Below are 144179 nucleotides of genomic sequence, written 5' to 3' on the forward strand. Positions count from 1 at the left end.
TGTGAGATATTCTGAGCGTGCGTCTGAGCGTTGACCAATGAGATGGCACACCGCCACCTACGTCACACGCACGCCGTCTCCCTTCAGTACAGAGTTGTGAGGCGCCATATTGGCATTCATTTCAAGCCTATACGTATATAAGCCGTTTCTGAGCACCAGCAAATTGAGAATCACTGGAAAACCCGTTGTTAACTGTGTGATTCGTTCCAGTAAAATAATGAGAAACATCACATTCGTGGCAAAATAATTATTGTAACTTGCGTATAATGAGAGTAGCGTATTTGAAGGCCAGCGACTCACTGAACATCCACCCAAAACGCATTGTTCTTGGTACAATTTCTTATAATTACATTTCAGTTAGTAAAATATTTACGATTAAAATTTTTAGCAAGACGTAAGAAACTATAATTAGAAACAGAGGCTGTGATGTTGGTTTAGCGTAATGAATAGCGTCACTATATAATAATGAGGTTTTTTTGTTGGAGCAGTGGTTCGCGTCCTGACAACAATTTTTTTTCCCCCTAACATTCGCGTTTTTATTAGGTTCTGATACTTTATTATTCGTTTAATACAAGTATAGACTATAATGTTTGATTTTATGTAAACAGAAGTTCACCTTTTTTTGAGGGGTGACTTTGTTCGATTGGCTTAATCTAAAGGGCAGCTTACACTACTTGTATCAAGATATTTTGCTCCTTCTTCTTTTGCGTTTCGTAACTCACATGTTGCAAAGATTCTGCTACTGGGTAGGAACAGTGATCAAGTAAAACTGACCTTGGGGTTTTACTGAAATGTGGGAATGATGAAATAATGTTCATCTTATGCGGAGAGGGATTCAAAATTTGCACCGCACTGTTTGTAACGGAACGTTTACAAGTTTGTGTCCTTATAGATTGGAAATGGTACTTTCCATTTCATGGACAAGGGAGGAAATGTGCGTTTTAATAGAGCTGACGTCGGAATTTTACGCGCGCCCGTTTAGTAAACAATGTGATTTATGAATTAGAAACTTCCCGCAACTGCCGCTGGAGTGCGTTGCGATTGCGAATACCACGCTGGGGCCCACGTACCGTATGCACGAGTCGCACCGTTCCTGAGCGTTCAGCAGCACGTTGAACTTGGCACGTTCAACGTTAACGTTCGGCAGCACGGTCCGTGTGCCGACGGCTCTAGGCCGAGGTCTCTTCGCTTCCAATACTGTTCCTTCCTGGACAAATTTATCGTACAACCTGTGGATGGTGGTCTTGTAAGGGACTAAGAGACCCATCGTGTGTTAAACTGTTGTCTGCCTGTGAGTCACAACAAGGCTTTTCGTTTGATGAAAAAGTAGCACAATTGCTGATCGTTGTTGTGTCGTAAGTCTTCCATTGTCAGCCATTGCTGCTTACTAGGCTCCTAGCGGCAGTATCGTGAATTACACTTTTTTTTTTTAAATTATTTACATGTCAAGTTCCGTAGGACCAAATTGAGAAGGAAGTCTCCAAGTTCATGGAACGTGTCAGTAAATGAACTTACAACACAAAAGTAATAACAGATAAAAATAAATGTTCATGAACCTGACAAAAGGTCTTTCCATAAGTTTAAGTAAACGCTATCAGCAATACAAAAGAATCAGCTTAATTTTTCAAGGAACTCCTCGACAGAATACAAGGAGTGACCCATGAGGAAACTCTTAAGTTTCGATTTGAAAGCGCGTGGATTACTGCTAAGATTTTTGAATTCGAGTGGCAGCTTACTGAAAACGGATGCAGCAGTATACTGCACACCTTTTTGCACAAGAGTTAAGGAAATCAGATCCAAATGGAGGTTTGATTTCTGCCGAGTATTAACCGAGTGAAAGCTGCTTATTCTTGGGAATAAACTAATATTGGTAACAAGAAACGACAATAAGGAATATACATATTGAGAGGCCAATGACAAAATACCCAGACTCGTGAAGAGAGGTCGACAAGAGGTTCGTGAACTCACACCACTTATTGCCCAAACCGCCCGTTTCTGATCCAAAAATATCCTTCTAGAATGGGAAGAGTTACCCCAAAACATAATACCATACGACATAAGTGAATGAAAATAAGCAAAGTAGACTAATTTACATGTCGAAGTATCATTCACTTTTGATACCGTTCGAATAGTAAAAATGGCAGTATTAAGTCTTTGAACAAGATCCTGAACGTGGGCTTTCCACGACAGCTTGCTATCTATCTAAACACCTAGGAATTTGAACTGTTCAGTTTCACTAATCATATGCCCGTTCTGTGAGATTAAAACGTCAGGTATTGTTGAGTTATGTGTTAGAAACTGTAAAAAACTGAGTCTTACTGTGATTTAACGTTAGTTTATTTCTACAAGCCAGGAACTGAGGTCATGTACTGCACTATTTGAAACCGAGTCAATGTTGCACACAACATCCTTTACTACCAAGCTAGTGTCATCAGCAAACAGAAATATTTTAGAGTTACCCATAATACTAGAGGGCATATCATTTATATAAACAAGGAACTCATTTCTTTTCCCAAGCTCTGCTGGTACTGTGTTAGAGATCCCAGCGGGATATCTAATGTTGTTGTTGTGGTCTTCAGCCCTGAGACTGGTTTGATGCAGCTCTCCATGCTACTCTATCCTGTGCAAGCTTCTTCATCACCCAGTACCTACTGCAGCCTACATCCTTCTGAATCTGCTTAGTGTATTCATCTCTTGGTCTCCCTCTACGATTTTTACCCTCCACGCTGCCCTCCAATACTAAATTGCTGATCCCTAGATGCCACAGAATATATCCTACCAACTGATCCCTTCTTCTAGTCAAGTTGAGACACAAACTCCTCTTCTCCCCAATTCTATTCAATACCTCCTCATTAGTTATGTTATCTACCCATCTAATCTTCAGCATTCTTCTGTAGCACCACATTTTGAAAGCTTTTCTTGTCCAAACTATTTATCGTCCATGTTTCACTTCCATATATGGCTACACCCCATACAAATGCTTTCAGAAACGACTTCCTGACACTTAAATCTATATTCGATGTTAACAAATTTCTCTTCTTGAGAAACGCTTTCCTTGCCATTGTCAGTCTAAATTTTATATCCTCTCTACTTCGGCCATCATCAGTCATTTTGCTCCCCAAAATGTGTGTCGTAAATCGTGAAAGAAACTGTGGTGTGCGTACTGTAAGACCTTCGGTACACACACCATCAGACTTGTCGCTCTAACGAAGTAGGCGAGTGTCAGCAATAAGTTTCGTGGTCTTATCGTGGCGTGTTTATCTTCTGCCGTTAGGTCAGATGATAGAAATGCCACTCGCACGCCTAGAGTAGCAGATTGACGGCGACCAACTTTAAACAGAACTTGATTAATTTTCAAACACGTTTATTAAAATAATCAAAAGCCTAGACCTTACGTAACTTGATTCTGGATGCTATTTACAGTTGACAGTCTGAAGTTCCTTTGGTCTTGGTACGTTAATCTTATTCTCACATATCTCTGATACTTGACGAAGTGTCTATACATTTCTCTTCATGGCTATGTACAGGAATATGATAATCTTATTAGGCGCAGACTGAAACTTGACTATAGACTGGTACAGAGAAATGCAGACTGATGCAGACTGACTAATCGGTGGTCTGTACACTCGTTATAATACCTCGCGCGTTCGGGTATCACTGCGTGAGTGTGATCCGCGAGGAGAAAAGGTTCTACGTTAGCAGCAATCTCATTGGCTGCGTTACACATTAATACGCGGATCAGCGGAAGCAGAATTTGGTCCGTCTCTAAGGCAGCGCCATCTCGTAGTGCGGAGACGGACGAGCGCTGCGCCTGCGCTGTTGTGCTTAGCGGGGCGCGCTCTAGTGGGAAAGTTGTGTACGCACTGACTACGCGGAACTATGTACACAATAGAAACAATTGATAACACATTTCGTGCGCCACCCTGTAGATTGGGACCTTTCTACATGAAGCATGCAATCACAGTTTCTGAAGACTTGTTTGGCGTTGTACTGGTACCAACTGATTGTAGTATGGGGAGCTTTCAAAAACACGCACACACACACACACACACACACACACACACACACACACAGAGACGTTATCCCAACCTGTTTTCCAGCACCGCCGGCTGTGGTGCTGGCGGCAGAAGCCCCGCCAACTGGCCGCAGATCTCCGCTGCGGCGTCTGCATTGCCCCTCAGCAGCTGCTTCCAGCCAGTGGTGGCCATCACCGCAGGGTGTCTGGCCACAAACTCCACGGCGGTGGTCTTCAGTCCCGGACAGCGGTGCAGAACGGCGAGGCCGGCGGTGGCGGCGGCGTTGTCCACGGTGATGTCCCGCGCCAGCTGCTCCTCGCACCTCTTCTTCAGCAGCGGCAGGTTGTACTTCTCGGCGGCCTCCAACAGCTCGGCCGCCACGCTCCCCAGCTGCGGCACCGTCTCCGTGTACATGAACAGCACCATCTGGCGCACTACAGCTTCCTGCATGTCGGTTATCTCCACGCGCCGGCTGCGGGCTTCGCGCATGTCGCTCCGCAACATGGCGGCAAAGACCGGGCTCCTCGCTGCCAGAATCAGACTGTGGGCCGCCAACTCAGAGCCGCCGACCACCAGCGTCACGTCAGCGCCGTGCCCGGACTCCATCAGCGCCAGCATGTCGCTTGCAAAGCTGCCTTCCTCACGCTTCGTATCCGCCATTTAGATCGAGCCTGAAAAACACGCAGCATATCAGCGGTGGTATTTTCTCAGTGATGCTGTACAGCAGGGGTCTCCAAGCTACGGCCCGCATGCCGAAACCGGCCCGCGTTAGCTGGCCGGACATCCCTCGTATCCGGCCCGCGACTGGACAGTTGTGAGACTGGATTCGTGATTTCCTGTCAGGAAGGTCGCAGTTTGTAGTAATAGACGGCAAATCATGGAGTAAAACTGAAGTGGTATCAGGTGTTCCCCAGGGAAGCGTCCTGGGACCTCTGCTGTTCCTGATCTATTTCAATGACCTGGGTGACAATCTCAGCACTCAGTCGTCACTATCCTACTATCCCCTCCCCTCCCTGACCCAGCCACCTCCTCGCCCCCAACTCATCGTCACTACCCTACTATCCCCCCCCCTCCCTGGCCCAGCCACCTCACCCCCACTCAGTTGTCACTACCCTCCTATCCCCCCCTCTGACCCAGCCACCTCCTCACCCCCACTCAGTTGTCACTACCCTGCTATCCCCCCCTCCCTGACCCAGCCACCTCCACACCCCCACTCAGTCATCACTACCCTACTATCCCCCCCTCCATGACCCAGCCACCTCATCACCCCCCACTCAATCGTCACTACCCTACTAGCCCCCCTTCCTGACCTCCTCACCCCCACTCAGTCGTCACTACCCTACTATACCCCCCTCCCTGACCACCTCACCCCCACTCAGTCGTCACTACCCCCCTATCCCCCCTCCACGACCCAGCCACATCCTCACCCCCACTCAGTTGTCATGACCCTCCTATCCCCGCCTCTGACCCAGCCACCTCCTCACCCCCACTCAGTCGTCACTACCCTGCTATCCCCCCCTCCCTGACCCAGCCACCTCCACACCCCCACTCAGTCGTCACTACCCTCCTATCCCCCCTCCATGACCCAGCCACCTCCTCATCCCCATTCAGTTGTCACTACCCTGCTATCTGCCCCTCTGACCCACCCACCCCACCCCACTCAGTTGTCACTACCCTGCTATCTGGCCGGCCCCTCCCTGAGCCAGCCAACTCCTCACCTCCACTCAGTCGTCACTACCCTGCTATCCCCCCTCCCTGACCCAGCCACCTCCACACCCCCCGCCCGTCATCACTACCCTACTATCCCCCCCTCCCTGACCCAGCCACCTTCTCACCCCCACTCAGTCGCCACTTCAATCATATTCTGGTACTGGTGCTCACAGTTTGGCTTCAGTTATCCGAGACTGCAGCCAGATGTGAAAGTTGTGTTTGCATGAGTGTGTGTGTGCATGCTCGTGTGTCATCTAGTTTTCACGACAGCTGTATTTGTGACACTTTTTGGCATGCCTATCTGTAACTCATCATCTCCACTATGTGGTGAGTGCCAACTTCCGTTTTCATAATACAGGTCGAGTCAAAAGTCCTTGGACACCTTTCGCATTCTGGAGGACGACGGTTCAATCCGTGTGCGGCCATCCTGATCTAGGTTTTCCGTGATTTCCCTAAATCGCTCCAGGCAATTGCCGGGATGGTTTCTTTGAAAGGGCATGGTCGACTTCCTTCCCCGTCCTTCCCTAATCCGATGAGACCAATGACCTCGCTGTCTGGTCTCCTTCCCCAAAAACAACCCAACCCAACCCTTGGACACATTCATAAGTTGGAAGATTAAAGGGAAAATTGAAATGTGATGATGGGAACATAGGTTTGACGTGGGGCCACAAATTTTGGAGTGAATGTCATACATGGCCGCCATCTTGAAATCCGCCATTTTGGATTCAAGTCATTTTTTTAAATAAGTAGGAGGGGTGTATGACACATCAAGTAACACTCGCTTGAGCTCTGGAATTGAGTTGTGTAATTTGTTTTTGGCTATCTTGTACAGTTTAGGAATTATTAATGTGGTTGCGGCGATTACAGTTGTGCATTGCACGGGATGGACAACACGTCGACCATGCGTTGTAACATTCGGTATGAAGGTAATTTCCCAACTTTCAACATTAATAACCTCTAAACTGTACAAGATAGGCAAAAACAAATTACACCACTAAATTCCAGAGCTGAAACGAGTGTTATTTGAAATGTCATACACCCCCCTTCCCATTTAAAAAAAAATATAGACTTGAATCCAAAATGGCGAATTTCAAGATGGCGGCCATGAATGACATTCACTCCAAACGTTGCGGCCCCACATCAAACCTATGTTAACATCATCACATTTCAATCTTCCCTTCAATCTTCCAACTTATGGAGGTGTCCAAGTACTTTTGACTCGCCCTGTATTGTGCACACAATGATAAGATTATGTATTTGCGCTACCATCAGGTGAATATTAGTGCATGCAATGTAACTTTAAGTGCAGTAGCCCCTTAAGGATATCAGCGAGCGGAATATACAGGATGTGATCAAAAGCATCAGGTCACCCCCAAAAACATACGTTTTTCATATTAGGTGCGATGTGCTGCCACCTACTGCCAGGTACTCCATATCAGCGACCTCACTAGTCGTTAGGCATAGTGAGACAGCAGAATGGGACTCACGGACTTCGAATGTGACTAGGTGATTGGGTGTCACTTGTGTCATACGTCTGTACGCGAGATTTCCACACTCCTAAACATCCCTAGGTCCACTGTTTCCGATGTGATAAATGGAAATGTCGTGTGGCTAGGGCCTCCCGTCGGGTAGACCGTTCGCCTGGTGCAGGTCTTTCGATTTGACGCCACTTCGGCGACCTGCGCGTCGATGGGGATGAAATGATGATGATTAGGGCAACACAACACCCAGTCCCTGAGCGGAGAAAATTTCCGACCCAGCCGGGAATCGAACCCGGGCCCTTAGGATTGACAGTCTGTCACGCTGACCACTCAGCTACCGGGGCAGACTCCAATGTGATAGTGAAGTGGAAACGTGAAGGGACACGTACAGCACAAAAGCGTACAGGCCAACCTCGTCTGTTGACTGACAGAGACTGCCGACAGGTGAAGAGGGTCGTAATGTGTAATAGGTAGACATCTATCCAGCCCGTCACACAGGAATTCCAAACTGCATCACGATCCACTGCAAGTACTATGACAGTTTGGCCAGAGGTGAAATAACTTGGATTTTATGGTCGAGTGGCTGCTCACAAGCCACACTTCACGCCGGTAAATGCCAAACGACGCCTCGCTTGGTGTAAGGAGGGCAAACATTGGACGATTGAACAGTGCAAAAACGTTGTATGGAGTGATGAATCACGGTTCACAATGTGGCGATCCGTTGCTAGGGTGCGGGTATGGCGAATGCCCGGTGAATGTCTTCAGCCAACGTGTGTAGTGACAACAGTAAAATTCGGAGACAATGGTGTTACAGTGTGGTCTTGTTTTTCATGGAGGGGGCTTGCACCTCTTGTTGTTTTGCGTGGCACTACCACAGCACAGACCTACATTGATGTTTTAAGCACTTTCTTGCTTCCCACTGTCGAAGAGCAATTCGGGGATGGCGATTGCATCTTTCAACACGATCGAGCACCTGTTCATAATGCACGGCCTGTTGCGGAGTGGTTACACAACAATAAGATCCCTTTAATCGACTGACCTGCATAGAGTCCTGACCTGAATCCTGTATAAGACCTTTTGGATGTTTTGGAACTCCGACTTCGTGCCAGGCCTCACCAACCGACATCGATAACTCTCCTCAGTGCAGCACTCCATGAGAAATGGGCTGCCATTCCCAAAGAAACCTTCCAGCACCTGATGGAACGTATGCCTGCGGGGGTGGAAGCTGTCACTAAGGCTAAGGATGGACCTACACCATAATGAATTCCAGCATTACTGATGGAGGGCTTCACAAACTTGGAAGTCATTTTCAGTCACGTGTCCGGATACTTTTGATCACGTAGTGTACCTTACGTTTGCCGGCTTCAGGGAAATGTCAGTACAAACATTATAAGCAGAGGTATGCTCGCTTCAAATGGTTCAAATGGCTCTGAACAATACGGGACTCAACATCTGAGGTCATCAGTCCCCTACAACTTAGGACTACTTAAACCTAACCAACCTAAGGACATCACACACATCCATGCCCGAGGCAGGATTCGAACCTGGGACCACAGCGGTCACGCGGTTGCAGACTGAAGCGCCTAGAACCACTTGGCCACACAGACCGGCTATGCTCACTTCACTTTAAATTCGGGTGCACATAGTGTAAGCCAAGATGTGCTGGTCTCATCACTGGCACAATACAGATGGAGCACATCATGCGCCCCCCACCATGTGCAAGTGTAGAAAAATTGCTCGTGCTGAAACATCAGTAGCATGCCTGATACTGTGACAGTGCACAGACTAAACAAACAGATGAAGATACTTCAAAACATTTAGTTCTCTTTGAAGAAACTATACACAATCTTGAACTTAAAAAATCAAAAATCTAAAACTATCACAGTTTCAATGATGTTTTGAAAAGGAACAGCAATAGACAAGAAATGTGACTACCTACATTCTCGAGAACTCGCAGACATTAGACATATGATATGCACACTCCGCAAAAGACCTTTAATCAGAAATAACTATCAAAAAGAGCTAAGCACCACCACCATAGCATAGCATAAAGCAATGGATACTGTAGTATACCAGTTATCGTGATTGTAAATTTTATTGTCTTGCGAATCACGTATTGTGATCATAAATTATTTATCTTGTAAATAAGGACTTACTTAGTTGCGCTGAGCAAATAGCGACTGTAACATTTAATAACCATGAGAAATATGACTCAAGACATACATCTACATCCATATTCCGCAAGCCACCTGACGGTGTGTGGCGGAGGGTACCCTGAGTACCTCTATCGGTTCTCCCTTATATTCCAGTCTCGTATTGTTCGTGGAAAGAAAGATTGTCAGTATACTTCGTGGGGGCTCTAATCTCTCTTATTTTATCCTCACGGTCTCTTCGCGAGATATACGTAGGAGGGAGCAATATACTGCTTGAGTCTTCGGTGAAGGTATGTTCTCGAAACTTTAACAAAAGCCCGTACCGAGCTACTGAGCGTCTCTCCTGCAGAGTCTTCCACTGGAGTTTATCATCTCCGTAACGCTTCCGCGATTACTAAATGATCCTGTAACGAAGCGCGCTGCTCTCCGTTGGATCTTCTCCATCTCTTCTGTCAACCCTATCTGGTACGGATCCCACACTGCTGAGCAGTATCCAAGCAGTGGGCGAACAAGCGTACTGTAACCTACTTCCTTTGTTTTCGGATTGCATTTCCTTAGGATTCTTCCAATGAATCTCAGTCTGGCATCTGCTTTACCGACGATCAACATTATATGATCATTCCATTTTAAATCACTCCTAATGCGTACTCCCAGATAATTTATGGAATTAACTGCTTCCAGTTGCTGACCTGCTATTTTGTAGTTAAATGATAAGGGATCTATCTTTCTATGTATTCACAGCACATTACACTTGTCTACATTGAGATTCAATTGCCATTCCCTGCACCATGGGTCAATTCTGTGCAGATCCTCCTGCATTTCAGTACAATTTTCCACTGTTACAACCTCTCGATACATCACAGGACCATCCGCAAAAAGCCTCAGTGAACTTCCGATGTCATCCACCAGGTCATTTATGTATATTGTGAATAGCGACGGTCCTATGACACTCCCCTGCGGCACACCTGAAATCACTCTTACTTCGGAAGACTTCTCTCCATTGAGAATAACATGCTGCGTCCTGTTATCTAGGAACTCTTCAATCCAATCACACAACTGGTCTGATAGTCCATATGCTCTTACTTTGTTCATTAAACGACTGTGGGGAACTGTATCGAACGCCTTGCGGAAGTCAAGAAACACGGCATCTACGTGTGAACCCGTGTCTATGGCCCTCTGAGTCTCGTGGACGAATAGCGCGAGCTGGATTTCACACGACCGTCTTTTTCAAAACCGATGTAGTCTGCAGAAAAGTCATTATACTCGAACACAATACGTGTTCCAAAATTCTACAACTGATCGACGTTAGAGATACAGGTCTACAGTTCTGCACATCTGTTCGACGTCCCTTCTTGAAAACGGGGATGACCTGTGCCCTTTTCCAATCCTTTGGAACGCTACGCTCTTCTAGAGACCTACGGTACACCACTGCACTCTGTGTAAAATCGAACTGGTATCCCATCAGGTCCAGCGGCCTTTCCTCTTTTGAGCGATTTTCAGTGTTTCTCTATCCCTCTGTCGTCTATTTCTATATCTACCATTTTGTCATATGTGCGACAATCTAGAGAAGGAACTACAGTGCAGTCTTCCTCAGTGAAACAGCTTTGGAAAAAGACATTTAGTATTTCGGCCTTTAGTCTGTCATCCTCTGTTCCAGTACATGAACATTATCGAAGTGGCTGCGAGAGAGCCAGGCACTCCTTGGCTCACAGTGTTACTCCATGAGCAGAATATTATTACTTGCGCACTCCGCCTCCATAGCGTAGCGGTAGCGTTACCGCCTACCACGCAGGGGGCCCGGGTTCGATTCTCGGCAGGGGACTGGGTGTTGTGTGTCCACCATTATCATTATTGACTCGCAAGTCGCCGAAGTGGCGTCAACTAAAGAGGACTTGCAATGTGGCGGCCAAACTCCCCCGACTGGAACCTCCCGGTCAACAACGCCATACGATCATTTCACATTGAACTAAAGCAGGTAATGAAGGGCTCTTTTTTCTGAGAGCTCTTATGAGTACGTACATATATGGTGACTAGCCTCTTTTGTGTTATAAAGCGGTGTTGGCAAGAGCCATTTCTGAATCTGCGACTCATAGAAAGTTACATTAGCGTCAGCGACGCAAATATTGCCAGAATAATTTCTTCATCCATGACAAAGTATACTTTTCTTACAAGAAGGTACCTTGTACGTCATCGCAAAACTACAGACTCATCAGATGACAGCCTACTGCACTGCCCCCCGCCTTGTAAGTCACGTGATTCGAAGGAGTAGGCCGAGTTTATTACGCGCTGTGTGGAGTGGAATTGACAGCTAAAGTTTTTCTCATTTATATCTGAAAGCAAGCACTGATTTTAACAATTAAACAATTTACATCATTGCTATGACACATGTAGTAGTACAGTTAACACGATTTCTCTGAACTTCACAGTATTAAAGCGATAGTTTTGTGTTTACATCTGGTCAGGTCAAACGTGTCCACAGTTCTGTTTACATGCAACAGAATTCCATTCTCCAATGAATAATTGTTTCAGTTGCACTGTGAGTCTTTTAGTTCGCCGCTTTCACAGGTGTAGAAGACAAAATATCAGTTTGGCTGGCAGCACTGCGTTTCTGACGCGTCCTCAACCAAACGCGTGCAATGTTTTGTTAGGATTTTGTAAGAAATGACATCCGTTTATATCCATAATGTCCGGCTTTTACGTAGAATAAGCGTTTATATTTTATTCTTTTTGCCACCGTACAGTCATGCCGGTATTTGAAGCAAGCGAAAGACTGGCAGTTTACATTGAATGAAACGGAAGCAGTCTTGATTCTCTAACACACAGTCTATTGCAAACCCTAAGGAAGTTAGTGCATTCCTATGAAACTGATAATGCTCCTGTTAAAGAGACGTTGTTTACCTAGTAATGACCTATTCTCTGAGGCATGGTACTTCAAATGAATCAAGTGTTTTTTTTTTCAGAAGTGAACAGTGGGATTGTGTAAAGCAGGTAACAATAAACTGTGCAGAATGCTTTTCAAGACCCTTGGAACTCTTCACACACTCCAAATATATGTACTCCTTAATGGCTTTTCTTCCAGCCAGCAACTTTTTGAGGTTCCCAGTCATCAAAAACAAAATTCATTGTAAACGTTTGTTAGTTTCAGAAATATAGACGTGCCAAAACCCAGTTGCTAAAAATGTAGTTACTAAAAGACAGGACAAAGGCAGAAATCTGGATCTACTAGAACAGCTGGAAATTACGATACATAGCGTGGATAATCAGAACACACTGAATGAACAGCTAACTGGTGACACAAATAACTTTTTCAAACATTTCACTGGTTTCTTTTAGTAACCACATTTTTAGCAATTGGCAGGATACCATCATTTCATGAGGTCCTTGGATCATGTATACGTTATCTGTTTGTATAGACATCTCTGTGACTTCCTCGTTTACTTGCGCGTGAGCTCACTCGCGTTTCAGTGTCGTGTTTGGCTACGTGGTGGGTGGTGTCAACGAAGACGCACGGGCGGTTTACGACGATAGAGGAGAGAGCCACGTGGTTAGATGTTGAACACCATAGGCGACACCATTTTAGAGGTTTTTTTTAATATTTTGACGACTGTGTGGAGATGCACCTTGGAAGACACGGCTGCAACAAGGGAAGTAGCCACGATGTTTTAATTTTATTATCAGTTTTATTGTGCCCGGTGCATGTTCCATTTTAGCGAGTTTTAACAGGTTCTTTTACTTTTTATTATTCTGATGATGGAAGCTTGACTTCCGAAACGCGACAATCTCAGTGTTTTACACTATAAACAAGTGGCTGAGCCGGTATATTTCTAACATTGACATTCACAGCCACGACCTCTCATCCAGTATGGATAAAATCACAGACCGTGATTTTAGTTCTGGCGCAGACCGCTGCCGGCCGTTTTCTCAGATACACTGCACATCACGAGGTTGGGGTTGGGTTACGACATGAGTTTAAATTCAGGGCTACAAAAGCCGTTGTCTTCCGCAGTTCAGTCATTGGCCATTTAAACATCAGCTGTCGGCAGAGCATCTCGCATATCCGTCATACCTCGCGGCGGCGGCCGACATCCCATCCCGGAATTTTAAATAGACTATTGAAACGTCTGTGTGAAGTCCTTTCATAAGACGCTTGTCGAATTCGGTACAACTTATTCACTTTACTACCTGATTTTAGCTCAATTCATGAACTCTTCCTGAAAGACTGAGCACTCAAGTAAGGCCTATTGATTATTATGTGTGTGTTTTAATGTGGGGTTTCGATTTTGTTTTGTGGGAATCGCTGAATTGGTCATCGCCTGCTGGGAGCCATAGAGTAAATATCTTTGGAGTGAGCATTCACATGCGCAGAACAGATTTTGTGTTGTCAACATTACATTGCCGGCCTGGTCACGTGACCTCGGGACGTGTGTTTGTCCGTCTAGCGCCCTGTATATTTCGAATCTCACTACATACCTAGTACAGACGGATTATTTTCGTACGTGTCGTGGATTATTTATAAATGTTGCGCAGACATTTTAACAGTATCCATTTGATACCGGGAATAAACCAGCTACGTAACTTTTAAGGGCAAGTGATGTTACATCCTGCTTCTTTGCGATAGGTGTCACAGTTCAAATGCACTCGATTTTTGGTAGTATTCGGTATGATACGGCACTTTATAGTATTACAGATCCTGACGTACATTTTTGCAGTGATAGTCTTGCAAAACGACTTGACAGTACGCTAGTACTTTCGCAAGTGTCCGAAAAACACCGAATTTGCCACACATTAGCGATTATATCCCTGCTAATTCGCCCTTTTTTGTGCTATTCTGCGTATTTATTTTCTCGTTTTTTGCGACCTACAGCACAATTTTTCTTACTGGTGACACGTTGAAGTATTTATTTAACGCATTTTACGTACTTGCTCCCAGTTTATTAAATGAAGAGTAGACTGAGCAATCTATATAAATAATCGGCAAATCACTGATAAATGCATGGAGGATAGTATTTGCTGAAGCAACTAACCGTTCCCTTTCCTGTTCCACTAGCAAATTTACGAGAGAAAGCAATTGTTTGTAAGCTTTTGTACGAGCCGTAACATCTATTACATAATCATAAAATCGTAGAAAAATAGGTCTACAGAATCAAGCCTTAATTATAATGCATCTCGAAATTTCTAAACATATACAGTGTCTCTTACTAATATGATAACTATAATTAGAGCTACATGGTATGTACCCATGAAAAGTTACTATCCCTCCATTCACATATTTTTCTTTGCATCCGTAGCAACAACAGTAATTCACCATCGCTATTACACTATCAACAAACGGTGAAACACAACAAAAGCTCTTGATATTATAAACTTCAAACGCTGCAGAAAGCACACACGCACACCGAAGTCCCGAAAACACGTGACTGTTCTGGTTTAATGATGACAACATGCGCAGAACACAATACTCACTCCACGGATATTTACTCTATAATAGGGAGCAGACCTTCGACCATAGATACTAGTAGACTGGCCTTGCTGTGCAGAAGCTATGGGGCCAGTGTGGCTCCAACATAAACCACGTGATTGTTGGCAAAACGTGGCGGGATTTCAAATCAGCGGTCTGCCATCCTATGTTTGTATCGTATTTTACCTACATTTCTCAGTTGACTGCCAAACGCTTCCAACAAAAATTACTTTTTTATTTTCGAAAAATTATGTCAGAACTACATTTGACCCGGATTTGTTCACAGTACCATTTATACAATCTAACAAATACATCGAACGCCTCTCTGGTGGCCAGCGGGACGAAATTACTATAAACTGTCAATTAAAGTAAAATGTCGTTAAAATTCTTTTAAACGGTAAGAGTGGGCTCGTGTCAAAACTTCTAACATTGGATTCGCCGCGTTTTGAGCTCTAGTCACTTATAAAAGAAAATAGGATATGGAAATTATGTCAACTATAGCTGCCAAAGTTGTCGACTTTAGGAGCAGGTCCATTTTAGAGTATCAAGTTTAGGTGCACTTCAAAGGTTCAGTTCCCACTATTTTTACAAAAGTTTAAACTATCAGTTTAAAAAATGATATTTTTGTTGAAAGGTGAGCCTTTGAAGTTTCAGAAAATAATTTTGGAGCCTAGGTTTAAAAATGACAGACACTGTAAATATAAATTATAAATATACATTGTAAATAATTAACTTATCAAAACACTTCTCCGCGAAGTGCTTCGAGCAAAGGCGCGTATGTGCAGATGGTTTAAAGTTTTTCCGTTTCAGGGCCTGTATCCAAAGTTTCCTTCGGTTTTCATCCTTAGGGAATCTATGAGTAGGAAACAGTTATACTTACTTCTGTAACCGAATTATCGCAGATACTTTCCAAAATGTAATATGAGTCTGACTTTACAGGCATCACTTTCAACACCTTAATTTACGTGATACTCTATTTCAAGTGTAAAAAACATATAAAAGTAACTTCAGCAGATTTGCACTATCATAGAAACACTTACACGTGAAATGTAATGCCATTTCCCCCGACAAAACGCTAAGTACAGCCATAAGCGCAACACGAAACAACCATGTTTTGCCAACATTCACGTGATTTCAGCCCAGAGATGTTGGAGCCACGAAAATGACGTCAGGGCCAGTCTATTATATTTATGGTCGAAGGGAGCAGACGATGTTGCTCCTCTTTCTAAGGAGAGCACAGGATCACCAACTTTGGTTTCCAATACCTGTACAGAGAGGTTTACCCATCTTAGTCGGAGGCTGTTTTTGTGTGTGAGGTTGGTGGCGGGGGGCAGAATATCTGGTAGCTTCCGCTGCACGGGGAGCTAGGCAATCTGGAAAGAGAAAGGGGCACTCTTCGGTGAACGCTTGGTGAGTACGGATCGCAGCTCTTAAGTGGGGTTTCAGGTGATAGGAAGCAGGTTAAAACTTCGTTATGTTTAACTGGTGAAATACTTAAGAACTTCAGCTTAGCTGAAGCGTGCGAAGCGAGTTATTTTTTAATAATTTTTAATCTTATATTTTGAGGAAATTGCTTTTGTATTTCTGTGTCGATTTTGTGCCACGTGTTTGGTAATCAATGACCCTTCCGGTCCACCACGGCACCGCAATAGGCTTTATTTCAACAGTTTGCTTGTGTGTTTAATGAGCTACAATTTCTACAAGAATATCTGTTCTTTCGTGCGCTTTCTACAAAGCAGCACAACAGTTTGAGTCGGAATGCACCACGTGCTCTAGTTCGGCCGTTCGCAAGCAGCAGACGCAGTTAGTATGTTGAATAATTATCGCGCAACCTCGTGCATTGGTGAAATCTCTGTCCAGAATAGTGCATGCGTGGCATCGTAATGCGAATCTCGCTGAGATATTTTTATCCTATGAATGCAAAGGAGATGATAGCACCGTTGTCTCCCACCCCCGTCTTCTGTGTTTCTTCTTGCTGTAGTTGAATTGTGCTCTGTTTCACTCTCACGTAATTCTTACTTAAATATTTCGAGTCAGCCACCAGTTATGTGTAGTCAGGATGTGCAACCAAATATTTAGTTACAATAAATAATCTTCGTGAAAGATCAATTCTTTGCTGTCGATCTTATCCCCTACTCCGATTTCCAATCCTGAATTAATCAAGTTGCTTCATGCACGACATGGAGTTCTATTTATCTGGCTGCTTAAAGGAATTTGCGTACTTGTAATTAAATTATTAAAGTAATTAAACTAATAATTTTCCAACTTCGTTTTTTTCTAAATGGTTAGCAAAGGCTTGGGCTGGTGGCGACCCTGAATTTCTGAATTTTTATAGTTATTTGTGCGAGAGAAACAGCTAGAAATGCGAAATAACGTATATGGCTAGATGAGCAACGTCGTAAAGATAGTAATACGTTACACTATACTCAAAGTCCAGTCGAATGCAAAAACTGGTAGAAGCCGACCTCGGGGAAGGTCAGTTTGGATTCTGTATAAATGTTGGAACACCTGAGGCAATATTGACCCTACAACTTACCTTATATATTAAAGAAAGGCAAACCTACGTTTCTAGCATTTGTAAACTTAGAGAAAGCTTTTGACAATGTTGATTGCAATTTTCAAATACTGAAGGTGGCAGGGGTAAAATACAGGAGGCGAAAGGCTATTTACAATTTGTACAGAAACCAGATGGCAGTTATAAGAGTCGAGGGGCATGAAATGGAAGCAGTGGTTGAGAAAGGAGTGAGACAGGGTTGTAGCCTAAAAATGGTTCAAATGGCTCTGAGCACTATGGGACTTAATTTCTGAGGTCATCTGTCCCCTAGAACTTAGAACTACTTAAACCTAACTAACCTAAAGACATCACACACATGCATGCCCGAAGCAGGATTCGGACCTGCGACCGCAGCGGTCGCGCGGTTCCACACTGTAGCGCCTAGAGTTGTAACCTATCCCCGATGTTAGATAATAGGGAGAGTTAGATTACCTGGTGTTATATTAAAAATTGACATTGTAATTCTGTCAGAGACGGCAAAGAACTTGGAAGAGCAGTTGAACGGAATGGACAGTGTCTTGAAAGCAGGATATAAGATGAACATCAACAAAAGCAAAACGAGGATAATGGAATGTAGTCGAATTAAATCAGGCGATGCTGAGGGAATTAGATTATGAAATTAGACACTTAAAGTAGTAGATGACTTTTGCTGTTTGGGGGAGCAATATAACTTATCATGGTCGAAGTAGAGGGGATATAAACTGTAGCCTGGGAATGTCAAGGAGAGCGTTTCTGAAGAAGAGAAATTTGTTAACATCGAGTATAGATTTAAGTGTCAGGAAGTGCTTCCTGGAAGTATTTCTATGGAGTGTAGCCATATATGGAAGTGAAACATGGACGATAAACAGTTTAGACAAAATACAAGCTTTTGAAATGTGGTGTTACAGAAGAATGCTGAAGATTATATGGTAAGATCACATAACTAATGAGGAGAAGAGAAGTTTGTGGCACAACTTGACTAGAAGAAGGGATCGGTTGGTAGGACATGTTCTGAGGCATCAAGGGATCACCAATTTAGTATTGGATGGCAGCGTGGAGGGTAAAAATCGTAAGAGGGAGACCAAGAGATGAATACACTAAGCAGATTCCGAAGCAGCTTGCACAGGATAGAGTAGCATGGAGAGCTGCATCAAACCAGTCTCAGGGCTGAAGAGCACAACAGCAACAGTCATAACCACTCTGCACGCATCGACCACCGGCTCTCAGCCTGCAAGTTTCAACAGAAGAGCAAGCCGGCTGCTAATGCCTGCACTGGCTATCAGCAGATACGCGGTACAGCGTGACGTCACGCTGAGGCGTGACGTCACGCTGAGGTGCCAAGTCGCACGGGCTGCTGCGGCAGTGACCTCGCAGAGCGGCCTCGGAGTACTCAGCTGGTCGCGGTGCTGCAGTACACTTTAGGCTAGGCGCGCACAGGCGATTTTTCAGTCGGCGCGACTTAACAATCGCTGTCGCGGAAGTACATTGTGGTGCGCACACAGCGGCAGGAAAATCGCAACTACTCTCAGTACCAGCATGGATTTCATCGAAACAGCTTGTTTGGTGGCGCTTTTACTACGAAGAAGAGCGAGAAAGCAGCGCAAATGTCGTTACTGGGTGCATCCGATTGTAAGGCAAGGACTAGTTAAAGGGCAGTTTTACAAATTACAGGAAGAGTTACAAAATCACCAAAATAAATTCTTTCAATACTATCGAATGAGTAAGAATAGTTTTGATACACTACTTCATACAGTAGGACCGAATGTAACAAAACAAGATACGACATGGAGGAAGTGTATACCACCTGAGGGGCGCTTATCAGTGACTTTGAGGTGAGCACGCATTATTTCATTCAACAGTTTTTATTGCCCTTTTACATTATTGATTAGATACATCAAGAGAATCATATCATTCAACAATTGCTGTTGCCATTTTACATTACTGATCAGATACATCAAGAAAATCACTACTGCAAGTCGAAACTGGCGAACTTGTTTCATGAAAAAACTGCAAAAACATAATCATACCGAGCAGGGTGGCGCAGTGGTTAGACACTGGACTCGCATTCGGGAGGACGACGGTTCAATCCCGTGTCCGGCCATCTTGATTTAGGTTTTCCGTGATTTCCCTAAATCACTCCAGGCAAATGCCGGGATGGTTCCTCTGAAAGGGCACGGCCGACTTCCTTCCCAATCCTTCCCTAATCCGATGAGACCGATGACCACGCTGTCTGGTCTCCTTCCCAAAACCAACCAACCATAATCATAAAAGCATGTATTCTGCATAATTTCGTAAGACGAAATGACGGTGTACGAAGTGAGGACGAGTCGTACGAATGCCTTCTGCAAGGCTGTGAGCCTGTAGGAATAAGAGCTGATGCATGTGGTATGCAGATAAGGGATTATTTTGCAAAGGATCAGTATCTTGGCAATATGAAAAAAATTAAATTGTCATAACTGTGATGTCTACATGAATGAATAAAATAAGTGAACCATGAAATACCTTTGTTAGTCTTTTCCGGTCCAGGCAGTTCAGTCAGTTCCGAATTAGGCCGCAGCATACTTCTCCCCACAGTTTCTCTTTCAAATTGCGATCACTGTATTCTTTTAATTTCCTGTTGTAGAGAGCTGGTCGCTTTTCTACTTCTGCACTTAGTCTTTCTGAATCGACAACACAACTTACAATGTCATCCGTAGCGCAACTCCAGTTATCAGACATGCTGCTGGCGCACTGAACTTGTCTGTAACACAGAGCGAGAGCGACTGACTGACAGAAATCGCGTCGCTACTGCGCGCGGGCCCATGCCAGCGCCTGAGAATCATTCCACACCTGCGACAATCGCGTCGCGTGTGAAATAGGGCCGGTTGCGTCTTTTAAATCGCCGCTACTTTTATGTCGCACGTATGCGCGCTCCTATTCGAGCCACTGTGTTTCATTCTTGCGACAAATAAATCGCGCGACGGAAAATCGCCGGTGCGCGCCTAGCCTTAAGCCGTCGGCACACGGACCGTGCATCCGAACGTTGAGCGTTGAGCGTGCCGAGTTTCTGACGTCGCAGCGTGGAATAGCACGTTCGGGAGTCTTTCCGAACGTGCAGAGCAATATCTGGCTTGTTAGATATTCTGAGCGTGCGTCTGAGCGTTGACCAATGAGATGGCACAACGCCACCTACGTCACACGCAGGCCCTCTCCCTTCAGTACACAGTTGTGAGACGCCATATTGGCATTCATTTCAAGATTATATGTCGAAAGGTGGCTACACTGAGTCACAGCGCGAAAAATCGCGCAAGAGAGAGTATTGTTCCGCCGCCTCCACTGGCAGTGATTATTGAGACGCAGCGACAGGCTGTTCTTGCCGAGAAGTTGTGGTGGACACTGCTTGTAGCTGAAGTTGGAATGAGATGGGGTAGTAGTGAGTGTTTGTTCGATGTTTTATGCAGCTATGTGATGGGAGGGATAGCAGATGTTATTCCAATGGAGATATTGTAATGGTCAGAGTGCTTTTCGTCAATATATATGAAGGTAATAAATATTATGTTGTCTATTTATTTGTGTGTCCTGAATAATGTGTCATTACAGGTTCAGTCAACAAAGCATCTGGCTTGTGTTCTTGTATTAGAGTGTAATTCTGGGTTTCTTGCACAATTATAGTATTTCTAATTTTATTTTATCACGTCAGTATAAATGATATTTAAAAATTCTTGTCTTGTTGAAGAAGAACCGTGCCAGATGTGCGTTGAGTCATACTACCACATACAGAACAGCTACACTTGTGCTTTGTTGGATTCGTAGATTTTATAGTTGCTGGGGACTTAATTAGTTAATTGTGTTAACAGAAATTTTCTTACATTCTTTGTTGTCATTCTATGCAGTCAGATAGCGTAACAATTAGTTGTCAGGGCCAGCCGTTTACGAGACTTGCGTAATCGGACATACAGCTACTAAAAATATTTGCATTCATATTTAATTTTAATATAGCCCCCATGCAATGTATACATGCCGTTTCTGAGCACCAGCCAATTCAGAATCACTGGAGAACCCGTAGATAACTGTGAGATTCGTTGCAATAAAATAACAAGAAACATCATAATTATGGCAAAAGAATTATTGTAACTTGCGTATTATGAGAGTAGACTATTTGAAGGCAGCGACACACGGAAGATCCAGCCAAAACGCATTGTTCTTGGTACAATTTGTTATAATTAAATTTCAATTAGTAACACATCTACCATAAGGTTTTTTGCAACGGTTACATACTTTGATTTCTAACACTTTGGGTTTTGTTAGTTTAGCGTAGCGAGTAGCGTGACAGTCTACTATTGATTTGAGTGGTGGGCGGAGGTTCGCGTCTTGACACTACTATATTTTATATCCTAACATTCGCGTTTTTATTAGGTTATGACAATTTATCATTAGTTTAATACAAGTATACACTTTGTTCGATTGGCTTAATCTACAGGACAGCTTGCTCTACTTGTATAAAGATATTTTTCTCCTTTTTCTTTTACGCTTCGTATTCACATGTTGCAAAGATTCTGCTACTGGGTAGGAACAGTGATTAAGTAAGAATGACCTTGGGGTTTTACTAAAATGTGGGAATGATAAAATAATGTTTATCTTATGCGGAGAAGTATTCCAAATTGGTGCCCCCCTGTTTGTAATGGAACTTTTATATGTCTCTGTCCGTATTGATTGGACATGGTACTTTCCTTTTCGTGGACGATGAGAGAAACGTGCGTTTTAATAGAGCTGACGTGGGAATTTTACGCGCGCCCGTTGAGTAAACAGTGTGATTTACGAAGTAGAAACATCCCTCAACTGCCGCTGGAGTGCGTTGCGATCGCGTATACCACGTTGGGGCCCACGTACCGTATGCACAAGTCGCATCGATCCTGAGCGTTCAGCAGCACGTTGAACTTGGCACGCTCAACGTTAACGTTCGACAGCACGGTCCGTGTGCCGACGGCTTTAGAGCCACCTGCCCGGTAACGTGTAGGGCCCCCGCGAGCAGGCACAAGTGCCGCAACACGACGTGGCGTGGAGTTCCAGTAGTGGTGAAGGGAATTGACACCACGATTCCTGCAGGGCTCTCCATCAATACGCGAGAGTACGAAGGGCTGGAGATCTCTTCTGAACAGAACGTTGCAAGGCATCTCAGATACGCTCAATAATGTTCACGTCTCAGGAGTTTGGTGGACAGCGGAAGTGTTTAAACTCGGAAGACTGTCCTTGGAGCAACTGTGGGCGTGTCGGTCGCCGCGTTGTCCTGCTGGGATTTCCCGAGTCCGCCGGAATGCACAATGGACACGAATGGATGCGGGCGATCAGACAGGATGCTTACCTACATGTCACCTGTCAGTCGTATCTAGACATATCAGGGGTCCCATATCACTCCAACTGCACACGCCCCCACATCCTTACAGAGCATCTTGTAACACCCACGTTTAAATTCCTTATTGGGTATTGTGTAATTTACCGAAGCCGCCAAACAGTTAATTATTATGAAACTTCCTGGCAGATTAAAACTCTGTGCCCGACCGAGACTCGAACTCGGGACCTTTGCCTTTCGCGGGCAAGTGCTCTTCCATCTGAGCTACCGAAGCACGACTCACGCCCGCTACTCACAGCCTTACTTGTGCCAGTATCTCATCTCCTACCTTAATTATTATTATTATATGACCGTGTCTTTAATGGATGAAAGGCTATCGGTTTTTCTGCTGTGGTTTCGGGGGTATTTCAACCGAGTGCGGCTGTTCTCTGAGACTGAATAGTGGAATGATTCAAAGTTTGTCTGTTATTAAGGACCATAAAGGTTGCGATGTACAAACTGATATATACACTCCTGGAAATGGAAAAAAGAACACATTGACACCGGTGTGTCAGACCCACCATACTTGCTCCGGACACTGCGAGAGGGCTGTACAAGCAATGATCACACGCACGGCACAGCGGACACACCAGGAACCGCGGTGTTGGCCGTCGAATGGCGCTAGCTGCGCAGCATTTGTGCACCGCCGCCGTCAGTATCAGCCAGTTTGCCGTGACATACGGAGCTCCATCGCAGTCTTTAACACTGGTAGCATACCGCGACAGCGTGGACGTGAACCGTATGTGCAGTTGACGGACTTTGAGCGAGGGCGTATAGTGGGCTTGCGGGAGGCCGGGTGGACGTACCGCCGAATTGCTCAACACGTGGGGCGTGAGGTCTCCACAGTACATCGATGTTGTCGCCAGTGGTCGGCGGAAGGTGCACGTGCCCGTCGACCTGGGACCGGACCGCAGCGACGCACGGATGCACGCCGAGACCGTAGGATCCTACGCAGTGCCGTAGGGGACCGCACCGCCACTTCCCAGCAAATTAGGGACACTGTTGCTCCTGGGGTATCGGCGAGGACCATTCGCAACCGTCTCCATGAAGCTGGGCTACGGTCCCGCACACCGTTAGGCCGTCTTCCGCTCACGCCCCAACATCCTGCAGCCCGCCTCCAGTGGTGTCGCGACAGGCGTGAATGGAGGGACGAATGGAGACGTGTCGTCTTCAGCGATGAGAGTCGCTTCTGCCTTGGTGCCAATGATGGTCGTATGCGTGTTTGGCGCCGTGCAGGTGAGCGCCACAATCAGGACTGCATACGCCCGAGGCACACAGGGCCAACACCCGGCATCATGGTGTGGGGAGCGATCTCCTACACTGGCCGTACACCACTGGTGATCGTCGAGGGGACACTGAATAGTGCACGGTACATCCAAACCGTCATCGAACCCATCGTTCTACCATTCCTAGACCGGCAAGGGAACTTGCTGTTCCAACAGGACAATGCACGTCCGCATGTATCCCGTGCCACCCAACGTGCTCTAGAAGGTGTAAGTCAACTACCCTGGGCAGCAAGATCTCCGGATCTGTCCCCCATTGAGCATGTTTGGGACTGGATGAAGCGTCGTCTCACGCGGTCTGCACGTCCAGCACGAACGCTGGTCCAACTGAGGCGCCAGGTGGAAATGGCATGGCAAGCCGTTCCACAGGACTACATCCAGCATCTCTACGATCGTCTCCATGGGAGAATAGTAGCCTGCATTGCTGCGAAAGGTGGATATACACTGTACTAGTGCCGACATTGTGCATGCTCTGTTGCCTGTGTCTATGTGCCTGTGGTTCTGTCAGTGTGATCATGTGATGTATTTGACCCCAGGAATGTGTCAATAAAGTTTCCCCTTCCTGGGACAATGAATTCACGGTGTTCTTATTTCAATTTCCAGGACTGTATTTCCTACCAACACACAAATTCTGAGGCAGTTGCTACCTTCGCCTTACACGTCTAATTACAGTTATATCTTTTTATTGGTTGCTTATTTTCAGTACTTTGTCACACGCAATGCTGATGGTTAACATTCATAACAGACCTCACTGCAATCCACGATTGTTGCTGGCCGACGCGGTTGACGCTAAACACGTAATCCGGCACTTGTCACTTTCTGTTTGATATCACTCGCGAATCGGTATTAGTGAGGGTCAACACCACGACCATCAGGGCGACGTGCTCACTCGTCATACTCCGGTGAATTTTACCGTTTACAACTCACTCGACCACCATTCTTGCCTGTCTCTCTAAGCACCACTTGTCACTCGACACTCTCCAGTACTACTACGCACTCTACACTAGGTTCACTACCTACTGCAGCACTCGACAATCGACTCCTGCCTACTATCGACCAGCGCGTCAGATACTAGCTTCTACAGGCTGTTTCAAAAGTGACCGGTATATTTGAAACGGCAATAAAAACTAAACGAGCAGCGATAGAAATACACCGTTTGTTGCAATATGCTTCGGACAACAGTACATTTTCAGGCGGACAAACTTTCGAAATTACAGTAGTTACAATTTTCAACAACAGATGGCGCTGCAACTGATGCGAACGATATAGAAGACAACGCAGTCTGTAGGTGCGCCATTCTGTACGTCGTCTTTCTGCTGTAAGCGTGTGCTGTTCACAACGTGCAAGTGTGCTGTGGACAACATGGTTTATTCCTTAGAACAGAGGATTTTTCTGGTGTTGGAATTCCACCGCCTAGAACACAGTGTTGTTGCAACAAGACGAAGTTTTCAACGGATGTTTAATGTAACCAAAGGACCGAAAAGCGATACAATAAAGGATCTGTTTGAAAAATTTCAACGGACTGGGAACGTCACGGATGAACGTGCCGGAAAGGTAGGGCGACCGCGTACGGCAACCACACAGGGCAACGCGCAGCTAGTGCAGCAGGTGATCCGACAGCGGCCTCGGGTTTCCGTTCGCCGTGTTGCAGCTGCAGTCCAAATGACGCCAACGTCCACATATCGTCTCATGCGCCAGAGTTTACACCTCTATCCGTACAAAATTCAAACGCGGCAACCCCTCAGCGCCGCTACCATTGCTGCACGAGAGACATTCGCTAACGATATAGTGCACAGGATTGATGACGGCGATATGCATGTGGGCAGCATTTGGTTTACTGACGAAGCTTAATTTTACCTGGACGGCTTCGTCAATAAACAGAACTGGCGCATATGGGGAACCGAAAAGCCCCATGTTGCAGTCCCATCGTCCCTGCATCCTCAAAAAGTACTGGTCTGGGCCGCCATTTCTTCCAAAGGAATCATTGGCCCATTTTTCAGATCCGAAACGATTACTGCATCACGCTATCTGGACATTCTTCGTGAATTTGTGGCGGTACAAACTGCCTTAGACGGCACTGCGAACACCACGTGGTTTATGCAAGATGGTGCCCGGCCACATCGCACGGCCGACGTCTTTAATTTCCTGAATGAATATTTCGATGATCGTGTGATTGCTTTGGGCTATCCGAAACATAGAGGAGGCGGCGTGGATTGGCCTCCCTATTCGCCAGACATGAACCCCTGTGACTTCTTTCTGTGGGGACACTTGAAAGACCAGGTGTACCGCCAGAATCCAGAAACAATTGAACAGCTGAAGCAGTACATCTCATCTGCATGTGAAGCCATTCCGCCAGTCACGTTGTCAAAGGTTTCGGGTAATTTCATTCAGAGACTACGCCATATTATTGCTACGCATGGTGGATATGTGGAAAATATCGTACTATAGAGTTTCCCAGACCGCAGCGCCATCTGTTGTTGACAATTGTAACTACTGTAATTTCGAAAGTTTGTCCGCCTGAAAATGTACTGTTGTCCCAAGCATATTGCAACAAACGGTGTATTTCTATCGCTGCTCGTTTAGTTTGTATTGCCGTTTCAAATATACCGGTCATTTTTGAAACACCCTGTATGTTCGTGGGATCACGGATCCCTTACAATCTCCAACTTGAATAGTCCCCTGCCGACACGCAGGGTCCATGGATTCATGAGGCTGTCTCTGTACCCATACACGTCCGTCCACTCGATACAATTTGAAACGAGACTCGTCCGACCAGGCAACATGTTTCGAGTCATCGACAGTCAAATGTCGTCGTCGATGGGTTCCGGCGAGGCGCAAAACTGTGTCGAGGAGTGATTGAGGGTACACGAGTAGACCTTCGGCTCTGATGAAAGCCCACATCGATGATGTTCCGTTGAATGGCTCGCACGTTGACACCTGATGGTCCAGAACTGAAATCTGGAGCAATTTGCGGAAGGGTTGCACTTCTGTCACGTCGAACGATTCTGTCAAGTCGTCGTTGGTCCCGTTCCTGCAGGATCTTTTTCCAGCCGCCGTGATGTCCGAGATTTGATGTTTTACCGGATTTCTGATTTTCACGGTTCAGAGAAAAGGTCGTAACGGGAAAATCCCCACTTCATCGCTACCTCGGAGATGCTGTGTCCCATCGCTCGTGCGCCGACTACAACACCACGTTCAGACTCACTTAAATCTTGACAACCTGCCATTGTAGCAGCAGTAACCGATCTAACAAATGTGTCAGACACTTGATTTCTATACGCGTTGCCAACCGCCGCGCCGTATTCTGCTGTTTACATATATCTTTGATTTAGATACGCATGCCTATACCAGTTTCATGGCGCTTGAATGTAAAGCCAGGGATTTCTTGCACTGATTTAAGCGCTGCGTATAAAGAAGACGAAGAAGAAGAAGAAGAAGAAAGCAGGACGTGGTCCTGGGAGCAGTTGGAACTGAGCCGTAAATATACCAACCAGAATCTGCTAAACGAAATATTACAATCAGAACTTGATAATCGCACCAACATTGGACTTGCTAGAAATCGCACTCACATCAGAAAGAAGACAAAATTATGCGAAAACTTGGTCCAGTTTTTCAACGATCATTTAAAATTTTCAGATACAGTGTCTGCAAATTGGAGCAGATTTCTAACTGTGAGTAATATTATTGTGGAAAGATGTGAAGCAAAATATTAAGAGACAATGAAACTTCCTGGCAGATTAAAACTGTGTGCCCAACCGAGACTCGAACTCGGGACCTTTGCCTTTCGCGGGCAAGTGCTCTACCATCTGAGCTACCGAAGCACGACTCACGCCACGTCCTCACAGCTTTACTTCTGCCAGTATCTCGTCTCCTACCTTCCAAACTTTACAGAAGCTCTCCTGCGAACCATGCAGAACTAGCACACCTGAAAGAAAGGATATTGCGGAGACATGCCTTAGCCACAGCCTGGGGGATGTTTCCAGAATGAAATTTTCACTCTGCAGCGGAGTGTCCGCTGATATGAAAACTTGAGGACCGGGCGTGAGTCGTGCTTCGGTAGCTCAGATGGTAGAGCACTTTCCCGCGAAAGGCAAAGTTCCCGAGTTCGAGTCTCGGTCGGGCACACAGTTTTAATCTGCCAGGAAGTTTCATATCAGCGCACACTCCGCTGCAGAGTGAAAATTTCATTCTGGATTAAGAGACAATATTTTTTTGTACTCCCGTTGCTATTTCGGGCTTAGACTATTAATTTTTTGTGTCAAATAGGAGTGACGCAACACCTCTACCGTTCTGGTAATGGCCTTTGAGGTTCAGTTTTTGTCCACCTAATCCTCTGATTTAATTACCACAATTGTGCAAACACACTATAGAAAGAAATAAACGGTAAGAAAAGTCGTTACGAAATACCGACATTCGTACCGTCTGTCACCTTGAAGTCTGGCACGCAACTGCTTTCTGTTTGACAAACGCAAGCGTACATAGTCAAACTGTTCAGTCAAATCGGCTGTCAATCGAATTTTCCCTTAAACACGTGAAACGCCTTGAGATTGGCAAACACGACAAACAAAGCACACTGCCAAATAACTTATGCTGTCTGTTACCTTGAAGTCTGGCACGCTACTGCTTTCTGTTTGACAAACGCAAGCGTACATAGTCAAACTTTTCAGTAAAATCGGCCGTCAATCAAAATTTTCCTTGAACATGTAAAACACCTCTGAGCTTGACAAACACGACAAACAAAGCAAACTGCCAAATAACTTGACAAGCACGGGAATCTTCAGAAATTGTTTGATGATGGTTTACAGCGAGCCCGTGGCGTGCGTGTCAAGTCTGGCGACGTCGCGTGACCCAGTCTCTCTCTCTCTCTCTCTCTCTCTCTCTCTCTCTCTCTCTGCCGTCGGAAACGGCCGTTTATCGGCGAGTGTTGGTCTGCACCCATCTCTGTGTTATGATACCTGCGAATGGAATGGAATTCTACTTCACACATTCAGCATTCAGACAGCTTACACTGTTGCCAACTGGAGCCGACAGTTTGAATTTTTTTTTTTTTTTTTTCATACAGTAATATCCACCAGCAGACAAACTGCTTGTTTCTATTCTGGTATGGTCAAGATATTAATTACATACAAAAGTTCAGCTTCATGGACATTACCACAAGTTCTCTCTTTAAGCACAAAATTGAAATTCAGTTACAGACGCTGCATTACAGTACCATATTTTGACTACAGAGTAAATATCTCTGGAGTGAGCATTCAGATGCGCAGAACAGATTTTGTTGTCAACATACATTCTCGGCCTGGTCACGTGTTCTCGGGACGTCGTGTGTTTGTCCGTATAGCGCCCTGTATATTTCGAATGTCACTACATCCCTAGTACAGACGGATTCTTTTCGTACGTGTCGTGGATTATTTATATATGTTGCGCAGACATTTTAACAGTATCCGTTTGATACCGGGAATAAACCAGCTACATAACTTTTAAGGGCAAGTGATATTGCATTCTGCTTCTTTGCGATGGGTGTGTTCAGGTGCACTCGATTTTTGGTAGTTTCCCGTATGATACGGCACTGTATTACAGAGCCAGACCTACTTTTTGCAGTGATACTCTTGCAAAACGACTTGACAGTACTCCAGTACTTTTGCAAGTGTCCGAAAAACATCGAATTTGCCTCGCATTAGCTGTTTATATCATTGCTAATTCGTCCTTTTTTCCTTCTATTTCTGCTATTTATTTTCTCGTTTTTGCGTCCTAAAGCACAATATTTCTTACTGGTGACACTTTGAAGTATTTATTTAACGCATTTTACGTACTTGCTCCCAGTTTATTAAATAAGTAGCAGACTGAGTAAGAAGGGGTAAAAAAGGCGATCGGAGAATAAATGTACTGTAAAGCAAATACAGTTGGTCATTTAACAGTCAACCCATAGAACACCATTAAGGGAAGTGGAAAGTGACACAAATGAAAGAGTTTGGGAACATGTTTACTAATATTTTACGCTCCTTAATCAAATGGCGAAGAAAATAAATTGAAGGCAAAATACACCAAAGAACATGAATGTGTACTTTGATTAGCTACACTATTGTGTTTTTTTGATTTGTGCAGAAAATGTATTTAAGCTGAATGCTGAAATTGGTAGTAGGTGCCGTGGAAAATTAAAAATAGTTGGTGTAGCATCTACCTTCAGCCACACACGTCCAAATTTTTCTCTTTCTAAACATTCCTCTTCAAAGTGTTTTGAACATACTTTGGAATATTTTGTGGGGACAAAATTACTTCTCCTTATTTACTGGAGTCACGTCTTCACTCATTGTTCATCCTTCGAGAAACTAAAATATAAAACGCACATAATCATTCTCCATGTCCTAGACATACTTAACATGGCCTCCTACTGCAACTTTACAGTAAACAAAAGATTTGGACACACACATATTATACGAAGACAATTACAGACTCCCATTCTATTGAATTTATCTGTCTCCCGTCTTTCAAATCTATATACATAATCGACAAGTCACTGATAAATGCATGGAGGGTAGTATCTGCTGAAACAACTAACCATTCCCTTTCCTGTTCCACTAGTAAATTTACGAGAGGAAGCGATTGTTTGTAAGCTTTTGTACGAACCGTAATATCTATTATATAGTCATAAAATCGTAGAAAAATAGGTCTACAGAATCAAGCCTTAATTATAATCCGTCTCGAAATTTTTAAACATAGTACCCATGAAAAGTTACTATCCCTCCTTTCACATATTTTTCTTTGCATCCGTAGCAACAACAGTAATTCACCATCGCTATTACACTATAAACAAACGGTGAAAACACAACAAAAACTCTTGATATTATAAACTTCAAACTCAGAGGAAAGCATACACGCACAGCGAAGTCCCGAAAACACGTGACAATTCTGGTTTAATGTTGACAACATGCGCAGAACGCAAAGCTGACTCCAGAGATATTTACTCTATGATTTTGACATAAGATCTTAAACACGTGAGTGCAGTAGCAGGTGGCACTATCTCATACTAAAAAAAAAAATGAAAGGGCAATCACTACATCGATCCACAGACATTATGAATGCCAATGATAATGCCAACTATATGTGTAAAACGAAAGGTGAGGAAAGATGATAGTTGACGGTACGGTTTAGTTTCACGCCGAAGTTCGTATCTTTACGTGCTTCAAACAAATCTCTGGCCAGTAAACGATTAACATTTTCATGGCAAACACAGAAACAACTGTGTCCTGCAAAGTACAAAGGAATCGTTTTATTTCGAATCATTTTAAGCGTTCTCCGTATCTTTGACTATTGGTCGAGTTAGATTCCGGACTATTACAAAACGCCACTTCATGAATCCTACAGATTTTGCTGGGCCTTACTTCAGTATCAGAGCTTACAGAAGTCAGTAGATAATCTGTATTTTCAGAATTATTTCGAGACAAAGGCTTGACAAATCTTTGCGAGAAAGCATTCTATGCGGTCGTTAAGTTTTACTGCGAATAAAGCCATAGATAACTTGGCAAGAGAGCTCCTGTAAAGTTTGGAAAGTAGAAGACGAGATACTGGCAGATGTAAGGCTGTGAGGACCGGGCGTGAGTCGTGCTTGGGTAGCTCAGTTGGTAGAGCACTTGCCCGCGAAAGGCAAAGGTCCCGAGTTCGAGTCTCGGTCCGGCACGCAGTTCTAATCTGCCAGGAAGTTTCATATCAGCGCACTCTCCGCTGCAGAGTGAAAATCTCATTCTGGAAACATCCCGAAGGCTGTGGCTAAGCCATGTCTCCGCAATATCCTTTCTTTCAGGAGTGCTAGTTCTGCAAGGTTCGCAGGAGAGCTTCTGTAAAGTTTGGAAGGTAGGAGACGAGGTACTGGCAGAAGTTAAGCTGTGAGGACGGGGCGTGAGTCGTGCTCGGGTAGCTCAGTTGGTAGAGCTCTTGCCCGCGATAGGCAAAGTTCCGGAGTTCGAGTCTCGGTCCGGCACTCAGTTTTAATCTGCCAGGAAGTTTCATAGATAACTTACTAAATATTTGTCTCAATTACTTACTTATCCTGCTCATTTGAAATATTTAAGACAAGAAAGGGATAGTCTAGGAAACTTGAATAAACGCATTTTATCGTACACTGTTTCGTGATCTTATCTGCAAGACGGAATTTCATCGGCTCTACTCTTGGCTAAATTTCATTTTCATGATATAGCAACTTGCTTCGTATGTCGAATATTAAAGCCTATGATAATTAGAATTCTTGTCTGCCAACTGTACCTACAGTGTTGTCGTCGTACTGGATACTAGCACTCGTAAACAAAATACAGGTTTCGCTATTCCCGTGGTAAATAAAAATGTAAATATCGTGTGACTAGGGCCTCCCGTCGGGTAGACCGTTCGCCGGGTGCAAATCTTCCGATTTGACCCAAATTCGCCGACTTGCGCGTCTATGGGGATGAAACAATGATAAGGACAACGTAACACCTAGTCCCTGAGCGGAGGGAATCTCCGTCCCAGCCGCGAATCGAACCCGGGACCTTAGGACTGACATTCTGTCGCGCAGAACACTTTTTTTTTTCTTTCGTTTTGTCCGTGGTTGACCGTTGTGTTTGGTCGTTGCAGACGTCACAGGACATCCGTTCAAGTTCGTTTGTTGACCCTTCCACTCAGTTTTTTTATTACAGAGCCCAACCAGCTCTGTGAGCTACGGTGCCGGCTTCCACTCAGCTACCGGAGGCGGACTATTCCCGCGTTAGACGGAGCTTTATAGCAGTGGCTCGAAGTGCTACTACAAACGGCGGACATGTGCCACAGTGTTTTTGTTTAGAGAGCACTTAATTTTGGCAAGTAGCGACGACTAGCACTGACAGAAACATTTTCGTAACAAATTCAGGGCCGGCCGCTGTGGCCGAGCGGTTCTAGGCGCTTCAGTGCGGAACCGCGCTGCTGCTACGGTCGCAGGTTCGAATCTTGCCTCTGGCATGGATGTGTATGATGTTCTTAGGTTACTGTTAGATTTAATTAGTCTAGGGGACTGATGACCTCAGATGTTAAGTACCATAGTGCTTAGAACCATTTGAACAAATTCAGTATAATGACTTTTCTGGAGACTAGAAATCTACTCTGTAGGAATCAGCATTGGTTTCGAAAAAGACTACTGTATGAAACCCAGCTCGCGCAATTCGTCCACGAGACTCAGAGGGGCATACACACGGGTTCCCAGGTAGATGCCGTGTTTCTTGACTTCCGCAAGGCGTTCGATACATTTCCCCACAGTCGCTTAATGAACAAAGTAAGAGCATATGGACTATCAGACCAATTGTGTGATTGGATTGAAGAGTTCCTAGATAACAGAACGCAGCATGTAATTCTCAATGGAGAGAAGTCTTCCGAAGTAAGATTTCGGGTGTGCCGCAGGGGAGTGTCGTAGGACCGTTGCTATTCACAATATACATAAATGACCTTGTGGATAACATCAGAAGTTCACTGAGGCTTTTTGCAGATGATGCTGTAGTACATCGAGAGGTTGTAACAATGTAAAATTGTACTGAAATGCAGGAGGATCTGCATCGAATTGACGCATGGTGCAGGGAATGGCAATTGAATCTCAATGTAGACAAGTTAATGTGCTGCGAATACATAGAAAGATACTTTATCATTTAGCTACAATATAGCAGGTCAGCAACTGGAAGCAGTTAATTCCATAAATTATCTGGGAGTAGGCATTAGGAGTGATTTAAAATGGAATGATCATATAAAGTTAATCGTCGGTAAAGCAGATGCCAGACTGAGATTCATTAGAAGAATCCTAAGGAAATGCAATCCGAAAACAAAGGAAGTAGGTTACAGTACGCTTGTTCGCCCGCTGCTTGAATACTGCTCAGCAGTGTGGGATCCGTACCAGACAGGGTTGATAGGAGAGAGAGAGGGAGGGGAGAGAGAGAGAGAGAGAGAGAGAGAGAGAGAGAGAGAGAGAGAGAGACAAGATCCAACGGAGAGCAGCGCGCTTCGTTATAGGATCATTTAGTAATCGCGAAAGCATTACGGAGATGCTAGATAAACTCCAATGGAAGACTCTGCAGGAGAGGCGCTCAGTAGCTCGATACGGGCTTTTGTTGAAGTTTCGAGAACATGCCTTCACCGAGGAGTCAAGCAATATATTGCTCCCTCCTACGTATATCTCTCGAAGAGACCATGAGGATAGAATCAATCTTTCTTTCCACGAACAATACGAGACTGAAACAGAAGGCAGAACCGATAGAGGTACTCAAAGTACCCTCCGCCACACACCGTCAGGTGGCTTGCGGAGTATGGATGTAGATGTAGATCAGTACTGTCTAATTACACCTGGCTAGCGAATTAATACAAAATATAAGATTAATGTTATTCAGTCTGTATACTGAGCAAGCAGTAAAGGAAACAAAAGAAAAATTTGGAGTAGGTATTAAAATCCATGGAGAAGAAATTAAAACTTTGAGGTTCGCCGATGACATTGCAATTCTGTCAGAGACAGCAAAGGACTTGGAAGAGCAGTTGAACGGAATGGATGGTGTCTTGAAGGGAGGATATAAGATGAACATCAACAAAAGCAAAACGAGGATAATGGAATGTAGTCGAATTAAGTCGGGTGATGCTGAGGGTATTAGATTAGGAAATGAGACACTTAAAGTAGTAAATGAGTTTTGCTATTTGGGGAGCAAAATAACTGATGATGGTCGAAGTAGAGAGAAGATAAAATGTAGACTGGCAATGGGAAGGAAAGCGTTTCTGAAGAAGAGAAATTTGTTAACATCGAGTATAGGTTTAAGTGTCAGGAAGTCATTTCTGAAAGTATTTGTATGGAGTGTAGCCATGTATGGAAGTGAAACATGAACGGTAAATAGTTTGGACAAGAAGAGAATAGAAGCTTTCGAAATGTGGTGCTATAGAAGAATGCTGAAGATTAGATGGGTAGATCACATAACTAATGAGGAAGTATTGAATAGGATTGGGGAGAAGTTTGTGGCACAACTTGACCAGAAAAAGGGATCGGTTGGTAGGACATGTTCTGAGGCATCAAGGGATCACCAATTTAGTTTTGTAAGGCAGCGTGGAGGGTAAAAATCGTAGGGGGAGACCAAGAGATGAATACACTAAGCAGATTCAGAAGGATGTAGGTTGCAGTAGGTACTGGGAGATGAAGAAGCTTGCACAGGATAGAGTAGCATGGAGAGCTGCATCAAACCAGTCTCAGGACTGAAGACAACAACAACATAAGATTAAATAGATGTTAATACAGGAGTAGATATGACAATGAATAAGAAAACAGGAACACGGTTAAGCTACGGGGTACAGCATAGTGGACATGTTATACACACAAAAGCAGCACCTATCACGTTAGTCGCTCTTTGTACACAAACTAGCTCCGGACGAGATGAAAGTTTGAAAGGATGTAACACGAGATAAACGAAACTGAGATAATGAGCGACACAAAAATTTCATTGCGACGACGGACAGAAGAAAAATAGTAGATGAATATGTATGCGGAGAAAGGAATAAAAGAGGAAGCTGACTAGTAGGATTCTCCGCGATGCATGATTTAGTGATTGGTGATACTTTGTTTAAAAAAACGTGGAAGGAGAGACCTGGATTCACTGGAAGGTTTCAGATATATTACATAACTTTAAGATAAATTTCTAACCACGTTTTAAACTGCAAAACATTTGCAGGGCCAGATGCGAACTCTGATTATAATTTATTGGTCATGAAATGCAGACTAAATCTGAAGGAACTGCAGAAAGATAGGAACTTAAGGAGTTGGGACCTGAATAAATGAAAAGAACCACAGATTGTTGAGGGTTTCAAAGAGAACAACAGACAATAACTGACAGAGGAGAATACGATAGGAAGTGAATGGGTAGAGTTGGAGATGAAATAGTGATGGCAGAACAACATCAAATATGTAAGAAGACAAGGCCTGGTAGAAATCCTTGGAAAACGCAGAAGACACTGAATTTCACTGACAAAGGGAGAAAGGATAAAGATGCAGCAAATGAAGCACGCGAAAAGGAATGTAGACATCTAAAAAATAAGATTGACAGAAAGAGCTAACAGGATAAACTGGAATGGTTGGAGAACAAATTCACGACTGTACACGGGTAAGCACGTATGGCATTTGTGGCCGACTGCGAAATGATTCTACCGCCGCCAAAGTTAATTACGTAAGAATCACGAACATAAGGTGGAAGAAATCGGCTCGTACGGGCTGTTATAGGCAGTCGTTTCTCCCTCGCTCTGTTTGCGAGCGGAACAGGAAAGGAAATGACTGTAGCGGCTGACGTGAAAATAGGCACCGTCTCAGAGCGTTGCCGATTAGTGATAATTTCAAATATTAGTAAGAATTTCGAAAAAAATATCAGACATCTCTAATCTAGTCTTGAATATGATGGATTACTTTCCAGGAAAGCGTCCTGGGACCTCTGATGTTCCTGATCTATATAAATGACCTGGGTGACAATCTGAGCAGTTCTCTTAGGTTGTTCACAGATGATGCTGTAATTTACCGTCTAGTAAGGTCATCCGAAGACCAGTATCAGTTGCAAAGCGATTTAGAGAAGATTGCTGTACGGTGTGGCAGGTGCCAGTTGACGCTAAATAACGAAAACTGTGTGGTGATCCACACGAGTTCCAAAAGGAATCCGTTGGAATTCGAGTACTCGATAAATAGTACAATTCTCGAGGCTGTCAATTCAACTAAGTATCTGGGTGTAGAAATTACGAACAACTTCAGTTGGAAAGACCACATAGATAATATTGTGGGGAAGGCGAGCCAAAGGTTGCTTTCATTGGCAGGACACTTGGAAGACGCAACAAGCCCACTAAAGAGACAGCTTACACTACACTCGTTCGTCCTCTGTTAGAATATTGCTACGCGGTGTGGGATCCTTACCAAGTGGGATTGATCGAGAACATCGAAAGGGTACAAAAAAGGGCAGCTGGTTTTGTATTATCGCGTAATAGGGGAGAGAGTGTGGCAGATATGATACGCGAGTTGGGATGGAAGTCATTAAAGCAAAGACGTTTTTCGTCGCGGCGAGATCTATTTACGAAATTTCAGTCACCAACTTTCTCTTCGGAATGCGAAAATATTTTGTTGAGCCCAATCTACATAGGTAGGAATGATCATCAAAATAAAATAAGAGAAATCAGAGCTCGAACAGAAAGGTTTAGGTGTTCGTTTTTCCCGCGCGCTGTTCGGGAGTGGAATGGTAGGGAGATAGTATGATTGTGTTTCGATGAACCCTCTACCAAGCACATAAATGTGAATTGCAGTGTAATCAAGTAGATTTAGATGTACATGAAAAGAAAATTCTTGCCAGCTTCTACGAAAAAATAGGAACTAGTGTTACAACAAATTTTGTAGAAAAATAATTTTTTCCTTCAGCTTGTTGAAGAAACAGAACCACAAATATACCTGGACTGAAAGTATATGAGCATTCTGACAGTTCACTGATGCATGTGATAAATATTTTATCGAAAACATAAAAGTATTCCGAGACAAAAAAAGAGATGTGAAACTATTCCGTGTATGTAAAGAAAAGTTTCGTTGCTGATGAACTTGTGTTCTGTTGCACCTTGCAGAAACTTCCGTGAGAAAGTATTAAGAAACGTATAAAATTAATTTGTGTAACATGTGGAACATCATTTGTGTATCGCGTCACCTCTGAAAGGCATTTCGCTTGCGAGCGATGGCGTGCACACGAGCACTCGGGGGCGGATCCAAGGGGGGGGGGGGGGGGCAATGGCGGAAATTGCCCCCCCCCACCCCGATGCGTGACCGATCCTTTTTTTCCGACTGCTTTAGGGGCTGATTACGTCGGCCTATCGAATATGTTTTACTTGAAATCGAAGATGTAAACAATGGCATGCAGTTTGATGTAACAATTCAAAAAGGGACCTTGAAACCTCTTCCATTTAGCGAATAAACTACAGAAGAAACAACTATACTTACGAATAAAATGATAATATTTGCTGAGGCATGAGCGGTCTCTATCCCTTTTTTAGCACTTTCCCCGCAGTGCGTATGTAAGATGATGTTTCTAGTGGCAATTTGCAAAGAGATGGTGTTGATAATTAAGCGATGCACACCGAAGGAATACTTGAAAATATTCTGTTGCAAATTGTGAGAACCTTACGGCAGTCCCTTTTATTCTGCAATTGCACGTTTTCGATCTGGATGAACGCTTCTCCCACGTTTCGGCTTCTTCTCACTTTTGATGCGGAATGTGAACAAACAATAAGTAGCCAAATGTAATAATGTACACGAAAATAACGTCTGTGGATTCATTCACAATCCATTCTCTCATACGGTAAGAATATAAATGTTACGATCAGCAGATTCAAACAGATACTGAAATCTAGAAAACTCAGATTCATTTCTCTTTCTCCAAAGTGCAGAGGGCAACTCTGCCAAAGACTGAGGAAGATGCGTTTTCCTCATCAATATAATTTATTCTGAGGTACTAAGCGCATGCTTCTATCGCAGCCTGAAAAAAGCGTGTATTTCATAACGGTGTTAGAACTTAGAGCTGTGGCTTTGTTCTAAACTGTTTGCTTATTTCGGAAATCAAATCTTGAAGAAACGAACTGGTCTTTGCCAATAGCCAAGAAAACTGCCTGAGTAGAAGGAAGAATCTGCTTATGTAAGAACATCGATGAATTAAATCCGCCTCCTTGGTCTTGCACTTACGCATATTCATTACCAGATTCCTGTAGATGTAGAAAAAGTGATTACAAGATTTTCAAAAAGTGGGCGTAAAAGGAGATTAGAATTCAATATTTAAGAGCAGTATTGCGAATACACATATTTAATATTAAATTTCATTTTCTTTATACTTTTGCATTTTTATTTTTACACGAAGAAAGAAAGAAATTTCTTATTGTTAATATTTACATTCATGAGAAAAAAACAGCTTATTATGAGCATAAAATGACATAATTAACAATATAAGATGATTTCCTGAACACAGTCAAATACCCTATTATAACTTTTCGCAGTCGTATCGTCGTTGCTGCGTATAAACACATGCGCGAATTCGATGGCAACATTCTGTCAAATGAAACCAATTGGTGAACTAATTTCGAAGATTTAAGAATGGAAACAAATGACCATTAGCATTTTTATAGATTATTTTACATTAGCAGACAAAAACAGAGTTTTTCAAGTGCACGTGTCGTCTCTGAAGAATATGTTTTAGGTAATGCAGTAATTTATTTCATTAAACACACTTAACACATATCGATACACAATTAAACTAAAAACAGAATATATATATATATATATATATATATATATATATATATATATATATATATATATATATATACTCCTGGAAATTGAAATAAGAACACCGTGAATTCATTGTCCCAGCAAGGGGAAACTTTATTGACACATTCCTGGGGTCAGATACATCACATGATCACACTGACAGAACCACAGGCACATAGACACAGGCAACAGAGCATGCACAATGTCGGCACTAGTGCAGTGTATATCCACCTTTCGCAGCAATGCAGGCTGCTATTCTCCCATGGAGACGATCGTAGAGATGCTGGATGTAGTCCTGTGGAACGGCTTGCCATGCCATTTCCACCTGGCGCCTCAGTTGGACCAGCGTTCGTGCTAGACGTGCAGACCGCGTGAGACGACGCTTCATCCAGTCCCAAACATGCTCAATGGGGGACAGATCCGGAGATCTTGCTGGCCAGGGTAGCTGACTTACACCTTCTAGAGCACGTTGGGTGGCACGGGATACATGCGGACGTGCATTGTCCTGTTGGAACAGCAAGTTCCCTTGCCGGTCTAGGAATGGTAGAACGATGGGTTCGATGACGGTTTGGATGTACCGTGCACTATTCAGTGTCTCCTCGACGATCACCAGTGGTGTACGGCCAGTGTAGGAGATCGCTCCCCACACCATGATGCCGGGTGTTGGCCCTGTGTGCCTCGGTCGTATGCAGTCGTGATTCTAGCGCTCACCTGCACGGCGCCAAACACGCATACGACCATCATTGGCACCAAGGCAGAAGCGACTCTCATCGCTGAAGACGACACGTCTCCATTCGTCCCTCCATTCACGCCTGTCGCGACACCACTGGAGGCGGGCTGCACGATGTTGGGGCGTGAGCGGAAGACGGCCTAACGGTGTGCGGGACCGTAGCCCAGCTGCATGGAGACGGTTGCGAATGGTCCTCGCCGATACCCCAGGAGCAACAGTGTCCCTAATTTGCTGGGAAGTGGCGGTGCGGTCCCCTACGGCACTGCTTAGGATCCTACGGTCTTGGCGTGCATCCGTGCGTCGCTGCGGTCCGGTCCCAGGTCGACGGGCACGTGCACCTTCCGCCGACCACTGGCGACAACATCGATGTACTGTGGAGACCTCACGCCCCACGTGTTGAGCAATTCGGCGGTACGTCCACCCGGCCTCCCGCATGCCCACTATACGCCCTCGCTCAAAGTCCGTCAACTGCACATACGGTTCACGTCCACGCTGTCGCGGCATGCTACCAGTGTTAAAGACTGCGATGGAGCTCCGTATGCCACGGCAAACTGGCTGACACTGACGGCGGCGGTGCACAAATGCTGCGCAGCTAGCGCCATTCGACGGCCAACACCGCGGTTCCTGGCGTGTCCGCTGTGCCGAGCGTGTGATCATTGCTTGTACAGCCCTCTCGCAGTGTCCGGAGCAAGTATGGTGGGTCTGACACACCGGTGTCAATGTGTTCTTTTTTCATTTCCAGGAGTATATATATATATATATATATATATATATATATATATATTGTGTGTGTGTGTGTGTGTGTGTGTGTGTGTGTGGACTATTAATGATTTTATTTGGAATTAATTTTTTGGAAGGCAGGTACAAAAAAATTTGCCCCCCCCCCCCCCCCCCCCCCCCCCCGACCAAGATCCTGCATCCGCCCCTGCCAGCACTTGCACGCCTCCGGTAACGTTTTAGTTCCGATGGCCCGCCTTCATACGAGCGAGAATACTCACTGCCTCCCGAAAACTTTTAATTTGCAGCTCTAACTGACGATTCATCACTGCAGCCATCCCTGAAATCGCCGATATACGCCATACAAAAGTATCTGTAGGCATTTTCGTTGAGGTCGAGCTAAACATATTTGCGCTAATGGTTTTGTGAGGCCCAAGTTTTTCGAAGATTACTACAAAACTACCGTCCTCATCTCGCAATACGTGCACTTTGCACAGAAGTTCGTTCTTGCTGCTGCTGTTGCATTCCATTAAAAATTTTCGTCCACCATTGCACTTCCTGAATCAGAAAACAATTGGACGGACAAGACAGAGGCCTCTGAGCCAGAACGCTTAATTTTTTCACAAAGGCCGACCTCGGTGGCCGTGCGGTTCTAGGCGTTGCAGTCCGGAACCGCGCGACCGCTACGGTCGCAGGTTCGAATCCTGCCTCGGGCATGGATGTGCGTGATGTCCTTAGGTTAGTTAGGTTTAAGTAGTTCTAAGTTCTAGGGGACTGATGACTACAGCAGTTAAGTCTCATAGTGCTCAGAGCCATTTGAACCATTTTTTCGCAAAGAAAACACTGTTTTTCTAGCCGTTGAATACTCTCTCCCGTCGTAGCATCAAACCTATTGCCACCTATCGTGATAACGTGCTCCATTGAGCGTAGGTGGAAGAACATGGGGCCCAATCAAGACATCACCAACAATGCCTGCCCAAACGTTCACAGAAAATCTGTGTTTGATGTGATTGCACAATTGCGTGCGGATTCTCTCTCCGCCTTCCACCGTACCGTGGCTTTCTGAGTATCCGTGTGAGTGTAGAATACGAGCTGTCACGGAGAGCCAGTTGGAATGGGAAAAACCGACATGTAGAAACCGATATCGGTATTTTGGTTCCGAATAACGGGTATTCTACCGCATTTGTTTGGTCTCGCATATAACAGCTACTTTCTAATATTTTACCAATAACTGAGTAAAAACCGAACTATCAATTACCCATACCAGCAGTCTTAAAAGTTTTCATTTTTCAGTAAATCTTTTTGACAAAGGAGTAATTTTTATTTGTAACATTTGCACTGGCTGGAAATATAGCGAATCCCAAAGAAAGCAGGTGTTGACAGATGTGAAAATTACCGAACTATCAGTTTAATAAGTCACGGCTGCAAAATAGTCACACGAATTCTTTACAGACGAATGGAAAAACTGGCCGAAGCCGACCTCGGGGAAGATCAGTTTGGATTCCGTAGAAATGTTGGAACACGTGAGGGAATACTGACCCTACGACTTATCTTAGAAGAAAGATTAAGGAAAGGCAAACCTACGTTTCTAGCATTTGTAGACTTAGAGAAAGCTTTTGACAATGTTGACTGGAATACTCTCTTTCAAATTCTGAAGGTGGCAGGGGTAAAATACAGGGAGCGACACGCTATTTAAAATTTGTACAGAAAACAGATGGCAGTTATAAGAGTCGAGGGACATGAAAGGGAAGCAGTGGTCGGGAAGGGAGTGAGACAGGGTTGTAGCCTCTCCCTGATGCTATTCAATCTGTATATTGAGCAAGCAGTAAAGGAAACGAAAGAAAAGTTCGGAGTAGGCATTAAAATCCATGGAGAAGAAATTAAAACTGAGGTTCGCCAATGACATTGTAATTCTGTCAGAGACAGCAAAGGACTTGGAAGAGCAGATGAACGGGATGGACAGTGTCTTGAAAGGAGGATATAAGATGAACACCAACAAAGGCAAAACGAGGATAATGGAATATAGTCGAATTAAGTCGGGTGATGCTGAGGGAATTAGACTAGGAAATGAGACATTTAAAGTAGTAAAGGAGTTTTGCTATTTGGGGAGCAAAATAACTGACGATGGTCGAAGTAGAGAAGATATAAAATGTAGACTGGCAATGGCAAGGAAAGCGTTTCTGAAGAAGAAAAATTTGTTAACATCGAGTATAGATTTCAATGTCAGGAAGTCGTTTCTGAAAGTATTTGTATGGAGTATAGCCACGTATGGAAGTGAAACGTGGACGATGAATAGTTTGGACAAGAAGAGAATAGAAGCTTTCGAAATGTGGTGCTACAGAAGAATGCTGAAGATTAGATGGGTAGATCACATAACTAATGAGGAGGTATTGAATAGAATGGGGGAGAAGAGGAGTTTGTGGCACAACTTGACTAGAAGAATGGATCGGTTGGTAGGACATGTTCTGAGACATAGAGGGATCACTAATTTAGTATTGGAGGGTAGCGTGGAGGGTAAAAATCGTAGAGGGAGACTAAGAGATGGATACACTAAGCTGAATCAGAAGGATGTAGGTTGAAGTAAGTACTGGAAGATGAAGAAGCTTGCGCAGGATAGAGTAGCATGGAGAGCTGCATCAAACCAATATCAGAACTCAAGACCAAAACAACAACAACATAGAAAATAGGAAAATCGATCAGTGCTATACAAATAACAATGCCATACGAAACGAGCAACGAACACACTGCAGGACTGGTGCAATACTGCTGACACAATAATGTCCCTGTTTCTGTGTGTCGTGGCTGAACCTACTCGTGTACTTGAAGTATGCAAGACTTGGCAGACACCTGATATACAGGGTAATTCGCGAAGACATGCAAATATTTTAATATGTTACTCTAAAAGTAAAACTAAATAAATTAGTTCATATAAACATACGACGGCAAATGTTTAGTTACGGAGCTACAGCTAATAAAAGATTTTGCCTGAAATTTAGCTACGTTGCAAGAAAGTACCCTTTAATTTACGTCAATGGTCACAGATTGTTTGATAACAGATTACCGGTTTCGGTCTTTAATGACCATCATCAGATCTGCAGCAAATGGGAAAAGCATAAATACACTCGCAAACTGTATACAGCTTAAGAACAAACACATAGACCATAATGAAAAGTAGTACTGACAAAATTTACATTTGTGCGCTTTAAATATGAAGAGGCATACCTGTTTCATAAAAACAAAGTCCTAATGTACTGCAGCCACAGTGGCATCGTCAGATGTTAAATGCGGAATCAGCACCAGCATCGCCAAATACATACAGATAACATCACATGCACGAGTCATGTTGTCGGTAGCACTACTGTTTAAAACAAGCTGACGCACAGTAGCCACAGGATGTTTGTGTTGCAAGTTGACCAGATGTCGCTAATGTCGGCATACACTAGTTTTCGATGATAAATTGAGACAGCGAAAATAGAGGGGATACAATAGTTGAAGTCTATACGCTTATAACGTATAAAAGGCATTACAGTAATAAAAAGCAATAAAAGGGAGAACACGACAAAAGTAGTATTGTTAAAAAGACGAAGAGTTAATAAAATAGTGGTTGACATGTGCTCTAGTGCCAATATTCTAGATAATGACATAAATATTAAACACCGTTGATAGTGCACCGGGTAATATTAAACAACCATAAAACAAATCGCTGAAGGAGCCACAACTGAAAGGAAACATGTTGTTGTTGTTGTGGTCTTCAGTCCTCAGACTGGTTTGATGCAGCTCTCCGTGCTACTCTATCCTGTGCAAGCTTCTTCATCTCCCAGTATCTACTGCAACCTATATCCTTCTGAATCTGCTTAATGTATTCATCTCTTGGTCTCCCTATACGATTTTTACCCTCCACGCTGCCCTCCAATACCAAATTTGTGATCTCTTGATGCCTCAGAACATGTCTTACCAACCGATCCCTTCTTCTAGTCAAGTTGTGCCACAAACTTCTCTTCTCCCAAATCCTATTCAATACCTCGTCATTAGTTATGTGATCTACCCATGTAATCTTCAGCATTGTTCTGTGGCACAACATTTCGAAAGCTTCTATTCTCTTCTTGTCCAAACTATTTACCGTCCATGTTTCACTTCCATACATGGCTACACTCCATACAAATACTTTCAGAAATGACTTCCTGACACTTAAATCTACACTCGATGTTAAGAAATTTCTCTTATTCAGAAACGCTTTCCTTGTCATTGCCAGTCTACATTTTACATCTTCTCTACTTCGACCATCATCAGTTAGTTTGCTCCCGAAATAGCAAAACTCGTTTATTACTTTAACTGTCTCATTTCCTAATCTAATTCCCTCAGCATAGTTCTGCACATAATCAGCCCTGTCTGTTGTCGCTAACGCCGGAATTCCGCACAGGCGGGAAGTGGTTGCAGGAACATGACCGGCAGAGAGCCCCTCCTATCGTTGCAAGAAAAAGAATGATAAAATTCCGTAACAGTGGATGATCCACATTAACTGATTAATGCAGTCTATGAAATGAATAGAGAAGGAACGAGAACATACTAGAGTCATGCGTTAAATGTATGGGAACGAAGAAAATGTGTGATGCACTCAATACCAGGTGAACTTATGAACACACTATATATAACAGAGGCGTGCAGTGATTAGGGTAAAACATTGTCAGATGAACCAAAGTAGGCATGGGGCACAAAGTCATTTTGCCAGTTAAGCAGCCAGCCACGAAACAAAACGGCTTTGGGACAGCATTTATCTGAAACTGGTCATTCCGTAGGAAACATTGAGAGCTGCATGCGTATTCTTTACCGAGTGGAAAAAGGCCGTGCTCTTAATTTCTTAGAGGAGCTCGAAATTTATAAATCAAAAAATAGAGAACCAACGAAACTGCTTAACTGGCAAAATGACTTTGTGCGCCATGCCTACTTTGGTTCATCTGACAATGTTTTACCCTAATCACTGCACGCCTCTGTTATATATAGTGTGTTCGTAAGTTCACCTGGTATTGAGTGCATCACATATTTTCTTCGTTTCCATACATTTAACGCATGACTCCAGTATGTTCTCGTTCCTTCTCTATTCATTTCATAGACTACATTAATCAGTTAATGTGGATCATCCACGGTTACGGAATTTTATCATTCTTTTTCTTGCAACGGTAGGAGGGGCTCTCTGCCGGTCATGTTCCTGCAACCACTTACCGCCTGTGCGGAATTCTGGCGTTAGCGATAACAGACAGGGCTGATTATTTGCAGAACTATGATTCCTTTCAGTTGTGGCTCCTTTAGCGATTTGTTTTATGGTTGTTTAATATTAGGCGGTGCTCTATCAACGGTGTTTGATATTTGTGTCATTGTCTAGAATATTGGCACTAGAGCACATGTCAACCACTAGTTTTTAACTCTTCCTCTTTTTAACAATATTAATTTTGTCGTGTTCTTCTTTTTATTGCTATTTATTACTGTAATGGCTTTTATACGTTATAAGCTTATTGTAGACTTCAACTGTTGTATCCCCCTTTATTTTCGCTATTTCAATTAATTATTGAAAACTAGTGTATGCCGACATTAGCGACATCTGGTCAACTTGCAACACAAACATCTTGTGACTACTGTACGGCAGCTTGTTTTGAACGGTAGTGCTACCGACAACATGACTCGTGCATGTGATGTTATCTGTATGTATTTGGCGATGCTGGTGCTGATTCCGCATTTAACATTTGCCGATGCCACTGTGGCTGCAGTACATTAGGACTTTGTTTTTATGAAACAGGTATGCCTCTTCATATTTAAAGCGCACAAATGTAAATTTTGGCAGTACTACATTTCATTATAGTCTATGTGTTTGTTCTTTAAGCTGTTGGTTTGCGAGTGTATTTATGTTTTTCCCATTCGCTGCAGATCTGATGATGGACATTAAAGACCGAAACCGGTAATCTGTTATCAAACAATCTGTGACCATTGAAGTAAATTAAAGGAAACTGATTACATATACGGATCACTGTTTTTTCGCGACGACGTCGCAGCTTGTTGCAACAAAGCCATCGCAGAACTGTTTGACGTTAAAGTGAAGCACGATTTCCATTTATTTTCTTTTTACTGGTCTGGTGAATCTAATAAAACATGTCCCAGACGTCTATCTGCAGTAGTTTTCCAGAACTTCCTCTCCAATGTCCATTGCGCCATAATAAATTCTCAGCTTATTTTCCAGTATGGCAAGCGTGCATTCCATTGGGTTCATGCGTAAGTTCGTAGCGTTTTTCCGTCAGAACAGGTATACATAACAGACTTTAGTCACCGATAACATATTCTCTTTCACTATTTGCAACTGCCAACGCTGGGGTAACTTTTCGGTTTGGCAACTGTGTAGAAAGCGCGTGGTTTTGAGGCGACGAAATCGTCGAAGCATGTCCGGAGCGCATTCTCTTGCGGAAAGATGAAGTTCCTTGAAGGTTGTTCGATAGAGAGCGGGAAAGGTGCAAATCTGAGGACGCAAGATCAGCTGAACAAGGTGGGTGCGGAGTGACTTTCCAATATAACTCCTGTATAGCGTTTGTCAGTCTAGCAGAATGCGGGCGCGCGCGCTATCGTATAGTACTGTAGCACCACTCCACTCAGCCTTTCTGGTCGCTGTCGTTGACTGCGTCTGCAAGTCGTCTCAGTTGTTGAGAATCAATGTCGTCAGTGATGGTCACACCTCGGAGAAGCAATTCTTAGTCCAACACATGGACCCTGTCCCCCCCAGATATATAACTACACTCCTGAAAATGGAAAAAAGAACACATTGACACCGGTGTGTCAGACCCACCATACTTGCTCCGGATACTGCGAGAGGGCTGTACAAGCAATGATCACACGCACGGCACAGCGGACACACCAGGAACCGCGGTGTTGGCCGTCGAATGGCGCTAGCTGCGCAGCATTTGTGCACCGCCGCCGTCAGTGTCAGCCAGTTTGCCGTGGCATACGGAGCTCCATCGCAGTCTTTAACACTGGTAGCATGCCGCGACAGCGTGGACGTGAACCGTATGTGCAGTTGACGGACTTTGAGCGAGGGCGTATAGTGGGCATGCGGGAGGCCGGGTGGACGTACCGCCGAATTGCTCAACACGTGGGGCGTGAGGTCTCCACAGTACATCGATGTTGTCGCCAGTGGCCGGCGGAAGGTGCACGTGCCCGTCGACCTGGGACCGGACCGCAGCGACGCACGGATGCACGCCAAGACCGTAGGATCCTACGCAGTGCCGTAGGGGACCGCACCGCCACTTCCCAGCAAATTACGGACACTGTTGCTCCTGGGGTATCGGCGAGGACCATTCGCAACCGTCTCCGTGAAGCTGGGCTACGGTCCCGCACGCCGTTAGGCCGTCTTCCGCTCACGCCCCAACATCGTGCAGCCCGCCTCCAGTGGTGTCGCGACAGGCGTGAATGGAGGGACGAATGGAGACGTGTCGTCTTCAGCGATGAGAGTCGCTTCTGCCTTGGTGCCAATGACGGTCGTATGCGTGTTTGGCGCCGTGCAGGTGAGCGCCACAATCAGGACTGCATATGACCGAGGCACACAGGGCCAACACCCGGCATCATGGCGTGGGGAGCGATCTCCTACACTGGCCGTACACCACTGGTGATCGTCGAGGGACACTGAATAGTGCACGGTACATCCAAACCGTCATCGAACCCATCGTTCTACCATTCCTAGACCGGCAAGGGAACTTGCTGTTCCAACAGGACAATGCACGTCCGCATGTATCCCGTGCCACCCAACGTGCTCTAGAAGGTGTAAGTCAACTACCCTGGCCAGCAAGATCTCCGGATCTGTCCCCCATTGAGCATGTTTGGGACTGGATGAAGCGTCGTCTCACGCGGTCTGCACGTCCAGCACGAACGCTGGTCCAACTGAGGCGCCAGGTGGAAATGGCATGGCAAGCCGTTCCACAGGACTACATCCAGCATCTCTACGATCGTCTCCATGGGAGAATAGCAGCCTGCATTGCTGCGAAAGGTGGATACACACTGTACTAGTGCCGACATTGTGCATGCTCTGTTGCCTGTGTCTATGTGCCTGTGGTTCTGTCAGTGTGACATGTGATGTATCTGACCCCAGGAATGTGTCAAAGTTTCCCCTTCCTGGGACAATTAATTCACGGTGTTCTTATTTCAATTTCCAGGAGTGTTTCATTAGTGGATCTGCGCAGATCTTTCTGAGGGCAGTTGCTGCTTTCTTTGGGCTCAACCACTCCTTTCTTTTCCTTACGTTACGATAAATGTGGCAAACAATGATGTACAACAATGGTACTCCACTGTCTGATATGAGGCTTTTCTCCGTATACTTCCAGGAAATAAGAGACGTAACACTTTCAGCGACCGCCGATATTTGGCGGGAGAACACCCCGCCATTTGGCGGGAGAACACCCCGCCATTTTCAAGGCAAACTGCAACGGACAGGCGGCGTACATGCAAATTTAAAACCTCGGTTCTCGGACTGAAGCAGGAAAGATAACACACACACTGAACACTCGTGCCACCAAAGATGCTATCAGAGCTATCGATAGTGAGACTACGAATTCGCAGGTGAGGTAGCATTGACTCTGTCCCTCTGTTTTTTGACTAGGGAGAGAGCCGGATTCCAAACAGAGTTTAAACAGAAACCTCCATCCCTGTTAACGAGGATGCTCGCTAATTTAATCTCAACTGCCTCCCTAATAACACTGTCCCAATAGCTGGACGTGCACGCCAATATCGGTGTTATTGTATAACATGGGGTGACCAGTATCCAAGCAATGTTCGGCAATAGCAGATCTACTTGGCTGCTGTAATCGTGTGTGCCGTTTATGCTCAGTACATCGTTCCTCCACGGTCCTGATAGTTTGACCAATATATGCCATGCCGCAGCTACAAGAAATACGATACACACCCGCTTTGCGCAGTCCAAGATCATCCTTAACGGAACTCAAAAGTGCTCTAATTTTAGATGGAGGTCGGAAAACACATTTCACATCGTATTTCCGTAAAATACGACCGATCTTGTTGGACGTGTTTCCTACGTAAGGCAAAAAGGCAGACTTAGGTGTCGACTCAGAATTGTCATCAATCACTCGATATACAGTTGGTCGATAGCGCAACGCCTGTTCAATCTGTCTATCACTATAACCATTCTGACGAAATGTAACTTCAAGATGTGACAGCTCAGCTGGCAAAGTCTCAGCGTCGGAAACGACATGTGCCCTGTGTACCAAGATACGAAGTACCCCTTCACGCTGAGCCGGATGGTGACAACTATTAGCCTGTAAGTACAAGTCGGTGTGAGTACGTTTCCTGTAGACTGCACGTGCCAATGATCCATCATCCTTCCTCCTAACCAACGCGTCAAGAAAGGGAAGGCAACCATCCTCTTCCACCTCCACCGTAAAACGAATGTTCGGGTGGATCGAGTTCAGATGTTCTAGAAAGGCATTCAAATTCTCCCTACCATGAGGCCAAACAACGAAGGTATCGTCAACGTATCTAAAGAAACAGGCGGGTTTCAAAGGCGCCGACGTTCCTCGAAGTCTTCCATAACCAAATTTGCGATCACAGGAGACAACGGACTACCCATCGCAACTCCATCTGTCTGCTCGTAATACTGGTCATTAAATAAAAAGCCGGCCGAAGTGGCCGCGCGGTTCTGGCGCTGCAGTCTGGAACCGCGAGACCGCTACGGTCGCAGGTTCGAATCCTGCCTCGGGCATGGATGTGTGTGATGTCCTTAGGTTAGTTAGGTTTAACTAGTTCTAAGTTCTAGGGGACTAATGACCTCAGCAGTTGAGTCCCATAATGCTCAGAGCCACCCATTAAATAAAAAGTAAGTGGATGTCAACACATGCCGAAAGAGATTAGTTAATTCAGCACCAAACCTGGCCTCAATTAACCGCAACGAATCAGACAGAGGAACACGAGTGAAGACGGAGACCACATCGAAACTCACTAAAATATCAGAGTCAAACTGCAGTCCCTCCAAACGACTTAAAAAAAATCAGCTGAGTTCCTGATATGATGTTCACACCGACCTACTTGTGGACTCAACAGAGAAGCAAGATGCTTGGCTACACGATATGTCGGAGCGCCGATGTTACTCACTATAGCACGGATAACTTAAAAACGCATGATTCCACTACATTGTCCGTATACTCCAACATCTACGTACAGGGTTATTACAAATGATTGAAGCGATTTCACAGCTCTACAATAACTTTATTATTTGAGATATTTTCACAATGCTTTGCACACACATACAAAAGCTCAAAAAGTTTTTTTAGCCATTCACAAATGTTCGATATGTGCCCCTTTAGTGATTCGGCAGACATCAAGCCGATAATCAAGTTCCCCCCACACTCGGCGCAGCATGTCCCCATCAATGAGTTCGAAAGCATCGTTGATGCGAGCTCGCAGTTCTGGCACGTTTCTTGGTAGAGGAGGTTTAAACACTGAATCTTTCACATAACCCCACAGAAAGACATCGCATGGGGTTAAGTCGGGAGAGCGTGGAGGCCATGACATGAATTGCTGATCGTGATCTCCACCACGACCGATCCGTCGGTTTTCCAATCTCCTGTTTAAGAAATGCCGAACATCATGATGGAAGTGTGGTGAAGCACTATCCTGTTGAAAGATGAAGTCGGCGCTGTCGGTCTCCAGTTGTGGCATGAGCCAATTTTCCAGCATGTCCAGATACACGTGTCCTGTACGTTTTTTTCGCAGAAGAAAAAGGGGCCGTAAACTTTAAACCGTGAGATTGCACAAAACACGTTAACTTTTGGTGAATTGCGAATTTTCTGCACGAATGCGTGAGGATTCTCTCCCGCCCAGATTCGCACATTGTGTCTGTTCACTTCACCATTAAGAAAAAAATGTTGCTTCATCACTGAACGCATCCTCTTCCATGAGCTGTTGCAACCGCGCCGAAAATTCAAAGCGTTTGACTTTGTCATCGGGTGTCAGGGCTTGTAGCAATTGTAAACGGTAAGGCTTCTGCTTTAGCCTTTTCCGTAAGATTTTCCAAACCGTCGGCTGTGGTACGTTTAGCTCCCTGCTTGCTTTATTCGTCGACTTCCGCGGGCTAGGCGTGAAACTTGCCCGCACGCGTTCAACCGTTTCTTCGCTCACTGCAGGCCGACCCGTTGATTTCCCCTTACAGAGGCATCCAGAAGCTTTAAACTGCGCATACCATCGCCGAATGGAGTTAGCAGTTGGTGGATCTTTGTTGAACTTCATCCTGAAGTGTCGTTCCACTGTTATGACTGAATTGATGTGAGTGCATTTCAAGCACGACATACGCTTTCTCGGCTCCTGTCGCCATTTTGTCTCACTGCGCTCTCGAGCGCTCTGACGGCAGAAACCTGAAGTGCGGCTTCAGCCGAACAAAACTTTATGAGTTTTTCTACGTATCTGTAGTGTGTCGTGACCATATGTCAATGAATGGAGCTACAGTGAATTTATGAAATCGCTTCAATCATTTGTAATAGCCCTGTATGTCAAGTTGTAACGAGCATCGCATGAAGCAAATAAAACTGCAGGAAAATAATTTGTATAATTTTAGTGAAATGAGTCTGAATAATACCGATCTTCGTTTCCTATGAGGCGAAAGGTAACATGTCGGCTGTCGCAGCCGGGATTTCGCAGCCCGCCTGCCTAGAGCTTTAAAGCCCTCAGTTTCGAAGCTCTTCACAGCCTTTTGGGGCTTAGCCCGCCCAAAAATGTAAACAGAACTTGCAATCAGAATAGCGTAATACGCCATACAGGCGAATCCATGCCGGCCGTGCTTCAATCGAACAAATGCGTCCTACAATTCGGGAATGTCCCCACCAAGCGAAGTGTAATGCCTAAAAGTTTGCTGGTCAGTGCTGCCAACTGCAGTTGTCCCATCAAACCTTCTGCAACAGGCCGAGCGCTTCGCGCTGGAAGCCCGTTTGTCGGAAACTTTCCGCCGTGTCTCGCGGAAGGAAGAATATCAGCAAACTCTGCTTAGTATACGAGGTTTGTCCGGAAAATACACTCCTGGATATTGAAATAAGAACACCGTGAATTCATTGTCCCAGGAAGGGGAAACTTTATTGACACATTCCTGGGGTCAGATACATCACATGATCACACTGACAGAACCACAGGCACATAGACACAGGCAACAGAGCATGCACAATGTCGGCACTAGTACAGTGTATATCCACCTCTCGCAGCAATGCAGGCTGCTATTCTCCCATGGAGACGATCGTAGAGATGCTGGATGTAGTCCTGTGGAACGGCTTGCCATGGCATTTCCACCTGGCGCCTCAGTTGGACCAGCGTTCGTGCTGGACGTGCAGACCGCGTGAGACGACGCTTCATCCAGTCCTAAACATGCTCAATGGGGGACAGATCCGGAGATCTTGCTGGCCAGGGTAGTTGACTTACACCTTCTAGAGCACGTTGGGTGGCACGGGATACATGCGGACGTGCATTGTCCTGTTGGAACAGCAAGTTCCCTTGCCGGTCTAGGAATGGTAGAACGATGGGTTCGATGACGGTTTGGATGTACCGTGCACTATTCAGTGTCCCCTCGACGATCACCAGTGGTGTACGGCCAGTGTAGGAGATCGCTCCCCACACCATGATGCCGGGTGTTGGCCCTGTGTGCCTCGGTCGTATGCAGTCCCGATTGTGGCGCTCACCTGCACGGCGCCAAACACGCATACGACCATCATTGGCACCAAGGCAGAAGCGACTCTCATCGCTGAAGACGACACGTCTCCATTCGTCCCTCCATTCACGCCTGTCGCGACACCACTGGAGGCGGGCTGCACGATGTTGGGGCGTGAGCGGAAGACGGCCTAACGGTGTGCGGGACCGTAGCCCAGCTTCATGGAGACGGTTGCGAATGGTCCTCGCCGATACCCCAGGAGCAACAGTGTCCCTAATTATTTGCTGGGAAGTGGCGGTGCGGTCCCCTACGGCACTGCGTAGGATCCTACGGTCTCGGCGTGCATCCGTGCGTCGCTGCGGTCCGGTCCCAGGTCGACGGGCACGTGCACCTTCCGCCGACCACTGGCGACAACATCGATGTACTGTGGAGACCTCACGCCCCACGTGTTGAGCAATTCGGCGGTACGTCCACCCGGCCTCCCGCATGCCCACTATACGCCCTCGCTCAAAGTCCGTCAACTGCACATACGGTTCACGTCCACGCTGTCGCGGCATGCTACCAGTGTTAAAGACTGCGATGGAGCTCCGTATGCCACGGCAAACTGGCTGACACTGACGGCGGCGGTGCACAAATGCTGCGCAGCTAGCGCCATTCGACGGCCAACACCGCGGTTCCTGGTGTGTCCGCTGTGCCGTGCGTGTGATCATTGCTTGTACAGCCCTCTCGCAGTGTCCGGAGCAAGTATGGTGGGTCTGACACACCGGTGTCAATGTGTTCTTTTTTCCATTTCCAGGAGTGTACGTATAAAAGTTGAATAATGTCTTTATGTTACAAGTTGACTACTGCTGTAATCAATCCCATCAACGTTCAGTTCGAGTCAGAGCACTCTGCGTGGAGGTGGGAGTGTGCGGCAGCTTGTTGACAGTCGACCTTTTTCACCTGCCGTCGGCATGGAGGTCTCTCTCTCTGATTGAGGAACAGCGCGTCAACATCAAGTTTCTTGCAAAGCTAGGCAAAAATGGCCGTGAGATTTTCGAGTGTTCGGTTTACGGAGACAACTCTCTGAAGGAACCAACCGTGAACAAAAGGTTAAAAAGGTTCCGGGATGGCCGAGAAGAAGTGAACGGTGGCCCTCGCCCAGGACGCCCCGTCGACATCGAGTTCCGATGCAAACGTTGAGCGAATTCGGGCTCGTGTTCTTAAAGACCGTAGATTGACAGTCAGAATGATTGCTGACGAGCTGTCAATCCCCAAGACAATCGTTCACGAAATCCTGCCACAAAAACTTGAAATGAAGAAATTGTGTGCGAAAATCGTACCGAAGCTCTTGACGCCAGAACAGAAAGCAGAGAGGGTCGAGTGCTGTGAGGATTGGTCGGAAGCAGAGGAACGAGGGGACTTTCTCAACCGAGACATCACTGGAGACGAGTCCTGGTTTTACGAATTCGATGTGGAGCTCAAATCTCAAAGCAAGGAATGGAAACTAGCAGGAGAAACGAGAACATAAAAGTCGCGAAAATCAAGGTCCAATGTGAAGACAATGTTGATTGTTTTCTTTGATTTTAGGGGCATTGTTCACAAGGAATTTGTCCCTGCCGGCCAGAGAGTGAACGGAAATTTTTACGTTGAAGTTCTGACACGTCTCGTGTGGCCCGAGTTCGACTGGAGCTGGCAAAAGAGGGCAGGTGGATCTTTCATCACGACAATGCGCCCGCTCACACGTCGCTCGTTGCGCGCGAGTTTTCTCCCCGAAGCTCAATGACCGTGACAGACCACCCACCTTATTCACCCGATTTAGCCCCATGTGACTTCTTCATGTTACCGAAATGCAAAACTTGGGAGATGTGGAAGCCATCAAGGCGGAAACGACACGGCAACTGAATAACATCACAACTGAAGACTTTCAGCAATGTTATCAACAGTGGAAACGGCGTAGGCAGAAATGTATCGCGTCTCAGGGCAAGTACTTTGAAGGAGACCATATCGTAATACCTGAATAATTGTAAAATAAAGTTATCATTCAACTTTTATACATATTTTCCGGACAAAGCTCGTACAATTTTTGCTACATTATCCATCTGTCTGATGTCAACATCAATGTTCTCTCAGTGGCGATTTTAGCACATCGGCCAAAGTTGTTAAAAACAGAAAGATGCAAGGCTGACTTTGTGCCAGGTTTTCATTAACGCTCTGGGTGACTCCCAAATAATATTCTGTATCGGTATTCATAATACTGATTTGTTGCCGATGAGACTGTTGCAGAAGATCCCACGGACGTATAAAAAGTCGAAGGTGGTTGTTCCAGTGCCAGCTACACTTAAGATTTGTTCGCGAATGCCATTAACGAAATTCATGACAAGGAAGTCTCAATTCATGCAGCAGCTAACAAATATCCTCTTGAACAAATTGCATGGGAAACATCGTGCATCACCGTGTGGACATATTGTATTCATTAAAGAAGAGCAGGGTGTGTTTGCTGCACATGCAGTGACAATGTGTGATTATGGTTTCCCATTTTCACTGCTGGATTTACGGTTCAAAGTGTAGCTCGACTGACGTGGTCGCAGAGTTTCAGGAGTATAAACGGAAAACGAGTTTAAAACAAAAAAAAAGGTATGGGAACAGCAATTTTGAAATGAACTGTAAAATTTTAATAATACATTAAAAACAAAATAAAATATAATTATTTTGGAGATTTTACTCTTTACTCTCACACAAGTACCTTGCAGGTGGTTGGCATTTGGTCGCTCACTGCTCAGCATTCAAACACCCAAGAACAAGACAGTCGCAAAGTCAGCCCCCGCCATTTTGTGGCTCCTGTACAACTGTCCAAAAGTTGTCAATCCCTTCCACAAAATCCGGACATGAACTCCATTGAGAATTTATAGGATGCGTTAGAAAGAAATATTCGAGAAGTCCCCATACAGTGTAAACAAAAACTCAGGAGACGACTGGAAGAAGAATGGGAAAAATCTAAGTATGTCGTACTTACACAAACTTGTACAAAGTATGTCAAAACGGCTGACAAGTGGTATAACATCGCTGTAGAAGTACAAAGTACTAATTCCTCATTATTTCCTAGTTTTTTGTTTATTTTTGCACTTTGTCCCAAAACATTTGCGAATTGAAATCTATGTTATTTCACATAAATGTGAAATTATTTGTATTTTGTAAGTCATTAAATGAAGTAAAATGTCCAATTTATTGCTCTGTGAATATCATTCTATCTGTTGGAATAACAAACATAATATCTGTTGGAATAACAAACATAATACGTTTAATTGTTTATCTGTTATTTCTCGAAGTAAATAAAATCTATTCTGTTTGTCCCAAACTTATGAAAGGCACTTTAGATTACTGTACGTGGCTTGTGAATAACACCAACGATGGGTTGTTTGACCATTTCCATTTAATCTTGAGTAATGCACGTCTCTAGAAGAGCGTAGCGTTCCAAAGGATTGGAAAAGGGCGCAGGTCATCCCCGTCTTCAAGAAGGGACGTCGAACAGATGTGCAGAACTATAGACCTATATCTCTAACGTCGATCAGTTGTAGAATTATGGAACACGTATTGTGTTCGAGTATAATGACTTTTCTGGAGACTAGAAATCTACTCTGTAGGAATCAGCATGGGTTTCGAAAAAGACGGTCATGTGAAACCCAGCTCGCGCTATTCGTCCACGAGACTCAGAGGGCCATAGACACGGGTTCACAGGTAGATGCCGTGTTTCTTGACTTCCGCAAGGCGTTCGATACAGTTCCCCACAGTCGTTTAATGAACAAAGTAAGAGCATATGGACTATCAGACCAATTGTGTGATTGGATTGAGGAGTTCCTAGATAACAGGACGCAGCATGTTATTCTCAATGGAGAGAAGTCTTCCGAAGTAAGAATGATTTCAGGTGTGCCGCAGGGGAGTGTCATAGGACCGTTGCTATTCACAATATACATAAATGACCTGGTGGATGACATCGGAAGTTCACTGAGGCTTTTTGCAGATGATGCTGTGGTGTATCGAGAGGTTGTAACAATGGAAAATTGTACTGAAATGCAGGAGGATCTGCAGCGAATTGACGCATGGTGCATGGAATGGCAATTGAATGTCAATGTAGACAAATGTAATGTGCTGCGAATACACAGAAAGATAGATCCTTTATCATTTAGCTACAAAATAGCAGGTCAGCAATTGGAAGCAGTTAGTTCCATAAATTATCTGGGAGTACGCATTAGGAGTGATTTAAAATGGAATGATCATATTATGTTGATTGTCGGTAAAGCAGATGCCAGACAGATTCATTGGAAGAATCCTAAGTAAATGCAATCCGAAAACAAAGGAAGTAGGTTACAGTACGCTTGTTCGCCCACTGCTGGAATACTGCTCAGCAGTGTGGGATCCGTACCAGATAGGGTTGATAGGAGAGATAGAGAAGATCCAGCGGAGAGCAGCGCGCTTCGTTACAGGATCATTTAGTAATCGCGAAAGCGTTACGGAGATGATAGATGAACTCCAGTGGAAGACTCTGCAGGAGAGACGCTCAGTAGCTCGATACAGGCTTTTGTCAAAGTTTCGAGAACATACCTTCACCGAGGAGTCAAGCAGTATATTGCTTCCTCCTACGTATATCTCGCGAAGAGACCGTGAGGATAAAATCAGAGAGATTAGAGCCCACACAGAGGCATACCGACAATCCTTCTTTCCACGAACAATACGAGACTGGAATAGAAGGGAGAACCGATAGAGGTACTCAAAGTACCCTCCGCCACACACCGTCAGGTGGCTTGCGGAGTATGGATGTAGATGTAGATGTAGAATTTACAGCACACGAGGCACTGGGCGATGGACAAGCCTACTGTCCACTGTATGTCGGCAGCCCCTCCACGATGAACTCGCCGTTTGGTGCGTTGTTAACAGGAACGCGCATCACCGGACCGATATTTTTTGACAATACCCTCAAACACGTTTGCATACATGTTAATTTTTGATACATTTTGAGCTCGACTCACTGAATACGAACGGCAATACTGCGTCTTCCAGCAAGATGGGACAACGTGCCACCGTCTAAGGTACCCCTGCAACGAGTCAACGATGTCTTCACAGAGGAACAAACTGTTAGCAGACATTAATGGTCACCGCGTTCGCCAGACCTAACAACGTATGATTTTTTTGTTGTGGCGTAGCAAGACAGCCACGCCACTCGGAAGTAGCCGAAATGCACGTGTTACACACGCCGGCTGGCGTGAGGTCTGAAACAGGATACGTAATGAATGCTATAAAGAAAAGTACGTAGCTGCTGTAATACTTAACTTTAATCCATCATTGTGGTACATCGCTCTTGACGATAGAAATGAGACTCTTTAAATACAAGCACTATGGCTAATGGCGCCTTGCTAGGTCGTAGCCATGGACTCAGCTGAAGGCTATTCTAACTGTCTCTCGACAAATGAGAGAAAGGCTTCGTCAGTGTAGTCGCTAGCAAAGTCGTCGTACAACTGGGGCGAGTGCTAGTACGTCTCTCTAGACCTGCCGTGTGGTGGCGCTCGGTCTGCAATTACTGACAGTGGCGACACGCGGGTCCGACATGTACTAATGGACCGCGGCCGATTTAAAGCTACCACCTAGAAAGTGTGGTGTCTGGCGGTGACACCACATTTTTCTGTGGGGCAATTGAAGAGTAAGGGTTTATGAAACAAATCCACAGAAAATATAGTAACTGCAAAACAACATCGGCTGTGAAGTTGCCGTCATCGATACCCAGACTTTACACCAAGTGTATCTGAATACGCTTAGACGTGTGCAGCTGCGTATCGATGTTGCAAGGAGTCACAGCACCTACTACAAACGAATTTTTTACTACATGTTTCATTGTAAATAAATGGTAAGTCAATTTCAGCTTTTCGTTTCTGTAATTTCACTGCCTTTCGTTTATACTTACACGACTACTTTTGTCTGCGCCGCCCTGTACAATTAGCAGCTTAAGATAGTAAGTGGAAAAAATATGCCGTTCATCATAAGAATAAAGCAGATGTAAACATTAGCCACGTATTCTTCCGCGTTTGCTTGAATTTCACTGCATTTCGTTTCACGTGGAGCGGAAGCCAAGCTGTGACCAGTACAGTCAAGTTCGATTATGCAAAAAACTGGTGATTTCTCAAACTTGGGAACAATCGAGAATGGGGTACCGCAAGGTTCGGTCTTGGGTCCTCTGCTGTTCTTAATATATATTAATGACTTGCCGTTCTATATTCACGAAGCTGCAAAGCTGGTACCTTTTGCCAATGATACAAGTATAGCTATCACACCCAACAGACAAGAATTAACTGGTGAAACTGTAAACGATGTTTTTCAGAAAATCATTAAGTGGTTCTCTGCAAATGGCCTCTCAAACTCTGACAAAACACAGTACATACCGTTCCACACAGGAAATGGAATGACACCATTAATAAATATAGTCTTCGATCAGAAATCGGTAGCTACAGTAGAATATTCAAAATTTGTAGGTGTATGTACTGATGAGGGGTTGAACTGGAAAAAACACACTGAAGATCTGCTGAAACGTTTGAGTTCAGCTACTTATGCTATTAGGGTCATTGGAAATTTTGGCTATATACATCTCAGTAAATTGGCTTACCACGCCTATTTGCATTCTCTGCTTTCGTGTGGCATCATATTCTCGGGTAATTCATCATTGAGTAAAAGAATGTTCATTGCACAAAAGTGTGTAATGAGAATAATTGCTGGAGCTCATCCAAGATCATCCTGCAGACACTTATTTAAAGAGCTACAGATCTTCACTGTAGCCTCACAATATATATATATATATATATATATATATATATATATATATATATATATATATATTCACTTACGAAATTCATTATTAACAATCCGAACGAATTCAAAAGTAATGGCAGTGTACATGGCTGCAACACTAGGAGAAAGGATCATCTTGACTACCCAAGGTTAAATCTAACTTTGGCTCAGAGGGTGGTAAATTATGCTGCCACAAAAGTCTTTGGTCACTTGCCTAATACTATCAAAAGTCTGACAGTTAGCTATATGCTATTTAAAAGGAAATTAAAAGAATTTCGCAATGGCAACTCCTAATCACTAGATGAATTTTTGGATATAGTAATTGAGTAATTTCCCAAGCCCCCACAAAAAAAAATATATATATATATATTAAGTGTCATGTAATAGTTTGTATAATGTAATATCTTGTATAGACACCTTTTATTAACCTGACACGTTCCACATCATTACGAAGTGTCATATTCATGATCTACGGAATAAGTACTAATCTAGTCTAATTATAAGGACACGTTTTATGCTGTGTTACACGCATATAGAATGAGTGATAATGCGGGACAACAGCTATGCTGGCGCATTATACTTGGACACCACTGCCCAGCCAGTGGTCCAACTAACCTGCAATAGTGAGAGCAGTTGCAGTTCAGACGTAAAAAGAGACGAGCAAAGAAGCAATATAGCTTCGAACGTAATTTAATTTTTAATGAGGACGAAATCATATTCGGAGTAACTCCAGCACTACCGCGCGCTTTTTAGGTGACCAGACGGAAAGCGTGAAATGCACTCGTTCTCACCTGACATAGTCTTCAAATTACAAACAAGTGGTGAAAATATGGGGTAATTTTTCTGAGCGAATTGTGTGTAATGCAAAAGCACACTGCAAGGATTTCACCGTACTGTTGAATACTGAAGCCAATGAAGGTATTAATTAGTCAGTCGTCTGGTAATCTCTCAGAGAAACCGAGAAATACATTTCAGTTCTGAGAGTGTCATCTGCTACGTTCATAACGAGCCTCTCAACAACAGAATCCACGACGCCAACCATGCGCCGCATTTTCTCATTTTCTTTTATGACGAGCCGTTCTACACTCCTGGAAATGGAAAAAAGAACACATTGACACCGGTGTGTCAGACCCACCATACTTGCTCCGGACACTGCGAGAGGGCTGTACAAGCAATCATCACACGCACGGCACAGCGGACACACCAGGAACCGCGGTGTTGGCCGTCGAATGGTGCTAGCTGCGCAGCATTTGTGCACCGCCGCCGTCAGTGTCAGCCAGTTTGCCGTGGCATACGGAGCTCCATCGCAGTCTTCAACACTGGTAGCATGCCGCGACAGCGTGGACGTGAACCGTATGTGCAGTTGACGGACTTTGAGCGAGGGCGTATAGTGGGCATGCGGGAGGCCGGGTGGACGTACCGCCGAATCGCTCAACACGTGGGGCGTGAGGTCTCCACAGTACATCGATGTTGTCGCCAGTGGTCGGCGGAAGGTGCACGTGCCCGTCGACCTGGGACCGGACCGCAGCGACGCACGGATGCACGCCAAGACCGTAGGATCCTACGCAGTGCCGTAGGGGACCGCACCGCCACTTCCCAGCAAATAATTAGGGACACTGTTGCTCCTGGGGTATCGGCGAGGACCATTCGCAACCGTCTCCATGAAGCTGGGCTACGGTCCCGCACACCGTTAGGCCGTCTTCCGCTCACGCCCCAACATCGTGCAGCCCGCCTCCAGTGGTGTCGCGACAGGTGTGAATGGAGGGACGAATGGAGACGTGTCGTCTTCAGCGATGAGAGTCGCTTCTGCCTTGGTGCCAATGATGGTCGTATGCGTGTTTGGCGCCGTGCAGGTGAGCGCCACAATCGGGACTGCATACGACCGAGGCACACAGGGCCAAAACCCGGCATCATGGTGTGGGGAAAGATCTCCTACACTGGCCGTACACCACTGGTGATCGTCGAGGGGACACTGAATAGTGCACGGTACATCCAAACCGTCATCGAACCCATCGTTCTACCATTCCTAGACCGGCAAGGGAACTTGCTGTTCCAACAGGACAATGCACGTCCGCATGTATCCCGTGCCACCCAACGTGCTCTAGAAGGTGTAAGTCAACTACCCTGGCCAGCAAGATCTCCGGATCTGTCCCCCATTGAGCATGTTTGGGACTGGATGAAGCGTCGTCTCACGCGGTCTGCACGTCCAGCACGAACGCTGGTCCAACTGAGGCGCCAGGTGGAAATGGCTTGGCAAGCCGTTCCACAGGACTACATCCAGCATCTCTACGATCGTCTCCATGGGAGAATAGCAGCCTGCATTGCTGCGAAAGGTGGATATACACTGTACTAGTGCCGACATTGTGCATGCTCTGTTGCCTGTGTCTATGTGCCTGTGGTTCTGTCAGTGTGATCATGTGATGTATCTGACCCCAGGAATGTGTCAATAAAGTTTCCCCTTCCTGGGACAATGAATTCACGGTGTTCTTATTTCAATTTCCAGGAGTGTATATCCCGCCAGCGTTCGGCAGTGACGTGTGAAAAAGCTGCGTGCGTTAGGCTAGGCGCAAATTGAGACGCGTATAGCGCGTGCGGCGCGACGCAGCGCAGCGCGCGTTTTCGTAACATCACACAGCTTGAAATGGGAGCGCGCAAACTGCGACGCGACGCGACTGGGACGCGACGCGCGCCTGCGCCAGGTCGCGCGGCGTTGTGGTTGCGGCACAGTTTCTCGCGTCGAGCGTCGTGCTTGCCTCGCTAGCGTCGTGGGAAATTTGAGACGGGGAGCGGAAAAGTAGCCCGGCCATGTGCTCACATGCGAACGGCGCATATCAGCAGTGGTAGTGTTGCCAATGCGATAAATTTTGCCTTACTGTGTACTGAACTTTATTGCCTTTGGGTAATGTTTCGTTTTTCATCATTTAAACGCTCCAGCTTTCTTCGTTAGCACGTTATACTTTTCTATTATTTATATATGCATAGTTTTGTTTCGTTTTTCTTCTGTCAAGAAAAATGTATGCTTCAGTAACTGGCCGCTGGAATTGCACCATATGCCTCCCTGATGTTTTCAGATTGCAAGAAGGGACAGAGGGTAGTGAATAAAGAAGCAAGGAATATTATAAAATCATGTGATCAAGAATCAAGGCAGGAAAGTAAAGCAAGGTTATATTCTCGCTGCCTAGTAAGCTAGCGGATCTGTACTATCTGTTACAGAAATTTAGAAAGGGATAATCTCCACAGGTGTGATCCCTTTGTGCTTGTGGTAAAAAGCGTCGAAGATCTGAAGTACAGAAGTTTCACTGTGATTACTCTGATATGGATGTAATAATGTAATACGGCACACTGTGCTACATGCATGTGAACAACATATTTCCACTGCAAGTGAGAAACAGCCGAAAAGCAGTCACAAATAACAACGTTTTAATTGGTTCGCCGTGATAAGAAAAACCATTTCAATTGTTGCATGGACATTATCAGCATTAATAAACTAATTATATAACAACAGGCTACACAAATGAAGAAAATGGTCGGTATTATTACGAAAGTAGGAATATCCTACAAGAGTGTTATGATTAGATATATTTAAGTTGTTGAAATGTGCTGCTGACAAAGGCGGATCTACTTTCGTGACAATGTTTTTCGAACTCCATCTCAGAAGGCACACATGGCTAGCTTGTGCATTCCTGTCGCCAGCATTATCCTTCGCTGCTGACAATACACTGACCATTGTGTTGTGCGTCAGACCAATTGTTTATTTTTCTCAATAATATCTATTTTATTCGCGATCACGCATTGTCAGTTTGGCAAGCCCTAGGTGAGTGAACAGTATCTGGCATGTGCCTATCATTCCGCCTGAAGGAACGCTCGTCATTATTTTAATACTTCTCAGATCAAGAGAAGGAATAAAATTCTTCGGTAAGTTTCCATTCCAGTCGCTCAGTGTTAAAAAACACGATGGGTTACGGGGATTCCACCAAAATAACAACAGAATTGCCAATCTGTTTTTGTGTGAGTTGTTAACCCTTTCTCATTCCAAGAAGCGTCACCATTTATGAGTAAACGCCACATTTCTCTTGGTGACTGGTTTAATTGTACTTCCTTTGTCACAATATAATTTGCCAAACTCATGTCACAGCGGCTATTGAGACAGAATTCCGAAACGGAGGGCCTCATTAAACAAGTAATTGGTAATCACAGAGCTCAATAGCTTACGAAAAACCTCATAGTATCGGTTTGCAGTAACATAAAAGAAGAAATTTCATGTTTATTTTCATACTAGGAAGCTCTTGTTTCGCTAGGTGGCTGTCGATAACTCTTAAAAAATTAGTCACTGGAGTGAAATAAATAAAAAAAGTGTAAGTAGTGATATATCGCCATAGGTAAGAAAGTTCCGTGTGTTTAATAATTGGCAAAACACTCTCCTCCTTGTGTGCTATCATTCGCCAAACTTTGGTTTCGATGTCTCGAGCGGTTTAGGAGATACGAGAGATGTTGCGAGTGTTTCATTCTCGCGGGCGTGAGACCGGAAGTGAGCGCGCCACATGGGATCCATTTCCTCGAGATCGGAGGCAGATATAGATCTCCTCCCAAGTCTAAACAAAAATTCAGCATGTTAGCTAAATTTCATACGCAGCAACATATGGTGTAATACGCACCAAACGCAAAATCACAGCGACCCCTAATTTTCGTTGGAAACTTTTTGAGTTTTGCGTAGTGTCTTACTAAAATGTGTACATCACAATAACAATGGTCATTAGCGAGGTGATGGGCACTTCGTCACGAAGCTGACATATAACGCTACTATTAAGGCAAAAATCATATATTTTCAGACAATAGTTTCTGTAAAATCGTTTGAGAAAGATAAGAGGTTGCGCGCGCTTCGGTTCAGTCAGCGCAGAGCGTCGCCAGTCGGCGCGTGCGAAGTACGGAGTACGCGTCGCAATACGCGCTGCACCCGCGTGACCCGTGCGGCACGTGCGTGTCGCGCTGGAGTGTCGTGTCACGCCACACGTGCTGTACGCGTCTCAATTTGCGCCTAGCCTTAGTTCCAGTACATCGTCTGGCAGATGTCATGTCTCGGGCCAAATCCCGCAACCTGGCTCCATATCAGTTCTGTTGGGTTCATATTGTAACGGTACAGTAGCAAATAAAAAAAATGCATATGTATGATGTGCTCCATGCTGTGAAAATTATTGTTGTTTCATGTTTCTACGATACTTCTCTACCTCTGCGGTATAAAACTATGCAGAAAGTCCAAGTAAAGAGGATTTGGCTTTTCAGTTTTGCCTTAAAAAATTAAAACGGTATAAAACTATGCACATAGTCCAAGTAAAGAGGATTTGGTTTTTCAGTTTTGCCTTGAAAAAAATAAATTGTTATGTTTGCTTAATTTAAGCAACTTATGAACAGTCTTTCATAAAGCACCAATAATTAAGAATTTGTATTTCTATTTGAAATGAACACAGGAATTTCGCGTCCAATACGTTATTAGAAACAAGACGACGTGCATTATTCATAAGAAATTATGATGAGTTTTCTAATCAGCATGTGAATTCATTCCGTTACGCTACCGAGTGCGCTACACGTATGATATGGGTTTCTAAATCAACTGTACTACACACAGTCGCTGGGAAAACTTCAAGGCCGATCATCTCCGTAAATTTATGGAAAACATTGAGAACAGCCTATATCTCGACAGTTTTTAACCGTATTGCTCACGCGTGTTTCACCACGGAGCAGAAAGCAGCCTCAGCCATTTTGATACTGCGCATTATCAACGCGACAATCAGAGCACAACAGTGCAGAGTAGAGATGGGCAAACAAACACGTAAATGTTTCGAAACAAATGAAACAGTACAATGTAATGTTTCGATACGCTGCTTCGAAACAGTGAAACAGTTTGTTTTGTAATCTAATAAACCTACTCATTTTATCATCTTGAATGTCTACTGTATAAGTATGTCCATATAAACACAAATGAGGTGAGGTGCGAGAGCGCTAATCATATCGCAGAAAGTATGAAACTATCACTTAGGCGTCTTGGCAGTTTCGTATTTCCTGCAGCAAATTGCGCTGCTTTTGTGTCATGTGACTTTCATACTTTTCAATTGGCTGAGGGAAGCCTTAGGTGAAGACAGAAGAACCACCACGAACGGAACTGGAGGTGGGAGCAAACTGCAGAAACAACAGATATGCTACTGGGATTCCCACATTTCATTAGTATGGCTAATATACCCATCCTGTTAATTTACATGCACACAAAGGGAATCATTGTGGATAATAGACACAGTGACTATAGACTCACAAATAACGCCAAATAATTCGAACAAATAACAAAATATAACACAAAAAAAATTTGTGTTTCAAGGTGTTTCCAACCGTTACTATGAATTTACGATGCTTCCCATTCACCATTACACTATCAGTGATATGTCAAACAGATTGCTTGCAATTATACCTACATCAAATTTATGTACATGTCTAATAACTGTCACTCTACGCCTTTTTTTATTCAAAATGTTGTAGTCTTACTTGCGTTTCTTAATATGATTACTGTACATGAACAGAGAAGCGTATGTTATAAAGAAAGTGTAATGTGACTGAATGATTTTGACATATTTATTATTTTGAATGCGAATAGTATGCGTTGTTTTATTGTTTGGTTAGTGTTTATAAAGCAGATGTTACGCCATTTCGGAATAGGACAGTCAGCTAGAAACGAAGCTTTATTTTCGGATATCTTAAGCTTCATGCTATTGCTTATCAAAAGATTTCGACACACTTGAAAGTGTTTCATGAAGTGGTATGTTGTGTTTCAGTACCTGTGCCGAGTCCGAATCTCGTCCGACACAGAGCGGAATGAAACATCACTGTTTCGATACAATTAGTCCGTTCCAGTCGCAGGTGGACTGAAACAGTCTTATTTTGAAACAACGATACAGTTTCTGTGTCTGGCTCGAGATCCGAGACAAGGGCGGAATGAAACACCACTGTTTCGAAACAGTGAACCATAGCCGTTCCGAAACACTGAAACAGTTCCAGGTATCGATACACTGTATCGAAACATAGAAACAGTGGCCAAGTCTAGTGCAGAGGCAGTGACTGTACACAGTTTTTGAAATAAAAACTACGTCGCTAAAGCGCGATTGAGAGAAACGTCTGTAGCTGTTAATACATTTGAATGTCTTAAAGTTTCACTTAACGCAACTTAGTAATAATACAGTTAATACGTAAGTGGGACCTACGAGTCCAGTGTACGTCTGCTACGGCTTCTGACTAATCATCGCGTTTGTTTTGTTTATTCTTATGATGTATTATAGTGGAAAGCAGAACATTTCCAGCACAAACTCTCACGTGCAACAAACTAATAAAGCATTCAGTGCTCTACTAAACGGTGTAGGCCTCATGGCAAACTAAAAGCTACTTACTACATACAGACTTGGGCCGAACAGTCGTATGACGTCCACTGAACTAGACTTGGCCACTGTTTCTATGTTTCGATACAGTGTATCGATACGTGGAACTGTTTCAGTGTTTCGGAACGGCTGTGGTTCACCGTTTCGAAACAGCGGTGTTTCATTCCGCCCCTGTTTCGGATAACCGCACCAGATCCGATCTCGAGCCAGACACAGAAACCGTATCGTTGTTTCAAAATAAGGCTGTTTCAGTCCACCTGTGCTTGGAACGGAATGATTGTATCGAAACAGTGATGTTTCATTCCGCTCTGTGTCGGACGAGATTCGGGCTCGGCACAGGTACTGAAACACAACATACCACTTCGTGAAACACTCTCAAGAGAGTCGAAATCTTTTTGACAAGCAATAGCATGAAGCTTAAGATATCCGAAAATAAAGCTTCGTTTCTAGATGACTGTCCTATTCCGAAATGGCGTAACATTTGCTTTATAAACATTAACCAACAATAAAACAACGCATACTATTCAAATTCAAAATATTAAATATGTGAAAATCATTCAGTTAAATTACACTTTTTTTATAACACACGTTTCTCTGTTCAAGTACAGTAATCATACTAAGAAACGCAAGTAAGCCTAGAACATTTTGAATAAAAAAAAAGGCGTAGAGTGACAGTTATTATACATATACATAAATTTAATGTAGGTATAATTGCAAGCAATCTGTTTGACATATCACTGATAGTGTAATGGTGTACGGGAAGGGCTGGGAAGCATGATGAATTTATAGTAACGGTTCGAAACACCTTGAAAGACAAAATTTTTTCTGTTATATTTTGTTATTTATTCGAATTATTTAGCGTTATTTGTGAGTCTATAGTCACTGTGCCTATTATCCACAATGATTCCCTTTGTGTGCATGGCAATTAGCAGGATGGGTATATTCCCATACTAGCGGAATGGCTCAAATGGCTCTGAGCACTATGGGACTTAACTGCTGTGGTCATCAGTCCCCTAGAACTTAGAATTACTTAAACCTAACTAACCTAAGAACATCACACACATCCATGCCCGAGGCAGGATTCGAACCTGCGTCTATAGCAGTCGCGCGGTTCCGGACTGAGCGCCTAGAACCGCTAGACCACCGCGGCCGGCACTAGCGGAATGCGGGAACCCCAGTACCATATCCGTTGTTTCTGCAGTTCGCTCCCACCTCCAGTTCCGTTCGTGGTGGCTCTTCTGTCTTCAGCTATGGCTGTCCTCAGCCAACTGAAAAGTATGAAAAGCCACACGACACGAAAGCAGCGCATTTGCTGCATGAAACACGAAACTGCCAAGAGGCCTAAGTGATAGTTTCATACTTTCTGCGATATGATTAGCGCTCTCGCACCTCATTTGTGTTTATATGGACATACCTATACAGTAGACATTCATTCAAGATGATAAAATGTCTAGGTTTATTAGATTACAAAACACAAACTGTTTCACCGTTTCGAAGCAGCGTATCGAAACATTACATTGTACTGTTTCATTTGTTTCGAAACAGTTTGCCCATCTCTACACTGAACCTAACGTCCTTCGAAAACAAGGCGACAGTAGCAGACGCCCTACAGTGTTTTGACAAAAACTTACTCTTGACGATTTTTTATCCGTCGACGGCATACAGGGTGAGCAAATAAGCACACGTAAGCACATGCTTATGACTTACCAAGTACGTTTTTACCTCAACAAAGTGTCCATAAGCAGAGTTACAAGCTACAAATGTAAATGCGTTACGCATTTTGACAGGCGGTTAAATCAGTCTAGGTAGTACATCGCTGCATAATCTTTGAAGAACAACACGTCATCTCACAGTAAAAAATGATAGTTAAAGAGCTTTCAAGAGCCCAAAATTTTTCCCACTTTCTTATGACATCAAATTACTGTTGAAGTGCGCGTCATTTATGACGGCGGCCGCGTTTACGTTCGTTTTGCGCATCTGATGTCACAAAATGAACAGAGAACGACGTTGCCAGAGCTCGACTGCAGTGCAGAGCACGGACGAGTGTCTTCAGTTTTACAAACGTTCAGTCATACATAGAGTAAATGAACGAAAACAATGTTTTGATAGCAGAATTTATTTTATAGAAAGTTTGGAAAAAGCATTCTTTATACCAATTGCTTCTATTCTATTAATTAATTAAACCAAACAAGCAATAAACCTTCTAATTCAGGCGACAGCAAGGAAAGCTGTTTGTATCATTCTCACTAACCACTTTTTCGCAGTAAAGAACAGCGGTAATTGTTTATTTCCTATTCTACTTCGACAAAACGTGAGTAATTCATAGTCATACCATCAGTGTTTGTCGGTATTTTGCGTCCTAGTTTAAAGTCCTCCAGGAATCACATTAAACAGTGAGCTGCGTTAGTGTAATGGTTAAAGTGTTTGGCTGCTAAGCGAAAGGTTCCAAGTTCAAACATTATTCTGTGCTTAATATTTTCTTTATTTAAAAACAATATCGAAGTGTCTTACATGATGAATTTTATTCGTTTGAATGTAATTTTTTGAAATTTCTAGTTTCAACTGAAATCAACCATATGCTGTGGACTTTTTTACCTGTGGAAACTCTTCAAAATTTCGTGCAGTGGTTTACTACATTTAATGCTGCACAATAACTGCGTTGAACATCGACACAAAATGAAGTCATTTAAGGGGGGAAGGTATCAGTCAAGAAGATGTGTAAAAATCAAATTTTTGGGCCAAATAGTTTTTGTGAAATCGAATGATAAGTGTGCCAAAGCAGTCGGAACACCATGTGTCTGCACAGGCGAGCACAGCAGTGATGACAAAATCGCGCACAGCGCGGAATGCGGGGAGCACGTCTCTGTAGCAGCGAAAGCGTTAATGCGGCCGTGGTGGCTTCATAAACTGCGCGCTCCCCCCTAAACCTAAGTTTGCGAACTATACTGTACTATGGCGCTGCTTCTCTTGGCGCGTGCGTCGTTTGCAACTGGCAACGCAGCAATCTCCCGCGTCTGGGCGGGCATGCGCAAGCCGCCAAGATAAAAGACTTGAACTATAGTGTGGTTACGCTACCGTTTTATAAACGTCAATCTATTTTCCAATGGCATACCGCAACATCAAGCACGTACTTTCTCAAAAATGACGAAGAATTAAAAGGAACACATGCAAATCTGACAATAATAGTTCCAACAAAAGCACACATTGAGTTTCGTTGCGTAGAATCATCGAACTAAATATCAGGCTAGTAAGTAACTACGCTGTCGCAGAAAGTTATCTGTATCAAAGCATTTGTTGTCTAGTCCATTAATTCGCAAATTACTGAACTGAGCGAGACACAAACGCGTGAGAAAAATGACACACATACGGAGCTAACTTACCGCTGTTTGTCCTCAAAAGTACTTCCCCGATTCACCACGCAACTTTAATACGCTCCAAGTAGACACGCCTGCAACGAACTGCGACGTAGAACAGCCAGCGCTGCAGTGCTGCCGCCACGCGGCCGAACCGGAACTCGCAGACAACTGCGAAACGGCTGTGCGCTCAGCACTGCGAACGAATTCAACAATAAAATACACTGAGGTGACAAAACACAGGGGACAGCGGTGTACACAAATACAGATGGCGGTAGTAACGCATACACGATGTATAAAAGTGAAGTGCATCGCGAAGTTCTCGTGTATACTCAGCTGACTTATGCGGAAATATTTCCGACGTCATTATTGCCGCAGAACGGGAATTAACTGACATTGAACGTGGAATGGCAGACGCATGCGACATTCCGCATCGGAAATCGTTAGGGAAATCAATATTCCGCGATCCATAGAGTGAAGAGTGTGCTGTGAAGACATGATTTCAGGCATTACCTTTCAACACGGACAACGAAGTAGCCGATGGCCTTCACGTAACGAAGGAGAGCAGCTGCGCTCGCGTGGGGTTGTCATTGATGACAGACAAGCAACAACGGTTGGGTGGTAGGCCATAACACTCCATTATTGGCTCGATTATGGGTGCGACAGAAATTAAGTCGTTGGCTCTTAAAGATACGAGCGTGGATAATTTTTCAGCGATTAAATGGCATATACCGGGACTGTATTGTGTATTCGGTGACGTGTTAGTGGTGCTGATGCTATTCACATACTGTTGAGTAAATATGAATATGGCGTATAATCAGTTTGGCGTTACGATTTAGCAGCATATCTACGTCTACGTGATTACTCAGCTATTCCCAATAAAGTGCCTGGCAGAGGGTTGAATGAACCACCTTCAAGCTGCCTCTCTACCGTTTCAGTCTGGAACGGTGCGCGGGAGAAAACGAGCACTTAAATTTTTCTGTGCGAGCCCTGATTTCTCTTAGTTTATCGTGATGATCATTTCTTCCTATGTAGTTGGGTGCCAACAGAATGTTATCGCAATCGGAGGAGAAAACTGGTGATTGAAATTTCATGAGAAGATCCCGTCGCAACGTTTTAATGATTGCCACTCCAATTCACGTCTCATGTCTGTGGCACTATCTGCCCTATTTCGCGATAATACAAAACGAGCTGCCCTTCTTTGAACTATTTCGATGTCATCCGTCAGTGCCACCTGATGCGGATCCCACACCGCACAGCAATACTCCAGAACAGGGCGGACAAGCGTGGTGTAAGCAGTCTCTTTAGTAGACCTCTTGCAGCTTTAATTGTTCTGCCAATGAATCGCAGTCTTTAGTTTGCTCTACCCACAACATTATCTATGTGATCGTTCCAATTTCGATTATTTGTAATCGTAATCTCCAAGTATTTAGCTGAACTGACAGCCTTCAGCTTTGTGTGACTTATCGCGTAACCGAAATTTAGCGGGTTTCTCTTATTACTCATGTGAATAACTTCCCACTTTTCTTTATTCAGGGTCAATTGCCACTTTTCATACCATACAGATATCTTATCTAAATCGTTTTGCAATTTTGGTCATCTGATGACTTTACAACACGGTAAATGACAGCATCATCTGTAAACAGTCTTGGACGGCTACTGCCGGCCAAAGTGGCCGAGCGGTTCTAGCTGCTACAGTGTGGAAATGAGACACTTAAAGTAGTAGATGAGTTTTGCTATTTGGGGAGCAAAATAACTGATGATGTTCGGAGTAGAGAGGATATAAAATGTAGGCTGGCAATGTCAAGGAAAGCGTTTCTGAAGAAGAGAAGTTTGTTAACATCGAGTATAGATTCAAGTGTCAGGAAGTCCTTCCTGAAAGTATTTCTATGGAGTGTAGCCATGTATGGAAGTGAAACACGGACGATGAACAGTTTCGACAAGAAGAGAATAGAAGCTTTTGAAACGTGATGCTACAGAAGAATGCTGAAGGTTAGATGGGTAGATGACGTAACTAATGAGGAGGTGCTGAACAGAATTGGGGAGAAGAGAAAGTTCTGGTAAAACCTGACTAAAGGAAGGGATCGGTTGTTAGAGCACATTCTGAGACATCAGACTTAGTTCTGGAGGGAAGCGTGGAGGGTAAAAATCGTAGAGGGAGAACAAGAGATGTATACAGTAAGCAGATTCAGAGGGATGTAGGGTGCAATAGTTAATCGGAGATGAAGTGTCTTGCGCAGGAGAGCTGCATCAAACCAGTCTTTGGGCTGAAGACCACAATAACAGCAACACAGTTCAACAGCACTTCCTGATACATTTCAACCATGGTGATAGAATTTACGTTTCAAAGATTCGCAGGCTATTGTCTCAAGAGCAGTTGCCACATGAGTAACTTTGCCATTGCTGTGTCGAAATTTTATGACAATTGCGTTAGCTGTTATTAAGTTATCGCTCTCCCACACACGGCATCTCCAAAACAAGCAGACCTAATAAAACGTAGCAGAATATCAACTGTGTCACTTTAAATTGGCTCGTGTTCTTCGTGACTCCGTGGAATTCAAAGTCAGAAACCTAGTCCCAACAGGGAATCATATAGCGCTCGTAGAAAAAAGTGTTCCGAGACTGTTACCTGAAATGCTCCTCCATGATACTGACAAGAGGGAGATTGAGTTAATAATTAAATCACTAAAGGCCAAGAACTCTCATGGATATTACGGTGTATCTAGCAGAGTACTGAAGTATTGTTCTATGTATGTTAGCCGAGTTCTCAGACATATCTGTAACTTTTCCTTTAGGAGTGGTCGGTTTCCTGACCGATTAAAGTACTCGGTAGTGAAGCCACTTTATAAAAAGGGAGACAAGGATAATGTTGATAATTATAGACCTATTTCTATGCCATCGGTGTTTGCTTAAGTTATCGAGAGGGTTGTATATATAAGGTTACTGCAGCATTTAAATTCACATAATTTGCTGTCAAATGTACAGTTTGGCTTTAGAAATGGCTTAACAACTGAAAATGCTATAGTCTCTTTTCTCTGTGAGGTTTTGGACGGATTAAATAAAAGGTTGCGAACGTTAGGTGTTTTCTTTGATTTAACGAAGGCTTTTGACTGTGTTGACCTCAAAATATTACTGCAGAAGTTGGAACATTATGGAGTAAGGGGAGTAGCTTACAATTGGCTCGCCTCTTACTTTAAGAACAGAAAGCAGAAGGTAATTCTCCGCAATATTGAGAGTGGTGATGATGTTCAGTCCCAATGGGGCACTGGTAAGTGGGGCGTTCCCCAAGGATCGGTGCTGGGGCCACTGCTGTTTCTTATTTATATAAATGATATGCCTTCTAGTATTACAGGTGATTCAAAAATATTTCTGTTTGCTGATGACACCAGCTTGGTAGTGAAGGATCTTGTGTGTAATATTGAAACATTATCAAATAATGTAGTTCATGAAATAAGTTCGTGGCTTGTGGAAAATAATTTGATGCTAAATCACAGTAAGACTCAGTTTTTACATTTTATAACTCACAATTGAACAAGAACTGATATTTTAATCAGACAGAATGGGCATGTTATAAGCGAGACGGAACAGTTCAAGTTCCTAGGCGTACGGATAGATAGTAAGCTGTTGTGGAAAGCCCATGTTCAGGATCTTGTTCAGAAACTAAATGCCGCTTTATTTACCATTAGAACAGTATCTGAAATAAGTGACATTTCAACACGAAAAGTAGTCTACTTCGCATATTTTCATACGCTTATGTCATATGGTATTATTTTTTGGAGTAATTGTTCTGATTCAAAAAGGGTATTTTTGGCTCAAAAACGGGCTGTTCGAGCTATGTGTGGTGTAAGTTCGAGAACCTCTTGTCGACCCCTATTCAATAGTCTGGGAATTCTGACATTGCCCTCACAGTATGTATTTTCTTTAATGTCGTTTTCTGTTACCAATATTAGCTTATTCCCAAGAGTTAGCAGCTTTCACTCAGTTAATACTAGGCAGAAATCAAATCTGCATGTGGAATGCACTTGCTTGACTCTTGTGCAGAAAGGAGTGCAGTATTCTGCTGCATCCCTTTTCAATAAGCTACCACAAGAACTCAAAAATCTTAGCAGTAGCCCAAACTCTTTTAAGTCTAAACTGAAGAGTTTCCTCATGGCTCACTCCTTCTATTCTGTCGAGGAGCTCCTGGAAGAGCTAAAAAATTAAGCAAATTCCAGTGTTACATTCTTGATTTCTTTATTTAAACTAATGACGTGTCGCCTGAAAATGTTTCTTATAATTCATTTTATCTGTTTCTGCAATCATGTTATAATTTCATGTATTGACTCGTTCCATGACCATGGAGACATCTCCTTAATGTGGTCCCACGGAACAATAAAGGTCGGGACACACATGTCCGGACCGTGTCCGTGCCGAGACACGTCCGAGTATCGGCCGTCACCCGGACAACGAAATACACCATTAGAACAAATGCGGCGGGCCCCACTTGACCGGGCCGTGCACGGGGAACGTCAACTGGCCGGGGCCGGGCCGGGCGGGATTCGCCATGTTTAATTTCTCACGTGACGGACACTGCCTGACGGTAGAATTGTCTTGCCTGCTGTGCAACTGCGCAAGACTGTTCTGCGTACAAAACACGAATGTGGAAGGATTAATAGAAGAAATTCGTAACTTTCCTGTTCTTTACGATCAGGGAAGTGAAAACTACAGGAATATCGAGTACAAAGACAGAGTTTGGAAGACAATTGCAACAGATCTACAAGCCAAAGGTAAGATAAAAACTATACAAGTTTTAATACCCGAAAGATATTTATTTACTTTTTATTTTACAAACAGATGTTTGGTTTATGTCATCGTTACATTGCCAAGGCGACATGTTCTTGCCATTCCACAGTCCCTTGTCGAGAATTCAGGAATTTTTTGACTTGTTCTCGTGCAGCAAATGCAGCATCTGTTGATCTCCCACGAATTCGAGGTAGGTTTCGAAGATTTGATGATCTTCCGGGTCCCTCAGCAGTTTCCTTTTGATCCATCCTCTGTTCGGGCACCCTATAACCTTCCATTTTTGGAATAAAGTTGTACAGGACACACGCAGCCGTCACAATCATTGTAGGGTTATTAGGATCTCCCTGAAGGATTCTTCTAAATAATCGAAATTTCTGTTGCAATATACCGAATGCATTTTAGGATATTCTTCTTGTCCGACTCAAACGATAATTAAATATAGCCTTATCATTTGTTAAGTTCCTTCGAGGATATGGTCGCATCAAGTATGTTTTAAGAGGAAAAGCTTCATCGCCTACAATTACCATTGGAAGTTCAACATCAGTTCCGGGCAAAGTTTTACTCTTTGGGACGCTAAGCATATTGTTTTCCAATGACTTTCCAAGATTTGAATTTACTAGAATGCCTCCATCAGAGTTTTTTCCGTACACTCCCACGTCTATTGCAATAAAATTATAACATGGGTCAACCAGAGCAAGAAGCACAATGGCATATGTTTTTTTGTAATTCCAATAGAGACTTCCTGAGTTGTTTCGGGCCTGTATTGTTGCGTGCTTTCCATCTAAAGATGAGATGAGAAAATAATGTTCGAAACTCTCCCTGTACTGGTCTTGTTTTCCAGGCACTGTGGTCCATAAATCTCTTCTCCTTGTTTGCATTCGTTCTGTTTCCTTTTCGTCTAAAGAAAGTGCTACAAGTCCTAATTCACTACTATGAAAATTAGTGAAAATGCTTTACAGCTTTCACATAGAGAAACACAGATCACCGCGTCCGAGTCACTACAAGGAGCAACAAAGACACGGACGTGCCCCGGCCATGTGTGGCCCCTGCAGGAACGGACCGGAGCACGGCCGTCACTCGTCCGACGCTCGGCCCTGACACGGCCCGGACGTGTGTGTCCCGACCTTAAATCAAATTAAAAAAAATAAAGATGGACTGTTTGCATTTGCGTCGAAGACGCACTGCGCTGTTTTTTTCTTGGCACGCATGTGTAGGCAAAATAATGTGAGGAGTGGTAGTAATGGGATGGTTGTGTTTGACGATCTACAACGCAGGTAACGCACGTGTCGTACTTGACTGTGTGTGTTCAGCACGGACCGAGCATCGGTGCAGGTTGTGCACCCTTCGTATTTGCGTTCAGAGACCGAGGTCGACGTGCGATGAAAGACCTAGCAGAGTTCCAGAATGGGATAAGATTACCTGGAGTATCAGCAAAGAAGACAGCCAACTTATTGAATGTTTCAACCGTCATGGCAGCCAACACAAAACATGGGAAGACATCATAGTGTAAACGTAATAGTGGGCACAAATCAAAACTAAATAACTGAGATCGTTATACGCTAACAAGAATTGTCAAGACAACGCAAAACTACGCCGGCTAAAAGTGACTGTAGAGCCCAATAGCCATCTTCCAGACCACGCATCTATCGACACTGTCCGCCGAGAACTCCTTAGAGGGAATGCTGGCGGACGAGTTGCTATATCGAAACCATTAGTGACGGCAACCAACGTAAAGAGGCATAAATCCTGTGCGGGTGATCAGTGGAAACACGTAATACGGACCGACGAGTCAACATTTTCGTTAATTCCAACATCGGGCCGTGTTTACGTCTGGAGAACGGCAAAATAGGCCTACAGTCCTGGTTGCTTGATTCCAACGGTTAAGCATGCAGGTAGAAGTGCGTGGGCAGCCATGCGATGGTATTCTACCGGTCCCATCGCTACTCTCAAAGGCCGTGTTACAGCCAACGATTATGTCAACATTTTACATGATCTGGTCCCACCCATGATTCAAATCTTGTTCCCCGACAATGATGCCATATTTCAGGACGATAACGCACCCATTCACACAGCCAGGACAGTACAGTCGTGGTGTGAGGAGCATGCAACTGAACTGCAGCGTCTTCCCTGGCCAGCAAAGTCTCAGGACTTGAACATTACCGCACTCCTGTGGGCGCTATTGGAGCGCAGACTCCGGAGAGGATTTCCGCCTCCCTCGGCAGTACAGGAGTCAGAAGAGGTTCTGATCGAAGAGCGTCATAACATTCTACTGCAGACCTTACAGTCACTATATGTCAGTATTCGAATCGCAGATGTATTAGAGGCAAATGGAGGTCCAACCCGTACAGGTGTTCACATTATTTTGTCTCTCCCCTGTATCACTGAGGGCCGTTGTGGCCGAGCGGTTCTAGGCGCTTCAGTCCGGAACCGCGCTGCTGCATCGGTCGCAGTTCCGAATCCTGCCTCGGGCATGGATGTGTGTGATGTCCTTAGGTTAGTTAGGTTTAAGTAGTTCTAAGTTCTAGGAGACTGATGACCTCAGATGTTAGAGGCATTTCAACCATTTGAACCCTGTATCACTACCTTTTTCATGGAACAGATGTGACCTCACAAACCATATCATACAATTCCGGGAGTGCAGCCTATGTGATTGGTAGAATGGCGTAGTGGTAAAGGTGGTCAGTTTCTAATCTGCAGGCAGGGGGTTCGACTCATGTTACTTTCGTGAATTTTATTTCGAAGTACGAGTTATTAGTTTAGGAGAGCAACGAGAATTAATAAAGCATTGATATTTTTAAAGCATTCATAAGTAAATAACTGAGGATTCTGTGGACTTAAACTCTCGACTTTACGTTTACATCTCGGTCTTGCACCACTTCTGTTTACGTTTTGTAATTTCTCCTCGGCATTCCAAGAAAATGATGTCTCCTTTGTGCTTTCATCGGCATTCGCGTCGTGCCTGACTATAAATACAGAGAATACAAATTAATTTGATGCTTTTTCTCGATGAAAAAAATTAAATAATATCTATTTGATGCCTTCGTCGGCACTGACCTCATGAACCACGTGATAAAAACAATTGTGTCAGTCTTCTTGATCAATGATCGTAAAATAGTTTAAAATAAATTTTCCTCTTCTTCGATGGAAAACAGAACTTCATTTGTCATAAACAATGCAATAATTCAGTGTCTTGTCCAATATCCGTCCTTCTCTACAACTACATTCAGCCGCCAGGGAATAGAGGCAGCCGGCCGATGTGGCCAAGCGATTGTAGCCGCTTCAGTCTGGAACCGCGCGACCGCTACGGTCGCAGATTCGAATCCTGCCTCGAGCATGGGTGTGTGTGTGATGTCCTTAGGTTAGTTAGGTTTAAGTAGTCCTAACTTATAGGGGCCTGATGACCTCAGAAGTTAAGTCCCATAGTGCTCAGAGCCATTTGAACCTTTTTTTTTTTTTTTTTTTTTTTGAAAGGCAACAAGTTTCGGGATGAAAGTGTTATTCTGTGACAACACTTCCAATGCGTCACGAACTGCTTTCGGACAGCGCTGGCTTGGTTGTCGGTGCTGGTCATCTACACCTCATAATTTTCTCCATATCTGGGAATACGTTCTCTATGGGGCTGAAGTCGACACCGTTGGGAGGGCAGTCCAACATCTGAACGTCTGCGTTCATTTGAAACCAGTGTTTGACAAAGTTCGCTGTGTCGACAGGAGAACGGTCATCTTGGAAGATTATTCTGCCTCCAGAAACTCTGACGAACAGAAGGAGGCGTTACGTTCTCTAGTATTTCACAGAAGTAATGACCGGGAGACAGATGGCCCAGTTGTCGCAGAACGGCGCAAGTGCCGACTGAGATGTCGCACAGTACGGACGGGGAGTTACCGCGCGCGCGAGAAGCGAGCGACCACGTGCCGGCCGGCCGCGGTCCGATGGGGCTTGCCGGCACACCTATGACGACTGGACCCGGGGTGGGGGGAAGTATTAGTACCCCTGCCGCGGAGCTGCCCCTGGATGACGAAATGGATTATTCTACGGACTCCGGCGCCGCCTCCGTCGCCGATCCCGCCGAGCAGACATCGCAGCGCAGAAGAACTCGCCGCGATCGCGCTTCTGAACGGCGTCAACATCGACGTGAAGCAACCGTCGACGGCTTCCTGCAGCCGCCGTTAAAGAAACAGGCACGGCCCCAGCGCGTCGTTGCCACAGAACTCGATGTGTCAAACCGCTATCAACCTCTCCAGGGGGAGGGAGCGACGCTTCACGAAGCCGCGTCGTCACTAGCGGAACAGCAGCAGCGCCGAGCAGCGGCACAACAACGAGCGGGAGAAGAGGCCCCGCCCCCCGTGGACGACCAACAGCCGTCATCGCAGGACCGCTCACAGGCTGCGACATCGGCCCCGCATAGGAGGGTGCCACCTATTGTCCTCCGCTTCAAGCAATCTTACAAGAAGCTGCATACATGGCTGAAGACGCACTGCAAGCAGCCATTCACGGTAAAGCAGGCAGGAGACGACACACTGAAACTACAATTGTCGTCAACAGATGACTACACCCTCACGGTCGACGAACTCGGACGATCAGGCATCGCTATGTATACATTCCCGGCGGTTCGCCCTCCGGTCATCAAGACGCTTGTCAAGGGCATTCCAGTGTCCTTGACGCATGAAGACGTCAAGGAAGAGCTGCGCGACCTCGGTTTCGCCGCCTCCCTCGTCGAACATCATCGAATGCCTGGTACGAATCAGCACACAGGACATCGTATCATCATCTTACCTGATATCCCAGCGCATCGAGATATTTTCCAGCTTGACCGGTTTTGTGACTTGTCCATCACCGTAGAAAGATTACGGAAGACGCGTGGCCCTGTACAGTGTTACAGGTGCCAAGGATTTCGTCATGTCGCACGCCTGTGTACTATGGACTGGGTCTGCGTAAAATGCGGCGGCCCACATGACAGTCGAACGTGCACCAAGGCCAAGGAACAGCCTCCTACATGTGGACTTTGCGGCGGACCTCATCCCGCCAACTTTCGCTCCTGCCCCAAACACAAGGAGGCGAGTCGACGGCAACGTGGCCTGCCTCCTGTTCCACCGAAGAGGACCACTGCTACGGGACGACGCCGCCAACGGCCACCGCCGCCGCCGCCGCCTGTACAGCCCAGCCGAGCTCCAGCTTGGCCCACACTAATGGACCGCCGGGCGGCCAAGATACGTGCCGGTCTCACGGTTGCAGACGCTCTCAAGCGGTCGCTACAGCCAGATGTCACTCCAGCAGCACCTGCCCGTCCGGCAGCGCCACAACGCCGGTGTGACCCGGCACCTCCAGCGGCTTCCCCGCCTCTCCAGCCAGACTTGCAAGGAGTCTTCGCACTCCTCACACAAATTACTGCCTCTCTTGCTGAAGTCTCCAAAGCCATGTCGCAACTTCCAACCACCGTCGCCGCCGCCGTTGAGGCGACCATCAGCCGCGCCTTCCAGGCCCAAAAAGATGCTGCACCTACTCGACATGAGTAGAGCACTTCACCTCGAAGACTTACGCATTGTGGCATACAACGCCAACAATCTCACGCATGATGTGCCGGAATTACACCAATTTCTTGTGGACAACAACGTGGACATCTGTATGCTTTCCGAGACGTTCCTCAAGCCAGGAATTCGCAGCAATATTGCGAATTATTGCTGCTACCGCACTGACCGACTGACGCATGGAGGCGGCACAGCAATATACATACGACGAACCATCCGACATCATGAAATTCAGCCACCTGCTACTAGGACTTTCGAAACGACTGCGGTTGTAGTGGAAACCAGAACCGGACCAGTGACGTTTCTAGCAGCCTACCGCAGCCCACGCCGACTCCTGGATCTTGACGACGCCCGACTCCTGCTACGAACACCTGGCAAACTATTCATCGCCGGCGATCTGAATTGTAAACATGCCGCCTGGAACTCTCAGATCACCAATATGAGTGGACGTCTTCTTCTCCAGGCTGTGGAAGAAGCGCAGGCCTATGTTTGCGGCCCTGACGAGCCTACATGTTATCCCTCTCGCGGCAGACCTGATGTTATTGACGTGGCCATAACCAAGGGCATCCCGCAATTTATGAATGCGGAAACCCTAAATGCTCTTAATTCCGACCACCTGCCAGTACTGTTTGACTTGCACGTCGCTCCGGACCAATATGCCGGCCGTCTCAATGTGAAACACACAAACTGGGAACATTTTCGAGAGTGTGTTACCTTCTCCGTTGACGTCATCAATGCAGATGAGGAGGTCTCTGAGGAATCCGTGGGGACGCTCACCACCGCTATTACCGATGCCTTGGAGCTGGCTACACCACCACCCAAGCCTCCGCAACTCTCGCCGCCTGGACTGCCACAGCACATCTGAGACAGCATCAGGACACGGAACAGGCTCTGCAGGGAGTGGCACCTAACTCGAAATGTCGACCTTAAGAAGCGGATTAATCAGCTACGCCGCGATATTAAGGCTGCCATCATTGCTCACAAGAACCAACAGTGGGCCGCCAAACTTCGATCGTTCACGCCCGACCCCGCTAACTGGCAGGCCATCCGTTTCTTCACCAACCGTCGGACGCGCATCCCGCCGCTCGAGACTCCCGATCGAACTGCCTATCGTCCCACAGACAAGGCAAACCTGCTGGCTGACTCATTTGAAGCCAACTTTCGTCCGCTGAATGAGGGAGTGGACCCCCAGCGTGTCAATAACATCGATCAAGAGGCGGAAGCGCTGCTGCAACAAGATGCAGATGACGACGGTGGCGACCCCATTCCACCTGTTACCCCCGCAGAAGTGCAACATGGGATTCGAGCACTCCCATCGAACAAGGCTCCAGGATCTGACGACATAACTGGCCGGGTCCTAAAACAGTTACCTTGGACTGCAATAGTGCGGCTAGCCACTATTTTTAACTGGATACTCACCACTGCGACCTACCCAGCGGCGTGGAAGCACTCTGTTGTGGTACCTGTACCGAAACCCGGCAAAAACCGACGCCTCCCGACGAGTTATCGCCCGATAAGCCTGCTGCCACACGTCAGTAAACTGTTTGAGCGGCTTCTTCTACAACGACTTCAACACATCATCTCTCTCCGCAACATCTTACCCAATGAACAGTTTGGATTTCGGAAAGGACATTCTACCAGTCACCGAATCATCCGAGTCGTCAACGACATCACAACCGCATTCAACAGGAAGGAGTTTTGTGGAGCAGTTCTCCTGGACATTACGAAAGCCTTTGACAGCGTGTGGCATCAGGGGCTCATCTGGAAACTTGTTCGGCCTTCCACGAGCCTACGTCAAGCTGGTTGCCTCATACCTTCACCATCGCACTTTTGCAGTTCGAGTGGACGACGCCCTCTCCACGGCACGGCCGATCTGCGCGGGAGTGCCCCAAGGATCGGTACTTGGACCGGTGCTCTACACCCTGTATACGTCTGATCTCCCCACACCGCCGAGGGTCGAGAAAGCTATATACGCGGATGATACGATGCTGTTCACACGAAGCCGATGGCGCGACGTGATGAGGCCACGTCTTCAGAGTGCCTGCAACTTGTTGGAAGAATGGGCAACGAAATGGCGCATCCGATTCAATCCGGCCAAGACGCAAACGATCGTCTTCACGAAGCGAAGAACCATGCCAACCCGACGACTACGACTGTACAATACGGAACTGGAGTGGCAAGACACAGTGCGCTACCTCGGGGTGATCCTCGATAAGAAACTAACATGGAAACCGCATGTGGACGACATCCGGAACAAAGTATCACAGCGCATGGGAGCGCTGTATCCTATAATCAACGAGGGCTCCGATCTTTCCGTCGAAAATGGCCTATTAATTTATCGCATGTACATTCGTCCCCTCATCGACTACGCGTGCGAAGTTTGGGGTAATGCTGCGAGGACTCATCTACAGAGACTCCAATCCCTTCAGAATAAAATACTTCGGCGGGTATTCCACGTTCACCCGCAATTTCCGCACAAATACCTGCACGAAGCAGCTGAAGAACCAGAAGTGCTCCAGCGTCACCAGGAGATAGCGAGACGTTTCTACGAGAAAGCAACGATGTCCACTAACCCCCTCATCAGAGGCTTGGGGGAAGAACCTGATCCACACGACAGATACAGACGGCCGATCGCACTGCTCGCGAGATAATGCAGCGGTGCCCTTCAAAGTAAATTAGCTCCCTACAACATCATGCACACACCCCGTGTCCGCACACACACAAGCCACACTGCAAATAAAGATGAACAAATTTAACACAACCCTCTCAAGCTGTAGGAAATGCCGAAAGGTAAAACCTACGCCAGACAATTAGCAGATAACCTCAAGAAGCGGGCGGAGCAGAACGGCGCAAACACTTGTTGACGCCGGTTCGGAAAACTGTGGCGGCAGCTCGGCCACACCTTTATCTGTCGTGGACGTTTCTGTTGTCGGATTTTGTTCTACTTGGTCGACGTACTGGGTGGCAATTATTGCACTATATGAAAAAAAGACATAAATTAGTTATAAACTACGGAGTGCACACACTTTATGCAACATATAAACATCACTACAGATATTCGGATTTAGGTTGTTAGGGGGAGATTTTTGTTTTTGACAAATGAAGTTTTGTTTTCCCCCGAAGAAGAGGAAAATTGATTTTAAATTATTTTACGAACATTGATCAAGAAGACTGAGACAAACATGAACTGTTTTTTTTTTGTCACGTGGTTCATGACGTCGGTGCCGGCGAAGGCATCAAGCAGATAGTATTTAGAATGAGATTTTCACTCTGCAGTGGAGTGTGCGCTGATATGAAACTTCCTGGCAGATTAAAACTGTGTTCCCGAACGAGACTCGAACTCGGGACCTTTGCCTTTCGCGGGCACGTGCTCTACCATCTTCTTTTTTGTTTTTTTCTTAAAAAATGTGGAAAGCTTCAAGATTTTGCGTGTCATCCTTGCGCAGGGGCCATGCTAATCTTCTCTGTATCGTTCTAATTTTAGTATATGTACCGCCAAAGCGAGTACGCCATCCGAGCTACCGAAGCACGACTCACGCCCGGTACTCACAGCTTTACTTCTGCCAGTACCTCGTCTCCTACCTTCCAAACTTTACAGAAGCTCTCCTGCGAACCATGCAGAACTAGCACTCCTGAAAGAAAGGATATTGCGGAGACATGGCTTAGCCACAGCCTGGCGGATGTTTCCAGAATGAGATTTTCACTCTGCAGCGGAGTGTGCGCTGATATGAAACTTCCTGGCAGATTAAAACTGTGTGCCCGACCGAGACTCGAACTCGGGACCTTTGCCTTTCGCGGGCACGTGCTCTACCATCCGAGCTACCGAAGCACTTGCCCGCGAAAGGCAAAGGTCCCGAGTTCGAGTCTCGGTCGGGCACACAGTTTTAATCTGCCAGGAAGTTTCAGATAGTATTTAATTTTTTTCATCGAGAAAAAGCATCAAATTAGTTTGTATTGTCTGTATTTATAGTGAGGCACGACGCCACTGTCGATGGAAGCACAAAGGAGACATAATTTTTTTGGAATGCCGAGGAGAAATTACAAAATATAAACAGAAGTGCCTGCCATCATTGGCGATGATGAGGCACAGACGAATACCGAAATGCTCCATGACCCGCTAGAGTACCGGAACATCGATGTTGTCGATAACTTCCTGTATGGCTGTTTTCAGCTCAGCAACAGTTTTGCGATTACTGCTGTACACTTTGTCTTTAATACAGCCCCACAAAAAGGAGGCCGATGTGTTCAGATCCTGAGAATGTGGCGGACAATCGAGGCCCGTCGTCCTCCCCCAGGACATCAAACTCTCTTCTCCTTCGATGGGGTCGGGCTCCGTTTTGATCATAATCGTCAGTATTGTGTTTACTGCTGTTTCTCCTGTGCATCGAGAGGTGAGATTTTGTGTGCTGGCCTTGTACTTAGTGTTACTGTCAGTGTGTGTTATGGTTTACGCCGTCCATAGATACTTTTATGCTCCGCTCATACTGTGCCTTGTGCTCTTTTAACTGTCCCAGTGTGTGGTTTTTTGTGTGTGCTACTATTTTACGGTTTTTATCTCCATTTTACAGTCACCCGATTTTCGTCTATTGTCTTCCATAATGTTCCCCCTTTTTCACATCTACAGGGTGTCTCAAAAATGACCGGTATATTTGAAACGGCAATAAAAACTAAACGAGCAGCGATAGAAATACACCGTTTGTTGCAATATGCTTGAGACATTTTCAGGCGGACAAACTTTCGAAATTACAGTAGTTACAATTTTCAACAACAGATGGCGCTGCAAGTGATGTGAAAGATATAGAAGACAATGCAGTCTGTGGGTGCGCCATTCTGTACGTCGTCTTTCTGCTGTAAGCGTGTGCTGTTCACAACGTGCAAGTGTGCTGTGGACAACATGGTTTATTCCTTAGAACAGAGGATTTTTCTGGTGTTGGAATTCCACCGCCTAGAACACAGTGTTGTTGCAACAAGAAGAAGTTTTCAACGGAGGTTTAATGTAACCAAAGGACCGAAAAGCGATACAATGAAGGATCTGTTTGAAAAATTTCAACGGACTGGGAACGTGACGGAAGAACGTGCCGGAAAGGTAGGGCGACCACGTACGGCAAGCACAGAGGGCAACGCGCAGCTAGTGCAGCAGGTGATCCGACAGCGGCCTCGGGTTTCCGTTCGCCGTGTTGCAGCTGCGGTCCAAATGACGCCGACGTCCACGTATCGTCTCGTGCGCCAGAGTTTACACCTCTATCCGTACAAAATTCAAACGCGGCAACCCCTCAGCGCCGCTACCGTTGCTGCACGAGAGACATTCGCTAACGATATAGTGCACAGGATTGATGACGGCGATATGGGTGTGGGCAGCATTTGGTTTACTGACGAAGCTTATTTTTACCTGGACGGCTTCGTCAATAAACAGAACTGGCGCATATGGGGAACCGAAAAGCCCCACGTTGCAGTCCCATCGTCTCTGCATCCTCAAAAAGTACTGGTCTGGGCCGCCATTTCTTCCAAAGGAATCATTGGCCCATTTTTCAGATCCGAAACGATTACTGCATCACGCTATCTGGACATTCTTCGTGAATTTGTGGCGGTACAAACTGCCTTAGACGACACTGCGAACACCTCGTGGTTTATGCAAGATGGTGCCCGGCCATATCGCACGGCCGACGTCTTTAATTTCCTGAATGAATATTTCGATGATCGTGTGATTGCTTTGGGCTATCCGAAACATACAGGAGGCGGCGTGGATTGGCCTCCCTATTCGCCAGACATGAACCCCTGTGACTTCTTTCTGTGGGGACACTTGAAAAACCAGGTGTACCGCCAGAATCCAGAAACAATTGAACAGCTGAAGCAGTACATCTCATCTGCATGTGAAGCCATTCCGCCAGACACGTTGTCAAAGGTTTCGGGTAATTTCATTCAGAGACTACGCCATATTATTGCTACGCATGGTGGATATGTGGAAAATATCGTACTATAGAGTTTCCCAGACCGCAGCGCCATCTGTTGTTGAAAATTGTAACTACTGTAATTTCGAAAGTTTGTCCGCCTGAAAATGTACTGTTGTCCCAAGCATATTGCGACAAACGGTGTATTTATATCGCTGCTCGTTTAGTTTTTATTGCCGTTTCAAATATACCGGTCATTTTTGAAACACCCTGTATGTTCACCATGTTTTTTCCTTTGTATATTTTTAAATGTCTTCTATTGTTTGTTCTATGTCTTTCAGCTGAAGAGCAGCGCATATGCTGCTGTCCGCCCACCCCGATAGGGATTTGAAATACAATAAAGGAAAAAAAATAGTCTTCGTCAGCCCATGTTCTGCTCACCTGAAGATGGCTGGCGGTTGTCAGCCGAAATATCGTGTAATGAAGTTTACGACGACTGGCTACAAGCCCTAAATCCCCTTGAACATTACTGACACCGTTTTCAGAGATTAAGAGTAAAATTTAGATTCCCGTTGTGATGTAGGTAACGTGGCTCCGGCTGTCTTTCGTTAGTCCACCGTGTTACCTCACATACTGCACCACAGAAGGCTGTTAACAGCGCTTCACACACCAATCGAGTTGTTGCCAGTGTTGTCTACAGTTAATGTGAGCTCCCCACGAGTTTCAAGCGCAAAAACCACCAGAAAACCACTAACAAAAATGCCTCTACTCTCATAATCGCTACAATTTACACTAAAATTTTTTTTAAGTTATTGTGAAAGAAAACAATAAGTATATTAGCAGTTAGTTTCCTTTATTATTAAGTAATAAAATATTCACAATCATTATACGAACATACAATAAATAAATCATCAAGCCCAAGGACAGGAACATACAAAAAGTTCTGTAACAACGGCTAATTATTTAAATGAATTCGTTTCTTCAGATGAATCATTTTTGTCTCCATCATCATCATCGTCGGTTTCAGATTGGTAGCGATTTGTTTTGCAACGTTTATTGTAATTTCGTATTCGGTGCAGCATTTGCCTTCCAACCTCAAACCACAGCGTATTCTTAATAATAGCAGTTGAAAGATTTAACTTCATTCTATTCCTCTTCTTGATTTTTATTACATTCATACTGCTAAATAGCCTTGAGACATCGGCATCTAAATGAGGGAGTACTACGAAAGTAATTGTAAAAGGCGCTAATTCCTCAAATCTGGATTCCCCTTGAGAATCTTTGAAATGCAATTCTTTGTCGCCACTGATCATCCACTCTTGCTATAAATTCTACGCATTTATTCAACTGAGCCATTATATCATATTATACACTCCTGGAAATGGAAAAAAGAACACATTGACACCGGTGTGTCAGACCCACCATACTTGCTCCGGACACTGCGAGAGGGCTGTACAAGCAATGATCACACGCACGGCACAGCGGACACACCAGGAACCGCGGTGTTGGCCGTCGAATGGCGCTAGCTGCGCAGCATTTGTGCACCGCCGCCGTCAGTGTCAGCCAGTTTGGCGTGGCATTCGGAGCTCCATCGCAGTCTTTAACACTGGTAGCATGCCGCGACAGCGTGGACGTGAACCGTATGTGCAGTTGACGGACTTTGAGCGAGGGCGTATAGTGGGCATGCGGGAGGCCGGGTGGACGTACCGCCGAATTGCTCAACACGTGGGGCGTGAGGTCTCCACAGTACATCGATGTTGTCGCCAGTGGTCGGCGGAAGGTGCACGTGCCTGTCGACCTGGGACCGGACCGCAGCGACGCACGGATGCACGCCAAGACCGTAGGATACTACGCAGTGCCATAGGGGACCGCACCGCCACTTCCCAGCAAATTAGGGACACTGTTGCTCCTGGGGTATCGGCGAGGACCATTCGCAACCGTCTCCATGAAGCTGGGCTACGGTCCCGCACACCGTTAGGCCGTCTTCCGCTCACGCCCCAACATCGTGCAGCCCGCCTCCAGAGGTGTCGCGACAGGCGTGAATGGAGGGACGAATGGAGACGTGTCGTCTTCAGCGATGAGAGTCGCTTCTGCCTCGGTGCCAATGATGGTCGTATGCGTGTTTGGCGCCGTACAGGTTGTAAGTAGGCTGTTTATGTTTTCTTTATGTAAGTTTGATGTTTATGTTTTCTTATTGGCAACGTTACGTAGCGCTCTCTGTATGAAAATCACTGGCTGTGCTGTGTGCAGTATGTGGCTAGTTTGCATTGTTGCCTGCCATTGTTGTCATGAACTGCTATAGCTGGATGTGAACAGCAGATAGCGTTGGGCAGTTGGAGGTGAGCCGCCAGCAGTGGTGGACGTGGGGAGAGAGATGGCGGAGTTTTGATAATCTGTAAGACTGAATGTCAATTATGAATATTAAGGTAAATACATTGTTTGTTCTCAATTAATATCTTTCATTTGCTAACTATCCCTATCAGTAGTTAGTACCTTCAGTAGTTTGAATCTTTTATTTAGCTGGCAGTAGTGGCGCTCGCTGTTTTGCAGTAGCTTGAGTAGCGAAGATTTTTGTGAGGTAAGTGATTTGTAAAAGGTATAGGTTAAAGTTAGTCAGGGCCATTGTTTTGTAGGGGTTATTGAAAGTCAGATTGCGTTGCGCTAAATAATATTGTGTGTCAGGTTAAGCACAGGCTTGTATAATTGTTCTAAGTGGACGTTTCACATGTACAATTGTTCAAAGGGGACGTTTCATATGTCGACCCTTAGCCTAGGATACCTCACTGGAATCTTCTGATTTTTTTCTTGTAGTTTGTGTAATTAGTGTAGATTTTGTTTATTGCTAGTGCGTAATTGTAGAGGGAATCTCCTTTGTAGTTGCAGCCTTTCATTGTTGTACTGTAAAACAGTTGTGGCATGCATGTAGATTTGCACCAAGTATTTCGCAGCTGCAATTAACTAGATATTATTTTCAGTGCTATGTTAATGTGTTCTCCTATTTTTGCTCTTCAAATTGTGTTTTTCTGTGTTATCGTGTGAAATATTGTGACAATAATGGCGTGTGAAAAACGTAACACTAGGCTCCAAACTAAATTGAGAAATAATAATGACGACGAGCGTAGCTTATCAGCGCCGCCGAGTAATGAATTTACTAATGTTCAAAGTAGTAATTTGGTAACTGTGCACAGGGAAATGGAGCGGGCGTCAAACAATGGCGTAGGCAGTGAAACAGGTAGTGAACAGGGAAGCATTATCGATCGATCGGTCGGCAACAGCTCGCCTCAGGAATCCGAAATGATAGGACACAATTTTGCAAACACTGTAGATTCAGGTTTTGCGTCCTCACCGTTTTCTCAAATGAGTCAAGACACATTTTCAGCTTGTCAAAATGTGAATGTTGCCGGCGCAAATGCACTGCCGAAAAGAGTAGAGGAACAGATTCCAGACACTAATGCATTGTTATTACAACTAATGCAACAAATGGAACAAAATCAGAGACAGATGGGACAAAATCTTCAAAAGTTAGACACAATGGAACAAAATCTTAAAAAGTTAGACACAGTGGAACAAAATCTTAAAAAGTTAGACACAGTGGAACAAAATCTTCAAAAGTTAGACACAATGGAACAAAATCTTCGGAAGTTAGACACCACACTTGAACAAACACGTGAAGATCTAACTACTGAGTTACATAACATTGAATCGAAATGCCAAAAAGTCTGTAATGACGTAAAAACACAAATTTGTGAGCATTTTCAGCCTATTTTTTCGCGGCATGAAAATGCATTACAGAATCACGAAGCAGCCATAAAAGAGCTGCAAACTATTGTTCATGAAAATCATGAGACCTTGCAAGCTAAAATGGACTCAGTTGCATCTACCGATTCGGTTACGCAACTTGCAAAAACTCAGGAAAACTTAAAGGACACAGTAGAAAGACACATGGGGGAAATTAGTTCATTATCAGAGAAAGTAGCCGAACTTTCAGATCAGGTCACTAACTTATCTACAAAGGTAGATGATGATCTGAATGACACAAGACCCGTAGCCTTCACTGACACAGAAGAGTATGAACAAATTAGAAAATTCAAACAAAATCAAAATCAAATCAACACACAGTACAAAAGAGAAATGCGGGAATTACAAGATCAGCTGACACAGGTAATACAAGAATTACATATTTCAGAGGATACTCGCGCTCCAACACGGGAAGAGGAACTTAGAAATACGGAAAAGCCACAAAATAATAGCACAGGGCATTTCGGTAATTATGAAAGAAATTGGCAAGGTACACCGAATTTTGAGATGGAACCGCCGAAACGACGTGACAATGACCGACATGCTACTCGCCGACACGATGATTTTGACTATAAGCTGTTCATTACTACACGTAAATTCAAAACATTTAAGAATTCTGGCAACGACATTCATCCACAAGCATGGCTCCATCAATTCTCTCATTGTTTTCCTCCCAACTGGTCATTGGAGCACAGATTAGAATTTATGTGTGGCTACTTAGAGAATGAACCAGCTGTAAGAATGCGATCGGTCATTCACGATTGCCACAGTGAAGGAGAATTTTACCATGCCTTCCTCTCAGCATATTGGTCTCAAGCCACACAAGACCGCGTAAAACATAGCATCATGATGATGAAACACTTTGAACAATCTGAATTTTCCAGTCTTGTCAAATATTTTGAAGACATGTTGCACAAGAATCAGTACCTATCAAACCCATACAGCCCCTCAGAACTCATCCGCATTTGCTTAATCAAACTGCCTGAACATTTACGACATATTATTTTGGCAGGACGTTGCAAAGACGACATTGAAGCTTTTCAGGGATTGTTACAAGAACTGGAAATTGACACAGACAGTCGCGGGATGCGAAAACAGGAAAACAATCACTACAGGTCACATCCGTCTCAATTCCGTGACGACAGAAACAATAAATGGCCACGACAAACCTATTCTTACAACGTAAATCGTGACCAAAACAGACACCACCCATATGACAACCACTGGCAGAGTAATAGTTACAGGGAAAGATCACCTTTCCGCGGTAATGACTATCACAGAGACAATCAGAGAAACAGACAATATGGGAACCAATATAACTATTATCAAGGGAGACAGAATAACTTCAGACGTAACGGTCCAGCACGCAGTTACGACTCAGGCAGAAATTCTCCACCACGTAACAGACAAGAAAGAAACTATGTAAACTACCGACATGACGACAGGCGATATGATCGTAACGACAGACCTGAACTGCATCAGAACTGGCGAGTTTTAAACAGAGCTGGGCCCTCTCGGCAAGGCGAATTTGTGGAAGTTAGGCCTCCTAATCCCAGTAACGGCGCGCGCCAACAAAGAAACAGACAATGACTCACACTGCAGGCAGCCGCGTGCGCCCGCTGGCTCAGGGAAAAATAACATTGACGCTAACCTTGAGCAAAATTCCCGTATTCTTTACGGACGAATACCGCATGATAATTGCGTTCACGTTTAAACTCTGCGTACTGAGAAGAGCAAAGGGTAAAAGATTTCACCACATTTCTCATGTAAAACCATTTATTGACAGATAATCTGGTTTTTAACTTAGTCTTTGCAATTTTCACTTCACGCTGCTTGTACAATTTGTCAGACTTAAGAAACTGTTAACATGCAACATTTTGGTTTGCTTACGAGTGGATTCTGGATTTGAGGTGCTTTCTGTGAAATGCCAGATGACACAGTGGTTGGTTTGTGTGACAGCTACATGATTATATCACGACGTTACTAATGAGTGACAATTTACAATGTTGCTTTTGCGGTGTATCTGTTTGATATCTGCACAGTTTTTCTGAATTCTTCTGTAAAGTAAAACATGTTTTTGTGGTGACTTTTGTGCTATTGCTACAAGGAGACAGCCTTTTCCGTAGCACAACAATACTTTACAGCACAGTAATTTCTTCATCGCAACAATAAGCATAATAACTAAGTTATCTATACGCAAAGCATTTCACTTTTGTTTATCATGAGGTAAGTACATTGACTTCTGCAGAACTTAGCTTTCGGAGGACAATAACTACGACACTTCCCAGAGATTATCTTACAGCAAGACGCACATTTAGCGCTACAGGACACGTATTTGAGTGATTAATTTTGTACTTAAAACATTTATTTTTAGAGATTTTTGAATTACAAAGAAAGTTTTTCGTGACACATTTCATTTCATTGCTGTAAGCTGTAATACCTGAGGATAAAATTACAATAAACCTCAGGGGGGTACACGCCTACTTTGTGTACCATGTGTTTGGCAAGCACAAGGAGCCCTAGCTAATATGGTATTTGCTTATACAACTTTACACATCGGTACCATATTTCTCTAACACATAAATTACACACCTATCTGATCATTTAACAGAGAAACAAACATCTTTTTACTACGTCAGTGACACATGTTTACGCAATTACAGAGTTGGATTACTTCACACTTAAGAAATTGTATTTTGTCTGTACTGTGTGAACTCTTCATATTTTTTTCGGAACCATTGTGATACTATGAGAGCTTTGAATGATGTATTTGGTAAGGGAGTATGATTTTAAAGTACGTTTGAGGTAGATGACACTACTGAAATGAGCAGAGAATTTTCTTTAGGTTTTGAAACAATTGCAGAAAGCTACGACGTTTTTGAGATTTGACTGAGGTGTTATGATGTTATTATTACGACGACGATGTGTATTATGCTGTTGAGGTATGTTTATGTCAATAAGATGATGCTACCATATATGAGGAAGGTGATTACCTGTTTATATGTATATGAATAATGAATAGAAGATAGGGACTCTTGACTTGTGAAAAAGGTTGTTGGAAACCAAGAATCGTACTTTAAGAGTTATGAAATGTGTGTGTAAATGCGTGAATGAGACTGTCACTGCAGCGGAAACTGCTGTCGTAAATATTTCCGTAAGAAAGTGACCACCTGCACGTGCGTCGTCGGCACACAGCTGTGTCAGACACCTGGAGAACAAGCCATTAGAGTGAGGGCCTTTCCGGAAGCACAGGTAGAAAAACAAAAAAGGGGTTAACCATGCTATTGACAATCCTTTGTAGAGGGCATCGCTAATGCGACACGCTCGTTACTTGAAAACATATGATTTTTGTAATGCGTTGTGGGCACACAGCTGCGTCAAACACCTGGAGAACAAGCCATTAGGATGTGCCTTTCATCGCTAATGCGACACCCTCGTTACTTAAAAATTTATGATATTTACTGAAATGCCTAACAAAATGACAAGAAATATTTTTACATCTGCACACCTGATTATGACAAGTGTCTTTCTACGAGAGTTGAGAGCCATTAACTTATGAAATGAAATGTCACATGACTACTGAATGACATTTTTATGCTTTGGTTTGCGTAATTGCTTATTTCATTTGATATCTGGTTTCCAGCTGTGTTGCAGCATTGCTTTTATAAAATGAGATGCATTTGCTAATGTGAACTCTTTCTGTCAACAGATCTATTAAATGATAATTTTGTAATCCACATTCTTTAAGAAAGGAGCACTTGGAAAGGAAAGAACAATAAGAAGAAACTAGCAACAGTAACACATAATTTTCTTTTCTAGTACATGGTAATATTTTTTTTACAATCAGTTGTTATGGTGCACCACTTTAATTACATAGACATTAAGATGTGAATATGCATTTCCCTTGTCTGCATTGTTGTTTTTCCTGTAATATTTTTTCTGCTTGAGCTATGTCACGTTTAGGTATAAGTTGCTGCTGTTTGTCAGGCATAGTGTTACTGAATTTGACTTTGTGTTACTCTTCTAAGCTAGTTTTTCTTGTTTCCTGCATTGCCTTATATTAGTTGTAATATTGCACTTGCTTTGCTAATTTATGCTGCTTGCTTTGCCATTTCTATATTTTGTCATTGATGTTTGTGTTAATTATTTTTTTTTTGCTGCATTGCCTCGTCCCTTGATATATATATCTGAGCTCAGTAGATTTAAGTTAGCTTAAGAGGGGGTAGACTATATAAGAAACTGACTATGGAGAATAGGTAAAGAATGCATTGCGAAGAAAGATTTGGGCCCAAATGAGTATGGTACAATCAGAAATAATTATATTGAAAGAAATATGAATCGAATACAGGAAGGAGGTATAGGTAGGATTATCTTGGAAATAAATAATGAGGTAAGAAATATGTGAACACATAAATACAGAAAGCATGCTTGGATAGGATTTTTTTGGTGGAAGCAAAGGTTGAAATAAGACGAACGATCTATGGAATGAAGGGAGATCTCCAAGCAAAATACTGCAGTAAAACAAACCCTGTCCTTTCCTCTTTGCTGCTTTTTCCCAATATGTAATTGTGTGTTGTCCTTTCTTTTTGGTGTTATTCCGCTATGTGTTTGTGTACCCTTGTGTATTTGTGTTTTTCCTGTCTTTATGTGTTTAGCTGATGAGAGCTATGTTGTAGAATTTTTCTAATACTCTGTTATTTTCTTTGTAAAGATGCTTAGACTTTATTTATTCTGTTTTAATGCTCATGTGTGAAGTTGAATTTTTAAGAGTGATTCTGATCTTTTATGTTTGTACTCATGTCATCATTCCTGTAACACTGATGTATATGTTTATTTCTATTGTTTTGTAAAGCCTGCACTACAAATATTATCTGTATTGTTATGTTTTTAATGATGTATTTTGTACCTTTGTAATTGTATTCTTACGTCATAAAATTGTAATTGACACCAGTTCATCATATTATTAACTTGTAACCATTCATTTCACTGCACACTTTTCTGTTGGTCATACTATATGGACACTATGTGAGAAGTTGGGACTGTTAGTGTTTGCACGTGTGTTACTAATTCAGCAAGGGACTGGATAACAGCATTGCTGGTTCTAAGGACAATTCCAAAAACTTTGTGAGTGCACAAGTGGTGGTTATGGACTTGCTCTATTATCCGCAAGACTCTTCAATGGTGATTGTGCACCTGCACAGTCGCAACAGATGGCTGCTGGCCATCTCTACAAGGACTACAGTGGGTCTGCATCTTTGATGACCCACCAATACCACACTTTCTACAAGGACTGCAGTGGGTCTGCACCTCTGGTGGCCCACCATTACCACAATCTCTACCAGGACTACAGTAGGTCTACTCTGTGATGACCTACCTACCAATCTTCTTCAAAATGTCGAATGACTCTGCTGTGGGTTTGCTCTGTTGTGGCCCATTACCTATCAGCATGTCAAGAGTCAGCACTGTCTTTCCGTTGGAAGGACAACACTACTTCTTCAAGACTGCATGGAAATCCACTACTTCTGTGTGCAATTTCTTTTACTAATGAGACTTTGTGAAAAAAAACTGTAATTACTATTATGATGAACGATCAGGACTGTCTCTATGGACTGTGAGAAAGTTTTAGCTTCTGACCAACATTGTATCAATAATTGTGTGCATTTGATTTCGATGTTCTTGTAATTGTAAAAAAAAAAAAAAATTTAACAAATATGTATTGGCCACTGCCCAAAAACATTTGTAAAATTTTTTTGTGGGGAGCATGGGAGCTATGTAAGTAGGCTGTTTATGTTTTCTTTATGTAAGTTTGATGTTTATGTTTTCTTATTGGCAACGTTACGTAGCGCTCTCTGTATGAAAATCACTGGCTGTGCTGTGTGCAGTATGTGGCTAGTTTGCATTGTTGCCTGCCATTGTTGTCATGAACTGCTATAGCTGGATGTGAACAGCAGATAGCGTTGGGCAGTTGGAGGTGAGCCGCCAGCAGTGGTGGACGTGGGGAGAGAGATGGCGGAGTTTTGATAATCTGTAAGACTGAATGTCAATTATGAATATTAAGGTACATACATTGTTTGTTCTCAATTAATATCTTTCATTTGCTAACTATCCCTATCAGTAGTTAGTACCTTCAGTAGTTTCAATCTTTTATTTAGCTGGCAGTAGTGGCGCTCGCTGTTTTGCAGTAGCTTGAGTAGCGAAGATTTTTGTGAGGTAAGTGATTTGTAAAAGGTATAGGTTAAAGTTAGTCAGGGCCATTGTTTTGTAGGGGTTATTGAAAGTCAGATTGCGTTGCGCTAAATAATATTGTGTGTCAGGTTAAGCACAGGCTTGTATAATTGTTCTAAGTGGACGTTTCACATGTACAATTGTTCAAAGGGGACGTTTCATAAGGTGAGCGCCACAATCAGGACTGCATACAACCGAGGCACACAGGGCCAACACCCGGCATCATGGTGTGGGGAGCGATCTCCTACACTGGCCGTACACCACTGGTGATCGTCGAGGGGACACTGAATAGTGCACGGTACATCCAAACCGTCATCGAACCCATCGTTCTACCATTCCTAGACCGGCAAGGGAACTTGCTGTTCCAACAGGACAATGCACGTCCGCATGTATCCCGTGCCACCCAACGTGCTCTAGAAGGTGTAAGTCAACTACCCTGGCCAGCAAGATCTCCGGATCTGTCCCCCATTGAGCATGTTTGGGACTGGATGAAGCGTCGTCTCACGCGGTCTGCACGTCCAGCACGAACGCTGGTCCAACTGAGGCGGCAGGTGGAAATGGCATGGCAAGCCGTTCCACATGACTACATCCAGCATCTCTACGATCGTCTCCATGGGAGAATAGCAGCCTGCATTGCTGCGAAAGGTGGATATACACTGTACTAGTGCCGACATTGTGCATGCTCTGTTGCCTGTGTCTATGTGCCTGTGGTTCTGTCAGTGTGATCATGTGATGTATCTGACCCCAGGAATGTGTCAATAAAGTTTCCCCTTCCTGGGACAATGAATTCACGGTGTTCTTATTTCAGTTTCCAGGAGTGTATTTAAATGAATTCGTGTCTTCAGATGAATCATTTTTGTCTCCATCATCATCATCATCGTCGGTTTCAGATTGATACGATTCTTTGGTAGCGATTTGTTTTGCAACGTTTATTGGAATTTCGTATTCGGTGCAGCATTTGCCTTCCAACCTCAAACCACAGCGTATTCTTAATAATAGCAGTTGAAAGATTTAACTTCATTCTATTCCTCTTCTTGATTTTTATTACATTCATACTGCTAAATAGCCTTGAGACATCGGCATCTGAACGAGGGAGTACTACGAAAGTAATTGTAAAAGGCGCTAATTCCTCAAATCTGGATTCCCTTTGAGAATCTTTGAAATGCAATACTTCGTCGCCACTGATCATCCACTCTTGCTATAAATTCTACGCTTTTACTGAACTGAGCCATTATATCATATTATATATTATATCATTATATATTATATCAATTAGATTTTGTTTGTTGTGATAAAGTGCTTGGTCAACACTTATTCTGGAAAATTTTTTCATCAAAGTCAAATTTTCTAGTAACCTGTTATTTATTTCTTCAATCAGACTTACTATAAATGTTATGCATACACATTTCTTCGTCTTCTAAATACCTTACTGGTTGAGAGAGCCCACTTTCAGTAACTGAAACTGAAACTTCCTGGCAGATTAAAACTGTGTGCCCGACCGAGACTCGAACTCGGGACCTTTGCCTTTCGCGGGCAAGTGCTCTACCATCTTTGGAAGGTAGGAGACGAGATACTGGCAGAAGTAAAGCTGTGAGTACCGGGCGTGAGTCGTGCTTCGGTAGCTCAGATGATGGAGCACTTGCCCGCGAAAGGCGAAGGTCCCGAATTCGAGTCTCGGTCGAGCACACAGTTTTAATCTGCCAGGAAGTTTCATATCAGCGCACACTCCGCTGCAGAGTGAAAATCTCATTCTGGTAACTGAAACTGACTTTTACTAAACCACTATAAAATCCACCAGCCACTAGAATCAATATTTCGCCACTAAAAGGTGGGTAGAAACCACCAATTTTAGTGGAAAATCCACTAAGTTGGCAACACTAACTGTTGGAAGTTACTGTGTATCGACAGAAGTGCTCGACTGCTGGTGTGTGATTTTCTGGTGAGGGATGTTACCTTGAGAATGATTTGAAATTAACAGATATATGCTACCGGAAAAAAAAAAATTACACGTGTTAGGATAGTGATGTAGGTAAAGCGGTGAGTTTGTAATCTCTTGTTATAGGGAGCGAATCCTGCCGCTTCTACAAATTTTAATTCGTTGTAAGCAAATAATTGTTAGTTTAGGAGGACAAAGTCAATCGTTAAGTTCAAAGTGCTCGTAGTGCTGTAAACATTCGTGTATATGGCTATCAATGCTCGTTGGACGAAGGCAAGGACAAAGTCTCTTCCCTGGCTTTCCTATTGTAAACACATCTCAGTTTTAGAATGAACTCAGCCTCCGTTTATTAATCGTTTTGTATTTTTAGCAGGATAATACACTCAGATCTTAAATTCGGTTTCAACCAATAACTTCCACTGCTACAGGATAGTAGCGCGTGATACCTCCTAGGAAACTTTAATGCAGGGCTATCAGACGAAAAGATTGATCTGGTCTAGACTGTGCAGGCTTTATTTTTAAACCTTTTCCCACCCAGACAATCAGCTGTTCTTAATTGGTAAATTAGTGGCCGTTGCTGCTTGAGAGGTTCTAAGATTAAATTAAATTCCTTCGCCTACGACAATGTTAAAAGAAACATTCTAAACCACAGTAGATAGTGGTTTGTGAAGCAATTACTGGCCGCATTTTGCTTCATCTCCATGGCCGGAAGGGAAGAAGTTTATTGACCATAAAACTATTCTCCCTGAAGGAAAGGATGAAAGAAATGAAACTTTTCATGTTGGGAAATCATGTGAGTTTTATTTGAGTGATCGCAAAATCAAGTGAAACGAACAATGAAGTTGGCAGTGCGAGCAAATTGTTGGTGTCAGTATGACGTTGCAATACCTGGGCCCTGAAATGTAGCAGAACCAGTTTAAGTCAAGGTACTTTTAAATTCTGTGATTCGCCTACATTGCTTGCACACGAAATTACTGATGCAGTATAGTTAGAGCCCAGTAAGTATTTTCCGTTGAGCAAGGACAGTGGTAAATAGTTTTCGCTATATCACGAGACGCTTAAAGTAGTAAAGGAGTTTTGCTATTTGGGGAGCAAAAAACTGATGATGGTCGAACTAGAGAGGATATAAAATGTAGACAGGGAATGGCAAGGAAAGCGTTTCTGAAGAAGAGAAATTTGTTAACATCGAGTATAGATTTAAGTGTCAGGAAGTAGTTTCTGAAAGTATTTGTGTGGAGTGTAGCCATGTAGGTGAAGTGAGACGTGGACGATTAATAGTTTAGACAAGAAGAGAATAGAGGTTTCCGAAATGTGGTGCTACAGGAGAATGCTGAAGATTAGATGGGTAGATCACATAACTAATGAGGGGGTATTGAATAGAATTGGGGAGAAGAGGAGTTTGTGGCAGAACTTGACAAGAAGAAGGGGTCGGTTGGTAGGACATGTTCCGAGGCATCAAGGGATCACAAATTTAGCATTGGAGGGCAGCGTGGAGGGTAAAAATCGTAGAGAGAGACCAAGAGATGAATACACTAAGCAGATTCAGAAGGATGTAGGTTGCAGTAGGTACTGGGAGGTGAAGAAGCTTGCACAGGATAGAGTAGCATGGAGAGCTGCATCAAACCAGTCTCAGGACTGAAGACCACAACAACAACAATATCACTTTACTGAAACTGGTGTTCCACACTGTTAGAATTTCTGGTTAGGGTCTAAGTGTAAGTCCTCTGAGTCAGATGTGTGTTTTGCAACGGTGAAATATTTTTCTACATTTCTGATGTGGATACAACAGTTCGAGTGATACCGCAGAAATGTGTACTTGGGTCAACATCCCCTGACTTTGAAAGAAGCCTTTGTCACCGCTTTTAGCATGTTACGAGCGTCGTTACTAGGCGCAAGTGAATGAAGTAATGCAACGCAATTTTTGTAGCGACGTAGCGTCTTCATCAGTTAATATAGTTTTAATGTTATCGGCGAATAAATGGAAATGGTCTATATGAGCATGGAAAGTATTTGCTAGACATGGGAAGAACGAAATAGCTAATTGTTATGGTTGTAAGGGAACTTTATTTTTGTTACTATAGGTTATCCGTCTGCTGCGGAAGATGGCCAATCAAACAAACGTATTAATAATTTTTTTCTTATTGATAACTGTGTAGATAATTATTTGACTCTCACACCAAAGATTCATTTGAAAAGTATTTAACACTGACGGACAAAAGAAGATTTACGCTCTTCGTTTATTAGTTTTAGTAACAGTTACCGTTCGGTGTTCTCATGCCCCGGTGATAAGACGTATAAACCAAGTACCCCATAATTTCAAGTGAAATTGTGCTAAATAATGGAAGCAACTTCTGAAACAATACGATCTTCTCATTTGCCATACCATGGATCCCAGCTGCTGTAACTCTGGAAGATTATTATTTTAATTTTTTATGGAGGATTTCGATGCAGACAACGAACTTCACGACGGCGGTGCTCAACAATAAGAGGTACGTGAATGTGTTCATCTCTTTACCTTCGTGGCCGCCAATGTCGGTTTCAATATCTAGGTCATATTTACCGCGGCATTCAGAACCTGCAATCTTTCTTTTCATTTAATTACGAAGTCCGATTATTTTCTTTCTCTGATGAATAAATCCATTTTAACCACAATTCTTTTTACTCAGGCTATAGGGAATGATAGTACTTAGAACGTACGTGCTTCTATCCCGATCGTACGTTCGCATGCAACTCAGTGTGTACTGACGTAACTATACTTATGACCCGTTTCCTTTACAGTATTAAATCTTATTTTGAACCACTCACTTGCGAAGGTACGTGCCCTCTTACTTTGTGGTCAGTCGGGTGTATTCCGTAATAACGTTACTTTTAGTATTCGGTGGCTTAGTTTCCACAATTGACCTGTGCCTCTCTCGCAATGGCGCTTCACACGAAATATTTGCTACGCGACGTTGATACTAACTCTCATTTCAAAATTACGACACCGGCTGAGTAAGTTTTTAACAGTTTAGCAGGGCGGTTACATGGACTAGTTGCCACAGAACGCTGCAAACTTTAGCACCGAACTAAATAATTTTCCTGTTTTGGTGCAACAGGTTCTAAAAATGACCAGAAGCGTTAAACGCTTTCTTCAAGCACGCTTGTAGCAGAATGAAGATAATAATGCCAATGGCAGTAATAATGGAAGTATGAAGGCTTTCACGACCGGATGACCTATCTTCTGGTAAACCTTCCGGGATGTAAGGTCGTGGTCCACGAAACTCTTCAGCTCCTAACGTTTCGTCCAGAGCTGCGCTGGACATCTTCAGAGGGGTGTTTCTCCTCCGGTGAGTCTTGCAAGACTTGCAAGAGTTTCATGGACCACGACCTAACATCCCGGAAGGTTTACCAGAAGATAGTAATAATGGAAGTATTTGGTAACTTCATGCTCTCCAATGTTATTTCTCGAGTTGAGGAATTTCTTGAAATAGTGAAAATTTCAAAATGGCTTCGAATCCAGGCTATAACGGCTAAAAGCGTCTTTGAATCCCGCTGACATGAGACTAGCATAATTTCCGTCTTAGATTCCTGCTGATATTAACCCCCTTAATAGAGACTGAATTTCTTGGCCCGTGTCTAATTTGTAAGATAAGCGCATCCTACGTTAAGCCACAACCATGTCCCTAGCAAACGTAAGCGGCAGTGATGTGCTAGCTAGATCCTACTTTCTTAGTCATGGTCGCGAATAAAACGGTGACACAAATTCAGAATAAATTTTCTATATTTTACGTCTATGGTCACAATTTTTTGTCATCAGACTACCAGTTTCGGTCTATAATGACCATCTTCAGATGTGTTTTATAAAAACGTTCTCATGTTTTTAAAAATCAAATCTGAAGATGGTCATTATAGACCGAAACCGGTAGCCTGATGACAAAAAATTTGTGACCATAGTAAAGGAAATCTAGCATGTATTTTAAACGTACGAACAGATCTCCTTCACCTCTAGCAGTGCCAAGTGAAGAACGTCAGGTTGTAGCATAGTCCAGAATCCGCATTATAAACGTCATACATCTTCGCTACCGACAAGGCCGGAGCCAGTTTAAAATGGTTCAAATGGCTCTGAACACTATGTGAAGTGTCGGCAGACATGCCAACACTGTTTTGTTGGAGGAGACCGAAATGCTCGCTACAAGCTCACGGAGGCTGGCGTGAGATCTGAAACAGGATACGTAATGAATGATATAAAGAAAAGTACGTAGCTTCTGGAATACTTAATCCACATTTGTACAACATCGCTCTTGATGATACATTAATAGAATCTCAATATAAATTGAATACGGCGCTTTGCTAGGTCGTAGCAAATGTAGCTGAAGGCTATGCTAACTATCGTCTCGGCAAATGAGAGCGTAGTTGTCAGTGAACTATGGCTAGCAACGTCGGCTGTACAACTGGGGCGAGTGCTAGTACGTCTCTCTAGACCTGCCGTGTGGTGGCGCTCGGTCTGCAATTACTGACAGAGGCGACACGCGGGTCCGTCGTATACTAGCGGACCGCGGCCGATTTAAAAGCTACCACCTAGCAAGTGTGGTGGCTGGCGGTGACACCACACTATGGGACTTAACATCTGAGGTCATCAGTCCCCTAGAACTTAGAACTACTTAAACCTAACTAACCTAAGGACATCACACACATCCATGCGCGAGGCAGGATTCGAACCTGCGACCGTAGCAGTCGCGCGGGAGCCAGTTTAGGATGGGCCGTCGCAGAGGCGGAAGTCGCGGAAAGCAGAAACACTATTGTCAGTGAGCTTCCTCACACCGGCATCATTATTTCATTTAATGAGCCAATGGCCATTGAAAGTGACAGGGCTCGTATTTCTTTTTTGAACTTCAGACACTGAAAAATTTGGTGATGGACTGGGACTCGATTTCGGATCTCCTCTTACGTGGTATCTGACCTACACAGAACGATTGAAACACGTATGTATTCAGTACCAGCGATGGCGAGCCATGAGAGAATCGCTGACCAGAGAGTTATTTATCGTTGCTAGTCTGCGCTTGACCGCGCGAGAGTTCAGTTGCATGTAGGGAGTCGGTAGTTGCGAAAGAGAGCGAGGCAGTGGTTGTACGTAGCGAGTCGCGAGAGCATGTATTTCAGTCAGTGCTGCTAGCGCGCGAGAGACAGTCGGAGTTGTGTGTGAGGAGTCGGCGTGCGTCGACATGGGACTCTGGTCAAGAGTCAGAACGAGGTGTATTGTTAAATAAGGTAATGAAGCAGCATTGCGCTCAGTTAATAATGTATTGTAATTGTAATTGTAATTAATTTGTTCAAGAAATGCCCCAATAATAATTCTGTTTTCAAACCAAGCATTTTAACAAAACAAACATTTTATTGATAGAAAATTTCCCATGCATTTTCTTAAAGAAAAAATTTACTTAAGTTCAAAGAATTTTTGCGATGCATATCCTCCAAGCTATGGCAAAAAAAAAAAGAGCAGATGCAATTTTACTGAGGTAAGAACAGGGACTAAGATCGACATTTCGGTCTATTTGCGTTTTCTTTGTCACTGAGATTTCATTTTTTTTTATTGAATTGACTTACATTTTTGTGGGGAGCTTACACATGGCTCAGATTGCTAGTTCTAACATTTAAATATTGTCCTTTCAAAATTCTCCGGGGAGGTTACACGATATAGTTCGATCATTTCATTGTTTTCCTCAAGACTGCGAATTCCTCTAGGTCTCTACGACAGGCACATAATGTGTGTTCGAATACTATTCCAGCACAAAAATATTCATGGTTTCGTTTCAAGCCCAAGCATAATACACACCGAACTATCAGTTATAAATGATTTTAATATTTAATGTGTTGTCAACCATAACGACGAGTGCCGTTACTTCTAGTCAAACATGCACACATCTCACTACCGGTGCGCAAACAATTTGTAGATGGAAAACAGAGCGGTAGGTGCCGGGTTCGATTCCCGGTCAAGCAAAAAAAAGAAAAGTGTTCTCATCTCAAATTCAGACACCTGATGAAAAAAATCGACATGGAACATCTAATTTTACTCAACTAACAATCTGCTTACGTGCTCGGTTCGAGTCTCTGTCACAAAACTTTGTCATGGCACTTTGTATGAATCACGTGCAGACTCTGTTACCTGAAATTATATTCGTGGTTTGTTAACAGGCAGATAACGGTCTTGACTGGATTCCAGGCAGAGCACAACAATTTTCACATTCAGATTTGCTAACTGACGGAAAATTTGATAATTCACGACTCTTTACGCCCAGTCACCAACGACGAACGTCTCTGTGATCAAGTCTGGGGCAGGCACGAAAGCTTTGCTTTGTTACAATAGCTATAGGTGCCAAGTTTCAATCCAGATTGAGAACAAAAATGTTCATCAAGCCGTTTAAAGTTCAAACACGTGCACAAATAATAGCTCAATCATGGTTATTTCAACATGCATTTTATAACACAGCTCTGTTTTTCAGAAACGACGTTTCACAGTCGTGGAAAACTCTTAAAATAGTAAAAGTAGTTAATTTTGCCTAAAGATTGTTGGAATCACTTATGTGATGGGTTTCGTTAACTGATGCTCTATTGAGGGCGGTAGTAATTTTGGAATGTCACTTATGTACTAAAATTGAGTTTACAATCGTTAAGATTTGTTTCATCTCTAATGCGGCGTTTCCTAGTACTTGCAATATCGAGGTGTTGATTTATATCTGGACTGATTATCTTAAAGAACAGTGTTCGCTTGCGATCTCTTGTGATCTCCATTTCGTATAGTCCAACGACTGTACAGAATGGTGATTAGACAAACTGCAAGAGAGCTACGTTATGTGGACTGCATGCAATTCAGGTCTTTCGGATACTTTTGGGGAATGATGGTACATATGGTACCGCTGAATGCTTTCATTGTAATCTATTATCGTAGACAGATCTCGGTATACGCTGTATTTGTTCTATGCATTCATTTGTTTCAAATTACAAACCGATTTAAACATTTGTTTCTTTTTGAGCTATGCTGTGCACAGTATTGCTCGTTGGAATCTACATGAAGCGCCAAAGATACTAATATGGGCATGGGTATTGAAATACAGGGTTATTACAAATGATTGAAGCGATTTCACAGCTCTACAATAACTTTATTATTTGAGATATTTTCACAATGCTTTGCACACACATACAAAAACTCAAAAAGTTTTTTTAGGCATTCACAAATGTTCGATATGTGTTCCTTTAGTGATTCGGCAGACATCAAGCCGATAATCAAGTTCCTCCCACACTCGGCGCAGCATGTCCCCATCAATGAGTTCGAAAGCATCGTTGATGCGAGCTCGCAGTTCTGGCACGTTTCTTGGTAGAGGAGGTTTAAACACTGAATCTTTCACATAACCCCACAGAAAGAAATCGCATGGGGTTAAGTCGGGAGAGCGTGGAGGCCGTGACATGAATTGCTGATCATGATCTCCACCACGACCGATCCATCGGTTTTCCAATCTCCTGTTTAAGAAATGCCGAACATCGTGATGCAAGTGCGGTGGAGCACCATCCTCTTCAAAGATGAAGTCGGCGCTGTCAGTCTCCAGTTGTGGCATGAGCCAATTTTCCGCGGGCTATGCGTGAAACTTGCCCGCACGCATTCAACCGTTTCTTCGCTCACTGCAGGCCGACCCGTTGATTTCCCCTTACAGAGGCATCCAGAAGCTTTAAACTGCGCATACCATCGCCGAATGGAGTTAGCAGTTGGTGGATCTTTGTTGAACTTCGTCCTGAAGTGTCGTTGCACTGTTATGACTGACTGACGTGAGTGCATTTCAAGCACGACATACGCTTTCTCGGCTCCTGTCGCCATTTTGTCTTACTGCGCTCTCGAGCGCTCTGGCGGCAGAAACCTGAAGTGCGGCTTCAGCCCAACAAAACTTTATGAGTTTTTCTACGTATCTGTAGTGTGTCGTGACCATATGTCAATGAATGGAGCTACAGTGAATTTATGAAATCGCTTCAATCATTTGGAATAGCCCTGTACAGAGAAATGTAAACTGACAGAATATGGCACTGCGGTCGGCAACGCCTATATGAGACAAGTGTTTGGCGCAGTTGTGTGTTCGGTTACTGCTGCTACAAAGACAGGTTATCAACACTGTTTGAACGTGGTGTTGCACTTGATGCACTAGTGATGGGACCCAGCATCTCCGAGATAGCGATGAAGTGGCGATTTTCCCATACGACCATTACACGAGTTGGTTCAATTGACTCTGAGCACTATGGGACTTAAACATCTACGGTCATCAGTCCCCTAGAACATAGAACTACTTAAACGTAACTAACCTCAGGACATCACAGAACACCCAGTCATCACGAGGCAGAGAAAATCCCTGACCCCGCCGGGAATCGAACCCGGGAAACCGGGCGCGGGAAGCGAGAACGCTACCGCACGACCACGAGCTGCGGACATTACCCGAGTATACCGTGAATATCAGGAGCACGGTTAAGGGGCTCCAGAACGCCCTATACTTGCAATGTTAAAATAACGCTTATAAATTAAATCTTTCCTCACAAAGTATTTGAGGTAGTAAGTTGAACTTTTTACAGATTATTTATTGGAATATGGGCTACAACTTAACACAGGGATTTTACAAAATTTTAGTTCAGTTATTAAAGATGATTTTTTTTAATTGTAATGAAAATTCACAACATTTTTTTGCAATTTTTTTATTTATACATTCAAAAATATACAGTTTTTTGGAAAAAGGCTGTGTTAAATTATGCAGAAGGTACTGTGTAACATTTACTGAAAGTTTGAAACAAATATGTTTGGAAGATCCTTAGAAAACATGTAATTAGTATGAGAAAATAAAAGTTTTGGGAATCGAGCGACAAAGATTGGATTAACTTTTTAGTGCATTCCAGGTCCATAGGATGGATTATCTTCATCTTCTGCAAACTTCTCCTCCAGCTTCCTCTTGTTCCTTCTCCTGTTTACTCTTGCTTGTATTTCTAGACTCTTTACAGCCCTGTCTGCAGCCCGAAGGCGTTCCTTGTCTAAAGCAAGCATCGCTCGTACCATGTTAGAACCTACCTTCATTCCCATATTTCTAAATACCTTGCACCTTACAATGTTGCCATAATTGAAAGTCGCAACAGCATCATACACACCAAAGTGAAGTGTTTCTATTCCAACAAATACAGTCTTGGGGATTCTCGAGAAACAGAATTAATTACGAATATTTTCGAGATAATGGCAGAGTAAATAAACATGAAACAATCGACAATCACACCAGCGATATATATTGAACCATCACAGGTTAGCCACAACACATACTTTATCTCACATCACTAAAATGTACCTGATGAACACGGACGTTAATAATAACACCATTTGACAGCAATTTAACAGCGCCACAGTGGGTCACGCCCATGTAGAACACATTTCAAAAAAAATTTTGAAAATAGTTGTAGTCTTCGGAATTGAATAAATTATATATCTATTGAAAGGTAATAGTCTGCAGATTCAGAAAACGCAAAAAAGTAAAAATTGAACTTTTCATGATTTTGAACCTTTCCGGAGCCCGTTAAACATCAAATCTCCGACATCGCTGCGGCTGGAAAAAGGATAGTGCAAGAACGGGACCAACGACGACTGGAGAGAATCGTTCAACGTGACAGAAGTGCAACTATACCGCAAATTGCTGCAGATTTTAATGCAGGGCCATCAAAAGTGTCAGCGTGCGAAGCATTCAACGAAGCATCATCAATATGGGCTTTCAGTGCCGAAGGCCCACTAGTGTACCCTCGGTTACTGCACGACACAAAGCTTTACACCTCGCCTGGGCCCGTCAACACCGGCATTGGACTGTTGATGACTGGAAACACGTTGCCTGGTCGCACGACTCTCGTTTCAAAATGTATCGACGGGATGGACGTGTACGGGTATGCAGACAACCTCATGAACCCATCGACCCTGAATGTCAGAAGGGGACTGTTGTAGCTGGTGGAGGCTCAGTAATGGTGTGGAACGTCTGCAGTTGTAGTAATTTCGGACCCCTAATACGTCTACATACGACTCTGACAAGTCACTTGTACGTAAGCTTGCTGTCTGGTCACCTGAATCCATTCATGTGCGTTGTGCATTCCGACGGACTTGGGCAATTCCAGCAGGACAATGCGACATCCCACACGTCCAGAATTGCTACAGAGTGGCTCCAGGAACGCTCTTCTGAGTTTATACTGACTTGTACGTAAGCTTGCTGCCTGATCACCTGAATCCACTCACGTGCGTTGTGCATTCCGACGGACTTGGGCAATTCGAGCAGGACAATGCGACATCCCACACGTCCAGAATTGCTACAGAGTGGCTCCAGGAACGCTCTTCTGAGTTTATACTGACTTGTACGTAAGCTTGCTGCCTGATCACCTGAATCCACTCACGTGCGTTGTGCATTCCGACGGACTTGGGCAATTCCAGCAGGACAATGCGACATCCCACACGTCCAGAATTGCTACAGAGTGGCTCCAGGAACGCTCTTCTGAGTTTATACTGACTTGTACGTAAGCTTGCTGCCTGATCACCTGAATCCACTCACGTGCGTTGTGCATTCCGACGGACTTGGGCAATTCGAGCAGGACAATGCGACATCCCACACGTCCAGAATTGCTACAGAGTGGCTCCAGGAACGCTCTTCTGAGTTTATACTGACTTGCACGTAAGCTTGCTGTCTGATCACCTGAATCCATTCATGTGCGTTGTGCATTCCGACGGACTTGGGCAATTCCAGCAGGACAATGCGACATCCCACACGTCCATAATTGCTACAGAGTGGCTCCAGGAACGCTCTTCTGAGTTTATACTGACTTGTACGTAAGCTTGCTGCCTGATCACCTGAATCCACTCACGTGCGTTGTGCATTCCGACGGACTTGGGCAATTCCAGCAGGACAATGCGACATCCCACACGTCCATAATTGCTACAGAGTGGCTCCAGGAACGCTCTTCTGAGTTTATACTGACTTGTACGTAAGCTTGCTGCCTGATCACCTGAATCCACTCACGTGCGTTGTGCATTCCGACGGACTTGGGCAATTCCAGCAGGACAATGCGACATCCCACACGTCCAGAATTGCTACAGAGTGGCTCCAGGAACGCTCTTCTGAGTTTATACTGACTTGCACGTAAGCTTGCTGTCTGATCACCTGAATCCATTCATGTGCGTTGTGCATTCCGACGGACTTGGGCAATTCGAGCAGGACAATGCGACATCCCACACGTCCAGAATTGCTACAGAGTGGCTCCAGGAACGCTCTTCTGAGTTTATACTGACTTGCACGTAAGCTTGCTGTCTGATCACCTGAATCCATTCATGTGCGTTGTGCATTCCGACGGACTTGGGCAATTCCAGCAGGACAATGCGACATCCCACACGTCCATAATTGCTACAGAGTGGCTCCAGGAACGCTCTTCTGAGTTTATACTGACTTGTACGTAAGCTTGCTGCCTGATCACCTGAATCCACTCACGTGCGTTGTGCATTCCGACGGACTTGGGCAATTCGAGCAGGACAATGCGACATCCCACACGTCCAGAATTGCTACAGAGTGGCTCCAGGAACGCTCTTCTGAGTTTATACTGACTTGCACGTAAGCTTGCTGCCTGATCACCTGAATCCACTCACGTGCGTTGTGCATTCCGACGGACTTGGGCAATTCGAGCAGGACAGTGCGACATCCCACACGTCCAGAATTGCTACAGAGTGGCTCCAGGAACGCTCTTCTGAGTTTATACTGACTTGTACGTAAGCTTGCTGCCTGATCACCTGAATCCACTCACGTGCGTTGTGCATTCCGACGGACTTGGGCAATTCCAGCAGGACAATGCGACATCCCACACGTCCATAATTGCTACAGAGTGGCTCCAGGAACGCTCTTCTGAGTTTATACTGACTTGCACGTAAGCTTGCTGTCTGATCACCTGAATCCATTCATGTGCGTTGTGCATTCCGACGGACTTGGGCAATTCGAGCAGGACAATGCGACATCCCACACGTCCATAATTGCTACAGAGTGGCTCCAGGAACGCTCTTCTGAGTTTATACTGACTTGTACGTAAGCTTGCTGCCTGATCACCTGAATCCATTCATGTGCGTTGTGCATTCCGACGGACTTGGGCAATTCCAGCAGGACAATGCGACATCCCACACGTCCATAATTGCTACAGAGTGGCTCCAGGAACGCTCTTCTGAGTTTATACTGACTTGTACGTAAGCTTGCTGCCTGATCACCTGAATCCACTCACGTGCGTTGTGCATTCCGACGGACTTGGGCAATTCCAGCAGGACAATGCGACATCCCACACGTCCATAATTGCTACAGAGTGGCTCCAGGAACGCTCTTCTGAGTTTATACTGACTTGTACGTAAGCTTGCTGCCTGATCACCTGAATCCATTCATGTGCGTTGTGCATTCCGACGGACTTGGGCAATTCGAGCAGGACAATGCGACATCCCACACGTCCAGAATTGCTACAGAGTGGCTCCAGGAACGCTCTTCTGAGTTTATACTGACTTGCACGTAAGCTTGCTGTCTGATCACCTGAATCCATTCATGTGCGTTGTGCATTCCGACGGACTTGGGCAATTCCAGCAGGACAATGCGACATCCCACACGTCCATAATTGCTACAGAGTGGCTCCAGGAACGCTCTTCTGAGTTTATACTGACTTGTACGTAAGCTTGCTGCCTGATCACCTGAATCCATTCATGTGCGTTGTGCATTCCGACGGACTTGGGCAATTCGAGCAGGACAATGCGACATCCCACACGTCCATAATTGCTACAGAGTGGCTCCAGGAACGCTCTTCTGAGTTTATACTGACTTGCACGTAAGCTTGCTGTCTGATCACCTGAATCCATTCATGTGCGTTGTGCATTCCGACGGACTTGGGCAATTCCAGCAGGACAATGCGACATCCCACACGTCCATAATTGCTACAGAGTGGCTCCAGGAACGCTCTTCTGAGTTTATACTGACTTGTACGTAAGCTTGCTGCCTGATCACCTGAATCCATTCATGTGCGTTGTGCATTCCGACGGACTTGGGCAATTCCAGCAGGACAATGCGACATCCCACACGTCCAGAATTGCTACAGAGTGGCTCCAGGAACGCTCTTCTGAGCTTAAACACTTCCGCTGGCCACCAGACTCCCCAGACATGAACATTATTGAGCATATCTTGGAAGCCTCGCAACGTGCTGTTCAGACGAGATCTCCGCCTCCTCGTACTCTTACGGATTTATGGACAGTCCGGCAGGATTCACGGTGTCAGTTCCCTCCAGCACTACTTCTGACATTAGTCGAGTCCATGCCACGTTGCGTTGCGGCGATTCTGCGTGCTCGCGGGACCCTACACGATACTGCGCTGTTGCACCAGTTTCTTTGACATTTCAGTGTATACGTCGCTATTTTTATGCTTCTATCCTGGTGCATGATTTCAGTTAAGTTCTCCATACATTGCTTGTTTCGGTGCTGCATATATTGCCTGTGAAGCTTGCCAGTGTGGCCGAGCGGTTCTAGGGCCTTCAGTCTGGAACCGTGTGACCGCTACGGTCGCAGGTTCGAATCCTGCCTCAGGCATGCATGTGTGTGATGTCCTCAGGTTAGTTAGGTTTAAGAAGTTCTAAGTTCTAGGGGACTGATGACCTCAGATGTTAAGTCCCATAGTGCTCAGAGCCATTTGATGTTTTATTGCCTGCGTTTCAGGTCGTTTTGGTGACTAAGTACTAATCTTAATTGGAATCATAAACTATAAATATACAATGTGCTTAAAAGACATCTACTATGCTGCGGGCCCAGGAGAATACAAAAAGATTAAATTTGCTGGCAATGAAGAAGACAAGGCGTTTATCGGACCGGCGTAGCAGGCGGCGGATAGTGCAGCCGCGATGTAAAAAATTGAGCAACAGGATGCTTTGGAAATTACGGAAGGAGGGACACGAAGCCCTGCAAAGGCGTTCGATACAGTTCCCCACAGTCGTTTAATGAACAAAGTAAGAGCATATGGACTATCAGACCAATTGTGTGATTGGATTGAGGAGTTCCTAGATAACAGGACGCAGCATGTCATTCTCAATGGAGAGAAGTCTTCCGAAGTAAGAGTGATTTCAGGTGTGCCGCAGGGGAGTGTCGTAGGACATATACATAAATGACCTGGTGGATGACATCGGAAGTTCACTGAGGCTTTTTGCAGACTATGCTGTGGTGTATCGAGAGGTTGTAACAATGGAAAATTGTACTGAAATGCAGGAGGATCTGCATCGAATTGACGCATGGTGCAGGCAATGGCAATTGAATCTCAATGTAGACAAGTGTAATGTGCTGCGAATACACAGAAAGATAGATCCTTTATCATTTAGCTACAAAATAGCAGGTCAGCAACTGGAAGCAGTTAATACCATAAATTATCTGGGAGTACGCATTAGGAGTGATTTAAAATGGAATGATCATATAATGTTGATCGTCGGTAAAGCATTTGCCAGACTGAGATTCATTGGAAAAATCCTAAGGAAATGCAATCCGAAAACAAAGGAAGTAGGTTACAGTACGCTTGTTCGCCCACTGCTCGAATACTGCTCAACAGTGTGGGATCCTTACCAGATAGGGCTGATAGAAGAGAGAGAGAAGATCCAACGGAGAGCAGCGCGCTTCGTTACAGGATCATTTAGTAATCGCGAAAGCGTTACGGAGATGATAGATAAACTCCAGTGGAAGACTCTGCAGGAGAGACGCTCAGTAGCTCGGTACGGGCTTTTGTCAAAGTTTCGAGAACATACCTTCACCGAAGAGTGAAGCAGTATATTGCTCCATCCTACGTATATCTCGCGAAGAGACCATGAGGATAAAATCAGAGAGATTAGAGCCCACACAGAGGCATACCGACAATCCTTCTTTCCACGAACAATACGAGACTGGAATAGAAGGAATAGAGGTACTCAAGGTACCCTCCGCCTTGCGGAGTATGGGTGTAGATGTAGAAAGTGGAGTTCACGTTTCTACGTCAGAGGAGCAGGAGCGAGGTCATGACGGTAAGTAATCCAGTGGCGATGCGTCTAAAAGTATAACCAGGCAGCAATTTCTGCGCTGGTACCAACAATACACAGAAACATCAGCAGAGAGGATATAAAATATAGACTGGCAATGGCAAGGAAAGCGTTTCTGAAGAAGAGAAATTTGTTAACATCGAGTATAGATTTAAGTGTCAGGAAGGCGACACCCAAACACGGCGATCACATCACAAATCATCCCCACATGTAACACGAATGTTGCAAGCGGCCGCCGCAAGGTGTCTCGGAAATGCGATGTGCTATGTCGACAGCCGATTGTAAGTGACCGATGACTGAAGTGCAGCAGACGAAGCGTTTTGTAGTCCTGAATTGAAACTTGTATCCTAAAGCTAACTACTATCTCGTGATGTGCAATTTATCTGAACAAATGACTGTCCACAGTTTACGGCAGAACTAAAATCACGGTTCATGGCGGTTGGAGCTAACCTCTACAGCTGCCTCAAGACAAAAATATTTCAATTCCAGCCCTAAAATCAAACTTTAATTTTTCGCTGTCGTTAGTTACCTGAAATTACCCTCATGCTGCCGCGTTACCAAGCGATGAGCAGTGCTGGTTGCTCGTTATAGGAGACACAGGCAGATTCCAGGGGAAAACAGATTGAGAGGAAGGAAAATGAGAGCAAATAAAAAAGTCAGTACGATTACAAAAATGACGTTACAAAGAAATAGAAATTAACTCTACGTTTAAAGCACTTAACTAATTAAAAATAATAAACTCTCTTGATTAAATTTAGTAAAAACAGTTCGACTCGTTTGATGAGATTAGGACCTATAGCCTTCCTCACGCCAGGTCAACACTGTATCCATTCCGCTACGCTACGACTCTGCTACACGAAGTTAAATTCATGGCCGGCCGGAGTGGCCGAGCGGTTAAAGGCGCTACAGTCTGGAACCGCACGACCGCTACGGTCGCAGGTTCGAATCCTGCCTCGGGCATGGATGTGTGTGATGTCCTCAGGTTAGTTAGGTTTAAGAAGGTCTAAGTTCTATGGGACTGATGACCTCAGATATTAAGTCCCATAGTGCTCAGAGCCATTTTATTTTTTATTGCCTGTGTTTCAGGTCGTTTTGGTGACTTAGTACTAATCGTAATTGGAATCATAAACTATAAATATACAATGTGCGTAAAAGACCTCTACTATGCTGCGGGCCCAGGAGAAAACATAAAGATTAAATTTGTTGGCGATGACGAAGACAAGGCGTTTATCGCACCGGCGTAGCAGGCGGCGGATAGTGCAGCCGCGATGTAAGAAATTGAGCAACAGGATGCTTTGGAAATTACGGAAGGAGGGGCACGAAGCCCTGCAAAGTGGAGTTCACGTTTCTACGTCGGAGGAGCGGGAGCGAGGTCCTCACGGTAACTAATCCAGTGGCGATGCGTCTAAAAGTATAACCAGGCAGCAATTTCTGCGCTGGTACCAACAGTGAGCAAGATGTATGAAACAGGCGACATACCCTCAGACTTCAAGAAGAATATAATAATTCCAATCCCAAAGAAAGCAGGTGTTGACAGATGTGAAAATTACCGAACAATCAGTTTAATAAGCCACAGCTGCAAAATACTAACACGAATTCTTTACAGACGAATGGAAAAACTAGTAGAAGCCGACCTCGGGGAAGATCAGTTTGGATTCCGTAGAAATACTGGAACACGTGAGGCAATACTGACCTTACGACTTATCTTAGAAGAAAGATTAAGTAAAGGCAAACCTACGTTTCTAGTATTTGTAGACTTAGAGAAAGCTTTTGACAATGTTGACTGGAATACTCTTTTTCAAATTCTAAAGGTGGCAGGGGTAAAATACAGGGAGCGAAAGGCTATTTACAATTTGTACAGAAACCAGATGGCAGTTATAAGAGTCGAGGGGCACGAAAGGGAAGCAGTGATTGGGAAGGGAGTGAGACAGGGTTGTAGCCTCTCCCCGATGTTATTCAATCTGTATATTGAGCAAGCAGTTAAGGAAACAAAAGAAAAATTCGGAGTCGGTATTGAAATCCATGGAGAAGAAATAAAAACTTTGAGGTTCGCCGATGACATTGTTATTTTGTCAGAGACAGCAAAGGAATTAGAAGAGCAGTTGAACTGAATGGATGGTGTCTTGAAGGGAAGATATAAGATGAACATCAACAAAAGCAAAACGAGGATAATGGAATGTAGTCGAATTAAGTCGGGTGATGTTGAGGGTATTAGATTAGGAAATGAGACACTTAAAGTAGTAAAGGAGTTTTGCTATTTGGGGAGCAAAATAACTGATGATGGTCGAAGTAGAGAGGATATAAAATGTAGACTGGCAATGACAAGGAAAGCGTTTCTGAAGAGGAGAAATTTGTTAACATCGAGTATAGATTTAAGTGTCAGGAAGTCATTTCTGAAAGTATTTGCATGGAGTGTAGCCATGTATGGAAGTGAAACATGGACGGTAAATAGTTTAGACAAGAAGAGAATAGAAGCTTTCGAAATGTGGTGCTACAGAAGAATGCTGAAGATCACATAACTAATGAGGAAGTATTGAATAGGATTGGGGAGAAGAGAAGTTTGTGGCACAACTTGACCAGAAGAAGGGATCGGCTGGTAGGACATGTTCTAAGGCATCAAGGGATCACCAATTTAGTATTGGAGGGCAGCGTGGAGGGTAAAAATCGTAGGGGGAGACCAAGAGATGAATATACTAAGCAGATTCAGAAGGATGTAGGTTGCAGTAGGTACTGGGAGATGAAGAAGCTTGCACAGGATAGAATAGCATGGAGAGCTGCATCAAACTAGTCTCGGGACTGAAGACCACAACAACAACAACCAACAATACATAGAAATATCAGTAGAGAGGATATAAAATGTAGACTGGCAATGGCAAGGAAAGCGTTCCTGAAGAAGAGAAATTTGTTATCATCGAGTATAGATTTAAGTGTCAGGAAGGCGACACCCAAACACGGCGGTCACATCACAAATCATATCCACATGTAACACCAATGTTGCAAGCGGCCGGCGCGAGGTGTCTCGGCAATGCGATGTGCTATGTCGACAGCCGATTGTAAGTGACCGATGACTGAAGTGCAGCAGACGAAGCGTTTTTAGTCCTGAATTGAAACTCGTGTCCTAAAGCTAACTACTATCTCGTGATGTGCAATTTATCTGAACAAATGACTGTCCACAGTTTACGGCAGAACTAAAATCACGGTTCATGGCGGTTGGAGCTAACCTCTACAGCTGCCTCAAGACAAAAATATTTCAATTCCAGCCCTAAAATCAAACTTTAATTTTTCGCTGTCGTTAGTTACCTGAAATTACCCTCATGCTGCCGCGTTACCAAGCGATGAGCAGTGCTGGTTGCTCGTTATAGGAGACACAGGCAGATTCCAGGGGAAAACAGATTGAGAGGAAGGAAAATGAGAGCAAATAAAAAAGTCAGTACGATTACAAAAATGACGTTACAAATAAATAGAAATTAAAACTACGTTTAAAGCACTTAACTGATTAAAAATAATAAATTCTCTTGATTAGATTTAGTAAAAACAGTTCGACTCGTTTGATGAGATTAGGACCTATAGCCTTCCTCACGCCAGGTCAACACTGCATCCATTCCGCTACGCTACGATTCTGCTACACGAAGTTAAATTCATGGCCGGCCGGAGTGGCCGAGCGGTTAAAGGCGCTACAGTCTGGAACCGCACGACCGCTACGGTCGCAGGTTCGAATCCTGCCTCGGGCATGGATGTGTGTGATGTCCTTAGGTTAGTTAGGTTTTAGCAGTTCTAAGTTCTAGGGGACTTATGACCACAGCAGTTGAGTCCCATAGTGCTCAGAGCCATTTTTTTTAAATTCATGAATCTGCAGCCTTCCAGAATTCGGTTTCACACAGCCTCGTGCGAGGCTTATGTAATCCAAGCTGATTTCTGTGAGTATGGATATCCGTATACGTTACGTTGCATCGCGTTTTGTGCCGAAGTATCCAGTAGTGTTTGGTTATTGGTGTGTGTGAAATGTGTGTTCGGTGTAGCTATCATGAGTGATCAAATACGAAATAAAAGTACCAGACTGCCCATCTCTTACCACGTTTACAGGCGACACAATTTGCGGGAGACTGTAACGTTCCCTGGCAAACTCACACTATTAATAAACTAAAATTTATTTGTACCATATACGCCGCTCTGAGCAATTTGTGTATACTGTAATTATTGAACAAAAAATATTATTGAATTTTGTGTAAAAGACATTTGTTATTATTGTAATATTTTTTGTAGTAATATTCTCTCTGTATTTAGGATGGTAATATTTCTATATTCATTTTGTAATTGCGAAATGTGTCAATATCTGCGATAACAGAGATGTGAAATTCAGCCAGAGGAAAATAATGTTATGAGATTACAAAGAAATGTTAATAGTCAGCAGTAGTATAAAATCACCACGTACTGTGTATTCTTTGGTCATCTCCGTGTAGAGCTGAAAGCGAGAGGAAGCTGTGACGAAGCGTTTTATGAATGGGTAGACTTCTTTTGTCTGTATCTAGATTTAGTCGCCATTAGAGGAGAAATTACAAACTAATGTGAGTTGAATTATTGTTGGGTCTAAATATATCACAATTTATCAAAAGTGTGTATTATTAATGTAAATTAGCTTGCCCATGTCATCTATAATATTTATTTAAAGAATTTTCAGCATTTTTAGCGGTGTTGCTGGGCTGTGCCGCGACCGATCGATTTGCAGCGGCGGCACATTTAAAAAATTGTCCCGCTAAAGAAAAATTAACCAAACCCGTAAATAGGGAACAGATAAAAATTAACAGTGAATTAAGAAAATGTTCTTCTTTTGCAGCGATCCTGAGACTGATGAATTTTAAACTAGTTACACATTTGTGCATTCGTAGGCGGATAGTTAATGTTGAAATTTAACAATTTTGGTTCCTTCAAATAACTTAAATGTATAGCGGAGTATGTTTTATGAGTGATAATTAAATGTCGGCTTGGCAATATTTAACCATTTTCTACTAATAGAGACAGTCTTGTGTTCCATAGCTAACGCCGGGAAAGAATTCAGTAAATATTAAAAAAAAAAAACACTGCATTTAGAAAATGTGTGCCAAGGCCGAATTATGTAAAGGATTTAATTCTCAACTAAATATTCTTAATCAGTTAATATGAGTTCACGTAATTTTTAAATGTACGTAATTCTTTTGAAAATGCATTTCTGTTACCACACGTAAATAAGAGAGAGGTTCTACAACAAAGTTCGTGCTTACAGAAGAAAGTTAAAGAAAGGCAGATTAATTAACTAAAAGCAAAAAAATTTAAAAAAAGGTAACTGATTATTATTATTCATTAATGAAAAATTTCATGCAATTTCATTAAAAGACGAAAATCTGTTTTGAAAGCCGAGTGCAATGTTGGCTGGCGTGTTTATATTTTAGGCCTGCATCTGTTTTTATAACTCGATCAATTATCGGTTTCCGCGTGTCACTAGGGTATCACAGATGGAGTATGTGAATGTGCAGAGAGAGAGAGAGAGAGAGAGAGAGAGAGAGAGAGAGAGAGACGAAAGGGTAAAAATACTGCATATAATCAACAGAAAGAATCTGCACGTTGCTCTTGATTGTAAGAGCAATACTTCAAAAGTGCACTACTTAGTAGCTGCAGAGCATAGCGGTATAAAACATATACACTATGTCATCAGAAGTATCCGGACACACCCAAAACCATATGTTTTTCATGTTAGGTGCACTGTGCTGCCACCTACTGCCAGGTTCTCCATATCAGCGACCTCAGTAGTCATTAGACATCGTGAGAGAGCAGAATGGAGCGCTCCACGGAACTCACGGACTTCTAACGTGGTCAGGTGACTGGATGTCACTTGTGTCATACGTCTGTACGCGAGATTTCCACACTCCTAAACATACCAAGGTCCACTGTTTCCGAGGTGATACTGAAGTTGAAACGTGAAGGGACACGTACAGCACGAAAGCGTACAGGCCGACCTCGTCTGTTGACTGACAAGAGACCATCGATAGTTGAAGAGGGTTGTAATATGTAATAGGCAGGCATTTATTCAGCCCATCACACAGGAATTCCAAATTGCATCAGGATCCACTGCAAGTACTATGACAGTTAGGCGGGAGAGGAGAAAACTTGAATTTCACGGTCGAGTGGCTGCTCATAAGCCACACATCTCGCTGGTAAATGCCAAACGACGCCCCGATTGGTGTAAGGGGCGTAAACATTGGACGATTGAACAGTGCAAAAACGTTGTGTGGGGTGACGAATCACGGTACACGATGTGGCGATCCGATGGCAGGGTGTGGGTATGGCGAATGCCCGGTGAACGTCATCTGCCAGCGTATGTAGTGTCAACAGTAAAATTCAGAGGTGGTGGTGTTGTGGTGTAGACGTGGTTTTCATGGAGGGGGCTTGCACGTTGTTTTTTTTCTTTTTTTTTTTTTTTGCGTGGCACTGTCACAGCACAGGCTGCCATTCCCCAAGAAACCATCCAGCACCTGATTGAACGTATGCCTGCGTGAGTGGCTAAGGGTGGGCCAACACCATATTGAATTCCAACATTACCGACGGAGGGCGCCACGAAATTGTAAGTCATTTTGAGCGAGGTATCGGATACTTTTGATCGCACGGTGTACTTTACAATGACGATAATGTCCGAAACAGTCTGTCGTCAATAAAGATTAATTTTTATAAGCAGCTATTTGCTGCATATATTCTAATAATCAAATATATGTAGTTATCAGACATATGTTGCTGCTGGCCATAAAGAAGAGAAATTGTTGACGAAATCGTCTTAAGTGATAACAGTGCGGTTCTACACAGAGTTTGCGAAAGAACTTGTGCCTCTTCTAGCAACAGCTTATTGTGGATCTCTTAAGGAGCGGGGCGTTTCTAACGATTTGAAAGAAGTGCAGGTTGTTGCCGTTTCCAAGAAGGGTCCCACAAAATCATAGGCGTACATTTTTATAGTCGGTTTGTTGTAGAATGTTGGAACGTGTTTTATGCTTGCATACTCTGTAGGAACAAACATGTCTTCTGAAAACAACGAACGTGTGAGACCTACCTCGTTGTGTTCGTTCACGAGACCCAGAAAGCAGTAGATACAGTCGCCAGGTTAGATGCCAAATCCCTTGACTTCCGAAAGGCATTCGATTCAGTTCCGCACGGCCGCCTAACGAACAAAATACGAGCGTCGGCGTATAAAACCAACTGTGTTCAGGCTCGAAGAGTTTCTAGCAAACAGAATGCGGCATGTCATCCTGAACGGAGAGAAATCTTCAAATGTACAAGTAACTTGGGGCGTGTCCCAGGGGGACTGTTATAGGACCAATATTCCTCACAATATGTATGGATGACGTAGCAGATAACGTCTGAATTTCCATAAGGCTGTTCACGTCTGATGCTTTTCTACGTAGAGAAGTTCGCGACGCCAGAGAATTGTAGCGAAATGGTAGAAGAACTGCAGAGGATAGGCGCTCGGTGCAGGGAGTGGCAATCGGGCCTGAAGATAAAGGAATGCAACGTAGTGCGAATACACAGAGAGAGAACCCCGTTACTATATGATTACAAAAATTCGGAACAGTAACTGGAAGAAGTTATTTCCATGAAAGTCAAGGAGCATCCGAATGGGGTGGTTTGAACTGGAACGACCACATGAAACTATTCACGAGTGAGTGGATTCCCGACTGAGATTCTCTGGAACAATCTTCAGGAAATGTTGTTGTAGTGGTCTGAGTAACTACTGCAACCTACATCCTTCTGAATCTGTTTAGTGTATCCATCTCTTGGTCACCCTCTACGATTTTTACCCTCCACGCTGCCCTCCAATACCAAACTGGTGATCGTTTGATGCCTCAGAACGTGTCCCATCAACCGATCCCTTCTTCTAGTCAAGTTGTACCACAAACTTCTCCCCAATTCTATTCAAAACCTCCTCATTAGCTATGTGATCTACCCATATAATCTTCAGCATTCTTCTGTAGCACCACATTTCGAAAGTTTCTATTCTCTTCTTGTCCAAACTATTTATCATCCACGTTTCACTTCCATACATGGCTACACTCCATACAAATACTTTCAGAAACGACTTCCTGACACTTAAATCTCTATTCGATGTTAACAAATTTCTCTTCTTCAGAAACGCTTTCCTTGCCATTTCCAGTCTACATTTTATATCCTCTCTACTTCGACCATCATCAGTTATTTTGCTCCCCAAATAGCAAAACTCCTACACTACTTTAAGTGTCTCATTTGCTAATCTAATTCCCTCAGCATCGCCCGACTTAATTCGACTACATTCCATTATCCTCGTTTTGCTTTTGTTGATGTTCATCTTATATCCTCCATTCAAAACACCCATTACGATCAACTGCTCTTCCAAGTTGTTTGCTGTCTCTCAAAAAATTGCAATGTAGTCAGCAAACCTCAAAGTTTTTATTTTTTCTTCCTGGAGTTTAATTCCTACTCCAAATTTTTCTTTTTCTTCCTGTACTGCTTGCTCAATATGCAGATTGAATAAAATCGGAGATAGGCCATAACCCTGTCTCACTCCCTTCCCAACCACTGCTTCCCTTTCATGCTTCTCGACTCTTATAACTGCCTTGGTTTTTGTACAAATTATAAATAGCGTTTCGCTCCCTGTATTTGACCCCTGCCACCTTCAGAATTTGAAAGAGACTATTCTAGTCAACATTATCAAAAACTTTCTCTAAGAATACAAATGCTAGAAAGGTAGGTTTGCCTTTCCGTAATCTATCTTCTAAGATAAGTCGTAGGGTCAGTGTTGTCTCACGTGTTCCAAAATTTCTACGGAATCCAAAATGGTCTTCCTCGAGGTCGGCTGCCGGCCGTGGTGGCCGAGCGGTTCTAGGCGCTTCGGTCTGGAACCGCACGACTGCTATGGTCGCAGGTTCGAATCCTGTCTCGGGCATGGATGTGTGTGAAGTCCTAAAGTTAGTTAGGTTTAAGTAGTTCTAAGTTCTAGGGGACTGACCACCTCAGATGCTATGTCCCATAGTGCTCAGAGCCATTTGAACCATTTTTGTCGAGGTCGGCTTCTGCTAGTTTTTTCATTCGTTTGTAAAGAATTCGTGTTAGTATTTTGCAGCCGTGACTTATTAACCTGATAGTTCAATGTAGGGCAGTAGCTTACAAAACACTCGTCCGACCAATACTTGAATACTGCTCGTCAGTGTGGAATTCGCACCTGGCAGGGCTGATGTAGGAAACAGAGAAGTTCCAGAGAAGAGCAGCGCGTTCCGTTACAGGAAAGCGCCACGCAGAAGCCCAGCCAACTCCAGCGCCGGACATTGCAAAAGAGGCGTCCCACACCGCAGCGTGGTCAGCTGTCTTCTAAGAGAGCGAGCTCGCCTAGAATAGTCAACCAGTATGTTGCTCCTTCCTACGTGTATCTCTAGAAAAAATAAAATTATAGAGATTCGAACCCACACAGACTTACCAACAATCGAACTTCCCCCGAACTATTCGTGACTGGAACAGGAAAGGTGCACAAAGCGTCCCCCGCCATACACCGTAAGGTGGCTTGCGCAGAATTGTTGTAGATACAGCACATTACTTTAAGTATTTGACCTTAAGGGGCTCCGGAACGGCCTATACTTGCAATGTTAAAATAACGCTCATAAATTACATCTTTCCTCACAAAGTATTTGAGGTAGGAAGTTGAACTTTTTACAGATTATTTATTGGAATATGGGCTACAACTTAACACAGGGATCTTACAAAATTTCAGTTATTAAAGATGATTTTTTTTCAATTGTAATGAAAATTCACAACGTTTTTTTGCAATTTTTTATTTATATATTCAAAAATATACAGTTTTTTGGAAAAAGGCTGTGTTAAATTATGCGGAAGGTACTGTGTAACATTTACTGAAAGTTTGAAACAAATATGTTTGGAAGATCCTTAGAAAACATGTAATTAGTATGAGAAAATAAAAGTTTTGGGAATCGAGCGACAAAGATTGGATTAACTTTTTAGTGCATTCCAGGTCCATAGGATGGATTATCTTCATCCTCTGCAAACTCCTCCTCCAGCTTCCTCTTGTTCCTCCTCCTGTTTACTCTTGCTTGTATTTCTAGACTCTTTACAGCCCTGTCTGCAGCCCGAAGGCGTTCCTTGTCTAAAGCAAGCATCGCTCGTACCATGTTAGAACCTATCTTCATTCCCGTATTTCTAAATACCTGGCACATTACAATGTTGCCATCATTGAAAGTCGCAACAGCAACTTTACTTTTACTCATTATTATACTTCAACAAAACAGAGACTCAAGAAACAGAATTAATTACGAATATTTTCGAGATAACGACAGAGTAACTAAACATGAAACAATCGATAATCACACCAGCGATATATATTGAACCATCACAGGTTAGCCACAACACATACTTTATCTCACATCACTAAAATGTACCTGATGAACACGGACGTTAATAATAACACCATTTGACAGCAGTTTAACAGCGCCACAGTGGGTCACGCCCATGTAGAACACATTTCAAAAAAAATTTAAAAATAGTTGTAGTCTTCGGAATTGAATAAATTATATATCTATTAAAAGGTAATAGTCTGCAGATTCAGAAAACGCAAAAAAGTAAAAATTGAACTTTTCATGATTTTGAGCCTTTCCGGAGCCCCTTAAAAATGCGAACGTGACAAAAGTTTACAAAAGGTTGGAAAATATGTTTTTAAGTCGCTAAATGTACTTATTACGAAACAATGAACGAATAAAGTGTGGGTAATTCGCGACACATATTAAGGGAAAAGCTTCTTTTCCACGTAATTCAATGTTTATGACGTCATATCTCACGAAGTATGAGTCGCACAATCACGTAATTTTGTTAGATACATTCGGTGGTATATGCGGATACTGTCTACAAAATATCTTGTGAATATAGTTGGTAGTAAGAAAGTAATAAATTGTAACATTGTGCCCGATGCTGGAGATGTCAGCATCAACAGCAAAAAGGTTGTAAACAGTGAATCTTTTCTTCATTTCGAGTGGGGTGTCAGAGAAGGAAAGCTTTCGTAAGGTTTGAAATCATGTGCTGCCATTCTCAAATACAATGGATCCACGGACCCTGCATGTCAGCTGGGGATTGTTCAAACACGTGGAGGCTCGGTAATGGTGTGGGGCGGGTGCAGTTGGAGTGATACGGGACCCCTGATACGTCTAGATACGACTCTGACAGGTGACACGTACGTAAGCATACTGTCTGATCACCTGCATCCATTTGTGTCCACTGTGCATTCCGACTGACTTGGGCAATTCCAGCAGGACAATGCGACACCTCACACATCCAGAATTGCTACAGAATGGCTCCAGGAACACTCTTGTGAGTTTAAACACTTCCGCTGGCCATGAGACTCCCCAGACACGAACATTACTTAGAATGAAACTTCCTGGCAGATTAAAACTGCGTGCCCGGCCGAGACTCGAACTCGGGACCTTTGCCTTTCGCGGGCAAGTGCTCTGCCAACTGAGCTACCGAAGCACGAATCACGCCCGGTACTCACAGCTTTACTTCTGCCAGTACCTCGTCTCCAACCTTCCAAACTTTACTGAAGCACTCCTGCGAACCTTGCAGAACTAGCACTCCTGAAAGAAAGGATATTGCGGAGACATGGCTTAGCCACAGCCTGGGGGATGTTTCCAGAATGAGATTTTCACTCTGCAGCGGAGTGTGCGCTGATATGAAACTTCCTGGCAGATTAAAACTGTGTGCCCGACCGAGACTCGAACTCGGGACCTTTGCCTTTTGCGGGCAAGTGCTCTGCCAACTGAGTTGGAAGGTAGGAGACGAGCTACTGGCAGAAGTAAAGCTGTGAGTACCGAGCGTGAGTCGTGCTTCGGTAGCTCAGTTGGCAGAGCACTTGCCCGCGAAAGGCAAAGGTCCCGAGTTCGAGTCTCGGTCGGGCACAGAGTTTTAATCTGCCAGGAAGTTTCATATCAGTGCACACTCCGCTGCAGAGTGAAAATCTCATTCTGGATTACTTAGAATGTCTGGGATGCCTTGCAACGTGCTCCACCTTCCGTACTCTTCCGGATTTATGGACGTCCTGCAGGGTTCATAGTGTCGATTCTCCCCAGCACTACTTCAGAGATTATTCGAGTCAATGCCACGTCGTGTTGCGGCACTTCTGCGTGCTCGCGGGGGACCTACACAATATTAGGCAGGTGCACCAGTTTCTTTAGCTGTTCAGTCTATATTTTGAGTAATTTCCACACCATGACTTACACTGCCTCAAGACGTATACACAGTTCCTAATACGGGTGGGTCAAATAAAAGTGGCTCGATACGATTGGACGTGAATGTACGCATTTAACCACACTCTGTGACGCACACACCGCGTGCACCCCGGCACGTGATTCGCGCTGGTTCAGTGCGTAGCGAGGGGTGTGTCAGTGTGAGTGGAGCAGTGCAAAGGCGACGATGGTAATCACAGCGGAGCAGCAGGTGTTCGTTGTAGGAAGTTACGTGACAGCAAAGTCGTGGAGACGGTGTGCTCATATGTTTGCTTGTAAAGTGTTCATAATTACGCACCCTCATCTACAGGGTGTTTCAAAAATGACCGGTATATTTGAAACGGCAATAAAAACTAAACGAGCAGCGATAGAAATACACCGTTTGTTACAATATGCTTGGGACAACAGCACATTTTCAGGCTGACAAACTTTCGAAATTACAGTAGTTACAATTTTCAACAACAGATGGCACTGCAAGTGATGTGAAAGATATAGAAGACAACGCAGTCTGTGGGTGCGCCATTCTGTACGTCGTCTTTCTGCTGTAAGCGTGTGCTGTTCACAACGTGCAAGTGTGCTGTAGGCAACATGGTTTATTCCTTAGAACAGAGGATTTTTCTGGTGTTGGAATTCCACCGCCTAGAACACAGTGTTGTTGCAACAAGACGAAGTTTTCAACGGAGGTTTAATGTAACCAAAGGACCGAAAAACGATACAATAAAGGATCTGCTTGAAAAATTTCAACGGACTGGGAACGTGACGGACGAACGTGCCAGAAAGGTAGGGCGACCGCGTACGGCAACCACAGAGGGCAACGCGCAGCTAGTGCAGCAGGTGATCCGACAGCGGCCTCGGGTTTCCGTTCGCCGTGTTGCAGCTGCGGTCCAAATGACGCCGACGTCCACGTATCGTCTCATGCGCCAGAGTTTACACCTCTATCCGTACAAAATTCAAACGTGGCAACCCCTCAGCGCCGCTACCGTTGCTGCATGAGAGACATTCGCTAACGATATAGTGCACAGGATTGATGACGACGATATGCATGTGGGCAGCATTTGGTTTACTGACGAAGCTTATTTTTACCTGGACGGTTTTCGTCAATAAACAGAACTGACGCATATGGGGAACCGAAAAGCCCCATGTTGCAGTCCCCTCGTCCCTCCGTCCTCAAAAAGTACTGGTCTGGGCCGCCATTTCTTCCAAAGGAATCATTGGCCCATTTTTCAGATCCGAAACGATTACTGCATCACGCTATCTGGACATTCTTCGTGAATTTGTGGCGGTACAAACTGCCTTAGACGACACTGCGAACACCTCGTGGTTTATGCAAGATGGTGCCCGGCCACATCGCACGACTGACATCTTTAATTTCCTGAATGAATATTTCGATGATCGTGTGATTGCTTTGGGCTATCCGAAACATACAGGAGGCGGCGTGGATTGGCCTCCCTATTCGCCAGACATGAACCCCTGTGACTTCTTTCTGTGGGGACACTTGAAAAACCAGGTGTACCGCCAGAATCCAGAAACAATTGAACAGCTGAAGCAGTACATCTCATCTGCATGTGAAGCCATTCCGCCAGACACGTTGCCAAAGGTTTCGGGTAATTTCATTCAGAGACTACGCCATATTATTGCTACGCATGATGGATATGTGGAAAATATCGTACTATAGAGTTTCCCAGACTGCAGCGCCATCTGTTGTTGACAATTGTAACTACTGTAATTTAGAAAGTTTGTCTGCCTGAAAATGTACTGTTGTCCCAAGCATATTGCAACAAACGGTGTATTTCTATCGCTGCTCCTTTAGTTTGTATTGCCGTTTCAAATATACCGGTCATTTTTGAAACGCTCTGTACATACTTTGCCGCGATATATGAGCGGAAATAGGTATCATTTGATAGATTGTACATCGTATATTTGAATGCTTAAAGAAACTGAAATTGTCACGTACAGCTTGTAAATAGAAGTCAGATATTCACTCTGCAGCGGAGTGTGCGCTGATATGAAACTTCCTGGCAGGTTGAAACTGTGTGCTGGGCCGAGATTCGAACTGGCGGAATTAAGGCTGTGAGGAGGGGAGGGGGAGCGTGTGTTGTGCTTGGGTAGCTCAGATGATAGAGCACTTGCCCGCGAAAGGCAAAGGTCCCGAGTTCGAGTCTCGGTCGGGCACACAGTTTTAATCTGCCAGGAAGTTTCATATCAGCGCACACTCCGCTGCAGAGTGAAAATCTCATTCTGGAAACATCCCCCAGGCTGTGGCTAAGCCATGTCTCCGCAATATCCTTTCTTTCAGGAGTGCTAGTTCTGCATGGTTCGCAGGAGAGCTTCTGTAAAGTTTGGAAGGTAGGAGACGAGGTACTGGTAGAAGTAAAGCTGTGAGTACCGGGCGTGAGTCGTGCTTCGGTAGCTCAGTTGGTAGAGCACGTGCCCGCGAAAGGCAAAGGTCCCGAGTTCGAGTCTCGGTCGGGCACACAGTTTTAATCTGCCAGGAAGTTTCATATCAGCGCACACTCCGCTGCAGAGTGAAAATCTCATTCTGGAAACATCCCCCAGGCTGTGGCTAAGCCATGTCTCCGCAATATCCTTTCTTTCAGGAGTGCTAGTTCTGCATGGTTCGCAGGAGAGCTTCTGTAAAGTTTGGAAGGTAGGAGACGAGGTACTGGCAGAAGTAAAGCTGTGAGGACGGGGCGTGAGTCGTGCTTGGGTAGCTGTTGGTAGTGTGGTGTCACCGCCAGACACCACACTGCTAGGTGGTAGCTTTTAAATCGGCCGCGGTCCGCTAGTATACGACGGACCCGCGTGTCGCCACTGTCAGTATTTGCAGACAGAGCGCCACCACACGGCAGGTCTAGAGAGACGTACTAGCACTCGCCCCAGTTGTACAGCCGACGTTGCTAGCCATGGTTCACTGAGAATTACGCTCTCATTTGCCGAGACGATAGTTAGCATAGCCTTCAGCTACAATTGCTACGACCTAGTCTATTATTGTATCATCAAGAGCAATGTTCTACAAATGTGGATTAAAGTTAAGTATTCCAGAAGCTACGTACTTTTCTGTATAGCATTCATTACGTATCCTGTTTCAGACCTCACGCCAGCCTGCTTGAGTTTATCGCGTGCATTTCGGCCTTCTCTAGCTATACAACAGGTAGAGCACTTGCCCGCGAAAGGCAAAGGTCCCGAGTTCGAGTCTCGGTCCGGCCAGGAAGTTTCACCTTGTAAATAGTTGTTAAAGCTTATTCCATGAAAGGTGATGGATCGTCTTTATTATCAAAATGGCGTAATGAACGTTTGCCTATACTAGTAGAGGTTGGAACACCAGTGGAAATTAAATGGCAGGCGTAATTCAAGCCATGGGTGGAAAACCCTCCCCACAGGTGTGTTGGTCCTGCTTGACACAGGAAATAGACAAGACGGGCGGTCGGGGCACCTGAGCGCTGAAGCACAGTACAGCGGAGGCCAGCTGGGGTTGTAGCGGGGCCGGAAGCATAACCGGATAATACTTTGGAAACTCTGAAAATCTTGGAGGCAGCAGAGAGGAACGAGGAAGCATTACCTCGGAAATCAAGCAGGCTTGGTTATTTCCGAGGATTTTTACTCTCAGGAGCTGTATCGTATGAGTATATGTATGTCCTCGCAAACTTTCCGCGCTGGACGACAAAAGAGTAAAATATGGTTGCTCGGCGTTCGGAAGAATCTGTAGAGAGGCAGAAAATTCCGTAGTTTCGAGCATATGATTCACCTTCTGCAGTTACGACTGAGGGGCCCCGAGCCTTGCTGGGAAGCCAGCAGTGGAGAGAAAGAAGCCTTCCGTTTTGAGCGCCCGTGTTTGACGGTCGCTCAGTATCGGCTTTTGTTAGTACAGACGGACTTGCTGTCTTTGCTCTCGGGAGATTTCATAGTTAGAACAGTTAGGCACTGTACTGTTACGAACTTGTACGACTCTGGACTTCGCCTATGGGTAGAGAGTGGTCGTTGAGTATGCATCATTCAATGATTGAGAGCACTTCCTCTGTCTATACAGGGTTGTTACAAATGATTGGAGCGATTTCACAGCTCTACAATAACTTTATTATTTGAGATATTTTCACAATCCTTTGCACACACATACAAAAACTCAAAAAGTTTTTTTAGGCATTCTCAAATGTTCGATATGTGCCCCTTTAGTGATTCGGCAGACATCAAGCCGATAATCAAGTTCCTCCCACACTCGGCGCAGCATGTCCCCATCAATGAGTTCGAAAGCATCGTTGATGCGAGCTCGCAGTTCTGTCACGTTTCTTGGTAGAGGAGGTTTAAACACTGAATCTTTCACATAACCCCACAGAAAGAAATCGCATGGGGTTAAGTCGGGAGAGCGTGGAGGCCATGACATGAATTGCTGATCATGATCTCCACCACGACCGATCCATCGGTTTTCCAATCTCCTGTTTAAGAAATGCCGAACATCATGATGGAAGTGCGGTGGAGCACCATCCTGTTGAAAGATGAAGTCGGCGCTGTCGGTCTCCAATTGTGGCATGAGCCAATTTTGAGCGTGCTACGCGTGAAACTTGCCCGCACGCGTTCAACCGTTTCTTCGCTCACTGCAGGCCGACCCGTTGATTTCCCCTTACAGAGGCATCCAGAAGCTTTAAACTGCGCATACCATCGCCGAATGGAGTTAGCAGTTGGTGGATCTTTGTTGAACTTCGTCCTGAAGTGTCGTTGCACGGTTATGACTGACTGCATTATGACTGAGTGCATTTCAAGCACGACATACGCTTTCTCGGCTCCTGTCGCCATTTTGTCTCACTGCACTCTCGAGCGCTCTGACGGCAGAAACCTGAAGTACGGCTTCAGCCGAATAAAACTTTTCAAGTTTTTCTACGTATCTGTAATGTGTCGTGACCATATGTCAATGAATGGAGCTACAGTGAATTTATGAAATCGCTTCAATCATTTGTAATAGCCCTGTAAGTATAGACAGAGGAAGTGCTCTCAATCATTGAATGATGCATACTCAACGACCACTCTCTATCCATAGGCGAAGTACAGAGTCGTACAAGTTCGTAACAGTTCAGTGCCTAACTGTTCTAACTATAAAATCTCCCGAGAGCAAAGACAGCAAGTCCGTCTGTACTAACAAAAGTTGATACTAAGCGACCGTCAAACACGGGCGCAGAAACGGAAGGCTTCTTTCTCTCCACTGCTGGCTTCCCAGCAAAGCTCGGCTCCCCTCAGTCGTAACTGCAGAAGGTGAATCATATGCTCGAAACTACGGAATATTCTCCCTCTCTACAGATTCTTCCGAACGCCGAGCAACCATACTTTACTCTTTTGTCGTCCAGCGCGGAATGTTTGCGAGGACATACATATACAGGGCTATTACAAATGATTGAAGCGATTTCATAAATTCACTGTAGCTCCATTCAATGACATATGGTCACGACACACTACAGATACGTAGAAAAACTTGAAAAGTTTTATTCGGCTGAAGCCGTACTTCAGGTTTCTGCCGTCAGAGCGCTCGAGAGTGCAGTGAGACAAAATGGCGACAGGAGCCGAGAAAGCGTATGTCGTGCTTGAAATGCACTCAGTCATAATGCAGTCAGTCATAACCGTGCAACGACACTTCAGGACGAAGTTCAACAAAGATCCACCAACTGCTAACTCCATTCGGCGATGGTATGCGCAGTTTAAAGCTTCTGGATGCCTCTGTAAGGGGAAATCAACGGGTCGGCCTGCAGTGAGCGAAGAAACGGTTGAACGCGTGCGGGCAAGTTTCACGCGTAGCACGCTCAAAATTGGCTCATGCCACAATTGGAGACCGACAGCGCCGACTTCATCTTTCAACAGGATGGTGCTCCACCGCACTTCCATCATGATGTTCGGCATTTCTTAAACAGGAGATTGGAAAACCGATGGATCGGTCGTGGTGGAGATCATGATCAGCAATTCATGTCATGGCCTCCACGCTCTCCCGACTTAACCCCATGCGATTTCTTTCTGTGGGGTTATGTGAAAGATTCAGTGTTTAAACCTCCTCTACCAAGAAACGTGACAGAACTGCGAGCTCGCATCAACGATGCTTTCGAACTCATTGATGGGGACATGCTGCGCCGAGTGTGGGAGGAACTTGATTATCGGCTTGATGTCTGCCTAATCACTAAAGGGGCACATATCAAACATTTGTGAATGCCTAAAAAAACTTTTTGAGTTTTTGTATGTGTGTGCAAAGCATTGTGAAAATATCTCAAATAATAAAGTTATTGTAGAGCTGTGAAATCGCTTCAATAATTTGTAATAACCCTGTACTTAGAGACGTTATCTGAACTCTGTCCTTGTGGCTGGGAGTTCGCGTTTCTCGTCTGCAGAACACAGAGAGGAGAAGACAGTATTAGAGTGTATTAGTCAGAGGACCGCCTTCTGCCGTCCTAGTGTTTGAAAGAATCTTTATTTTGTGGCTGGAGTTCCTCCATCGTCGCAGACGAGAACCATCAGTACGGCACCGGACGCAGTACATACGGTGATATTACTAACTGCTTCGGCTTATTAGGGCTGTAAAGCTAAACAGCTGTGATCACGTAAATTTTATTTCGACTGAGGTGGCAAACCACTGTAGATCTTCTAGTGTTTGGTACGTACGTGGTGTCAGTCATCTCATGTTATTTATATTAGAGCGCGTAGCCATAAAAAGGGGCAGATTTGGGCAATTGATCAACTTATTAGTTAGGAATTTCATTTGTATCTCTCTATGTCCATTGGATGTTGTTGTTAGCCGGCCGGGGTGGCCGTGCGGTTGTAGGCGCTACAGCCTGGAACCGCGTGACCGCTACGGTCGCAGGTTCGAATCCTGCCTCGGGCATGGATGTGTGTCCTGTCCTTAGGTTAGTTACGTTTAAGTAGTTCTAAGTTCTAGGGGACTGATGACCTCAGAAGTTAAGTGCCATAGTGCTCAGAGCCATTTGAACCATTTTGTTGTTGTTATCGTCTTCAGTCCTGAGAGTGGTTTGATGCAGCTCTCCATGCTACTCTATCCTGTGCAAGCTTCTTCATCTCCTAGTACTTACTGCAACCTACATCCTTCTGAATTTGCTTAGTGTATTCATCTCTTGGTCTCCCTCTACGATTTTTACCCTCCACACTGTCCATGTTTCACTTCCAATACATGGCTACACTCCATACGAATACTTTCAGAAACGACTTCCTCACAGTTAAGTCTATACTTGATGTAAACAAATTTCTCTTCTTCAGAAACGCTTTCCTTGTCATTGCCAGTCTACATTTTATATCCTCTCTACTTCGACCATCATCAGTTATTTTGCTCCCCAAATAGCAAAACTCATCTACTACTTTAAGTGTCTCATTTCCCAATCTAATTCCCTGAGCATCACCCGACTTAATTCGACTACATTCCATTATCCTCGTTTCGCTTTTGTTGATGTTCATCTTATATCTGCTTTTCAAGACACTGTCCATTCCGTTAAACTGCTCTTCCAAGTCCTTTGCTGTCTCTGACAGAATTACAATGTCATCGGCGAACCTCAAAGTTTTCATTTTTTCTCCATGGATTTTCATACCTACTCCGAATTTTTCTTTTGTTTCCTTTACTGCTTGCTCAATATACAGATTGAATAACATTGGGGAGAGGCTACAACCCTGTCTCACTCCCTTCCCAACCACTGCTTCCCTTTAATGCCCCTCGACTCTTATAACTGCCATCTGGTTTCTATTCAAATTGTAAATAGCCTTTCGCTCCCAGTATTTTACCCCTGCCACCTTCAGAATTTGAAAGAGAGTATTGCAGTCGACATTGTCAAAAGCTTTCTCTAAGTCTACAAACGCTAGAAACGTAGGTTTGCCTTTCCTTAATCCTTCTTCTAAGATAAGTCGTAAGGTCAGTATTGCCTCACGTGTTCCAACATTTCTAGGGAATCCAAACTGATCTTCCCCGAGATCGGCTTCTACCAGTTTTTCTATTCGTCTGTAAAGAATTCGCGTTAGTGTTTTGCAGCTGTGGCTTATTAAACTGATAGTTCGGTAATTTTCACATCTGTCAACACCATTGGATACTGATATATAAAAATTTGTAATATACGTAGGTTGGAACTTAAATAGTAGCAACACTGCTGTGGAGTCACTATGCAATGGAATCTACTATTGTCGCTGATAGCACACGTTGTTGACATGCCTACCTTACCTCCAAGCAAATGGACTTGCCCGTCTCATGTCACCGGCGTGCGCAGAATCGAGGGAAACACAGTCACCTGTGAGCGAGCGGTCTAACGTAAAGGCATCACTATGTTTTCAAAACGGTGTTGGATCGAGATTGAATGTGCCAGAGGTCGTACAGCACGATAGTGTCATCAAGGTAACCTACTGTTACTTGCAACAGGATGGAGCAACTGCCCATACAGCCAGCCAGACCTTGGAACCCATTTACACAGTCTTCAAGACTGACAGAGTTGTAGAATGAAGGCTTTCACGACCGGTTGACATGGCTGTTGATATACTTTCCGGGATGTGAGCGCGTGGTCCAAGAACTTTTCTGCTCCTTACGTTTCGTCCAGGACTGCGCAGGACTTCCTCAGAGGCGCTGCTCCGCTGAGTCTTGCCGACTGACTGGTCGGGTGTCTGAGAGCGACTTATATATTGTGAGAAAGGGGGGCGTGGTTCAGGTGCACCGTGATGAGCAGTGATAATCCATAGCAAAGATAAGGTTGACTATCGATTACCACCTTGTCAAAGATAAAAATTGTTAGCAGTTTTGTAGAGCCACTGTCCATATATCGCTAAGTTTCATAGCCTCCTCTTTCCTATTAAAATTATCGTTATGTTTATAAATTTCGATAGCTTCTCTATAAAGCCGTGGATAGTAATTTAACGTTGTAGATAAAACTTCGGTATCCGAAAACTTCACTTGGTGGTTGCCTGGTTGAAGAGCATGTTCCGCTACAGCTGACTTTTCTATTTTTCCAAGTCGACAAAGACTTTTATGCTCTTTCAGTCGCGTGTTAACGCTTCTTTTGGTAGTACCAATGTAAACTTTACCACAGGTACATGGCATTTTATACACACCACATGTCGACAGGGGAGGGCGTTTATACTTCACAGATCGTAGTACTTGACTTATTTTCTTAGTTGGTTTAAAGATCGGTTTTATGTCATGTTTTCGTAAAATCTTACCGATCCGATCTGTTACTTTTTTAATAAAAGGGACAACTACCTTATTTTTCTGTTGTTGTGGTTCATTCTTATCTTTTGGGTTTCTGTTCCTTGGACGCAAAATTCTATCTATCTCTTTTCTTGAGTAGCCGTTTTTTTCAAAAGAAGCTATCGAAATTTATAAACATAACGATAATTTTAATAGGAAAGAGGAGGCTATGAAACTTAGCGATATATGGACAGTGGCTCTACAAAACTGCTAACAATTTTTATCTTTGACAAGGTGGTAATCGATAGTCAACCTTATCTTTGGCATGGATTATCACTGCTCATCACATGTCACCTGAACCACGCCCCCCCCTTTCTCACAATATATAAGTCGCTCTCAGACACCCGACCAGTCAGTCGGCAAGACTCAGCGGAGCAGCGCCTCTGAGGAAGTCCAGCGCAGTCCTGGACGAAACGTAAGGAACAGAAAAGTTCTTGGACCACGACCTCACATCCCGGAAAGTATATCAACAGCCACTGACAGAGTTGTTAGCCCTAGCTGACCAACCGGATCACCTGCTCTGTCAGTGCGAGATTACTTTGCGTGGGGGGCACTCAAGTCTAAGGTGTATCGCAACAACTCTCGAAGACTTCGACAACTGCAGCAGAACATTTCTGATGAGATTACGGCAATTCCAGCGGTCCAGCTTCGATCTACCATTAGCAACTTGCCGACCAGGGCACAAAAGTACCAAGAGGTGAATAGTGCTCACTTTCGACATCTGCTATAGGCACGTTAGTACTGTATTTTCGTTCCGCTGCTGTGTTTCCTCGTACCATGGGACTCTGTTCTCTGGGTCACTTCTTCACTGAAGAGCCAAACAAACTGGAACACCTGCCTGATATCGTGTATTGCCTCCGGGAACACGCTGAAGTGCCGCAACACGACGTGGACTGGACTCCATTGATGAGGGAATTGACACCGTGAATCCTGCAGGGCTGTTCGTAAATCTGAAAGAGTACGAGGGGGTGGAGATCTCTTCTGAACAGCGCTTTGTAAGGCATCACATATATCCTCAATAATGTTTATGTCTGGAGAGTTTGGCGGCCAGCGGATGTGTGTAAAGTCAGAAGAGTGTACCCGCAGCCACTCTGTAGTAACTCTGGACGTGTACGGTGTCGCATTGTCCTCCTGGAATTGCCCAAATCCATCGGAATGCACAATGGACATGAATGGGTGCAGGTGCTCGGACAGGACGCTTACGTACGTGTTACCTGTCAGAATTGTATGTAGACGTATCAGAGTTCCCATATCATTCCAACTGCACACGCCCCATATCATTATAGCTTCGACGGTCCGTGGACTCATGAGGTTCAAAAATGGCTCTGAGCACTATGCGACTTAACTTCTGACGTCATCAGTCGCCTAGAACTTAGAACTAATTAAACCTAACTAACCTAAGGACATCACACACATCCATGCCCGAGGCAGGATTCGAACCTGCGACCGTAGCGGTCACCCGGTTCCAGACTGTAACGCCTAGAACCGCACGGCCACTCTGGCCGGCGAGAAGGGAAACATCTTACTTAGAAATACTGTAATAATGTGTAACGAAAAATACAGGCAAAACAAAGGAAATGAGAGTAAATTCAGGTAACATGGAGATGCCCCTGTTAATAGGTGAGCAGCGAGTGGAGACTGTCAACTCATTCCTGTATCTGGGTAGTATAGTGGCGGAAGATGGTGGAGCTGGAGATGACGTGAAAAACCGCATTAAAAAGGCAAATGCTGCCTTCATACAATTGTATCCAATATGGAAAAATAGAAATATCACATACAAAACAAAAATCCGTATTTTTAATACAAATGTGAAGGCTGTCCTTCTGTACGCCAGTGAAAGCTGGAAAATGGATAAAAAGATAACAACCCAGTTACAAAGCTTCATAAATAGATGTCTTCGACGCATCGTGAATATCTGGTGGCCAGAAAAAATATGTAATGAGGAGCTCTGGCGAATAACAAACCAGATACCTATAGAAGACCAGATACGAGAGAGAAAGTGGGGCTGGTGGGGGCACACCTTGAGAAAACCAGATGGAGCCATCGAGAAAAAAGCATTGGAATGGAATCCCCAGGGAACAAGGAAGAGAGGAAGACCAAGGGGCACATGGACGAGGACAGTGGAAGGGGAAGCAGAAAGAGTTGGCAAGACCTGGGCAGAATTGAGGCAAATGGCCAAAGACAGAGACGGATGGCGAGTTCTCCTGGATGCCCTATGCCCCCATAGGGGCCAAAGGAATTAAGTCAAGTCAACCTAAGGACATCACACACATCCATGCCCGAGGCAGGATTCGAACCTGCGACCGTAGCGGTCGCTCGGTTCCAGACTGTAGCGCCTAGAACCGCACGGCCACTCCGGCCGGCGATTCGTGAGGTTGTCTCCATACCCGTACACGGCCATCTGCTCGATACAGTTTGAAACTAGACTCGTCCGACCAGGCAACATGTTTCCAGTCATCAACAGTGCAACGTCGTTGACGGCAGGCCCAGGCGAGGCGTAAAGCATTGTGTGACGCAGTCATCAAGGGTACACGAGTCTTCGGCTTCGAAAGCCCTTATCGACGACGTTTCATTAAACCTCTGTTGCATTTTATTTTAATGACCGCAGCTTTCGTATTTTTTGGTACGTTATGCTGTAACATTCAGTTTTAATTTTGTCCAAAGGTGTCTCTTGTGACACCGAAACCTAGCTTACAAATTAATTGTGTTCGGGACCGAGGGCTGTGTTTTTCAAAATTTTGTTTCATTGAATGGCACACACGCTGACACTTGTTGATGGCCCAGCACTGAGACCTGCAGCAATTTCTGGAAGGGTTGCACTTCTGTCGCGCTGAACGATTCTCTTCAGTCATCGTTGGTCCCGTTCTTGCAGGAACTTTTTCCGCCCGCAGCGATGTTGGAGATTCGATGTTTTACCTGATTCCTGATATTCACGGTACACTCGTAAAACGGTTGTACGGGAAAATCCCCGCTTCATCGCTACCTCGGAGATGCTTCGTCCCATCGTTCGTGCGCCGACTATATGTTCAGACTCACTCATATCCTGCTAACCTACCATTGTAGCAGCAGTAACCGATCTGACAACTGTGCCAGACACTTGTTGTCTTATATAAACGTTTGCGACCGCAGCGTCATATTCGCCTGTTCACGTAACTCTGTGTTTGAATACGCATGACTATGCGAGTTTCTTTGGCGCTTCAGTGTATTTGCTCCAAGCTGCAATTGCAATACTTACCTTACTGTGTTAAACCTTTAACATAAGATTATACAGTAATTATTAATGAGTAGATGTTGACAACAACTTAAATTTTTAAGTTTGATGAGTAATTATTAGAAACACAGAAAATCACACAACTGTTGCCGCACGATGCCATTAGATACACGACGCGTGGTTGTCGCCGCATACCGTGAAGTTGGTTGGCCGCTTAGGCTGGTATTACACTATCAAATTTCCTTGTCAAATATCTTTGTCAAAAATCTTTGTCAAAGATATTTGATGATGTAATGGGAACTATGTCAAATGTCGTCCAATATTTGATCAAATCTAGGGCCTCGCTGTTGATTTGATCAAAGAAGTCGCTTGTCTTCTGTTTACTGCAATGTGGCATGTTACCACATGGAGCGCTAGCATCGCTGCAGTGTCTGTAGCGTTTTTATAAACATTGCCGGTAAATACGATTGGTGTGTGCCGACAACTACAAAATTAATAGAGATGTATGAAGCTGATGAGGCGCTTTACAACGTGAGGCACCCTCAATACAAAAATAGATTAAGGAGATTGGAGACCTGACCTGACCTAACCTAACCTAACCTGACATAACCCTCTCCTGTAGCAAGGAATCGGAGTGTTACAGTGAGCCTGTCTTCTGAGATGTAGCAGTTCTTAAGCGAATATTGTGCTTTGTGATATGAGGATACACTTCACTGAGCACATACAGAAATGTATGCTCATCCATTCTTAAGTAACTGTTGTACGACTTGACGTCTTCCACTGTAAGCTCACGTAACAAGTTTTGTTGAACGCTTTTATCATGTCGTCCTAAAACCCAGGGCTTCTCCCAAATTAGATTAGTTTTTCATTCCATAGATCCATGCTGAGGAGATCCTCGTGGATGTGGAACATGTCAATTTTTTTTAAGCTGAAATTACAATACTAATAGTATGAATAAATACAATACATCATTTGTTTCTATTAAAAATTTCGTTAACGGAGTAGAAGGAGTTGGCCACTGGTAAGTCTTTCAGGCTCCTTTTAAACTGATCTTTATTTGTAACTAAATTTTTTATGTTTGCTGACAAATTATTGAAGATGAGTGTTCCTGAGTAGCGGACCCCTTTTTGAACTAAAGTAAGTGCTTTCAAATCCTTGTGCAGATAATTTTTGTTCCTGGTATTGCATGTATGAACCGAGTTGTTTGTTGGAAAAAGAGATATATTATTTAGGACAAATTTCATTAAGGAGTAAATATACTGAGAGGCAGTAGTTAGTATACCAGTTCTTTGAAGAGGTTTCTGCAGGACGTCCGTGAATTTACTCCACAAATAATACGTATTACATGCTTTTGGACTCTGAAACCTTTTGTTTGACTTGAACATTTACCCCAAAATATTATACCATATGACATTATGGAATGAAAGTAGGCAAAGTATGCAAGCTTTTTCATTTTTATGTTGCCTATGTCTACTAACACTCGAATTGCAAATACAGATTTGTTAAGGCGTTTCTGCAGTTCTGTGGCGTGCTCCCCCCAACTGAATTTATTATCAAGTTGTAATCCCAGGGATTTAAGACTGTCAATCTCGTATGTATGGTTCCCTTTTTTCCCCACTTCTCCTCCGCATGTGCACACAATGCAATTGAGGTACGTGCAACTGCTGCGGTTAATAACAAGTTGTTGTCAGCCATCTTGAACTTTGACGAAAAATTTGATGACAGTTTAATACCCCTTCTAGCGCTACATCAAAGATCTTTGTCAAATATATTTGACGGAATATTTGATCACATCTTTGATCAAATCTTTGACAAAGAAATTTGATAATGTAACATCGGCCTTAGTGCCGTGTATTGGTGGGAGGATCTGTTTCCTGCACCCTAGACCGCGCGACAATCCCGCAGGAGGCAGGGATGGGCAGGGGAGGCGCACGACGTCTCGTCAACAATCCAGACATGGGCACGCCAAGCGACAATGTTGCGCCACGCTGTACCGAGGCAGTGGCAGGACAAGTTCGGGAGTCCTCCCTTTCGTTGTCACACTACAGAAACCAGAATGCGATATCCCAAGAAATCGCTCTCTTGAGCATTTAATTTGTGCCCAGCTACATGACTGTTAAAGTAGATACAGCAAATAGCTGTTTGTAATAAGTAATCTTTATTTACGACTGTGTTTCGGCTTAATCACCATTTTCAAGTACCTGCAATTACAATTTTGGTGAAAAAATGGTTCAAATGGCTCTGAGCACTATGGGACTTAACATCTATGGCCATCAGTCCCCTAGAACTTAGAACTACTTAAACCGAACTAACCTAAGGACAGCACACAACACCCAGTCATCACGAGGCAGAGAAAATCCCTGACCCCGCCGGGAATCGAACCCGGGAACCCGGGCGTGGGAAGCAAGAACACTACCGCACGACCACGAGCTGCGGACCCACTGTTTTGGTGAGATTTTTTTTTCACATGATATCTTGCGAACCATGGATGTAGGTGTAGTGGTTAATAAAAAAGAAAAAGTGAAGAAAAGAAAAGAAAAGAAAATGTGGGAAGAAATGGTGAATAAAAAGGGGGTTTTAAAATCGTAAATGACCGCGAAAAACGGAAAGAATGAAATGCAAATCGGACTTCGTATTACAGAAAAGCTATCGGACTTCGTGATTCGGAAAAGCTATTGTTGGAGTGGTCCTTGTGGCGTTTTTGAGCAAAAGTTAAACCAATTTCCACTACAAAAATTATAGAAAAAGAACAGGGAATAACAAAATGTAACTGTCAGGGGGAAATGGCGTAGATAAGAGTTCATTCTTTACAATGTTAACATGTCTTCTTTCGTGCGGCGCCCAGGTCTTCAAAAATCTCCTACTTCATTTCTGCGTGAAAAGTGCGCTCCGAAATCTTGCAATAGCTTTCATCGTCCAGGAATTTCTAATGTATACAAAACCGTCTCGATATCAAATGCAATTTATTTTACGTCGCTTCCCTCCTCCAAATGTCATAACAACTTCCACAATATGACTACACGCTAATAAGTTTTTTTCGTCTTCATCAGATCACATCTGCATTAAGCTTCCGCTCTCGAGAGACAATAGACGGATAGAAAACAAAAAAAAAAGAGTTACAATTTTAGTATTTTCTCTGCCGTCGAGCGTTCATACCGCTGCGACGGTATAATTTATGTCTGAGGGAACGAGTGTAGCGCGGCGAAATTCAAAGTCCCGCTACAAAGGCTATCAGACGGATGCCATATTCCTTGAATTCCGGAAAGCGTTTGACTCGATGCCCCACTGCAGACTCCTAACTAAAGTACGAGCATATGGGATTGTTTCCCAAGTATGTGAGTGGCTCGAAAACTTCTTAAGTAATAGAACCCAGTACGTTGTCCTGGATGGTGAGTGTTCATCGGAGGTGAAGGTATCATCTGGAGTGCCCCAGGGAAGTGTGGTAGGTCCGCTGTTGTTTTCTATCTGCATAAATGATCTTTTGGATAGGATGGATAGCAACGTGCGGCTGTTTGCTGATGATGCTGTGGTGTACGGGAAGGTGTCATCGTTGAGTGACTGTAGGAGGATACAATATGATTTGGACAGGATTTGTGAGTGGTGTAAAGAATGGCAGCTAACTCTAAATATAGATAAATGTAAATTAATGCAGATGAATAGGAAAAAGAATCCCGTAATGTTTGAATGCTCCATTAGTAGTGTAGCGCTTGACGTAGTCACGTCGATTAAATATTTGGGAGTAACATTGCAGAGCGATACGAGGTGGGACAAGCATGTAATGGCAGTTGTGGGGAAGGCGGATAGTCGTCTTCGGTTTCATTGGTAGAATTTTGGGAAGATGTGGTTGATCTGTAAAGGAGACCGCTTATAAAACACTAATACCACCTATTCTTGAGTACTGCTCGAACATTTGGGATCCCTATCAGGTCGAATTGAGGGAGGACATAGAAGCAATTCAGAGGCAGGCTACTAGATTTGTTACTGGTAGGTTTGATCATCACGCGAGTGTTACGAAAATGCTTCAGGAAGTCGGGTGGGAGTCTCTAGAGGAAAGGAGGCGTTCTTTTCGTGAACTGCTGCTGAGGAAATTTAGAGAACCAGCATTTGAGGTTGATTGCAGTACAATTTTACTGCCGCCAACTTACATTTCGCGGAAAGACCACAAAGATAAGAGAAGAGAGATTAGGGCTCGTACAGAGGCATATACGCAGTCATTTTTCCCTCGTTCTGTTTGGGAGTGGAACAGGGAGAGAAGATGCTAGTTGTGGTACGAGGTACCCTCCGCCACGCACCGTATGGTGGATTGCGGAGTATGTATGTAGATGTAGAACATGTATGAATGAATGCCAATGTCCTTCATATTAAGGTAGCTGTCTTGTACTTACGTATAGATTGATATGACGTCCATATTGCGTCGTTAGTGAAGTATTTTTTAACTGTCACTGCTTTATCAAGATCTTAGATGGTGTGAAGGTGTTGAAATTAAATGTTAGTGACGACGTGACATCAATCTGACAGTTCCACTCTTACGACACTGTATATTTTCAAAGATTGTGCAGATGAACAGCGATATTATTTTATTAACTAAAATTTGCTACGGTTATCTTTGGTTGTCGCATATGTTACTTACGATTTAGCCATTTTCGTGTTCTAAAACTTCAATAAAGCTTTTAAGGTAGGATTTTTGTCTAAATTCTGTATGTTCGTTCAATATTTATTGTGGGTATTTTCTCGTCTACATATAAATTTGTAATTCCTCAAGAATGTTCAGTGCAAAACCTTTTGGTATTCTGTATAGAATCTGTAGTGCATTTTCGATCGTATCAGCAGTGTGATTTTTAGTTCTCAAATGTAGAAAGAAGACACAAGTACCACGTTAAAAACTTTATTGAACTTTGGTTTTGGGTTGTTTGGGGGGGGGGGGGGGGAGGAGACCTAACAGCAATGTCGTCGGTCTCATCGGATTAGGGAAGGACGGGGAAAGAAGTCGGCCGTGCCCTTTCAAGGGCACCATCCCGGCATTTGCCTGGAGTGATTTCCCTAAATCACGGGAAACCTAAATCAGGACGGCCGGACGCGGGATTGAACCGTCACCCTCCCGAATGCGAGTCCAGTGTGCTAACCACTGCGAGCTACTTTCAGACATATCTTCATTAAAGACAACTGTATCATCTGCAGGAAGTCTGAGGTTATTATCAATATTGGCACGATGTTATTAATATACACATTTCCCTGAGGAACACCTGAAGTTACTGTAAGTAGGCTGTTTAGGTTCT

The 144179-nt window shown here is 44.2% G+C and overlaps 1 protein-coding gene and 1 non-coding gene across 2 annotated transcripts; both read right to left on the reverse strand.

Annotated features, from left to right (window-relative positions):
- Positions 1–3963: 3963 nt before the first annotated feature.
- On the reverse strand, positions 3964–71119 carry LOC126108667 (speckle-type POZ protein-like). The gene is made up of 2 exons (XM_049913978.1): positions 71014–71119; positions 3964–4687 (listed from the first exon to the last, which is right to left on the reverse strand). Exon 2 carries the CDS (start codon positions 4674–4676, stop codon positions 4080–4082), a length of 597 nt encoding a protein of 198 aa, XP_049769935.1. The 5' UTR covers positions 4677–4687; positions 71014–71119; the 3' UTR covers positions 3964–4079.
- Positions 71120–84694: 13575 nt separating this feature from the next.
- Positions 84695–84801, reverse strand: LOC126109016 (U6 spliceosomal RNA). Its single transcript, XR_007523678.1, has one exon. It is a non-coding gene; the product is annotated as a U6 spliceosomal RNA (small nuclear RNA).
- Positions 84802–144179: the final 59378 nt, after the last annotated feature.

Source organism: Schistocerca cancellata, chromosome 11 (genome assembly GCF_023864275.1).
Source record: "Schistocerca cancellata isolate TAMUIC-IGC-003103 chromosome 11, iqSchCanc2.1, whole genome shotgun sequence".
In the NCBI taxonomy this organism is placed as follows: Eukaryota; Metazoa; Arthropoda; class Insecta; order Orthoptera; family Acrididae; genus Schistocerca; species Schistocerca cancellata.

Coding starts and splice junctions, on each gene's coding strand:
- LOC126108667 (XM_049913978.1), bottom strand. CDS start 4,676: ATGGCGGATACGAAGCGTGAGGAAGGCAGCTTTGCAAGCGACATGCTG.